At 41.2% G+C, this 144,179-nt stretch overlaps 1 protein-coding gene across 8 annotated transcripts; it reads right to left on the bottom strand.

Moving 5' to 3' along the window:
- Nucleotides 1-12,453: 12,453 nt before the first annotated feature.
- Nucleotides 12,454-78,876, bottom strand: CHD1 (chromodomain helicase DNA binding protein 1). Of its 8 annotated transcripts, none has more exons than XM_080638474.1 (37): nt 78,851-78,876; nt 75,596-75,800; nt 55,266-55,467; nt 54,193-54,297; nt 49,780-49,847; nt 48,618-48,767; nt 48,074-48,354; nt 46,249-46,474; nt 45,255-45,355; nt 44,814-44,992; nt 43,650-43,777; nt 42,958-43,174; nt 42,138-42,227; nt 41,243-41,433; nt 39,935-40,123; nt 39,474-39,636; nt 37,752-37,904; nt 35,346-35,417; nt 33,476-33,625; nt 32,730-32,878; nt 32,355-32,451; nt 32,170-32,265; nt 31,035-31,211; nt 30,691-30,851; nt 29,351-29,392; nt 28,489-28,619; nt 27,949-28,087; nt 27,026-27,176; nt 25,860-25,982; nt 24,781-24,918; nt 22,300-22,563; nt 21,731-21,871; nt 17,102-17,280; nt 15,458-15,554; nt 15,198-15,255; nt 14,279-14,489; nt 12,454-14,081 (listed from the first exon to the last, which is right to left on the bottom strand). In XM_080638474.1, the coding sequence occupies exons 2-37, from the start codon at nt 75,646-75,648 to the stop codon at nt 13,718-13,720; spliced, it is 5,436 nt and encodes a 1,811-aa protein (XP_080494600.1). In that variant the 5' UTR covers nt 75,649-75,800; nt 78,851-78,876; the 3' UTR covers nt 12,454-13,717. The 8 variants fall into 8 exon arrangements, with proteins under 8 accessions (XP_080494600.1, XP_080494601.1, XP_080494599.1 ...); XM_080638475.1 differs by lacking the exon at nt 78,851-78,876 and adding an exon at nt 77,604-77,763; XM_080638473.1 differs by lacking the exon at nt 78,851-78,876 and adding an exon at nt 77,549-77,763.
- Nucleotides 78,877-144,179: the final 65,303 nt, after the last annotated feature.

Here is a 144,179-nt window from a genome sequence, read left to right on the forward strand (position 1 = left end):
AATCAATGACAGAACATGTAATTGATTCTAGAATGTGCTGAAGGCTGGGTCTACAACAGATTTTATATGTCTAGTTGGTGTTTGAAGTGTTTAAATCTTAAATTGACTTACACATTAAAGCCGCCTCAGCTTGAACTGAGACGTATCTTTAGGATCTCTACTTCTTTCTTCTTAGTCCAATAAAGTCCCTGAAGGAACCTGCATTTTAGCTGCTAGGCAGAGAAAACAAGCGCAGTCTTGAAGGTTCTACATGCTCCCTAGCCGGATTCACATTCATCTTCCTGGTTTACTTGCAGGCCTTTTTTGGCAGATACTTGTCCTGCTCACTCATGTTTTGCAGATGATGGTGAGTTGCTTCTAGTGTAGTGGTGGTAAGCATCCTGCTGGAGTATGGGAGAGGCAAAGTTAAAATTCCTCCTGTGCTTCAATTTTTCACATCTTGTGAGAATGCCAGTGCCTTAACAGCTGGGAGCTATAGTCAAATAAATACAATTCTGTGTTGTTATAAAGTAATAGCTTTATACAAACAAGGTCTTAGATGCCTTGAAAGAGACTGGAGGCATACTTTATGCTTGAGAATTATTTCGCCTGAATTCTGTAAACTAAGTTTGTAGGTCTTCTCTGTAGTCAGCGGATTAAATGGCAGGATTGTAGGCTGGGTTGAATTGTCTTCTGGAGGTGCCTACTGATATGCTTCAATGCAGAGGGAACCCAGGCAGCTAATTTTTAAATAGCTAAAGTCAGATGAAATTAGCCCAACCCTGATGGGTACATTTTAAATTCCAGCCTAGGTTCTATTCAGGGACTACCTATATTTGCTAGATGCAAGCCAGCTGACCCAGCATTTTGTGCACAGAATCACATCTATCTTGCAGGCCTTACTGATAGAAACATTTCAGCCTCTGAAAGCCCAGACCTGACCTTCTTGGCCTTGTCTGTATACTGAAACTCTCAACATTTCATTTCTTTTGAAAGCATACATAAAAAAGGCAACAAGACCACCCCATCCTTTCTGTACTGGTTTCTTCCCTCCCAGAGCATCTGGGGAACAGCAGGGGAATGACACAAAGAAGAAGCAGAAGTCAGAAACAAAGAGGAAATGAGATGGAGTGGAATCATAGTGGATAAGGCTTCTAATCTTAATTTTGGTCTTTAATTCCCAGATTGTTTACATTTTCCAATGAATGACATAAAATATATAACATAAATCTGCATAGGAGCAGGTACTGTGTTTTCTAATAAATGTGTTTTATTTTTTAGGCTGTCCTTAGGTGTGTCCTTTGCTGCCATTAAGAAAAATTCTGTATTTCATTGTGAAGTTAACAGTGCTTCATGTTCTCACTTTCCTACACTTCGAGATTTTCTACCTAAACTGAAGAAATTCACAGCTTGGCCTTCTACACATGGATAATACCTATTCTGTTTCTGAGGTTATGTCAAGAAAACCTTGCCAAAGCCACAGAGGGAAATAAAAGCAACAACCTTGAGATGTGGCAATCTAGGGGCAATGAAAATGCCCGTAAGATTGAATCCTGAAGGAAGAGAAGTATAGAAATGTATTCTCTTGGATGCAGGCAGGAGATAGCACTGAGCTGCTCAGACCTTTGAAGCCAGGGGATATGGTGGGCGTACGATCAAAAGCAAATATTTAGAAAAGTAGTAAATTTTAATATAGAAAATTAAGGCCCTTCAGGTACTACCAGATTAGGCAACAGCTGTGCGCAGGCTCTGATTATTGAATCTAGGTGCCTAATTTGTTAGTGATTAAAGGCTATAATTCCTGTAAATTAACAAACACCTATTTTTGCAGGTGAGCTAGATTTTGAACAGCCACAAATCCATCAGCCCTGACAAGATGCATGCCAAGATTCTGAGAGATCTGGCAAATGTAGTCACTAAGTTGCTCTCTCTTGTATTTGAAAAATCATGGCAGTCAGGTGAAGTCCCTAGTGACTACATGCTACATGCATATAGAGGTACCCAGTCACAGTGATTTTCCAGAAAGAGTGTGCAGAGCTTTTGCCATCATGTAGTCCTCTCTGCACATCCTTATTTGTGTGCATACAGTTGGGGTAGGCCCCTTCTGCCCTATTTTGCTGGCTGTAAGGTCTCTCTGTATCACCCTGCACCCTTGGCTTGTCAATCCAAGCCACAGCTTGATTGTGGACCATCATTTCCATCCGTTGCTGTTCCTAGCTGAAAGCTCCTCTTACCAGGTTGGCCAGACTTAATAAACCTATCAAGATGTTTAATTAATTAAGAGTTTAATTAAGATCAACCCAGGGGTTGCACAGTGCTATCATGGTATTATCCAAATCCATGGTGAAAGTTTCACTTTCTTTATACATCAGTTGAGACATTGATTTTAAAGATCTCTTAAATTCTGTGATGTCTGTTCTCATCCCTCTTTCTGATGCTGTAAGCTTTCCTAGAAGTATTAATTTCCAACAATAAAGTACATCAGAAATAGTCACGATGACCTGCTTGTATTGGTGCTATAGTGGTAATTTTAGAATGATTGTTCTTTTGGTGTGAAAATGGGCTCACATCATAGTCTAGAAAGATCCGAAACCAATTGTATCTACCACCTAGTTCTCACATTTTCAGTTTTGGAATTCATTGCAAGATCACTCCATGCTGGAACTCAGAGTACAGCTAAGGTATTTCACATACAAATCATGTTTAAGAGAAATACACAGACCGTAGGAAGCATGAAAATCTCACCTGTCAAATTGAACTACTCAAAGAGCTGAAAATACATACAAAGAATTTTATGGTTAATCTTAAAATATTTAATATCTAATTAACAATAAAACACTCCCAGTGCTTCAGGAAAAGAAATTATCCACAATAAAAGCACTCAGGGTCCTGTAGTCTTTGTAATTGCTGACAGTTACTATTAAGTTTAGAGAAATTATCACTTACTACTTACACGACCGCTCATGCAAATGTAGATTTATTTTAACCATTTAGGTATTAAGCTTTCACAGGCACGCAGTCTTAAAAGTGGAAACTGTGCTCCGAATTTTCCAAGGGAAGCATTACTGTTTAATATAGATTAAGTTCAGCTCCCTCTAGTGACTGGGAGGGAGTGACTGGATCCACCCCTGATCTTCTATTCAAGACGGAAAATGGGACCCCAATTATAAAAATATATCTCTATCATATGACAAGATTGAATAGAGGAGTAAAGGAGAAAATAAAGTATATCCTTTATTGTTACAGATACTACATCATTTAAAGTAAATTTACAAAACAAAATGAGCCTGCACTTAGTAAATAAGCTTTCGTACTTCAAGCAGTATTTTCTGATTAGCAAATAGTGCAATACTTTCTGTTTACTCTTAAAAACCTCACCAAATTTCACTTTCTAAAATCGTTGCCCAAAGAAGTGGTAAATGCCCCATCCCTGGCAGTCTTCAAGGCCAGGTTGGACAGGGCCTTGGGTGACATGGGCTAGAGTGAGGCATCCCTGCCCATGGCAGGGGGCTTGGAACTAGATGATCTTAAGGTCCTTTCCAACCCTAACTATTCTATGATTCTGTGATTTTAAAAGGCAAAGCCAAGAGCAATTATTAACTAAAAAATGATCATAGAAATAATAAAGTGCTTGAGACATATGAAATGTACAAGGAAGCATTTACAGTAGCTGCCATAGGGCTGTTTCTTGGTGACATATATGAAAGGAAGAAACAATAATGAAGAAGAAATGAGGATAATTCATCAGAACCTGTCTCTTCAGGTATGTTCTGCTTACTCAATCAATCCACAGCATTGAATAAGCAAATTGTTCAGTCTAATAATTTTCACTGAAGTGACAGAAAAAAGCAATTATTTTAATATAATGCAGAATATTCAGTGCAAATTGAGAGTACCTCACTATCTCATTAAAATTCTTAATTGATCAGCTAAAAGCAAACAATGCCTAAAACAGCTGGTACTATAGCAGATCTTTGCTAATTTGTACCAGTGTGTGGGAGACCTGGAGTGCAACCAGCTCATGAAAGCACCAGAACTGGCACAAACAGGAGAGACGTGACATTGCTTCATTTGCTGGCAAGCACCAGTTTGACAAGACTTAGCCATGGTGGGATGTGTGCAAAAGTTTTTTAGCTTTTCTGTGCTCTTTCACTGCTTTCCTTAAGGAGAAGGAAAGCTATGTTTACATTATCAACTCAAGCAGTGCAGAGCAAGAAAAAAGGAGTTGAGGACCCAACATCTACACCCCACATGTCTGGGGAGGAGGGGGTTACATCAGCTGAGCTTTAGTCTTGATGCTTGGAGGGTGTTTTCCCCTTTGGCTTCATCTGAAATTAACCAGCCCTATGCAGAGGGAAACAGGTCTACAGTGCAAATCCAAATGGAGAGTGTGGAAGGGATCAGGAAATTAAGTTCAGAAATCTACTCCTTACTCAATCTAAAATCCTATTCTAGATACATGCTGTGTTTGCGAAGTACTTCTGATTTTATGAAAGCTTCTGTTCATCCATGATGATAACATATGGCACCCACCTCAAAAGAATATTTCCATTAATAATATAGATTTTCCTTTTAGACTTCTTAGAATCTGAAGCCTGCACATCTAGGTGGTCAAATGGTTATCAAATTAACAATTAGTGACTTGTGGGTGCTATAGATGTATATCCTCCCAATAGTAATTATGTTTCTTCAGGATGTTGCAGTTGAAGAATCAAAGTTATGACAGAATGAATAAATCCTTGTAGCATCTACTGGTCTGCTGTTTGGATGGCAAGGAGAGGACCTTGGTGGAGGAGGTTTTGTATTTTCTTTAAATAGGTATAATCACAAAATTATCTCTAAATTCCTTGTTGCTCCTGCGTTCCCAAGAGGCATGAATGGAGGGGTAGGCTGTGAGAGGCACGTGGTGTTGACTGACACAGACCACATGTTCTCTTTTATCTGCAGCTGTGTGCTAGCATTCCTTCCACAGAGCCACTTCTTTCACAGCTGGCTGAAATTCAGAATTTCTTTCACTGTCTCTGTGTAACAGTTACTCCAGGGCCAGTCTTCCAAACCTGGTATCTGCCTTCCGGCTCAGCTCAGTGTTTGCCAGACATCAAAAGATTTGATGCCTTATGGATTTACTTTGCTGTCACGTTCCTAAAGCAGATGGAAGGTATACTGGAGTAATCATCCACAGAGTCTGGTGAGGCAACTACTTTGCGAAAACGCTTTCCACAGATGATGCCGATTGCATAGCCCAAATGTTGCTTATTCTGTCATTCTATGAAAATTTGGCATCTGGAAACACCAGAGTATTTACATATGGGAGACCAATACGGACAATAACTAGATGCCTAATGTGTTTAGTTTCAAATTACATTCAACCACTTGCCATTTGTACAACTGATGGGTAAAGAGAACCAAGGGAAGATTGCAGATGTTCCACATTTGCTCTCTCACAGAGCAGGAGTCTTGAGTCTCACTCGTGACCCTGATGGGCCCCTCTGCTGCACTGGAATTCTGTGCACTGGAACAACAATTGTGCATTAGAACTCTGAAGCTGAACTTCACAATTTTCATTCAGCTTAGCAGTCAAGTTTCAAAGTGGGAAAAAGAGAGGACGATAATTACACATGAGTTCCTATCTTAGAGAATCATAGCTACATCTGTACCTAGTTGATTTCCAATATCTGTGAAGTTGTCGGAGATATATGAAAAATAAAGGAAACTTTGTGAAAAGTTAACATGATACAGCCCTGGGAAAAAGGCTAGGATGACACCACAGATCAGCCAACCAAGGCAATACCAAGGTAAGCACAAAGAGAACAAAACTGCTGATAGATCCAAACTGAAGAGTACTTCAAGTGAACCATCCTAATTAACATAGTACATACCCCACCCTTGGGTAGGAAAACCCCTACCAATGCAGCCCCTTCCCCATAGCAAATGCACAGTAAAAGGAAGATGCTGGGAATTTGCTAAGTAAAGATGGGGCAACTTGAGAGCCAGTGGGAATGAGGTTGACTAAACATGACTAGAAAAATACTGGTAACTGTTGCTCAGAACATATAAAATGTTTACTGTGAACTGAAGCATGCTAGCTTTGTGAAGTTACCACCTAGCACCCATCTCTGCACAGACAAGAAATTAACAAGTATCTCAACTGTTAATTTGCTCTCTTCACACCAGGTGAAGAGCCCTGATTTTTGGACACGAAATTGATGCATAACTTAAAACGGGTCTCCCTGAGATGCCTGCTTTCAGCTTCGTCATTGTTTCCCACGTCTGCTCAGTGTTTTATTTTTAAGTCAAAAGCCAATGAAAAGATGTGGTGTAGTAATCAGAATTTCCACATGCTAATTTTCAGACAAGCAAATGAGCTTGTCTCATCTCTCAGCTGTCCTCAACAAGAATACCTGGCACTGGCCATGACTGCCTTCCCACTGCAATCCAAAATCGTTCCTGGAGGGGTCAGGTACAAGCTAATGGGAAAAAAATCCTGTTCCAAGAGATCTGCGTCAATCATGATGGCTGAAAGAAGACATTAAGGATAAAGAAATATTGAATAAAATGTAGTATTTAGAAGCACCTGGTAAGAATAGAATAAAATTCACACTTTCAACTATTTTGGTATTCTGAAGATATTGCTACTAACTGATGTGTGTTTCATGACCCCCTTGTTATACTGGAATAACAACAATTCATCTCATAAAACAAAGTGTTTACAGTACTAAACTGAGTGCATCACTGCATATGAGAAGAAATTATTAGTTTTTATTCCATGATCATACACTGAATAATGATAAAAGAAATACTGAGTTTACTTCATGCATTCACTGCAGTATACTCTCATCATGTACTCTCTTCAATGGATGAAGTGGGCTTCCCTTGAAAAAGCTGTTTGAGGCTCTGTCATTAAAATTGCATCATAAGAATTGCATAGAGGGACCTGAACTAAGATGCTGCATGAAAATTTAGTGCAGCCTAATTTTAAAGTCATTTCTTTTGCAGTTATGCAGATGTCAAGTCACTCTTCATTTATGGAAAAGAAATCGAAAATACTGTCATCAAAAAATGTTGTTAACTCAGTTTTGAATGTTTACAGTATATTTATTGAAAACATTTTCAGTATTTTCCTATGTATTTATTGAAAATATTTATTTTGTAAAGAATTGGTAGGCTGTCAGTCCATCTGTTTATTTTGTATGTTACTATACTACAAACCTATATATTAAGACCTTAGATTACGAATAGAAAAATAACTTGACTCACAGTTAACGTAAGCAGATTTCAAATTAATAATGAAAATGTCTTTTTTGTAATTATAGAAACATAGATTTTGGTTCTAATAATAAGGTCTGTTTCAAATTCTATATGTAAATAACATTGTGTTCTCCCTATTAAGAATAATTTTCCACAAATTGCAAAAGTGATCCTTAAGTACAAATTAAATATTCAAAAAATTAAAAGCAAATCTAATAATTTACAAGTAAATTGATGTTATTAGATGCGTCATATTTCCTTATCGTCAGTACTGTAACTTGAAGTAATGTAAACTTTAAACTTCACGCACTCTTCGAATGTGTCTGAATGACAGACAAGCTAGGGTTGGGTTTTTTCCCACTTGCAGTCAGGATTGTGGTGTTTCTCTAGAATTTCAAAAATGCAAAAGGGCAGCCATCTATGATTGTCCAAGGCTATGCTCTTGAACCTCACAAAGGTCACTATTTCAAGAGCTACGCAAACTTGCAGACCTGTAATAATTGAGCACGCTGCATTCTTCAGATAATTTTATATTAATTTGTTCTAGTATTCTGGCCATAATTGTGTCTGAGAGTAAATATTTTCATCTTATAATGAATTCCCTTAATTTAAATAGACTGGGGAAGACTGCACTATCAAAAAAACCATACTAGATAGAATGGGTGTTCATATTTTGAAAACTTGACCAGAGCATGCTGGAATATGGAGGATTTACAGGGTGACCTGACCTGTCAGCTCATTGATGTATACTTCTAATATCTCTCTTCAGTCAACCAGCTAAAGACTGTTCTGGTACAATACATTTGAAGGGAAGAATGCAGTTGTAAAGCACGAAACTAGAGAATGAAGTGCTTCATGTATATTTTTTCATTAAAGCTTATGGATTATTCTTCCATGCTTCCCTCCAGCATTACGGTTATTAAATACCTGGATCCTAACTCTGCAGATGCATTTATTTGGAATTTGGCATGACTTAGTGAACCCTTAAGATTTGGGAAGGTAAGGGTAATTTTCCAGCCCCGTCTACATTCATGCCAGGAAGAAAAAAAAAAAAAAAATTAGACCTTATCTTTCTATATTTGATAGTTTTTGTAGATTTCAGTTTACAGTTTGAGATACTTTAAAACTGACATGCTTATCCTGTTCTGGATAGAGAATCCATCTACAGGATTTCATTACAGGAAGATCATTACCACTCCCCTCCCCCACACCAAACCCCCCCCCCCAAAAAAAACAACCACCAAACAACCAAACAACCAACCCCAAAAAAAAAACAAAACCAAAAAAACCAAACAAAAACCCAAAAAAGAAAACCACCAAAAACCAAAAAACCAACTTAGTGAAATATTTAAAACAGAAAGCGATCTCTCATATTAACACCACCTTTGCATACAGCACCAACAAGAAATAGAGCAGTTGATTCCCAGCAGAAGAACTGAAAGACACTTAAGGCTGTGGACTTCTGACAGTTCTATAATGGATGCTCAGCACCACGGCGTGTTGCTCAGTCACTGCCTACATTTCACAGTTCCAAGATTCACAAGACATAGCATTTAATTAATATACGGACAGGCATAGATAGTTTCACAGAATATATTCTTCATTATGTCAGAAACTTCTAATATAAGATTAAGTTTCACTTTAAAAACTGAAAAAATGATATGCTCACAAAAATCAGAGCTTGGAAACATCTTCCTTTCTGTTGGTGCAAGCATGGTACCTCTAACTATACTGGATCAACTGTGGCACCAGTGAGCTCTCACAATTTGCTAAAGTTTAGGATTAATATTTTTGGCAGGAAGTCCTGAAAAGGAGAATATTTCATATAGCTTCAGTCAGTAGTGTGCATTTTCACTGCCTTTGATTGACAACCTTCACACTAAAAGGCACTATTTTGTATTAAAAGTTTGCAAATCAGTTCCAGAATAGAGCTGGTACAGCTGGATTAATTGTTTGTTAGAATGTGCCCAGGCTGTGGTGCTCTTTAAATGTTGCCCAAGACCTGCGCAGTGTATGAATTGTTCTGGCAGTCTGTGTCCTGCTGCCCATTTCTTGAGGTCCCACAGGGTCCTATGTAGCCATGTGGTGGGAAACAAATTAATCATTGCATTCAATCATGTAACAGGTAACATGCTGCCAAGGAAACAGTTAAGGAAGGTTAAGTGAAATAGAATCACTACCGCCTGACAATTGAAACACTTACAATACGCACAAGAGATACATGTTGATTCCATAATGGAAGAGAGGTGCAGGTGCATAGGAACTTTCATATGAGGCCACATTACTTGCTGTGGCCAAAACCTGAGGGTCACTTGTTACAGTTAATCAAGGTTCAGAGAGCAGCTACCTCACACAGAATTCATGTTTGTTATTGTAGACCTTTACATGGCTACATTTTTCCTGCTAGCTAGAATAAAAGAAGTACTATAATGAATCAAGCTTGGACTAAGTAGTTCGGGGTTACAGTTACATCTCAGGTGTTGACTAACCACAGGCCTGTAATTAATCACTTTGACATTTCTTTATAAAATCCCAATAGCACTTACATATCTCAAAGGACTGTTGCTCAGTTTACTTCCTGTAAATGATTAAGATTCATGAAAATCAGTCATATTATACAATGACTGAAAACAAATTTGAAATACAGTCCTGATAATCCACAATAAATACATGCAAATTTTCTGTATTTATTAGTTTATGTAAATAGTGAAGCTTTGGAGTAAACTGAAAATTAGGCACTTGACCAGGACTTGCCACTTTTCTGTAAAATGACCCCTATCCCTCCCTAATTTTTTCTACAATATATACCATATAGAATATGAACGTATATCTAAGATTTTAAAAACTATTCTGCTGCTACATCCTCTCCATTGCTGGGAATTCCTATGGCACTTTTTCCACAGCTGAAATGCTGGAGGGGGAGAGATTGTCTTCAGACTCTGTAATGGCTAATTCCCTCAAGTACTGATGCCTTTCTCGTATGCAGTCCACCTTCCTGTGTGATGTACAACATCCTCCTTGAATGGATACCTTTCCTTCACTCTTATCCTCCAGAGGCTGAGGATTCAAAATTGCCCTGTCAATTGCCCCGTCAATTGCCCCTTCCCTAACAAGTTAGCCTGGCTGCTTGGCTTCCTTACTCTCTAATTCAAAATTGTTGTTCCTATTGTCCCAGCATTGGAGCATCCAGGTGATGATGTGCTCACCTGGACAACAGCTGAAATCTTTTAGCATATTCTGCAGCTCAGTCAAGGAGAGAGATCAAGAAGTTACCTCTTGTTCTGCCTCTTCCTCTGTTTCTTGTAGTGGTTCCTATAGTTCTGGTATTGGCCTTTCTTCATCTCTTCCTTCACTAAAGTTATTTTCAAACTTCCATTTCCTCTTGCATATAGGGGCAACTGATACCGACACAGGTTTGTTCTCTGCTTCAGTTATATCATCCATCACCGGGGTCTGAGTGTTGGTCATGCTTGTTGTCAGGGTTTGAGTAGTTGCAGTACCGGTCACAGGAATTAAAACAGCCACAGTGCTTGTCACTAAAGTTTGAATAGTTACTGTATACTTGCTGCTGTTATGGAAGTAAAAGTAGCTGCAGTGCCTATTGCAAGAGTCTGAGTAGCCCTGGTATTGGTCATCACACAAGAGTAGCTACAGTGCTTGTTATGGAGATTGAAGTGGCTGCAATGCTTGTTGCTAGGGACTGAGTAGCCATAGTGCTTACTGGTATTTTAATAGCTATAGTGTGTCACAGGTGTTGAAGCAGCAAGTCTTGCTGCTGGACTCTGAGTGCCTTCAAGCTGCAGTGCTTCTCACAGGGGTTGGAGTAGCCACAGGTAGCTGTTTAACCCTGAGCAAGACCTGAACCATATTCAACAACATGCTGTCTCCTAGCAAAAGACCGAGGCTGGTTTTGAGGGGAAGGGAAGGGTAAGACGAAGGGGAGCTGGTGCCTCTTCAAGGAAAAAAGGTCAAAGCTGTAACTGTTAACGGTTCCCAACAGATGGCTCCTGAGGGACAAAGGTCATGATACAATACTGAGCGCACACATCAGACTACTCTTATGACTAACAATTCCATCATATCATAACCCAGCACTACAAAGTACAACAAAATTACAACCTTAGCCCAAGCCCCACAAATAAACATCACCACAGGAAGTACATACGACAACAGTATCACATAGCATACCAGAAAGCACACGTGTGATCTCTGAGAACAAATGAGGCAATGTTATGGTCAATGATTATTACAGTACAATTATTAACAACAAAGTTGTTATAACACACTCTGCTCAGGTCAGTTGTTATCTCAACCCTTTGTGCCCCATGCTGGGTGCCAGAAAGGACTGCCATGGCCTAAACCCAGCCAGTAACTCAGTACTAGCAGCAGCTTGCTCAGTTCCATTCCTCAATCCCTGGCTGGACGGGGAGGAGATGAAGAATATAAAACCTGCATATTGTGCTAAGAGAAGTTTAATAACTAAAGTACAACATAAATAGTAATACCAACAATAATAATACTGATAATAATAGGAAACAACAGAAAAATAAATGAAAATTCAGAAAACCCAAGTGATGCCCAATAAAATTGCTCAGCCCCCGCTGACCAATACCCAGCCAGACCCAAGCAGTTATTGGCCCCTTCCAGGTAACTCCCCCAGGTTTATACACTGGGCATGACATGCTGTGGTATGGAATACCCTTTTGGCTAGTTTGGGTCAGGTGTCCTGTCTCTGCTCCCTCTCAGCTTCTTGAGTCCCTCCTCATTGGCAGAGCATGAGACTGAAAAGTCCCTGATCAGGGCAAATGCTACTGAGCAACAACTAAAACACTGGTGTGTTATCAGCACAGTTCTCAGACTAAAGCCAAAGCACAGCACTCACCAGATACTATGAATATAACTGTCCCAGCTGAAACCAGGGTATTTTGGTTCTACATGAATGCTTTCATACAAACCTGTTCAATTAGAAAAAGTGCACAACACTGCAAGAGAAGAGAAAAACTGGAGCAACAGACAGAGTTTCAACTAGAGCAAGCCAGACTAGGTATCTTTCCTATTATAGAATCATACAATCATAGAATAGTTAGGGTTGGAAAGGACCTTAAGATCATCTAGTTCCAACCCCCCTGTCAACTGCATATTAAAATTTAGTACTTCAGAGCTTCATGTTTTTAAAGGTAAACCTGAGAAAAAGTAACACTGTAGAGAAAACCAGCAGAGAACTACTACAAGAGCCCACATATCCTTTTAGTTTAAATTTAATTTGTCAGACAGAAGTTATCTATGTACAATCAGTGTGCATTGTAACAATTCTGTCAATAAAGTAATTAAAATCTTCTAAAATATTAACCAGCTGCATAGCACATTTGACATTATTGCCCATGTTGAAAAGGGAACAAAAATGGATTTACAAGAAATTTTGGATGACTTAGGTTCTGAAGTGTTCAGATATTTAATACTCCTCCTTTAAAACCAATGCACCTGAAAAGCTTTCCAGAGCACAGTTTAGCTGGATGTTTCTTACCATTTCATTACAATCACAACACTTAACAGCTTAACAGGAAAATAAAATAAAAAACCCCTAACCAAACGACAACAAAAAACCCGACCACCACAAACAAAAAAACCCCAAAACATAATTATCCAATAAAAAAGGAGCATTAAACAGAACAGTATGTTCCCTTTCCCAATTTTTACATTCTAAGTAGTGATTCCATCAAGATACTTTATTAAAACATGTAAGTACACTGATTTTCTTTCATATTTGTAACAAGAAGGCCTGAGTTGGTGGGGAAAGGAACAGTCAAAAAAAGCCTGAGAGGGAAAAAAGCTCATTTAATGAATATACAATAATTTACAGTCATTTGTCAGTCATTTGTTTGAGTGTTGTTTTTTATTTTTTTTTTCTGTTTTGTAAAAAGGCATTATAACTGATCACAAACAAGAGAAATCCTGGCTATTTTACAGGTACAGAATTTAAATATTCAAGCTTGTGATGAAAAGTGGCAAGGTGGTCGCAGTGTACAATGTAAACAAGTAGCTTTGGAAAGTGAACAAAGTCCTTGAGAATTCTTTACTACAAAAGAAAAGAAAATAAACTCCCCATTCCTTCCTGAAACATGAGCACAGGTCAGGGTTTAAAAGTTCATTTACAAACATAATTTAACATGTGTTCAGCCTAAACCCACTTCGACATGAAGAGTTTTATAGTAAGATCCAGTCTGAAAGGGGCAGTGTTGAGGTCCCTTGTAAAAGTAAACATCTATCTTTTCTTAAAAAAGAGTGCCCCAGCATTTGCAGCACAGTGCAGCATAAACTTTAAATACAAAAATATTTTTCTTCTGTTGGGATAATAGACCTTGCATCCTGGAAAGAAGTAACAATACTGCTACTGATAGAATATCCAGTCCATATCTTTCAAGTCATGTAAGGCAATTACTGTGTTAGTTTACTGGATATGGCTAAAACGTTCAGAGAATGTCAGTCTTTGTTATGTTTTCCGGCTACTCCATGTATGTTCAGGTGTACTTTTATGATCTGATGAGTGTTCAAATGGAGATCTGTGTCCTAGGGGAGATCTTGAACCATAAGGAGACCTCTGATCTAATGGTGACCTTGGGCCACTACCCGATGCTCTGTGGTCCATTTGCCAGTCTGAGTGGTACCTATAATCTCTAGGAGACTTATGATGGCTGTACTCTGAAGTTGAACGGTGATCTGAATATATCCTGTGGTCTGCATGGGAACGGTGATCCGAATGACCCCAGCTTTCTTTTAAACCTCCTTCCAGGTTTGACCTGTGGTCTCTGCTCCTGTAGTCATCTAACTTTCTATGTTTACTGTCACTGTAGTATCTAAAAATAGAAATTATTTGTTAGTGTTACTGAACACACATTAAAAGCCACAATTATGCCAGATCAACAGAGCTGCATTAGAGAAATATTGCTGTGATTTTGCATTACTCAAAAAAAAGATGTTTTGATGCTTGCTACAAGCATACTACAAAACCAGGAAGGGAATTCTGAACAGATTTTAAAAGTGCTGAACTCACCTGCTGTCTTGTTTGTAGTGATCCCAGTCTCTGTGATCTTTTCCATTGCTGAAGGCTGAATAGGGCCTTTTCCTAGAGTCACTTTTCTTGTAAGCATCTCCCTGATGCCTGTCTTTATGATGATCGTGGTATTGTGACAAATGTCTATCAGAAGAGTAACTGTCCCTGCTACTGTCATCATGGTTTGTATTCTCCTTGAGTCTTTCCACATCTGTTTAACAAGGCAGAGGTTACAACTAGTCTCATAAAGTCTTTTCTTCACCTAACTCAAACAGCACTTCTACCAGTCAGATATAAAACAGTATAAAACTGACACTATAATTTGACAGAAACAAGATCTAAATACTTGAAAGACAAATGCACTAATGCAAGTGAACTGAAAGAAACCTCAGAAGTCAGAGGGAAGCAAGCTTGAATGTAGACGTGTAGGACTTGGAAACTGAAATTTTCAACCTCTCCATCCAGTCTGTGAAGGTAACTGTGATCCAAATGAGCAGTGAGTAGAGATGCCTTTAGTAGAGCAATATCAGACAGAATGATAGCAACTTCCCCTCTAAGAAGGGATGGCCTGAAGAAGTTGTAAAGATATAGCTTGCAAGTGAAAGACTGTCAGTGGTATTTCTGAAATAAATTATGTTGCTTGTTTAAAATCTTTGGCAATATGTATGGTGGGATCAAAAAATTAAACCCGAAAATTGTTTTCAAATTGTTTTTGAAGGAAGGTGAAATAACCTGCTACTTAAATCAGTAAGTACCAGCTTCAGTCTGCACTCAGCTGTATTTCACCAACTAGTGAAGTTTTGCTAATTAGCCTATCTCTAAGATATCAGCAGTGTGGGAGACAGATCAAAGAGACGTCAAAAGAAAAAAACATGAAAGCTAACATATCTAACACAAGAATATACTTAAGGTTTCTTACCTGGATTTCTAATTATATGTGTATTCACATTGCTGCTAATATTCTGGTCATTGTGTTGCTAAAAGAGACAAGTACAAAAACTCACTGCTACATCCCAAAGTTCATCTGAATTAGTTAGAAAAATATCCTAACAAAAGAGACTACTGCAAACATAAATGCTAGATAAAGCGTATACGTGTGTTCATTATACAATCTAATGAAAGCGTTGTAATACTTAAAAACCATACTTGCATTTTTAGAAAAGGTTTGAAAAATATTACCTGAGACTCTTGACGTTTTTTGATTGCATGTTTATACAATTTGTGCAGCTTTCTGGCATCAAATTCTGTAAACTTAGAGACAAAAATCCACAAATTTCTGAGGAAGAAGAAAAGAAGATATAATTCTTTAATACATTTTTCTTGTATTATGCATCAGAACATGGATTTAACTGAAATTATCTAAACAGCAGTACTTCAGCAAACCAGAAACATTGTGAAATTTACACAGCATTGCCGAGCTGCACATCAAAAACTACGTAGCTGTATTTGAAATATTTAAAAGATTAACGCCCTTAACATTTGTCACTACTTAATATTTATTGTAAATACTTCAGAATGCAAAGTGGATGGAAACTAGCACTAATAACAATCATGTTTAGAATGATTTGTGAAGCTGCTTAAAAATGTAGATACCTGTTTATGAATGTCTTCTGACAGGTTGTTTGAATGAGTACTCACCACTCAGTACATAAAAATTTAAGTAAGTAAAAATACTTCCAAATATGAAATCTCTTAGAGTGTAAGACATATGACCTACAAGCCTTACTGCATGAAAATATCAGAGATTTTTTCCACAGAATTCCAAAACCCGGTCAAACCTTTGAAATGAAATAAGAACTGTGAAACAGGAACAAATCGAGTCTTTTGCTGTCAAGATGCCAAATCTCTAAAGCAATAATTTCCTTCTACAGGTAACAGATCTGAATTCTAGAATTTTTTTTTTTTTTAAACTCAAATTTACATGTGACATTTTGGTCTAGAGGTTTACAGAAATAGACAACCAGTCAATGGTATGCCTCATTATACTTATATAACTTTACATAAACTAAGTAGCTTAACTACACTTGTTATCAAAGATAGCTGAAATACATATTTTATTAATCTACATGTAACACTGTGGCACTATAAAGAAGCATAGCTCTGAGTTTCTACTTCAACAAATGTAACATTTACCAAAATGTAAGATGTGGATCTGGGTTTCATATCTCAGATCACCTTTAATATTTTGAAGTAAAGCAAGTAAAACCAGCAGAAGCGTTCTACAGAAAGAGAAGTTTCCAAGAAAATGAAACACTTAACAGACTTCCTTATATGAAAGTGCAGGCTGTATTTTCAACCATAAAAATACTGAAGTGCATATACTGATAAAAGTAACCCAAACTGCATCAAGAACTTAAGGAAAAAGTTTACAAACTAAATTTTTTTCCTTATTTTTTTCACCTCCTAAAGACGCAAACTCTACTTTAATTTTTTAAATATACCTGAGTACATTATAATAAATACAAGCATCAAGTCATAGTTAACATGTAATTTAATTTTAGAGTATATTTTTAAAAGAATAAAGAATTCTGCAACTCAAAATCATACAAAGCTCAACTTGCCTCAAGAATTTTAAAGCATTTGCTTTCAGTTTTAAGATGTGAGATGACTCTACCTACTGGACAAAATGCATTGCTATGCAGTATGAAAAATACAATCCATTAAAAATCACAACCATCTATAATCTTTTTTTTATAGATTTCTATTTAAAACATCAGAAAGATACCAGAAAGGGAAAGTAAGAAATGAGAGAAATAATTAAAAACTACTCTGTCAATTGAACCAATTTCAGATTTTCAAGAAAAAACACGGAGAATAACTTACTTTCTCCACTGTTTAATTTGTTCAGGATTTGTGTACTCTTTTAGACATTCAGTAATGTGATCCCCAATTTTGATTAGACACTGTCTAGTATGTTCCAGCTGCTCTCTTTCAGAAAGGCCCTTCTCTGGTCTATCCAGCTGTTTCAATGCTGCTTTGACAGGCCTCATTCTTTCTTTGCACTGTAAAACGGAAACAAGGAACGTATTATTTCAAAGGAAAAGAAAATTCTGAACTATGACCCACCCTTTACTGTGATACGCATATACCCAGGCAAAGACAGTATTGTTACAAGCCAAATGAAACAAAAGACTTGCTCACAGCTCTTCAAAATCTTTTACAGGTTTCTTTCGGAAAAAGTTGTATTTTGAATCCCCTAGAAATTTACTCCTCTATGAAAGCATTAGATTATATAAAATACAGATATCAAGGATGTAAGAAATCACTAATTTAATATAAGGGATTTCCTGAGGGAAAGGACTCATTACAAATGGGTTTTACAAGCAAAGCTTTCAGCACAAGCATATAGGACAAGATAAACTTTTTAGCACCTTGAAAGCTATATTAACTCAACATCAGAATTAACTATGAGTGTTGAGTACATTTCGAAAAGATACTTTCTGCAAATTAAACCTGGCATTCAGCACAGGATCAACACTGATTCTCCAAGAAGTTTTCAAATCTCAGTCCTATTCAGATTCTAGAAAAACTTGTGCTATCAAGAGTAAAGCTTGTTTGGGTATGCCTAGATCAGTAACAACTGTGATGGCAATGCAGATACATATTATATGTGAGTTCCTGAATTTTCACACTTTGATTCAGATGTTTTAATAATAAATCCAGATAAAACTAGTTAGCATGATTTAAATTACAGACATTTGCTTAGGAATACCATCCAACTACAATAGCATGGTAAAGAGATGAAGAAATGAATATTTTCCTTGTCACAAAGAGCCAAATTAGTCAAGCCTGAATAACCCACTGTAGCAATTTGCGCTTGAAAGTGTAGTTAAATATGCTAAGTAGACTGTAGTTGACCATGGCATAATGACAAACATACATTCCAGAAAAAAAACCCTGGACAAACAAGTGTTTTCCTATACAGAGAACCAACCTAGAATTACTCCCAGTAAAAACAAAAGAAAGCTTGCAGAAAAAACAAAACAAAGCAAAACACAAACCGAAAAACAAAAAAAAAAAACCCAAACAACCCACACAAACAAAACCAAAACATATAAATAAATTAAAAAACCAAACAAACAAAAACCCAAACCCAATCAACTACACAAATAAAAATAAAATAAAGACAACCAACCAACCAACCCACACTTTAAAAAAAAAAAAGACAACACTAATGATTGTAACGGAATGAAGCTGAGTATCACCATTACCACGTAAGCATCTAGGGACAACCAGGGAAGATCTTCCATTGCCAGCTCATGCCACTAAGTAATTAAGCAGCTGCACTGCATATTGCACTAGACACAGCTTTAAGCTGTCCTTCAGAAGATGGTTTACTTTTAGAAGACTGCACTGCTTAAATATAGAAGTGATCAGAAAAATAGAACTGTACATGGAAATCAAGTGATTTTCTGTCACTTAGACACACAAACATATCCACCTGAATCACTTGAGACTCATCCTGGAAATCACAGATGAGTTACTATTTAGAATAAAATCATACATAGACCAGTCACTATCACACTCAAGAGGATCTTACTTGAATGTCACAACCAGAACCCGCAACAACCCCAATAAACCTGGCTGGCAAAACCAAACATCTGTTGAAAACTTGAATGACAAAACACCCACAGGAGAGCAGCTGCTCAAAGTAACTCACTAATACCTTTCCAAAGGACCCAGCCAACCTATAAAATTTACATAAGTTCTGCATATGTACCTCTTTTCCTCTAATATTGATTCTGTTCTTAGTCAGAAGTAGTGATTAAACAACATTATTTTGTTGTCAGAGACAGTACTCCAGCAAGGTATTTCTATGGGCCTTCGCGTTTGTTCCTTCCTATGTCTACTAATTTAAGTCTGCAATACTTATGAAGGGACTTTAGCAGGGCAAACTTTGGCCTTTTCAAGCAATTGCTAGGGGAAATCCCATGGGCAAGGCTGCTTGAAGGTAAAGGGGCCCAAGAGAGTTGGTTGACATTCAAGAATTGCTTATTCCGAGCTCAAGAGCACAGCATCCTGACATGTAGGAAGTCAAGGAAGAGGGCCAGGACACCAGCGTGGGTAAATAAGGAACTGCTGGGTATGCTCAAGTGGAAGAGGAGAGTTTACAAGTCATGGAAGGAGGGGCTGGCCACTTGGGAGTAATATAAGGCTGCTGCTAGAGGATGTAGGAGGGCAGCTAGGATGGCTAAGGGCTCCTTAGAATTAAATCTGGCAAGAGGGGTCAAGGACAGCAGAAAGAGCTTTTTCAAATACATGGCCGATAAAACTTAACACCAGAGGCAAGGTAGGCCCACTGGTGAAGGGGATGGGTGCCCTGGTGACAGAAGATACAGAGATGGCGGAGTTACTGAATGCCTTCTTTGTCTCTGTCTACTCTGCTGGAGGCAGTCCTGAAGAGCCCTGTACCCCTGAGACCTCAGATGAAGTCAGGTCAACGGAGCAGTTTGCTTTAGTCGATGAGGAATGGGTTAGAGACCAGTTGAGCAATCTGGACATCCATAAATCCATGGGTCCAGATGGGATGCACCCGCAGGTGCTGAGGGAACTGGCAGAAGTCATTGCTAGACCACTCTCCATCATCTCTACCAAGTCTTGGGAAACGGGAGAGGTGCCTGAGGACTAGAGGAAAGCAAATGTCACTCCAGTCTTCAAAAAGGGCAAGAAGGAGGACCCGGGTAACTATAGACCGGTCAGCCTCACCTCCATCCCTGGGAAAGTGATGGAACACCTTATCCTTGGTGCCATTGTAAGGCATATCAAGGATAAGAGGGTTATGAGGGGCAGTCAACATGGCTTTACCAAGGGGAAGTCATGCTTGACCAACCTCATAGCCTTTTATGAGGAAATAACATTGTGGATGGATGATGGCAGAGTGGTGGATGTGGTCTACCTTGACTTCAGCAAAGCATTTGACACAGTCTCCCACAGCATCCTCACAGCTAAACTGAGGAAGTGTGGTCTGGATGATCAGGTAGTCTGGATGACTGCGAACTGGCTGAAGGAGAGAAGCCAGAGAGTTGTAGTCTATGGGGCGGAGTCTAGTTGGAGGCCTGTATCTAGTGGAGTGCCTCAAGGGTCAGTACTGGGACCAGTATTATTTAATATATTCATCAATGATTTAGATGAGGGAATCGAGCGTACTATCAGCAAGTTTGCTGATGACACTAAGCTGGGAGGAGTGGCTGACACGCCAGAAGGCTGTGCTGCCATCCAGCGAGACCTGGACAGGCTGGAGAGTTGGGCAGGGAATAACTTGATGAAATATAACAAGGGAAAGTGTAGAGTCCTGCATCTGGGCAGGAACAACCCCAGGTTCCAGTATAGGTTGGGGAACGACCTGTTAAGAGAGCAGTGTAGGGGAGAGGGACCTGGGGGTCCTAGTGGACGGCAGGATGACCATGAGCCAACACTGTGCCCTCGCGGCCAAGAAGGCCAATGGCATCCTGGGGTGTATTAGAAGGGGGGTGGTCAGTAGGTCGAGAGAGGTCCTCCTTCCCCTCTACTCTGCCCTGGTGAGACCGCATCTGGAATATTGTGTCCAGTTCTGGGCCCCCCAGTTCAAGAAGGACAGGGACCTGCTGGAGGGAGTCCAACGCAGGGCAACTAAGATGATTAAGGGAGTGGAGCATCTCCCTTATGAGGAAAGGCTGAGGGAGCTGGGTCTCTATAGTTTGGAGAAGAGGAGACTGAGGGGTGACCTTATTAGTGTATATAAATATATAAAGGGGGAGTGTCACGAGGATGGAGCCAGGCTCTTCTCAGTGGCAAACAACGATAGGACAAGGGGTAATGGGCACAAACTGGAACACAAGAGGTTCCACTTAAACTTGAGAAGAAACTTCTTCTCAGTGAGGGTGATGGAACACTGGAACAGGCTGCCCAGGGGGGGTTGTGGAGTCTCCTTCTCTGGAGACATTCAAAACCCGCCTGGACACATTCCTGTGTAACCTCATCTAGGTGTTCCTGCTCCGGCAGGGGGACTGGACTGGATGGTCTTTTGAGGTCCCCTCCAATCTCTAGCATACTGTGATACTATGAAATGCTGAAACTTAATTTTTTGTTAGCTTACAAAGAATAAAGGTGTACAAGATAAAGGAAAGCCAGAGACTCCAGCAGTTGAACTGATCACTGATCAGTCTACTGATCAGGTCACTGATGTCTACTCTTCAAAGAATAACTCAAGAAGTTATTCTTGAGGATATACCTTTAAAGTCTATACTCTAAATCTATTCAGCAGACAGATCAGTGGATAAATACTGAATAAATACAGCAAACTGATGGAATGAAGACAAAAATTACTTTTGTCCAGTATCAGTAACATTCACTCATATGACACTATAGTAGCAAAAGAACACCTGTGTTACTGTGACCAATAACAGAACCAAGAATGCCAGAAATTGTCCTCATATAGACTTACAAACACTCACTTATCAAATAGGGACTTACCACACTAAACGTTTTCTGATCTAGTTCCTCAGATTCTTCTGATATAGGAACTGGTTCACTAGTTGCTGTAATATGAACTGGAGTATCCAACAATGGAGTTTTTTTAGTTTTTTCTTTATTTTCAGTTTTTACTTCATTTACCTAAGAACAAGATACAAAAATATCATATGTAAATTTTATTTTGGCTCTGGAATTATCCTATAATATATGACAATCCCCATAACTACTGCATTCTTTTCAACAGTAGAATAAAAACTACGTTGACATTCAATGACAGTACATTTTACTTTCTTTGTGGGATGGAAAAGGAGAATGGAAATGGAATAAAACAACTTCTTGCACACATTTGTACTCTCAGTCCAAATAAAATGTTGTTATTGAAGACGTAATTGCCCATTTCAAATGCCTGTCATCATGGTTTCACGTAGTAAAAATAAAACTTCAAATTACGTAAAAGACTTCAATGAAATGACAACTGATAACATCCAAAATACGTTTTCATCTCAGATTCACTCATATAAACCTAGTGGCCTTTTCTAGTGCTACATAAGATAAGTAAACCTAGTTACCTTCTCTTCCTTTACTTCTTTTTCTTTCTGTGTGGATTCTTTTACTTTGTTTTCTTTCTTTTCTTTAATATCTTTTTCTTTTAATTCCTTTTTATCCTCTTTCTCTTTTTTCTCCCTTTTCAAGTCCCTCTTATTTTCCTTTTCTTTTGTCTCTCTTTTTTCTTCAGCTTCCTTCTTTATACCAATATCTGGCTCAGGCTTTTCTTCATTTTCTTTTTCTGCTTTAACTTTTTTATGTGGATGTTTCACTGAAACAATCTCATCCTGCAATATGCAAGCATATATGTCACATCAACTGAGTTCCTACCTGTACAAAGTTTTGTAACTATCAGACCAAAACATTTTTTACCTGTGCATTTTTTTTCTTTATGGACATAGATTTAACACCTATCAAATAGAACTGAATGCAGTTTCAAAGATGAGAACTACTCATTCACTTCCTTGATGTGACAAAGCAAGTACTGATTTGGCAGTGGTAGTGGAGGTGAGAAACTAATGTCCATTTAACTTAGAATTCTGTCACTCTAAAAGGTAGCTAGGCTCTGAACAGCTAAAAACTATAAGGAAGCATGTCTCACAAAACTGAGCTGATTGGTCAGGACACTCAAGTGATGCAGATGTTAAAAGATGTCCGTTCTAGTTAACTTTGGTCCAGCAACTTTTTACCATTATTAAGCATTCACAGAAGTAACACACTCACAGCTTTCTTTCTTCCAGAGGTGTTCTTTTTACTAGGCTTAAAAAAAAAGTCTTAGTTACAGAGTAGTCTGATAGGGGTCGATTTAATTATCTGAAGGTGAACAAAGAATTACTCAACTGGTCTTTATAATATCCACCTGTAAGGTCTGACATGGAAACTCAAATCCTTTCAGACACAGAAAAATACTATAGCAACAAAAGTATTATGTACAGGAGCAAGAATCATTATGATTTTTGAATTTATTTGAGTACATGCTGGAAAGACATATACAGAATCCATTGCAGAAAAACAGATTAAAGAATTCCCAATACATGAATCTGAACAAGTTACTTAGATTAAGTATCAAGTAATCAACCCAACCAGGACTTCAGTATTTAGGCTTCATGGAAACTTCGCCGCAAAAATCCAACAACTTCAAGAGTTTCCTGAACATTCTAGCAGTTAAACAGTTAAGTTTTAAATTTTGCACACAGTATGGCAGCTAAGTAGCTAAAGCCAATGGTTTAGATGGTTGAAGCCCATTCTTGCATATACTGCAGTTTTCAGAGGTGCAACTGTTAGTCTGTGTCTGAAAATATTAGTGATGAATGTGTGTTATAAAATATACAAAGGGGGACAGCATTCTGGGCACTTTCCAAAACGCAACAAGTCAATCAACTGACTAGCAATGTCTACTCTTTTGAGTGGAGATGAAGTGAAACACTCATTTTTTAAGTAGTCTGAGCATTTACAATTCAGTTGCTCATGTTAATTTACTGAGAATGAGACAACATTTACAATTCTTAGTTTTATATTCTAGACAAATTACTGTATTTATAAGCATAAGCCATTCTATGTTCAATTTATTTAATTTTTCCCCCCAGCTTTACATTTTAATCTCCATAGTACAGTTTAAATACATACAGGAATGCTTTAGTTAAAAATTACTTCTCTTTTTTTTTTCTAATAGATGTATCATGGCTCTTCTAAGGCTGACTCAGTTTTAACTATGTATTCACCATGTCTTCTATGTATTCACTATGTTTACGGTGAGTTGACAATTACAATGACTTGTAATAGTTTAAAATGGTTATGTGAGACACTTCAGTTTATTTTAAACCAAGTATGAAGTATTTTAATGATACATATAGATTTGCATTGATTTATTTAAACTACTATCAAAGTCATAAAATTATCTGTGACATGACCCCAAACTTTACTTAAATGTTTATCTCTAGTGGTTACTGCTGTGTAATAAGTGTTAGAAGTAAAAGATGCAACTAAAGTAGAGGCCTAAAGAAACATCAGAAGTTACAGAACCTTAAAAGGTTAAATAGTTGGCTAGATAGTCTTTCTGGATAATGAAAGCCATGACATACATAGAAGCTTTAACATGCAAGTGTTGAAGTGTCATCTATTCATGGTGCTCATTCTAATTGAGCTTGATGATTTTTTTCCCTGAGCCTGAATGAAAAACTTTACCTAAAGAATCACTATCAGTTAACACATCTAACACATGATTTTATAATTATGTGTTGCATTAGGTTTGTTAGACTACAACATTTTTTAAAAATATTATTTGGAAAATTACTTGCAATTCCTAAGTAACTGGCTTATCGTTAAATTAAAATAGACACAGTCTTCCATGTGCTTGCACTGATGCAACATTAGATATACTGGCCACAGGAAAATGACAAGTTTCAGGTGTTTCAATTTTATTAAGCCAAATAAAACATAGCATAGAAATCAATCCTTGCAAGAAGAACTAAATAGCTATCTTTACCGTATGAAAAGATATTTACCTTGTTATCCTCATCATCATCTTCATCAGATTTTTCTGAGGGTTGTGGTGATGACTCACTTTTTATTTCTTCTCTCATTTTTGCAGCCTTCATCACCTTATTCTTCTTAGTTCTTGTTTTCCTTCTCTTTGAATTGCCCTGAATGCAAATTGGTCTCTTTAATATGTAACTGACAAGCATCTTTGAACCGTAGTTGCAAGAAAAAAAAATAATTTGTTTTTATATCATATAAAGGGTTCATTTGATTTGATTTCTTGCCACTCATGACCACCACTTTTCTCAGGAATGGAGAAAGAGCATAGTGCAACAGTAGAGAATACATAGAAATAGTAAGAGAAAAATTCAGTATGTGTCCTGGGTTCAGCAGTAGCAGTCATTTTTCTCCTTCTTAGTAGCTGGTGCAGTGCTGTGTTTTTGACTTTCAGCCTGGGAACAGCACTGATAACACCAATGTTTTTAGTTGCTGCTTAGGAATGTTTAGTCTGATCAAGGACTTTCTGAGTCTCATGCTCTGCCAGGGAGGAGGGGAAGCTGGGAGGAAGCAGAGACAGGACACCCGACCCAAACTAACCAAAGAGGTATTCCGTACCACAGCACGTCATGTCCACTATATAAACTGGGGGCAGTTACCCAGAAGCAAGATCACTACTCAGTTGGGCTGGGTATCAGTTGGCAGGTGGTGAGCAGTTGTATTCTCTTCTCTTGCTATTTCCCTTATCATTATTATTATTGGTGGTAGCAGTAGTGGTTTTGTATTATACCTTAGTTACTGGACTGTTCTTATCTCAACCCATGGGAGTTACATTCTTTTGATTCTCCTCCCCATCCTTCCAAGAGCAGGGGGAGGAAGGACAGGAAGTGAGCGAACAGCTGCATGGTTTCTGAGTGACAGGCTGGGCTTAAACCACGACAGTATGAAACTGCAATTAAATTCTTGAGTTAGTGTCATCACATGACACTATATATTACATATGATTTGCAATGCAGAGTAATACTACACAAAATACAGAACTAAAAAAGGGCCAGTTGACATGCCCATAAGCATATTATCTCACTAATGAATGCCAAATTTTACTTACTGCACCAGCAAGCCTCTGTGCTTCCTTTCTTGCAAGGTCTTTATTAAGTAACTTAATGAGGTAGTCTGCTCGGGTCTGTAACTGCTTCGCCTGGGGTTTCTTATCTGGATCATCAGGCAAAATCTGAGGAGAATAAAGGTAGTATTACAGCTTTGAGTACATATTTTCAGGTTTGGAAGATGCTACCCTGGGGCACATAGAACAGAAAAAGCTGCATAAAACGTGGGAAACAATCCTCTTCAACTATGTCTGGCAAATTTGCCAGCATTTTTGAAGCAATGGAGAAATTTTTAAAGATTTCTTTCCAATCACACAACCAATGCTGTCTTGGAAATTACCTCCCAGTTTAAAACAAACTCAGGAAAACAGCCTCAGATTCGTTTCCACTCTGATAGTTTAACTAAGAATTTTATTAAAAAATCTATCTAAGAAAGTTAGTTAAGAAATTTAACTCCTGTACCTATCATCAACAGAACTCTTGCTCTGCCTCATTCATCTTCTAAACACAAAATTCACTACATGGTATTGCAGATGCCAAAAACATAAATAGGTGGTTTCAAAAAACAAGTTAATGGAAGGCAGGAGCAGGAATCATTATTAAATGAAATTGGACATAACCTTGGCTCCTCAAATCCCAAACCCATAGCTTGTTGGCACTGTCACAAAGTTTACCTCACCTCAATCTTTCCCTCAATACCTGTTGCTCATTAGTTCTAAGGACCTATTGCACTGATTTTAGTTCAGCTATTCTTATGTTGTGAGTGAAAGACAGCTTCAAGTGAGGAACCTGGGGATTAAGAAGGGATGGAGAAATTAAATCAGATCTCTAGAAAAACCTCCGTTCCAAAAGGTCAAGAACATAAAATGGACAAAACTAGAACAGTTTTCTAGAAAACAGAGAAGGAAAAGACTGAAAAAAATCTTATGACAGCGGTCCAGCTACATGGATGTATGTCAACACAACTGATTGCAAGAAAGCATACTTAACCTGAACACACAATACCTTAACATTTAACAACATACCACAAGAAGAATAATAAGAAGTACAACTGATGTATAAAGTCTCTGCCATTTCAGTTACCATAAAATAAGTTCTTTCAGTATTTGTTCTTAGTGGCATTATTACCTAAACAAAAAAAATCCTTGAGGAAATGTGGATGACATACCTTCTGCGTCAAACTGAGATCAGGATCCATTTTTATCATTTCCCAGCTGCCATAACCATACTCATAGATGCCTATCAACAGATTGGAATCATCTTCCTTACCCCAATCAATATCAAAATGAGCAGCCTTGGTGTGGCATGGGATGACATATCTAACAGAGATAAATTAGAAAGACAAGGGATTATTACTTCTGACCTTTAGCAAGGGGGAAAAGAACATATTAAAAGTGATCTAACTAGGTTTACTTTCTTTGCTAAGATGCTGGTATATTTAGGAACTTAACAAAAATATTTATTATTATATTTTCTTAACATTTCTATAAAATATTGAAATCAGCACTGAAATGTGCTTTAAAGCTGACCAAGACTAAAATGTGAAGAACAGACATCTGTCTGTGACCATGAGCTCTGTCACAGAGTTGGCTAACCATGAACAAAAGCAAGAATCATCCAATGTAACTGCTAACTAAGTGGATAGTTCAGGGATTGTGATACACAAGGAGGGAAGGGAAAATGTTCAGAGAGTAGTAACAACTACTGCTTTCCCCTCAAGCAGAGATGACATATACAGCAGGTGCTCAGCAAGCCTGAATTTTAATTCTAATTCTTATTGGTAACTGAATAGAGCCCCCGGTGAATACAATTGGGAAGCCAAAGCTGTTACTGGCTTCCACGGCAAGGGAACAGAGAATGAAGGAAAGACATGGAACATGTAAATGCTGCCAGTCCTTCCAGGGAAGAGAGGACAAGGCTGTCACAGTGTGCTTTCAGTTAGTTATCCGAAACAAAGCTAATAAACTTGAAAAACATTCAATATTACTACTTCCTAAAAAAACCCCCACAAACAAAACAAACCCCACAAAACAAAAGCAAACAAACAAACCCCCCCAAAAACCTAACCCCCCCCCCCCGCAAAACCAATACCTTTTTCTTTCTTCTGGATCTGAAGGAATGGATTTGTGCAATGGTGCCAACTCTTCTTCATGAGATATGACTAACTTTGCATTCACCTGCACTCCTGAGATTCGGAATGTCGGGCCTTTAACTTTCCCAAGTCTACCTCCTTAAAATAAATGACAAAGCTATTAAAATATTTACCTTTACAAATACCATACAGAATGTAGTAAAGAAAGCAAGTAAGACTGATGCTACACCAGCAAACTTTCACTTATACCAAATGACCTTTTCTTAGCCAAATGCTTCAATTAAGCTTCAGAATCAAAAGGTCTTCCAAATAACAAATTACTTTTCCATTTCACAGTAAAGACATACTTGTGTCTCCAATGACAATTCACACACAATAAAAGAAATTAAAAAAGTCCCCTTTTAAAAAATCACTCAGCATGCGAATATTTTTCTTTACATTTTCCCCCAACAAAACTGTTTTCAGTTATGATCAGAAAGCAAGGATAATTCAGACTTGACACTTTTTATTGCCTCCTAAGCCGCCTTAACACATTGTACCTGCTCTTTCTTGTCCAGATGAATTGTCCTTTAAAGCTTTAATGCATCCATTATGTACAAGCTCTCCCAAACGTCTAAGATCTATCTCTGATTTATCAACTAGCTCAGCATCTCTAGCTACAGCATCTAACCTGTAACAAAACAAATACACACTTAAGTATCTCTGAAATTTCAGGAACTGTGAATGATTCTTTCAGACTCTGAAACTAGAAAAATGATCATGTAAGTTATCAGTCACCCACACTTGGTATGCTGTGTACAATTTTGATCTAAGGAGGGGAAAAAAAGAAAAAAGGTGATTCAGGTATCAGGAGACAATACAACAAAAACTGTAAAGGACCCTAACCAGACAGTGTTCTGATAAGTTACTATGCATTTATTTTAAAAACGAAAAAGGAATCGTTATATACAGTAAGCTCATACAGACCATAAATATTTTAAGGAAAGTAAGGAAAGGAAGTTCTTCTTGAAATATGGAAAAAAGCAATCTTAAAAATAAGAACTGACAGTACAGAAAATGCAAAACTAACTTTGACAATCACAACAGATAAACTAACAGGCTTTCAACAGGCTATCAAACAGGACAGTTGAATGACTATCACCACTGAAGATTAACCAAGACAGAAGGTAAAGTATAAAGATAATAAACAGTCCTGCAAATTGAAAAGTTTATGGTGTGGCTCTTTGTACACATAACATAGATGGAGAAGGGGAAGATATTAACCTAAACTTACGCCATATCCAAGACAAAAGACTAGACACTTTATTTTCTCTTCAGCAGAAGATTTCTTGGTATAGTGCTTGAATTTTTATGAGAACAAGATTCCAAGTTGCTACACACATAATAATTAAACAAGTTTACCTTTCGAGGGGGCCACCAAATTTCTTGTAACTCTTGATAAACCTAGTAACAGAAAATAATATTGCTCTTTAAACATATGCTTAGCTAACTACATTAGTTACAGAATTGTATTAATACGATTATTAATCCTAGTATAATGCTACGTGGACAACGGAAAAAATCCCATAAAGTGGGGCAGCTTAGTATACCCAGATAACCCACAAAAAATCAGAATTTTAATGGCTTAAGAACTGATGTAAATAATCCAACAGTAAATTTATTTCAGAAATTGCTTTATTAATTTCAGAAGACACAAGATTCAGCAGCTGGATGTATCTAACCATAAAAATTTAATGTGGATTTACAGTAAATGGACATTATGCTATGCCTTATACAGTAAAAGGAGCAATTTACAACAGGTAATTTGAAGATTTTGGAAGATATGACATCAAAAACCAAACACACTCTCTGTAGCAATGTGTAAGTGATGGAAAGAAACTGGAGATACCTGGGATAGAACTGAAATAACATAAATAAAAATAATTTAAAAAAGAAAGAAAATTTCTTTAACGATCAAGGACTCAAATGCTAATGCAAACACCAGATTAGCCTTTGGAAGAAGTACCAATTCAGTGTTATCAGATGAAATGGAAAGGCAAAGAGAATCCTTATAAAGTTATTTTTCTAACCAAAAATACTTTGAAAGCTTTACAGCACTTCAGAGAAATATGCATACCTAAATTTCAGAAGCAAACCAACACTTCACAACCCCAAAAAGGCAGAACAAAAAAATTCCCTCCTTCAATCCCAAAACATATTTTAGCACCAAATATTGAAGGCACTTACTTGATTTAAAATTAGGATTTTATATTTTTTTTAGTTTAAAAAAACATGGGAACACATTAATTCACCTAGTGTCAAGAAATCCAAAAAGGAAACAAAACCCTCTCAAATTTTTGTAGTTGTCACCAAAAAGATCTACATATTCCTCCAGCACTGCAGTAGATAAAATAATGGGAAGCATATTACTTTGCTTGTGTCTTAAAGGAAAAGCTTACCCATTGTTAGCTTACCCATTGTAACAACTGGTTTTTGAAACCACTGTCTTCATGGGTTGCAGGAATTAAGAAATATAAACCAATCAAGAATATTTTTCAAACCTAATTTTATCCCTTGTTAAAATGGGTTCAAGCTCTTGCTGTGACAGTTAACTATGTCAGGACCACATAATATACAAGGTGAATTCTAAACGCTTAGAATAAAAAATTTCAGAAAGCAGTCTATTCTTCCTGAATTTCTTTGTACTTTCAAGCATCATTATGTCTTGTCCCTTTAAATATTCATGTCCCCCCATATCTTACCGCCTGATCTCTGCATCACTAAATCCTTTAATATTTTCTCGAGGAATAGTTCGTGGTCTTCCACGCTTTTTTGGCCGTTTCCTTTCTGAGATGGAGTCACTATCAGATCCAGAGTATCTTCTACTCCTACTCCGCCTTCCTTCGCTTCCATTAAAGCTGATCTGGAATGTCAGAGTAAGTAGTTCAAAGCTACATTATTAATAAGTAAAGTTTTATACAGCCTGTCAAAAATATGTGTCCAGAAAAGGAGGAAAAAAACCCCAAACCAAAACCCAACAACCCCCAAAAAACTAACTAAACCAACAGCAACATAAAAGTACAGGTCAGTCAGAACCAAGAGACACCTGTTTTGCGCAGTTTCTCATCCTTGGGAGCATGTAGATTTCTTCAAGTTCTTTTTGTCTTTCTTCCTCTTCTATTCTTCGCCGCTGGACTTCCGGAATGATTTCTTCCCAATTTCTTGAATTCCTTTCTGGTTCCAACTCAATATCATCTTCGTCCATATTGGAAAAGTTGGCCACCTTGTATATCAGATTATATGTATTTTCAACAAACTGATACATGACTTTATTTGAAAAAGTTTAATCAACAAATATTTGAGGAAAACAAAGTTCTAGATGGCATATTTTATGTACTTACATATTTGATGTATGCTATTGTTTTATAATATGTATAAAATTCATACATACAAAATACTTCATAAAACACTGTCTCTAGTGAATGTATTTTTAATCATTTATGAAACAGACATGAGACTCCATGCAACATGGGCTAAGATAAGATGAGAATCTTATTCTTCTTTTAAAAGTTGCTATTACCAATGCGTGATGAAACACCTTGCCGATAGCTGTACGACTGCTGTTTAACTTTCTTCAAAATAGGGCTAACAACATTTGAATGCCCGAGTTAATGTGAAACTACAATAATGTAAAACAAATCAAACATTAATACATTGTAGAAACCAAAATATATCGCAAATGATTAATCAGTAGGAGAGCTATTTAATAATCTGCTGATATAAACACATACCTCCAGTTCTGCTTTTTCTTTTTTTTTTGCACTCAGTATGTTTAACTGATAACACTTAAAATACCTTGTATTCAAGCTTACTTCAGGGCTGCACGCCATTTTGAGAAGTCATCAAACAAAAAATGCAAACTTGGTATTTTGAGTTCCATGATACCAATGTGCTTAACAACAAACTCAGTAAATAAAGCACAAAACTACCTGGAATTCTGATCACACATTAATAAATATCTCTTATTTTATTAGCAAAATACAAAATGTATTTTGAAATTTGTATACTGATGATTGGTACTTTGTATAGGTGAAAAAACATTTTATCAGAAAGAGATGCAGATTTGACTTACTGAGGCATCTATTTCTTAAGAATGAAAAGACAGACAGGCACAAAGAAGAAGGACAGTACTGTTTATAAAGGAAAGTGTAATATGCAGGAGGGAAAGAACAGACCAATACCTTGAACTGTGAAAGCAATTCATCTCCCACAGTTAATGGACCTGGCTCATTTTCCCGAGTTTCGGCCCTCTTCAAAATTTCATCTATATCCATTTCCTAAAAAAGAAGTTTCTCTTTACAACGAAGTAATTCATACATATTTTAAGTTATTATATTATCTATCTAGTCCAAAACCACTACTTTACCTGGGGCTCCTGCTCTTCCCCTTCAGGTTCTTTAAAAAGTTCCTCAGCACCAAATTTCAAAATTGCGGATAACTCCTCTTTATTAAAAGGTGTTGAGCTAAAATAAGTATGTTTGAGGAAAAACATTTTATCTTCGTAACTTGAAAAGGTTCTTTATAATCATGAGTCAATTAAACTTTCTTTTTACTGTTAAATAAAAACTATATATATTTTAATATATGTATGTATATTAAAGTCTACAAAGCCAATATACTTCACATCTTTACTTTTTAAACCTTATTTTGCCTTTAATTAAACAAGTGAAGCCACCTACGTTTTTATTTACTTGTCAAATATACTTAATCGTAATTGGTATGGCAATAAATACAAATATACCTTGAAGGAGTAGAGCCTGTATGTAGTACAGTTTTCCCTGTAGTGTCCATTCTCTGAATTACTAGATGATCTAACACCATCTTTTTCTTGGCTCTTTCAAGAATATCTTCTTCTACTGATCCTTTTGTGACTAGCCGATAAATATTAACCTATGTATATTATAAAAATAGTAAGCAATAACAAGAAGAACGCCCAGTCTTCACTACAAAGCTTCTGAATTTGTTGACTGATTTTAAGTATGAATTACTAGGTTAATCATGTTACCACAGACTTTACACAACTAAAAATCAAAGAACCAACCAAACAAAGGCAACAGAGAAATTAATTCTTAGGCCTGCCTTTTTTAAGCTTCAGTGATTTGGCACAAGCATTGCCAAAAGCAAAACTGTCCCATTTCAAATTATTACTGTACGTCTTCTGCAAGAAAGAACCCTGAAGAGAACTAAGAAATATTTAAGCAAGGGAGATGTGCCTGGTGTAGCAGCTATTTTCTAGAATGACATGATGCCAATAAATGTGAGACAGATAACACAACTCTTCTCCCTCTCCCACCCATATTATCTCTCCATACATGGGAGATTAAAAAAAAAAAAATAAATTAAATCAGCATTACTAACATTACATATACAGCAAGTATTAGTTATTCTCAAAAATACATGAAGACTGAATGGTGCTGACCAAGAGCAAACAGCTAACTGTTCAGAACTCTCCTTCAGGTTCAGATCTTAAAAGCTGAATGTGCATACCTGTTTCTTTTGTCCAATCCTATGCGCTCTAGCCTGTGCTTGCAGATCATTCTGTGGATTCCAGTCAGAATCAAATATAACTACAGTGTCAGCAGATGCCAAGTTGATACCTAATCCTCCAGCTCTGGTAGACAGTAAAAAGCAGAAATCCTGAAATCATAAAATAAGAAATAGTTTTATATATAATAGTTGCAATATTCTTAAAGGAACCAGTATGACACTTCTTCATGCGGTTTGTGGCACAGGATAATATCATATACTACCAATTCCATAACTGCTCTATAGTTAAAGCTCCTTTATGTATAAACAAACATTGGTATCAATTTCTGGGTTCCTAACAGTTTAAAGGAAACAGCATCTTAGATGATGATGATCACTCACCAAAATATTCCAACCAACCAAAAGACTGGCCTAAAAGTACAAAAGCCCTACGGTTAAAGCTTTTTGTTTTACAAAGTTCTGTTCACACACCCCCTGCCCTAAAGCATGAAAGACTAAGCAGCCATGTCAGAACAGCTAAGATGCTTGACGCAAAACTTGTTTAAGAGACAGAGTCATCTGCCAGGTTCAATGCTGTTCAAAGTATTCATGAACAGTATGAAAATGGGACAAGCAAGGAGGTGAAAAAGCCAGTAAATGATACAAAATTATTCATTCAGAGACAACTTTGAAGGACTGCAGAAGGATCTTGAGACATGCAATAAAACAACACAAGAAATTCAAGATAATAGGTAAAAAAAAAAATAAATTCCAATTTTCAGTTCAGTTACAGGAAAAACAAGCCATTACACTCAGGAATGAGTCCTGAGAACTGTTTTAGAAATTTCAATGTAGCCTTTAGCTCAGGAATGACTGAAAAACATACAGAATGCTCTGCATTTTTAGGAAAGAAATAAAATATAAAACTGATAACACAATTCTGTTGCTGCATAAATGCATAATTTGCCTCCATTTTCAAAATACACAATGTTCAAATTCCTCTGAATCTCAAAAACGTACAGTGTAACTGCAAAGATTTCAGAAAAAGGCACTGATGTCCATGCTAGAAAACTGAAACAGAATTAACCTCTGTATTTAACAAATGTCTGAAGTTCAGTTTATGGTGTCAAGTCCTTCTCCCTTCATCATAGCAGAAAGAAGCTGGAGCAGGAACTGACAAATGCTATGGTTTAGTTACTGATTTAATAAAAAAAAAAAAAAATAATAAAAAAAACCAATCTTCACTTCCTCAAATCTGCCACTGTAGGACAAAGAATTTAAGTTGATCAAAGGTATGGAATGGCTTGCATATCAGGAATGCGAACTCAGAAACGAAAGAATCTGTGACAGACACCTATACATTCACAGGCTGCTCACAAGGAATATCTAGAAATCCGTTCTTTAGAATTTCTTCTAGGGCAAGTTAAGCAGGTAGCAACAAATGAGGAAAACAGAACCCACATTTGAAAAAGTTACAGACGGCTGTTCATGCAAGAATATATATAAACAAATACAGTTCTGCCCACTGCCAATGGATGTTTTTGATGCTAACGTCTTTAAGTTCAAAGCTCTTGCAAACACTACTGATTTAAGTTCAAAGCAGAGGTTGAATTTCTGCAGCATTTATACAGTAATTAAAATTACTTTAACAAAGAGCTTTAGAAAAAAAACTTATGAAAATTATATTTATTGAATGATGTAGTTAATTTGTTTTTTACTTAACCTCAGGGTAAAAAATTAGCAGATGTAAACCTTATAGTCTTGGCAATAACAATGAATTTTCAACAATATCGATATATTCCTCACTTTCCTCAGCCTCCATTTTTGTGCAATGCTTTTCTACATTTCTCAGGAAAAAATAAAACGGATTACTTAGGCAAAAATATCATACCTCTGAACCTTCTGCATTAAAATGATCCAGTGCTTGTTTCCTCAATTCCCCTTTTATTGATCCATCAAGTCTCTAAAGAGATTGAATGGTACAGTTAAAAACTAATTCTTAAACTATATTCAAAATCAGAGCACCCCAAATTCTCAAATGCCAAACCTGTTATGTGAAGAAAAAAAGAAAACCTGTGATGCATCAATTCTTGTATTTTTTAATTCATCTATTTAATATCAAATTATAATTTTCAAATACATGGCCGATAAAACTAACACCAGAGGCAAGGTAGGCCCACTGGTGAACGGGATGGGTGCCCTGGTGACAGAAGATACAGAGATGGCGGAGTTACTGAATGCCTTCTTTGTCTCTGTCTACTCTGCTGGAGGCAGTCCTGAAGAGCCCTGTACCCCTGAGACCTCAGATGAAGTCAGGTCAACGGAGCAGTTTGCTTTAGTCGATGAGGAATGGGTTAGAGACCAGTTGAGCAATCTGGACATCCATAAATCCATGGGTCCAGATGGGATGCACCCGCAGGTGCTGAGGGAACTGGCAGAAGTCATTGCTAGACCACTCTCCATCATCTTTACCAAGTCTTGGGAAATGGGAGAAGTGCCTGAGGACTAGAGGAAAGCAAATGTCACTCCAGTCTTCAGAAAGGGCAAGAAGGAGGACCCGGGTAACTATAGACCGGTCAGCCTCACCTCCATCCCTGGGAAAGTGATGGAACACCTTATCCTTGGTGCCATCGTAAGGCATATCAAGGTTATTTTATATATATATATATTGTGTATATATATATATATCAAGGTTATTATATATATATTCAAGGTATATCAGGGTTATGAGGGGCAGTCAACATGGCTTTACCAAGGGGAAGTCATGCTTGACCAACCTCATAGCCTTTTATGAGGAAATAACACAGTGGATGGATGATGGCAGAGCGGTGGATGTGGTCTACCTTGACTTCAGCAAAGCATTTGACACAGTCTCCCACAGCATCCTCACAGCTAAACTGAGGAAGTGTGGTCTGGATGATCAGGTAGTCTGGATGACTGCGAACTGGCTGAAGGAGAGAAGCCAGAGAGTTGTAGTCTATGGGGCGGAGTCTAGTTGGAGGCCTGTATCTAGTAGAGTGCCTCAAGGGTCAGTACTGGGACCAGTATTATTTAATATATTCATCAATGATTTAGATGAGGGAATCGAGCGTACTATCAGCAAGTTTGCTGATGACACTAAGCTGGGAGGAGTGGCTGACACGCCAGAAGGCTGTGCTGCCATCCAGCGAGACCTGGACAGGCTGGAGAGTTGGGCAGGGAATAACTTGATGAAATATAACAAGGGAAAGTGTAGAGTCCTGCATCTGGGCAGGAACAACCCCAGGTTCCAATATAGGTTAGGGAACGACCTGTTAAGAGAGCAGTGTAGGGGAGAGGGACCTGGGGGTCCTAGTGGACGGCAGGATGACCATGAGCCAACACTGTGCCCTCGCGGCCAAGAAGGCCAATGGCATCCTGGGGTGTATTAGAAGGGGGGTGGTCAGTAGGTCGAGAGAGGTCCTCCTTCCCCTCTACTCTGCCCTGGTGAGACCGCATCTGGAGTATTGTGTCCAGTGCTGGGCCCCCCAGTTCAAGAAGGACAGGGACCTGCTGGAGGGAGTCCAACGCAGGGCAACTAAGATGATTAAGGGAGTGGAGCATCTCCCTTATGAGGAAAGGCTGAGGGAGCTGGGTCTCTATAGTCTGGAGAAGAGGAGACTGAGGGGTGACCTTATTAGTGTATATAAATATATAAAGGGGGAGTGTCACGAGGATGGAGCCAGGCTCTTCTCAGTGGCAAACAACGATAGGACAAGGGGTAATGGGCACAAACTGGAACACAAGAGGTTCCACTTAAACTTGAGAAGAAACTTCTTCTCAGTGAGGGTGACAGAACACTGGAACAGGCTGCCCAGGGGGGTTGTGGAGTCTCCTTCTCTGGAGACATTCAAAACCCGCCTGGACACATTCCTGCGTAACCTCATCTAGGTGTTCCTGCTCCGGCAGGGGGACTGGACTGGATGGTCTTTTGAGGTCCCCTCCAATCTCTAGCATACTGTGATACTGTGATTTAGCAAGTGCCAGATTGCCAGATTCTATCAAAAGGGAACATGTTTTCTTGTGTCTTTTCTTAAGCAAAGTTCTTAAAGATCATATTCACAAAACAGATGAGGCTGGAAAGGACCTCTGGAGGTGATATTGTCTAACTCCCTAACTTAACCGGGTAGCAAAAGCAGGTTGCCCATCATCATGTCTATGTGGCTTCTGAATGTCACAGAGCTCATATACTCTGAACAAGTTGTCACCTGCAGATAAAGAAAAGTTTTTTCTAATATTCAAGATAAAGCTTCTTGGCTACTACCACCAAGATTCTTACTTGAAAGGGAAACTGACGATACTTCAGATATTCTGCTAGGATGTCCAGCATCCTCACCATCTGTGAGAAAATCAGAACTCTATTGCCACGTTCTCGCAGACGAATCAGTAGCTTGTCAAGAAGGATTAGTTTCCCACTGCTACGTATTAAATGCTGCAAAATCCAAGAAATACATATTAAGAAATAAGTTCATCTCAGCATTAATATACACAGCAGGTTAGACATTCAAGTCTTTCTTTTCCTTCTAGTGCTGAGGGAAGAAAAATGGGGCAAAAAAGGCAAAATCTGACATTTCTGAAGAATTTTGTAATTTAAGATGTGTATATAATAGGTGATCTCCTAGAACTAAAAAAAAAACCCAAACCCATAAAAACCAACCAACCAACCAAAAAAAACCCCAAAAAAACCCCACAACCCCACACAAAAAAGCCCAAACACAAGCAGAAGACATCACTGCTATATAATCTTACTAGTATGCAGCATTAACTGAAAAAGTTTACTCTGATTTTAGTTGATTCTAACTGAAATCAACAGGATTACTAACTAATGTAAGCAGTTATGACATAGACCCAAATTCTTTTCTGCAAAGTAAAAAATAAAATTTTTTAACCAGTGAAATCTAAGACTGAAAAAAACCCCCTTACCTTAGTACTACTTTCTCTTCACCTTACATCTTTTGAAAAGGAAGAGGTACTGCTGCTTATTTCTCTAAGTATTTTAAACAAAGCCTATCAATCAAGTTTCTCTTTATCACAAGATAAAGTGAGAAGAATCTTATTTGTGGTGCCTAACACTGTAACCCATCTAAAGCTTGTTAAGTCTTCTCAGAACAGAAACTCAAGCAAACATGAAACTTAATATTAAAAATGTTATGTGAAGACGCTTGGGACAGAAGTTTGGGGAATGCTCAATTTAGCTAGGTGCTTTTATTCTTCATGCCAAAAAGGAGAAGAATATTTGTCACTGCACAAACTAGTAGCTTTAGAAAAGTATTTATGAACTTGAAAAATTACAGGAAAAAAAGTCTTTAGAAATATTTATGTTGGTATAAACTGCATCAATAACAACAGTCTTCTTATCTGTTGCTGTGCTCAACAGATTCGGTAGAAGTATTAACCTTAAAAAACCAGAAGAAACAGCATACCATCTCTGGTAGTGATGGTAACTGGTTTTATCTGCTACAACAATAGTTTTACCTGTTACAGGAAGTAGCAAAAACAGATGGAGTTTTTGATGCTCATTACTATCATTTCCTTTCAATTTGGCTGTTTGCAGGCATACAGAAAAGAGCATGTGACTACAAAAAACAGCTTCCAAGTATTCTGTAGATCACTTCCTGCTATCACACAGGTTGCTGGTATAGCACTGCTAGTCGTGTGCATTTCTACTCACATTATATTTACCCTCTTAGCTGTTTTATTTTATTTAGGTAGGTTTATTTTGCATGAAAACACACACCCTGTTTCAAACTATTTCCTTTTTACTTTGATTGTAATTAGAATTGGGAATACTTAGTCAATGATGTGTCAATTACTCATTTCTAATTAAGAAACAAGAATCAATTCACTTACCTGTAAAATACAGGATGCATGTTTTTCAGAGAACCTGTCATTTCTTAATATACTTCACTTAGAATAAACTTCCAGAGCACCACAAAACTGTGTAAATATTACAGATGTAAAAGAAAACTTTTATATATATATAATATTGAAGTGTCATTACCTGTAAAGCCTCCTGTTTATTATAAAATTCAGTATCATCTGGTGGTTTAATGAGGTAGCAATGGTTACAACACTTCTTGAGTTCCATCATGATGTTCAAAAAGCCTGAGGTACTGCCTTTTGAACCTTTACTGAGGGCTTTATAATTCCTCGTTAAAATCCACCTATCGTATAAGATGTACAATGTAAGTAATTTCTAATCATATGTGAAAGCAAAACAGATGAAAGCTCTCATAATCGAGCCAAAGAATAAAAGCATATCCACCCCAAAATGTATAACCATGCCAAACAAAAGCTACATGACATTAGACCAGTGTAATTCTTGAGCTCTTGCTTCAAGAATTTTACTGCTGTGAAGCCCTAGAAGCCTGAAGTTCAAACTGCATTATAAAAACTATTATATTTCAGTAAATTGCTTGTAGATGTATCACTGAAAGAGCTCAACTTAAAAAGTGTTGTTACTTGTAATATTGCTTCTGCAATGCACTCATTTCCATCCTCAGAATTTGCTCAACTTTAGCAGGTAAAGACTTTTCTACATCTTTTTTAACTCTTCTCAGCAGAAATGGTTCAAGTTCTTTATGAAGACTTGCATAACCATATTCTCTCCCTTTGCCATGCTCCTCTTCAAAATCTTCCCAGGAGGAAAACCTTCAACAAAACAAAGAATGAACACAAAATATTGACATGCTGTGAATGACCTTAAGGAGCAAAATTCAGAAGTAAGAAGACACAAACACAGAATGTGTTAAACACAACATAAGAGTGCGCACACACATACGGATTTCTTCCCTTCTGTTTTATTTAGCCAAATTCTGAATTTTCATCTGACAAGAAATTCCAAATACTTTGCCTATAAATAGAGAAAGGAATTAAAAAAAACCAAACCAAACATTTACAGAATTAAATTTTAACTTCCCCAGTGGAAATGCAACATATCTGTTCTTCTGCAAGGATACTTCCCTAGATGGTTGCAGAAATTCCATTATTATACATTTATCAAGAGAAGCATAAAAAAACCCCCAGCTGCATAGCTGGAGGGTGTGCAAGAGAACAACAGACTACTTAATGTATGCTTCACAGCTTCTGTTGTCTATCTGATGCGTACCTATCCTCTATGCTACAGACTAGGAAAACAGACTTCACCATCAAATGAAGAATGGGTACTAGACCATAGTGGCTCTGCTTGTAAGGTTCTGAAGCAGTCGGCACAATCCATAGCTCCAACTAAACAGAGCTATGATCCTGGCATTTACAGTATGCCTGACAGGAACATGTACTTTCACACATGAGCTAAAATTTATCTGAGATATAAACAGAAGTGAGTACAAAATAAGGTCAACACAGTAAGCTTACTGTATGCAAACCATATGGGAAACCCAGCTATGTAACTGAACTACAAGGTATTGCAAATCTTCATATGAGTTTGTTTTCATTAATAGTACTAACACAGAAAAGATTCCATTCTATTTTCTCAGAGTAAATTTCCCCATATTGTTTTCCTCTTAGGCTAAGATGAAGCCTTTTTTCAGGTCTTCACCCATGCATTGATCATTGTGATACACTGATGTCTGTGGCTTGTTAAAATGAAAAAAGGTGACAACTGTTACCAGTGTTATTTCATGAAAACATATATGTGTCTACTTTGATATAAAACATCTAAATTGTCTTTCAGTATGATTCTCTACCAATTCTCAAATCACTACACTATTTCACAGTAACAACCTTGACCAAAAAATGTTAAAAAAAAATCATGTAAAATTCTCTTACTTTTCTGGCATGATGAAGTGCAACAAAGACCAAAGCTCCTTCAGGGAGTTTTGCAAAGGGGTTCCAGTAATAAGAAGACGATGGTTAGACTTAAAGTCTATCAAAGTCTTGTACAGAAGAGAGTCGTCATTTTTTAAACGATGAGCTTCGTCAACTCCTATGAATGCCCAATTCAGACCACCAAGGAATGACTTTAAAAAAATGGATGAGGGGGGACATGTTATACAAACACACATTGCATAATTAAAAGTTTAAAAGGAAGAAAATGGCCAAAAGCCTGACCCACGCTAATTTTTACATGACAGAAAAAAAAAAATCACTATTGACGTCTTCTTCCCAGCACGTACAAACATATGAAGTAAAAATGTTCTGCTTCTTGATGACCTATAAAAATCTCCATATATTGTTAGAAGGACTAACAGTAACTCTGTGTGCAACCACTATGGAGACAGTATTAATACAGGTATACATACTATTGCATGCACAATAACAAAGGAAAAACTACATAGAATTTCAGAGCTCTGAATCATGTCTGGGGTTAGGCTCTTTTTCAGCTCCTTGATGGCAGTCTGCAAAGTAGAGCTACTGAAGACTGCAGATTATTACAGAATGCAAATCCCAAGCAAACTAAAGAAAAAGAAGTGCTACCAACTTAACAGAATGGAAAAAGACAGAAAGCCTCACCACAGATACAGAAAGTGCTTAAGACCCACCCCCACCAACAAACCATGCACAAAAAAAAATCCCAGAACTCCAACCATGCACTGTCATAGTTCAAAAAGCAAATGCTATCAGTGTCCATAAAAGCAATGGCCCACAACCCAAATACATGTAAGTCTAAAGAAAGTTCTACAATGGAGGAATTATTTTTGTATCTCTGAAGAAATGTGATTACCTTATCCTTAAGCAAGATTTCGTACGTTGTGAGAAGTATGTTAAATTTTAATCGTTTGGTCTGTGGATGCATCCATTCATGGGTTCTTATCTACACACACACAAAAAAAACCTAAAGTGAACTATAAGCTAGAGAAAAAAGGTCTGTTGACTAGGATGAATTTAAGTACCGCAGCAATCTAAGTGTTTAATGCCACACAATAATGATCACAAAAAAGAAGCAAAACATATTAACATATGCAAACCTGAACTTCCAACCTATGTACTCCAAAAATATTTTGTTTAAACTTCAGAATAAACAGCAAAGAATTTCTACAAAACATTTTTTACTTTAATGGATAAGATTAGTAACATTCAGAAAACACATTAAAGAAAACAAACCAACTACATTTCAAGAAAATAAATTAAGATCATGACTGGCTTGCTTACATATTTATTTTTACTACAGCCACGTAAATAATCATGTGGCAGAAAATAATTTGTTTTCAAATGCAAGACTGAAATTTTTAGTCCTGTTCACCATTAAGAAGCAAGGAAATCTTTCACACACATTTATATCAGATCAAAATCTAAGTTTTCAATTTGCATCTTAAACACACATTGTTTCAGTAAGTATTGGCTCAGTCCTAACCAAAATACTGAGATTAGCACACGACAGAATCATAGAATAGTTAGGGTTGGAAAGGACTTTAAGATCATCTAGTTCCAACCCCCCTACCACGGGCAGGGACATCTCCCACTAAACCATGTCACCCAAGTAGGAATATGAAGTGAGTCTTGTTTATCTACCAGCCTTTCCACTGACAAAGAGAAATACTCACCATATTTCTGCTAGTTACATCTCCCAGGTAAACTACAGCATTCATCTGAGGAGCCCAAGTTTGAATCTCTCTTTGCCAAGATGTCAAGGTAGAAAGTGGCACAACCAGCAGGAAAGGCCCATACAATTGATGCTCATGAAACAGGTAGTTCAGAAAAGAAATTGTTTGTATTGTTTTACCCAGACCCATTTCATCCGCAAGAATACAGCTATTCCCTCTAAAAAAAAAAAAATATATATAATATATATGTATACATACATAAAAATTGGGAGTAGGAGGGAAGTAGTATAGAGAAGGGAAGGAACTGGACAAGAAGAAACTATTACCTTTTGAGCATAAACCCCACTCATACAAGTTTAAGATTTTCCAACTATACATCTTGACATTTATTTCCACTCTTTTCCCACACAACCAATTTTCACCCTCCCTTAATATTTTAATCAAATTTAAAAAATTAATAAAAATTTTGCAAACAAAATTTTTGAGTCTAATTTTAAAAATGCTAATGTTGACATGTCAGAACAGTTGCTTTGGGTTTTCTGGTATTACTGTTTTAGGTTGGTTTGAGCTTATTATATGAAACCCTTCACCTTCCAAGAAATAACCAAAAAAACCCAAAACAGAAAATCAATTTAAGTTTCACAAAAGCTTACAATTTACAAACAGAAAAACTCATTTCAGACTACACTTACTTGCACCATGAGTGAGCAAGCCAATTCAATCCATTTAACTGATAATCTCTTAACTCCAAACTTTCATGTCCCCCAATGTACGATGGCTGCTTCTTCAGTGCAACAAACCGTGGCCTCTGTTTTAGAACCTGTCAAAAGCAAACTGATCATCAGTCCTACTATTGACTAAAGTTGCCAGAATATCTTCCTACAGGAAAAAAATAGTAGTAGAGATCTACTGGGTCACCAAGTTTAGTCTTCATCCATCGATAAAAACTAGGCAGTCTAAAAACACAATCTGCAAGTTGAAATTAGTTTGATTGCTAATCTAAATTTCACAATGGGAATCACATTAACTCACTCAAAATTTATTTTTAGAACAAACTACAATACTACACAAGCCCATCTTCGAATGCCAGTAAAAATGCAGTGGACTTGTATCTACAAAAAACTACTCTTAGTGATATCTTCCATATACATTAGTATATATTATTGCTATTCTGAAAAACCTTCAAAAATATTTCATAATATGTATCTTATCTCTGGATTCATAGAAAGTTTTCACGTATTTGCTAATCACAATTGGTGTGGTGGTTTGAACCTGGCGGGCAGCTAAGCCACGACCCAGCTGCTTACTCACTCTCCACCCTAGTGGAACCGGTGAGACAACTGAAAGGGCAAAACTAAAAAAAACTTGTGGATCAAAATAAAGAGTTTAGTGGATGAAGGGGAAAAAAACACCCAACTGACAGAAACAAAAACCCACAACCGAAAAAGAAATCCGCAAGTGACAGAATGGGAGGCATGCATTAACGCACCAGCAGCCTGATGATCAACAAGTCTCCAAAAATCAGTCACCTTTGAACCCCTGCTCAGCCCACCCAGTTTTATCATCACATTAAATAGCATGGAATATCATTTTGGCCAGTTAGGTCAGCTGTACTGTCTGTGTTCCCTCCCAGTACCTTGCCTACTACTCACAGCAGGGAGGACACAGAAAGGAACAGAGAAGGCCTTGACACTGTGCAAGCTCTCTTCAGCAACAGCCAAAACACTGGTTGTGTTATCAACACTGTTTAGGTCACAAATCTAAAACATAGGTCATACAAGCTACTATGAAGATAATTGACTCCATCCCAGCAAGGCCCAGTACAAATGATTATAAAACCACTGCAAATTACATACCTTACAATCCTTAAAGGGAGTCGTCTTGGATTGATTTCTGCTAAAGTACTCATCAATGCGTGCCTGAAACTTTTTGGCAATGAGAGCGCCATCTTCCCAGCTACATTCTGAATAGGGCAAACCCTGCCATTTACAATAGTAGTCTGGATAACCAGCTGCTGATTTCTGATTTGAATGAGCTGCAGAAATGCACCAGAGCAACCTGATCAGCATTTTACTTCTTTATCTCATGAAAACACTCATTTTAGGTAACAAGACAACATAAGCTAGCTTCATAGTACAGACAGTATGACAACCTTTCTCTCTACCTGAAGTTTTGTTTCGGATTAAAAAGTGAGCAATACTCATATACCAAATTTCTTAATTACATGTCCAACATATAAGCAGTGAACATACAGAATATTCTCAACACTGTTTTCTGTTCACAAGTTTGTAACATACCAATTATTCTTTCTACTATTTGATATTGTTTATGTAGGTCATCTGTAAGCTCTTGCTGGCAGTTGTAATATTCCACATCTTCTGGAGAAGCATTTTTCAGCCTGTAATGGGAATTAATTTGCAAAGCTTATTATACTGTATAGTTCTAAAACTAAGAAAATTTGGCAGCTCTAAAGCTCTGAATATAAGCATCGTATGAATGTTGCTTATAAAGATTCTTTGAAGGGACAACTTAGAAATTCCAACTACAAAACTGTTGCATCTGACCTAGGTCATTATTAACAACTGAGTATGCTTACTGAGAGACACAACTACTACAGCTACAGGTGTTACCAATCGCACAGCTAATTCAGAATACCTATTCTCAACAATCAGTAGAGTACAGAGTACTCTCCACTAAAATTTTAATTCTCCATTTTAATGGAGAATTCTCCATTTTAATGGAGAATTACAGAGTATTTTACATAATTTTAATGTTCACTGTGGCTCACCTCTGCATGAATCCATCTTTTGATTAAGTTTCTAAAAATCCCACCAGTATTTTCTGATTAAATATATTAATAAAACTCAACACCAAAAAGGCAACATTAAAATGTATGGATTTCTTCAGATTTTTGTTCTTAGGCTTGAACCTCAGGTTTGAACCAAAAAACCCAATTCTTCAAAGTAATCTGAAACAGTTAATGTACCAAGTTCCTGAAGAACTCTGATCAAAGTATAATGACAGAATTAGTAAAAGGTACCATTTATTGTTTTTAAACACTACCCACCTTGTTGAAACTGCATTTATAACATATATACACTAAAATCAGGTTCAGGGAATTATCTTACAGTAACATGTTACGAAGGCTTCAACTTTTTAAGATTTTGTCTTTCTACTGCACAGACACTTGGAATTATTCATTCAAAAAGAGGGAACAGGTCTCAGAAACACAATAAAACATCTACATTGTTACAAAAGAAGTATTGAGGAAGCCTATATAAAAATATTCACCATCGTTTTGTTTCCTGATCCTTTTTTTTATAGTTGTCCAGTTTTTTCATTCCTTTAACATTTTGTTGCTTCAGTGTTTCCTCAGTTTCCCAAGTGTTATGGATGTGTGACCAACCTTTCCATTTAATAAGATACTGTATTTCTGCCGGCTCTTTTGACTTTTCAAACCCAGCATTTGGGTCACCATCTGCCTCAACTGCATAGATGGTGGTTGCAGCACCTGTGGCTAAGAAAGAAACATTGTAAGACTTAATTAAGTGTGCATTGTGATAACTTAACGAGTAAGAAATCTAGTGTAGAAAGCAGTTAGTGATACTTTTAGATGAGCATATAGTTGACTAGTGTCTACAGTTCTCATGTCATTACCCTTATCTGAACAATTATGAGGCAGATACGTAAACAGATGGACAAGTACTCAAAAGAGAATCAAAAGAGCAAACAAAATTTCTGCACTTAACCTATAGTATCTTTGCTTTACTCATCAGAATTTTCTTTGCATTCTCAGCCTTTACAGTGATCACCAGGGAACACTCTACTAATGCTGCTTGTCATCTTCTGTTGTATTAGGCTCATCTCTGAGCACACAAAAGATATCTGACATCATACTTGGTCAGTCTTGAGACACCAATAACCTACTACTAGGGGATACTATAAACTTGTTTCTTTCTAAACTTGTCTACTTTGTCTGCCTTTGTTATCTTACCTGGGAAAATTTGTAATTAAGTACAGGCTATATCACAGCTGAAGATTACCAGCAGCAGCAAACAGGCTTATTTCTGTGAGGACAGACAGGTAAGGAAATCAGCCCAGCAAGGCGCAGGGCCAAATAAAGCCACAGAGAGTGGCAACAACAAAAGATAGCACAAGCAGCAACATCATCGGACCAGGAAGAATCTAAGAAGCTGAGTTCCAAAGCCTCTTACCACAGTAATAACATTATGCGCTGGAGCAGGATACACTACAATTCACGACAGGATAGGAGAAGAAAACTGAGAGGAAGAAGAGTGCAAGTTCTGAGACAGGTCAGAAACTTTAGAGATGGAGTATAACTAATGGAGAAAGGCAGCTCTGAAGTGCAAGGGCCCCAGGGTTTGGGTGCTGAGTTTTTTTTTTATTTGGTTTTATAACTAGAATCCTAATTTGCAGATTCAGAACACTTACAGAGCTGCTAGAAACTGCATCCCATTACTACTGGAAACACGAAAGCTTACCAATATTCACAAAATACTTTCAAGAGTTCATATGTAAGTGTGCCTCTGGAATTTTAGATGCATTTTGTAGGCATTCCACACATTGCACTGTATTAAGACAATTTGTACAGCAATAACTGAAATCATAACCTCAGTGGTTTAGCCTTGCCAACACCATCTTTCAAGATTCAGGTTATTAGTCAGCTCTTTGACTTTCTCCAGTCCACTATATATAATTTATACTTATCAAGTATCACTAAACTGTAAAAACAGTGGCATAACAGTATGGTATGCATTTATGCTATATGGAGCTATATCCCACTTAATTTTTGTTTTCTACTTAGGTACAAAATTCTACATTTTTCTTTGCAACACTTAACAGGAACTTTAAAAAGGAACATCCCTATGAATATGAGACAAAACAAGATGACTTTTTGGTAACTTAAAAATTATAGCTGTTTGTGAATTTCACAGATGACCTACAGCTGAGAACATCTGCTGAAGTTGTACCACAGTGTACTCCAGGATCTTAAGGATACCAACAAACAAAACCCCCCCAAAAAACCCCCAAAAACCCAACCAACCAAACAAAAAACCCCAAACAACAACAACAAAAAAAAAAGTAAGAAAAATACCTCCTTTTCGTCCAAGGCGACTATCCATGAATTTTTCTATAGTTTCAAATTCATCTTCTTCAGTTTGTGGAACATCTTCTCCACAAACTTCCAGTAAATCATCAGAATCTGTCTTGGTTTCTTCAGCTTCTTTGTAACTTATGTTGACTGTTGCCTGGCGACGAGATCCTCTCTTATCATAATCATCATCATCCTCCTCCTCTTCCTCCTCCTCATCCTCCGATGAATCAAGTTGCCTCTTTTTTAGTCCTGCACTCTTCTTCCCATTTTTTGGCTTAATTCTGAAAGATAATGACACAAAAGGGACAACTATAAATCTTCTGTATTGCTCTCTGAATACATAGTTAATGAATGCTAAGTTACTCCACTTTCAGGTACAGCAGATAAGAAAATGAATTCCCTAGAAAGCAGTATGTTAACAATGCTTTTAAAAACACTCTTTTTTAATAAGCATTAATGTCTTTATTCAAATACACAGCAGCAGTATATAATTCAACTGCTTATTAGAAATAGTACCGAAGTATCCAAATGAATGACTCCTTACCTGCTTGGAGGTTTCCGGCTTTTGACCTTGTTTTTTGGCTCATAGTCAGATTCACTCTCTTCACAACTGCTTTTCTCCCTATCTTCCTCTGATTCAGAATCGGAACCAGTTCCTGATACTGACCCTGACCCTGACATTTGCCAGTCTTCACTGCACATATTGAAAGACAAAAAAGTAACTTTTTTTTTACATCAGGGATTCATCCGTAGGGTATCTGCTGTAATTTCAACATTCTTCACAGAAATAAAAATCTTTTAACAGTTATTTCAGCTGATAAGACAGAAAATTGTCGGATAAGTAAAAATGCCCAATGGCTTCAAAGAGAGTTGGGCTAAGTTTTCTATTACCAAGAGGTAGATTTAAAATCTGAAACAAAAAAAAAATCTGGACCTCTAAATAAATTTCAGCATGAAGAAATGACTTAACATGATATTAAGAAACCAAAACACTTAACAAGTTTCACTGGAAAGATACATCTTTATCAGTACTACCATTTCTATATACTGGCAATCCTCAATAATGAGGGGATTCATGAACCAGGAGAAGAGGAATGATAGAGCACTTAAATTTCTACACATCATGCATAAAAAACACAGCTCACTGCCTCTCACTGCCGCAACAACAATATATAATCCTTTTCACATCCTTTTTGATCTACCATTTAGAATGAGCTTATTTTTAGTTAAAATTCTTTGTTAGTCAATGAAGTTAATTACTATCAGAACTACAGTAACTTTTAAACATGTTTGAGGAAAAAATAAGAAAACCAACCACCTAAAAAAAAGGCAAAAAGAATTCCGCATTAACTAAGATTCTAACTTAAATTTGTTGTGAGACAACCTATTTAAGCAGTTTCACATTTCTACAAGAATTTTTAGAGAAGGCCTTCAGCTCAAAACCAAACTGCAACAGTATTTTTAAAATACCAGCATTGATGAATGTTTCTGAACAACACTGCACTTGTTTGCTCAAAAATACCATACAGATGTACCTTTTAGAGATTATTTTAAATATTCCAAAGGATTTATCAAAATTGGAAATGCAAGATCAAGAAGAATTAGAAAGGGAACTTAAGCATTTCAATTGTGGAAAAATGAAGAATGAATTATGATCATATGCCACTATGACGAAAAAGAAAAAATTACTTGTAAAAATATCTTACTCTTTATGTTTTCTCTTCTTGGTTTCACTGGTTGAATCATCTGCAGAATCCTCACTACTTGATGAGTCCTGCAGGTGAAGCGAAAGTGACCACACCAGTTTATCATTACAAAATGAATAAAGTATTTCTAACATAATTAAACAACAAATCAGTTCCCATTTTTACATTGGAGGCATATTATTCAGGTTTTACCCTCTTCATTCCCCACAGTGTAGCTGTTAATGCAGAATGAGATAAAGACTGCTACTCTTTTTGTGTTTATCCATCTATGAATACATCATGCCAGCACAGCTCTAAGGAAATTAAAAAGAAACCCTGTTTTAAAAAATAATCATTGTCATTGCTATGTAATTGTTATGTCATACATAAAAGAATTATGGTTTAAATTGCCCCAACCTAATCAAGATCATGGTTCTATCAAAATACTAATAAAATCTACCCTCTCTCTACTACATGGCTTTCTCACCTTCCATTTTCTTTCACATTTAAACACCAGTTAAAGAACTAGGAATGTTTCTTCTTGCCAGACTGGTCAAGGTTGCTTTAAACTAGATGTGTTGGGGGAGGAGGCATCATTCCATCCCAACACACCCAGTCAGATGCCAGCACCTACAATAAATGCTCGGAGCGATGCAGAGATATTCCAGCCGCTCCAGCCAATGACCCAGCTTCATTTGGAGCTCGGCTCAGATGCCTCTATACAAATGCCCATAGCATGGGGAACAAACAAGAGGAATCAGAGATGTGTGCACGTCTCCGAGGGTATGATATAATAGGCATCACAGAAACATGGTGGGATGGCTCCTATGACTGGAGTGTTGGAAGGTTACAGGCTCTTGAGAAAAGACAGGCCCGGCAGGCGGGGAGGGGGAGTTGCTATTTATGTCAGGGATAGGCTGGAGAGTATGGAACTCTGTCTGGGGATGGGTGAGCAGTCAGCAGAGAGTTTGTGGGTCAGGGTTAAAGGGAGAACAGCGATGGAAGACATTACTGTGGGGATCTGTTACAGACTGCCTGATCAAGAGGACTCTGTGGATGAACCACTCTATAGGCAGATAGGAACAGCCTCATGCTCACAGGCCCTTGTTCTCATGGGAGACTTCAACCACCCTGACATCTGTTGGAGCGACAGCATGGCCCAGCACAAGAAATCCAGGAGGTTCCTCGGCTGTGTGGAAGAAAACTTCCTTCTGCAAGTAATAGAGAAGCTGACAAGGAGAGGTGCCATGCTTGACCTCATGCTCACCAAAAGGGAAGGGCTGGATGGAAATGTGACACTCCAGGGCAGCTTTGGATGCAGCGATCATGAGATGGTCGAATTAGAGATCCTCAGGACAGTGAGAAGAGCGTGCAGCAAGCTCACTGCCCTGGACTTCAAGAGAGCAGACTTCAGCCTCTTCAGGAACCTGCTTAGTAAGGTTCCATGGGATATAGCCCTAGAGGGCAGGGGGGCCCAAGACTGTTGGTTGACATTCAAGGATCACCTGCTACAAGCTCAGGAGTGTTGCATCCCAACTAGAAGGAAGTGTAGCAGGAGGGCCAGGAGACCTCCTTGGATGGATAAGGAGCTGCTCAGGAAAATTCAAAGGAAAAAAGAGGCTTATAAAAGGTGGAAGCAAGGACAGGCGGCCTGGGAAAAATACATACAAAATGATGTTGTCCGGGAAGCTAGGGACCAGGTGAGGAAAGCTAAGGCCCAGGTAGAATTAAACTTGGCTAGGGATGTTAAGGATAACAGGAAGGGATTCTATAGGTAAGTAGTGAATAAAAGTCAAACTAGGGAAAATGTAGGCCCCCTCCGGAAGCTATTGGGAGAACTGGCTACCCTGGATTTGGAGAAAGCTGAGGTTCTTAATGACTCCTTTGCTTCAGTCTTCACTGGCAAAGTCTCTGACCACACCACCCAAGTCTTGGAAGGCAGATGCAGGGACTGTGAGAATGAAGACACTAGGCCCACTGTAGGAGAGGATCTGGTTCGAGACCATCTTAAAAAAAATAAACACACACAAGTCCATGGGACCTGATGAAATCCATCCACAGGTCCTGAAGGAGCTGGCGAATGAAGTTGTTCAGCCACTGTCCATCATATTTGAAAAACCATGGCAGTCAGGTGAAGTTCCCGACGACAGGAAAAAGGGAAATATAACCCCCATTTTCAAGAAGGGGAAAATGGATGACGTGGGGAACTACAGACCAGTCAGTCTCACCTCTGTGCCTGGCAAAATCTTGGAGCAGATTCTCCTGAAAGGCATGCTAAGGCACATGAAAAACAACAAGGTGCTTGGTGACAGCCAGCATGGCTTCACTAAGGGGAAATCCTGCCTGACCAATTTGGTGGCCTTCTATGATGGGGCTACAGAACTGATGGACAGGGGCAGAGCAGTTGACGTCATCTACCTGGACTTGTGCAAAGCCTTTGACACTGTCCCACACGACATCCTTGTCTCTAAATTGGAGAGACATCAATTTGCTGGGTGGACCACTTGGTGGATAAAGAACTGGCTGGATGGCTGCACACAAAGAGTTGTGGTCAATGTCTCGATGTCTGGCTGGAAACTAGTAATGAGTGGTGTCCCAAAGGGATCGGAGTTGGGACCAGTCTTGTTCAACATCTTTGTCGGTGACGTGGACAGTGGGATTGAGTGCGCCCTCAGCAAGTTTGCCGATGACACCAAGCTGTGTGGTTCGGTTGATACGCTGGAGGGAAGGAATGCCATCCAGAGGGACCTCAACATGCTTGTGAGGTGGGCTGATGCCAACCTTACAAAATTGAACCACGCCAAGCGCAAGGTCCTACACCTGGGTCGGAGCAATCCCAGGCACAGCTACAGGTTGGGCAGAGAAGAGATTCAGAAAGGCCCTGTGGAGAATGACTTGGGGGTGTTGGTCGATGAGAAAATGAACATTAGTCAGCAGTGTGCACTCACAGCCCAAAAAGCCAACTGTATCCTGGGCTGCATCAAGACAGCGTGACCAGCAGGTCGAAGGAGGTGATCCTGCCCCTCTACTCTGCTCTCGTGAGACCTCACTTGGAGTATTGTGCACAGCTCTGGTGTCCTCAACATAAAAAGGACATGGAACTCTTGGAACAAGTCCAGAGGAGGGCCACGAGGATGATCAGGGGACTGGAGCACCTCCTGTATGAACACAGGCTGAGAAAGTTGGGGCTGTTCAGCCTGGAGAAGAGAAGGCTGCATGGGGACCTCACAGCAGCCTTCCAGTATCTGAAGGGGGCCTATAAGGATGCTGGGGAGGGACTCTTCAGTAGGTACTGTAGTGACAGGACAAGGGGTAATGGGTTAAAATTTAAACAGGGGAAGTTTAGATAGGATATAAGGAACAAATTCTTTACTGTAAGGGTGGTGAGGCACTGGAATGGGTTGCCCAGGGAAGCTGCGAATGCTCCAACACTGGCAGTGTTCAAGGCCAGGTTGCACAGAGCCTTGGGTGACATGGTTTAGTGCGAGGTGTCCCTGCCCATGGCAGGGGGGTTGGAACTAGATGATCTTGTCCTTTCCAACCCTAACTATTCAATGATTCTAACAGTAGAATCATTTGCTTTATGTTCTATGATTCTCTATGCTCAAAGAAAAAACAAGAACCCTCTTAAAATTAGATTTTTCTAGAACCAATCTCACTGGGCTTCAGTTTAACTTAGATTAAGTTTTATCCTGAAAAACATCTTTCAGAAAGAGAATACTGAATTACTGTTTTAACAATAGGTGATTGAGTTCTGTGTTTAACCATAAGCTGCTAAACCAGAAAAATCCAGAAAACCAACCAAATTAGTGTGACTACATTGCATAGTTTTTGTAATACAGGAGAAAAAACTGCTTTGTAAGTAAATTCCACTTCATAATCACTAGTGTCCTTAACAGATGTTCCTCCTGCACAGAGTCAACATTTCTTTAGTCTATGACTTAGGTTTTAAAATACCTAGAATACAGAAGTCATTCTTAAAATACAATTCTTTTGTAGCAACTTGTTACAAAATTTGTCAAAAAATAGTTTTTTTACTCCAGAACTGCAGCATCTACCTTTATACAGAATGAAATTGAAAAAAAAATTCTATCATTTTTAACTGTGTTTACAAAACTCAAGAAGCCAAAAATACAATGCGGGCCTGCGTGCTTGAAAATTTTCACTATGTATTACAGAGTACCTACATCTAAAAATACTCCATAATTAAGGCTTCTATAATTTTGGCACAATTAACTTGAAAACAAGTAACTAGAGATATTTATACTTTTTTTATAAAATCATCAGTTATTTGAATGTTACTTTTATAGGTTAAACTAAGACTTTTACACAGGTAAGAGAACATAACTTGGCTTTATTTAATTTTATTCTAACTTATGGGACAATGAGATATTATTTTTAATACATTTTAAAAATCTAAATTATGTTATTCACCTCTTCTGAACCACTGTCTGATGAGGCTGCCTTTTGTTGTTGCTGTTGTTTCTTGAGTACTGCTGACCTTTGCACCACAAGGATACTTGGACTAGACTTCCAAAACTGAACAGGAATGGAGATGCATGAGTCTGTTAAACATTCTGAAAGTCTCCAGTTTCCACATTTTAACTTTTTCTGAGTAGCATTGCTATTAAGACCAATCTTAATTTTAACAATCAAAAAATTTCACTCCATGCACTAATAACAGGTTAAATTAGTAAGATTTCTGCAGAACAGAAAGTTATATAGTAATTGACAGGAGAACTTCTACAGCAGTTTAACAGGACAGTTTAACAATAGTTGTGTAGCAAGTAAAACATTTTTGAAATAGATTTTTAAACTGACCCAGATAAATCCTTTTAGGTCACTTACCTGTTAAGTTTCTTTTTCACACAGTAATTCTAAAGTACATGAACAGAAATATAACAGAGAACCCTTAACAGTCTTCAGTTCTTGTGGTAACTAATATATGGTTACCCTTCATAAATATGGTCTACCAGCCAATAAAGTCCACATAAGAAAAGAATGCAAGCAGTTTTGGCCCACCATATTTAAGACATTTCTAAACACCCTTTCCTGCATTTAGCTAACTTATTGATAAAGAAAGCCAACTGTATGTAAGCTTGGAATTTTTATAAAAATAATTTACTGATACAAGGAAACTAAGCATTAGCGAAACAATGCAAAAAACAGAATTTCAGAAATAACGTGTGCCTTTGTGTTCCGTAAGTTCCAGTAAATTACTGTGTGCTTCTGTGTGATGAAATCTAAGGTAACCATTTAACTCAAAATACTTAAAAATAATTTTAAAAGTGTCAGCCCAAGTACTTATTCGTAAGAAACTTGGACCAGTGCTCAAGTCAGTTAAGCACATCCATTCAGTAATCCAACCAAATTAAAATCTGTTTAAAACCACTTCGTTATCTCTTAATTTTTTTCTAAATAAAAACTGCCCTTGAAACTAGTTAGATAGATTTTTAAGGGTCGCCTCACCCCCCCTTGAAAAGAGTTCATTTATGTGTTTTATTTACCTCAGATCCGTCAACTTTTGGTGGTTTAGCTTGAATTTGTTTCTTCTCTCTAGATGTGTCAGACTCTGATTCTGACTCAGTGCCTGACTCTGAACCAGAGTCAGAGTCACTGCTACCTGATTGGCTGCTGCTTCCATCACTACTGCTTGAGCTTGAACCAGATCCAGAACCTGATGCTGACCCGGAATCGTCATCTGATCGACTACAATGAGAAGTTAGTAGTGCATTACATAGCTGCCAAGGCAACAGGATTAAAAGAAAAAAAGCCACCTTTGCTTCACATCTAATCAATTGTTAAGTTAGACCAGACAAATGGGTAGCACACAAATGGATGCAGTCAATTTAATAAGTTGAGATTAATAAAATTAAAAATAAACAAAGATGAGAATTCAGACTGCAATCACATACTCTTTGTGAAGCCTAAAAAAAGGTAAGATAAAGCAAGAACATTCAAAGTAATATGTAGGAGTCAAGCACAGGAAATAAAAGTAGTAGAAATGTTTCTTACTCACGCAAACTTTCCACCCCCATCCTCTCAAAAATCCTTGTTTAGCTCCATCAAACCCCATATATACCTACACACCTCTTGGCAGTTAAGTCTATTCCACAAAGATCTGTCCAACTAAAATATAACATTGTTTTCAATCTTTATAGATAAGCAGCGATCCTTTAACAAAATAAAATTTAGAAGCACATTATCTCTAAAAAAACCCCCCAAACCAAAACCCACAAAACTATGCAGACTGTTTTCCTGTTAAATTAATGGCAGCAAAAATACAGACAACTCTGAATTTGTCACCAATAGTAAGACCTGTGCTGAGACACATTCCTTGGCATATACTTGAGTTGCCAGATTATTCTACTTATATACTCACTTTACACCTGATTTAACATGCAAAGACAGCACAATAATTAAAGATAAATATTTATGACCATTCAAAAAACTTAGGAAACAACAAGTAGAGTTAAAGTAGTAGAGTTCTACAACAACTAGCCAAATTAAAACTTTAATAAAATTACTCATGAGGTTAATACTACCATATTTCAAAGATACCATGAGCAAAAACACTGGAATCACACCACCACAGAGCAAAATAATTGCAAGTTGACACCTGGACTGCAAACACTTAGAAGACAAAGTAAACATGAAGCAGAATTGAAAATGGTAAAACCAAAAGATGGTATTAAAACCTAGCAAGTACAATTCACCTGGCTGACAGTCAGCTGCACGTATTTCAGGGGTATGTGGAGGACAGATTGATCATCCTCTGCCCCAGAACATACTTAATTCATTTTAAAACCACAAAACAATGCAAAATCATTCCTCTTTTCAGCTTTTGCTAACACCAACAACACTATACCAGTAAAGAAAATATATGAAGCTATTCACAAACTTCTGTAGACTGCACCTTAATCGGCCATCTGCAACTGCCAGCTTTGAAAGAAAGAGAAACAGACAGACCGTGGTGAAGCTTCCTGGTTCTGAATCAGGAGATACAGAGATACACCCTGCTGCTGGGTTTCCTTGCACCTGCAGAGAGGAAAACTGGGACACAAGGCTGCTCCCAAACTTCCTGTTTCTGTAATCAGAAGCGTACTTCCAGCATGGTGCTCTAACACTAACCTCACCTGCCAACTAAAGCATGGCACTGGCTACAGAATATGGCCGGAGTTTAAGGTGTTTAGAAGAAATTAACAGCACTCCATTATGATTTTCTGAAGAGATTTTAATTGTAATAGTGTTCTTGTACACAAATGTTATGTTACCTTTAATGCTGGGTAGATCAGACCATTATGAAACAACCACATTTTTCAGCACAGCAAAGTGCCGTACGTGAATGTCGGGGGACTGTGGAAGTCAGCACTAACTATAAGTGAAGAGAAATTGAAGAAAATTCAGCATGGAGAAACCTTGAGACACAAGTAAATACTAGCCAGACAAGTCCTAGTGACAAAGAGCCACTAAAATTGTGATCCTACATAATCCTGGAGGAAGAGAATCAAATACTTCCATGCAGGACAAGGCTTGCTCGAACAGCACAATAATAATGTGGATTACCAAATCTAAAAGAGATGCAAAACACTAAGCCATAACAATGGCAATTAAGTTAGCTTTCCATGTAGCAGTAAAATATTTCATATGCATCAATATAGTGCTCATAGGTTCAATTCCACATGGAGTCAGAGGCAACCAAAACAAAGTACCTATTTTCTAAGGTAGTTGACACTGAAATAAATCACTTTGGTCAAAAAACTTGCCAATATGATGAGAAACATGTAAACCAGCTACAGGAGAGAATGGTGGAGAGACCAAAGTGGGGGGAAGGAGCTGAAATTCCAGTTTATTTATGTAAATAAGCAAAAACCACATCAGTTAAAATTTCCCATCAACTGTGAATCTGAGTGGTTTGAAATCTTCTTCTTTTTGAAGAGATCAGCTAGCTGCAGGTGAAGGGGAAGGGGAGAGAAAAAAAATGAAATTACAAGAAACAAGAAGAAAGAACAAATAATAATGTTCACCACAACTGATTTAGAGCTGCCCTAATGCTACCATACATGAAGGACAATGCAGGATCACTACCGTAGAGTAATAGCTAATTGGTACATAGAGAAAACAAAAAAACCCCCCAAATTTAAAGGCCATTATATCAGTAATGTCCTAATAAAATTCCTTAACCCACAGTGTTAAGTCAGCACAAGAAAATGAGAAAATACTGAGTAGCAGCAAGTAATTTTAAAACTAGGGAATGACTTGCTAAAATAAAAATCAAATCTTAGGATGCTATGGCAGTGCTTAAAAAGAGTTTGAAAATAACTAGCAAAAAAGCACTACAGCAGTTGAAGCACAAAAGACTATGTTGTACAGAGGTTACTTTAACTTTAGTAATCCAAAGTAATACAAATGTTTGAAACTACACTAGCGTTTCTGCAAACATGCATCACATACTGCAAGAGGTCTTAATGCAACTACAGTGCACATAAAAAATAGGCTAGATTAACAGATGCGTCTTCATTTGCACTGAACTGTGAAGAACTTTCCTGCTCACTGGCCACAGGACAAGCAACTGATAGGCTCTGAGGACTACCAACCTGTATTTATTTCATTGTGTCCTTCCATACAATGTTTCAGCCTGAGCTTCCAAGCTTCTGCAGGATGTTGACTTGGAGGCATAACCTCCACAAAGACGGTGCTATAACCCCAAAATCTAAAGCTCTTGTTTGTAAAGAAGGTAAGAAATAGGGTAATACATGAGTAAGTTCTGCATAAACATATGCAATAAAGAAAAGACTGCAGATTTTTGAGACTGTACCAAGCAACACTCCGTGACACGCAATACCCATAAATCTCCAATAGCTACAATGCTCCTTACAAAGGACTTTTCTCTGGGAAATTTAAAATACATGAACCAAAAGTAACTGATGGTGAACCAAACCACACCATATAGTAAAAGATACAGGTTAAATACTCTGTTTTCAGCATGAAAAATACTTTCAAAATAGGAGAGAATATTGTTATTTTTCTGTTTATCACTTAAGTCATTGCAGTCAAAGATCCAAAAGGAAACAAGTTTATACCAAGATCAAAAACTTCTGGGTGCTTTGATTTTCCCATACTTAAAAAGTTTGTTTGGTCTAGCACTTCTAATGATAAGTCTTCTTTCACAATGTGTAACAAAAATCATCATTTCAAATTACAATACTCTTTGGGGTGTTGTGGTGTTTTTTTGTTTTTGTTTTTTTTTTTTTTTTAAGAAAAACTTACTACTAGAAAATTCCAAGTGATTTTATGCTAGCACAGGAACACAGGTGTCATCATGAGAAGGATGAAGAACAAGGAACTTACTTCAGCCATTCCCTCTATCAAGCCACTGCCCCTGCTCTCACAGAAATGTTTTCTTAACCTGGGGGCAAGAGGAAAACCCACTCCCCAGCCAAACTATCTGGAAATGCCAGCAGTTAGAAGAAAACTCTTCTGTTTCAACACTACCCCCAAAAAAAAATAAAAATAAAAAAAAATAAAAATAAAAAAAAATCCAAACCTCTACTGCCTAACAGGACTAGTTACGCATTCAAACAGAATTTGAATAGAAATTTTTGGCCTAAGAGTTATTTCTTAATTATCTCTAAAGGTAAGCATCTACAAGGCAGACAGAGAGACTTGATGACCAACTGGGTTTTTCCTTGGTTTTATTCATCTCTTATGGGAAACAGTTTTAGACCAGCATCAGACTAGACTACCAATTTACCAGACTACCAATGAAATTCTGATATAAGGGAGCACTTTATTTGTTTTGTTGGGGTTTTTTTTATAATACTTGTAAGAAAGCAGGAGCAATAAAGTAAAAACACAGACCTATCTAACTTTTTCTGGAAATCAAGAAAGCCACCAAAATATGGAAAGACTTGCTTGGGACAAAAACAAGGAAGAGTTATGTAAAGGGAAGAATGAAGAACTACCTTTCCTCTCACAGCAAATGGAAAAGTAAAATGTTTCTATGGCATTTTTAAGCAATGTCTCTTAAGCAGAGACCCTAATGAAACAACAGGGTACTGAAAATGAAGTCTTACTGAAAAACTAGCAGTAGTTTTCAGTTTCAACTTATATTCAGCATTGATACTAGCCATTTGTTACATCATATCAATTCAACATAGAGAGCAACCTTTTCTAGCACTTTACCTCTGCAGATGTAGTATCACTAGGTCATTATCTGTACTTGCATTTATTTTGTTTCACATGTAGTGCTGACTTAGACAAAATATAACAATGAGTCATTGCTTTGGATTATCACATGAGCAGGACCCAGTCACTCTGCCTCACAACTTAACCTGAGAAATGTATCTCTGAAAGCCAGCCTCCCTGGTGAGAAACACAGTCCCTACTTCTTTTAACTGTGAGCATTGCCAGGATTTAGCTACAGCCTTTGCCATTATTTAAGGAGGCAGTCTTCTAGTTGCAGTATTTGCTCCAAGGTGTCCATGAAGGAGAAATAGCTCCCTCCTCTGCCAGCTGAAGCTAACTGTAATATCATGGCCACAAGCTAAAAATAAAGTGGCAGAGCTGATACTTCTACTCCTATACAAGCTCTTTGTAAGCCACACTGCAAAGTAAGAAACAATGACAATTTAGAATCATAGAATCAACTAGGTGGGAAAAGACCTTTAAGATAATCAAGACCAAATGTTCCCCCAGCACTGCCAAGTCCACCACTAAACCATGTCACTAAGGGCCTCCTCTACATGGTTTCTGAATGCTTCCAGGAATGGTGACTTCCAGGATGGTGACTCCCAGGTGCCCTGGGCAGCCTGTTGCAATGCCTGCCTACCAGTTCAGTGAAGAAATTTTTCCTAATCTCCACTCTAAACTTCCCTTGGTGCAGCTTGCGGCCATCACCTCTTGTCCTATCACCTACTGCTTGGGAGAAGAGACCAGCCAGCACCATCCTCCTTTCAGAGAGTTGTAGAGAGCAATAACGTCCCCCCAGGCCTTCTCTTCTCCAGACTAAAACCCTCAGTTATCTCAGCTGTTCCCCATCGATGCACTTGTGCTCCAAGCCCTTCACCAGCTCTGTTGCCCTTCTCTGCAGACGCTTCAACACTTCAATGTCTCTCTTGTACTGAGGGGCCCAGAACTGACCACAGCCTCACCAGTGCCCGGTACAGGTGGATGATCACTGCCCTGGCCCTGCTGGTCACTGGTGCTGATACAGACCAGGATGTCATTGGCCTTTTTGGCTGCCACGGCACAAGCTGCTCATGATCAGCTCTGTCACTCAGCACCCCCAGGGCCTTTTCTGATGAGCAGCTTTCCAGCCACTCTTTCCCAAGCCTGGAGCATTGCATGGGGTTACTGTGGCCCAAATGCAAGACCCGCCACTTTGCCTTATTGCACCTCATACCATTTGCCACAGCCCATCAATTCAGTCCGCCCAGATCCACCTGCAGAGCCTTCCTATCCTCCAAGAGATCAACACTTCCAGCCAATTTGGTGTCATCTGCAAATTTACTGAAGGTGCACTTGATTGGCTCATCCAGATCACCAATGAAGATATTAAACAACACTGGCCCTAATACCAAACCCTGAGGGACACCACTAGTAATTTTTCTTTTCTTTTTTTCTGTTTTTTGTTATGTTAAAATACTAATTTAACTATAAGGTACCATTTATTTATACTGCTACAGATCCTTGTGATGCTGCAGTTTATTTGTACAGTAATAAAAATTTGTGGGTTTTGTTTTCCAAAATGAAAAAGCTTGTGCCACTCTGAAACAACAGTACAACTGGAATGTTCAATGTAATTGCATCTGACAAGAAGCTGGAACAAAAAAAAAAGTCAGAATTACGAAGACCATTTGAAATACGTATCTACATCCACTACTGTTAATAATCAACCTTGCCCTAAATGTATATTATGCCTCGAGATATTAGAATGAAGCCACCACAATCAGAAAGACATCTGAGAACCATCCAGAACACAAAGACGAACTTGTTTTTCTCAGCAGTGTTTCAAGTCAGGCGATGCTCAATTCTGTACTTTCGATAAATTTAATGATAAAATATTTAGAAGCCTCTTCTGAGGTTTTTTTACCTAAGAGCAAGGAACAAAAAATTCCAATACAGGGTGAATGGAGACTAGACTGAGACCTGCCCTGAGAAGGACTAGCAGGTGTTGGCTGACGAAAAGCTGACCATGACCAAGTCGCATGCACTTGCAGCCCAGAAACCAACCATGTCCTGGGCTGCATCACCAGCGGCGTGAGCAGCCGGTCAAGGGAGACGATTCTCCCCCTCTTCTCTGCTCTCATGAGACACACCTGGAATAGTCTGTCCAGCCACAGGAGGGCCACAAAGATGTTCTGAGGGCTGGAGCACCTCTCCTATGAAGACATGCTGAGAAAGCTGAGGTTGTTCAGCCTGGAAAAGAGAAAGCTCAGGGAACATCTAAGAGCAGCATTCTGGTCCCTAACTGGAGGCTTTTTGCAAGGGCATGTAGTGACAGGTCAAGGGGAAATGGCTTTAAGCTGAAAGAAGGTAGATTTGTATTAGATTCTTTGTATCTAATATATCTGTATCTGTATCTTACATATATAATATCATATATGTATATCTGATATATATATCTTATATCTAAGAACTAAGGAGTTCTTAACTGTGGAGGTGGTGAGACACTGGAACAGGTTGCCCAAAGAAATTTGTGGCTGCCCCATCGCTGGCAATGTTTGAGGCCAGGTCTGACGGATCTTGGAGCAACCTGGTCTAGAGGAAGGTGTCTCTACCTGTGCAGGAGATTTTGAACTAGGTGATCTTTAAGGTCCCTTCCAACTAAAACCATTCTGTGATTCTACGGTTCTACACAAAGTTGGAAGCAGAAGTTTCTAATCTGTTTTAAAAAAAATCTTCAAAAAAGTTTCAGGGGGTTTTTAACTCATTTATAAGAAACATAAAACTGCAATATCTTCTGATTAATTTGCAAGAACTGACTGACACCAGAACAGACGGAAATTTACTAGCCAAATTTTAAGAAAAACCTTTGCATAATTAGCTGATGGGATTGAAAAAATAGTATTATGATTTAGTAAGTGCAGTCACTAATGCTCTTCTGTTTGGATCCATTTATCTTTGTGAGGTAGCTTTTTTAGCTATGCCAGCGATTAAAAACCAAATGTTAAAATAAACTGAACTTAGAACCTTCAAATCCCTGTATTAGAAAGTGTTAAACCAAGATTTTAATAAATAAAAATATTAATATTTTTTTTTAGTGAGCACAAAAAAAGTGGGGTTTTGCCATTAGCAAAGTAAAGTATTTTCAAATATTAATCTTTATCTCATCCTTTTAAAACTTTTGTTTCTTGTGTACGCTTTATAATGTAGGCATTAGTAGGGTAGCAATCATAATTTATAAATTATAAACTGACTATATGTACTAACAATTTAAAAATTAACTACACATACATTGGACGTGTGTGCTCAAGTATTTTTTATTGATAGGAGTGGGCAAACAAAAATTCTGGAGACCATGGCAATAACAGATAAAAAAACCCCAATGTAATGGAGAGAAGCCTTCCTTTCTCTCAAACCCACACATATTAAGCAAGCCTTGTCTGTTAAAAATGAACATAAATCTGTAATCCCCATGGGATTTACTATGACCCTCTTTCACATGAGCAGTAATTCAGATTAAATCCTACTATGCTAGATGCTAACTCTAAGAGTAAAGACAGAATTATTTGCAAAAAGGTACATATATTTACATACACACACATTCAAAAATAAAATTAACATCCAGCATCTCCCTCAGTAAAGGGGGAACTCAGGAACAAATAAGTGAAGTTTCCCTTTAATTGCTTCTACCTTTGCTCTGACTTTCACTAGTTTTCACACAAGTCAAACAATGGTACAAGCAGTAGTATGAGGTACCACATTTTGAAAACACTCTCAGTTCTCACTAATACATTCACCTGCTGATGAAGGCTTTCCAAGAATAACTATTTTCTTTTTTGACATTGTTACTGCTGCCCTCTACAATCCCCTCCCTATGGGGTCATTCATAGAGGGTATAGACTCAGCTTTTTAGAACAGCTCTGTTTTCATAAACAATCTCAAGGCCAATGAGTAACTGGAACAAACAAGGAGTGAACAGTCAGTACTTTTCATGCCTGCTGTCCTAAAACCAAAGTATGAAATGGTGCAAATCAAAACAGAATTTAGAAAAAAAAAAAAAAACAACAAACAAAACCAACCCTAAATATATTTCATATTAAGGATTTTTTGTAGTTTTCAATTTTACTACACGCGCATTCCATACTGCAAGTCATTTTCCAAGTACTTAAACTGCTATGTGGTTTATGTAATCCCTTTTCCCCTTTCCCACAGAATGACGCTTCTGACATTACTAAGAAAAAGGGCAACAGCACGCAGAATTCCCACTACACTGCAGTGTCTACCACCATCAGAGGAAATCTAGAAAGCTTATTTGCAGGGGTTTTAGAACATAATTGTTTATGTTTCTGAAGTTCACAGGAAAAACCATACAGGATACGTAAGTTTCACACAGATTTCTTGTGGTCCAAGTAACATTTTCTTGATCTGCTGAAATGGATACCCTAACAAGACAGCTATAACAAGCAAAAAAGAAAAAAACCCCCATAATCAGCTTGAGAGAGGTCTACAAGCTTTTTCAGAATGTAAAGATCAGTATTCTCTTAACAAGTTGTACCAGAAGAATTCCAGAAATGGTTTTATCTTGCTTGAAGTAGAAAAGGAAATGCACATATTCTTCTTAGACTGTATTTTCTATAATCAATGGAAGCTATCATTGCAAACCAAATTATAAGTGAGAGCATTTCACACTGTATTAAAATTTTACTTTTAAAATAGTTGGTGTATCAAAGACAAAACCCCCTGTCTGATAAGAAGACAGTTTACTTGCATTGAAGAAAGAGAACCTGAAGTTCTGTAATAAAGATGTTAAAAAATAAATTTGAAGAGATAATAGCTGAGAGATAATTGTAACACTATGGTCACTTGCTTTTCCACCTTTGCCTACGGGGTTCTCTAGTTTTCCCTGCATTTTTTTAGGCATAGTTTATAAGCAATTCTTCTCTAGCTAAAGAGCTTTAAGCGTTATGTCAACCAGCAAGGGTTCATAATTTGAGTACCTTTTCTTGCAATGAGTAATGCACATTAGAGCAAAGTAGCACCACTGACCTCCACAAAATTAATCACCTGAACTGGCACTACTAATTACCAAGATTCTGGTATCACATCTCCAGGGGTAGGATGCAAGGAACATTAAATATTTCCTCAAACAAGGGTTAGAATACTGTCACAACTACCTGTCACCTACTGTCTAATGCTGTTACATAAATATCTCTGGAACACAACAGAGAATTCTGGTCCTTTGCTCTTCAGAGCTCCCCTTAAGGCAAAGGAGAGACAAAGTGTTATTTCTTGCCACTTTCTCCTCCTGTACAGGCCAGGGTCACTGCCTTTGCTTCAGATGCTTTTGCCTTTTGCTAAACTGTTTCCAGTAAAAGTGGACACCATACCCACTATGCTATGGACACCTGAGGTAGAGTAAAAGGGATGGTCTTGAGTACAACTTGACTAGCCTTTTATCTCTGCATGTGTATCCTCTTTTCTCCTTCTTTCCAAAAAAGCCTGATTAAAAATGGCAAGGAAAATATCTACTATTCTCAGGTAGCTAGCATAAATCAGGACCTTCCCAGCCTTTCCAAATACAGTCAAAAGAGTCTCTTTGCAAGACAATCCAGAGCTGGAGCTCTTCTTCATTCAACTCTTCTGGTAAAAAAGTCATACATATCTTAAACATATTCAGAGAAACCATCAGCATGTAAGACTTCATTCTCAGTTAACTATCCACCTGTGTTTTTCAAATTTACCCTATTCCACCATGTCACATTACATCTTCATTTGCTCTGCTCTTGTAGTGCTGACCTCTTCTAACCAATTCTATTTTGTGGTCTAATTTTTTTCCTACCTTCTCCACTGACGAATGAGCCTCCAAGAAACCAAATGCCAACAGAAATTACAAACACTATCAAGACTAGAATAGGATGTGTAAGTGGAAACAACAGGGCAAAGCAAGTTAAGGTACAGAATAGAGGTGTTATTAATATAATGCATACAAAAATAAAATATTTGGTAACATTAACTGCAGAAGACCATTTGTGCTCTTTTAAGCACTTAGTTACTGAAAATGGAATGCCTGTTTTTCTAAGTCCTGTTTCTATGAATGGGTACCACAAGCTTCTAACTCATCTGGCTCCAAGTGAATTATATATATTTACAATCAAAAAGAAAAATCAACCAACAACAACAAAAAAATAACCACCTCAAAATTCAAACAAATAACAACCAAAAAATCACCACAACAAGAACCCCAACACCAATCACAAACAAACAACACCCACAAAAACCAGTAAAATAAAAATGGCATTACATATTTAGAGATATTCCTTACATTAAGGAACGTTAAATTTAGGCTTAAGAAACCTTACATTACAATCACTACAGTCTTGAAAAAAACCCAAACAACAAACCAAACAAAAAACCAACCAAAACAACAAACAAAACCAAACAAAACAAAAAACCAACCAAAACCAACCAAACAAAACCACAAACAAACACCAAAACCAAAAGAAAACCAAAAAACACCTTCTAGGATACAGAGTCAAGAAACCACTCTCAACCCCAGCCCCTGAGTCGAGTAGTTCCATTTGTACAGCAACATGTCAAATCTGATTTCGTATGGAATTTTGGAAAAAAGGTAATATAACTGTCTTTTCAAGAAGGGGAAAATGGATGACCCAGGGAATTACAAATCTGTCAGTCTCACCTCTGTGCCTGGCAAAATCGTGGAGCAGATTGTCCTGAAAGGCATGCTAAGGCACATGAAAAACAACAAGGTGCCTGGTGACAGCCAGCATGGCTTCACTGAGGGGAAATCACAGTATCACAGTATGTTAGAGATTGGAAGGGACCTCAAAAGATCATCTAGTCCAATCCCCCTGCCAGAGCAGGAACACCTAGATGAGGTTACACAGGAATGTGTCCAGGCGGGTTTTGAATGTCTCCAGAGAAGGAGACTCCACAACCTCCCTGGGCAGCCTGTTCCAGTGTTCTGTCACCCTCACTGAGAAGAAGTTTCTTCTCAAGTTTAAGTGGAACCTCTTGTGTTCCAGTTTATACCCATTACCCCTTGTCTTATCATTGTTAGCCATTGAGAAGAGCCTGGCTCCATCCTCATGACACTCCCCCTTTATATATTTATATACACTAATAAGGTCCCCCCGCAGTCTCCTCTTCTCCAAACTATAGAGACCCAGCTCCCTCAGCCTTTCCTCATAAGGGAGATGCTCCACTCCCTTAATCATCTTAGTTGCCCTGCGCTGGACTCTCTCCAGCAGGTCCCTGTCCTTCTTGAACTGAGGGGCCCAGAACTGGACACAATATTCCAGATGCGGTCTCACCAGGGCAGAGTAGAGGGGAAGGAGGACCTCTCTCGACCTACTCACCACCCCCCTTCTAATATACCCCAGGATGCCATTGGCCTTCTTGGCCACAAGGGCACAGTGTTGGCTCATGGTCATCCTGCCATCCACTAGGACCCTCAGGTCCCTCTCCCCTACACTACTCTCTAACAGGTCGTTCCCCAACCTATACTGGAACCTGGGTTTTTTCCTGCCCAGATGCAGGACTCTACACTTTCCCTTGTTATATTTCATCAAGTTTCTCCCTGCCCAACTCTCCAGCCTGTCCAGGTCTCGCTGGATGGCAGCACAGCCTTCTGGCGTGTCAGCCACTCCTCCCAGCTTAGTGTCATCAGCAAACTTGCTGACAGTACACTCGATTCCCTCATCTAAATCATTGATGAATATATTAAATAATACTGGTCCCAATACTGACCCTTGAGGCACTCCACTAGATACAGGCCTCCAACTAGACTCCTCCCCATAGACTACAATTCTCTGGCTTCTCTCCTTCAGCCAGTTCGCAGTCCATCTCACTACCTGATCATCCAGGCCACACTTCCTCAATTTAGCTATGAGGATGCTGTGGGAGACTGTGTCAAATGCTTTGCTGAAGTCAAGGTAGACCACATCCACCGCTCTGCCATCATCCATCCACAATGTTATTTCCTCATAAAAGGCTATGAGGTTGGTCAAGCATGACTTCCCCTTGGTAAAGCCATGTTGACTGCCCCTCATAACCCTCTTATCCTTGACATGCCTTAAGATGGCATCAAGGATAAGGTGTTCCATCACTTTCCCAGGGATGGAGGTGAGGCTGACCGGTTTATAGTTACCCGGGTCCTCCTTCTTGCCCTTTTTGAAGACTGGAGTGACATTTGCTTTCCTCCAGTCCTCAGGCACCTCTCCCGTTTCCCAAGACTTGGTAAAGGTCCTGCCTGACCAATTTGGTGGCCTTCTATGATGGAGCTATGGAACTGATGGACAGCGGTAGAGCAGTTGACGTCATCTACCTGGACTTGTGCAAAGCCTTTGACACTGTCCCACATGACATCCTTGTCTCTAAATTGCAGAGACATCATTTTGATAGATGGATTGCTTGGTGGATAAAGAACTGGCTGGATGGCCGCACACAAAGAGTTGTGGTCAATGGCTCAATGTCTGGCTGGAGACTAGTAACGAGTGGTGTCCCTCAGGGATTGGTGTTGGGACCGGTCTTGTTCAACATCTTTGTCGGTGACGTGGACAGTGGGATTGAGTGTGCCCTCAGCAAGTTTGCCGATGACACCAAGCTGTGTGGTTTCGTGGATATGCTGGAGGAAAGGAATGCCATCCAGAGGGACCTCAACACGCTTGTGAGGTGGGCTGATGCCAACCTTACAAAATTGAACCATGCCAAGTGCAAGGTCCTACACCTGGGTCAGAGCAATCCCAGGCACAGCTACAGGTTGGGCAGAGAAGAGATTCAGAAAGGCCCTGCAGAGAAGGACTTGGGGGTGTTGGTCAATAAGAAAATGAACATTAGTCAGCAGTGTGCACTCACAGCCCAAAAAGCCAACTGTATCCTGGGCTGCATCAAGACAGCGTGACCAGCAGGTCGAAGGAGGTGATCCTGCCCCTCTACTCTGCTCTCGTGAGACCTCACTTGGAGTATTGGGTGCAGTTCTGATGTCCTCAACATAAAAAGGACATGGAACTCTTGGAACAAGTCCAGAGGAGGGCCACAAGGATGATCATGGGACTGGAGCACCTCCCGTATGAAGACAAGGCTGACAAAGTTGGGGCTGTTCAGCCTGGAGAAGAGAAGGCTGCGTGGGGACCTCATAGTAGCCTTCCAGTATCTGAAAGGGGCCTACAAGGATGCTGGGGAGGGACTCTTCAGTAGGTACTGTAGTGACAGGACAAGGGGTAATGGTTAAATATAACGGAGAAGCTTAGATTGGATGTAAGAAGGAAGTTCTTTACTGTAAGGATGATGAGGTACTGGAATGGGTTGCCCAGGGAAGCTGTGAATGCTCCATCCCTGGTGGTGTTAAAGGCCAGGCTGCACAGAGCCTTGGGTGACATGGTTTAGTGCGAGGTGTCCCTGCCCATGGCAGGGGGGTTGGAACTAGATGATCTTGTCTTTTCCAACCCTAACTATTCTATGACTCTATAAGCTGGACACACTGAAGTAATCTGTCTGTTCTTTTTTTTATAAAAAAAAGAACATCTCCAGACACTCCCTACCTTTTCTGTATGAATTTATGCCTGAATACAGTATTTATTCACAAACTCCTTTGCATGAAAAGTTACATTAATTAAAAGTAACAAACCCCACAAATTTTCATATTTATTCTTGCCTGGTTTTTTTTTCCACACACTCCACAATAAATACCTACGCAATGAAACTGGAGAATGCTTTGGGGAGATGACAGGTCTAAAGAGGCAGATAACTGAAACAGATCAAAAGCAAGTATCCTGTAACAGTCATTAGTTCTTTTTAATATTCTAAAATTTAGTATCACTAGCTTATCTCTTACAACAAGGTGCCCCTGATAGAATCAGAAAATGAGGAACAAAGTCTGATAATTTACCAAGGTACGAGGAAGAGAAATCCTAAGATGGAAAGCTATACAAATACTTGTAAAATAGTATTTAGGCTCCTGTGTAAAGTCTAGGTTAATAATGGATCCAAGAGCGGATAATTTATCACCACTGATTTAAAGTGCATTTATTACATTAAACTACCTTAAGAATCTTCTAAGGACAGTAGGAAAGAGTACCAATTTGGGCAAAATTAAGTTCAACACACTAGAGGGAAAAAAAACCCCAACACTTTCTGCAGGGTCATTGAAAAGCATCTGACATGACAGTGGACTTTTTGGTTCTTTGGTTTTGTTTGTTTGTCTGCTTTGAAACAAACCAGAAAGTGAAGGAAGGCAAGCATTTGAATACGAAAGCCATTCAAAATTTGCAAAACTAAGAAACACTGAATGTCACGAACTCTTAAAATCGCAAGTTCACAAATATGTTTCTTTGGGCAAGAGCTATGTAAGTTTTTGGTGGGTATTTTTTTAGTTTTATTTTTAAAGAAAACAACTACTTCATTTGATTTAGATGCATAAAGAAGATTTATCTTATTTACCACCACCAGAAAAATCAGAGGGAATGAACAGAATAAAGTTCAGTCTACCATTATTTCCTGTTCTCGGCTATTACAAAGCATGAACTCAACTGAATTTTCCTGATGTGGGCTAACAACTCAGAGAAATGCATTATATTTCCAGTCCTGCAGACTACTATCTGCTGCCACTACTACAAACCATCCCCAAAGTAAAGGTATCAAAACGACACTGATCATCTACCCACTTTCACAATCCTATGAAACACACTGCAGGTCTTAGTTTGAGAGCCACAAGTCACACCAAAGAAGTTCCAGGCATCCTTCATAGGCAGGAAGTATCAGTGGTTCCCAAGGGGTCTACTCTCTGTGGTCTGATGTGACCATCTTTCGATATGCAGCTGGTTGCAGGAACAACCCAGTGATGTCTTTACTAGAGCTCCTTACAGATCACCAGCAAAAAAAAAAAAATATTAAATGCAATCTAATTAAAAAACACAGAAATGCACAACCAAAAAAAATCCACTAATATTAGCAAATACAAAACCAAACAAAAAACAATCGAACAGAAAAAAACACATCCAAACAAAACAGCCTACAAACCACCTCCTCCTCAAAAAAATAACCAACCTAAAAAACAACAAACGCTACTCCTTGAGGGGCCACATTTGGATAGGTGTGCGCTGCCTTTGTCTTGAGGAATGTGAATTTTGAAACTCCCAGAATGGTGGAATTGAATCTAAAAATACATACAAAAGGTATCTACCAGCCAGTTCAGACAGAGAAAGAACAAGACCTGGATAAAATCAGCAGGAGTCCCAAAGCCAAAACAGAGACCATATGTACAAGGAAAGCTGTATCGTGAATTTATAATTCCTTCTTTTAGCTGGCAAGGTTTCTAGACACAAAACCACTTGGGTTTTGATACACATTCTATCTGAACTCTTCCAAAAGAAGTGAAAAGATGCTTTTAACTTGTATTAGGACAACGTTTCAGGCTTAACTCGAATAATCCTGATAAAATAGCAACTTATTAACCAAAAATATTACTGCTATCAGAAGTGAAGAGCCTGCTTTATCCACTAGCCATTCACAGTAAGTTCTACCCACAGTTTCCTTTACCATTTACTTTTGTTGATCTCACGAACTGTGTACCAAGTATGTATCTACATATGTATAGTTTTATGTATATGCTCTCTCCTGCTATATACACACATTTTTATTAATATTAACTATTGAATTTATTCAAAAAGGAAGCCACCACATAGGAGTAATTATGCAAATATGCTTTATGTTTTAAGTCCCGCTTCTATTTCTTGAAAGCAATAAACTCAAGTCATGTCTTTCGATTCATATTTTTTACCCTCAACAGAAAGTATGAATTTGTATAGTAAATTGAAGCCTGCTGAAAAAATCTTCAGTCTTTATTTAACTGCCTTTTTTGGTCCATAGTCTACTCAATCCACAAAGTGAATTAAACCCACTGAAATTACTATCTTCTATTAAAATCCGCTTTCAAGTGTGGAAAGATTGGGCAAAGTCCTTAGTGTGAAGCAGCTGCTTTCTGCTTAGTGCAAAAATGGAAGTACAGTGCATTTCAGCCGCCACTTTGCAGTTAAGCTGCACTAAGCACATCTCTTTAAACCTCCAGAGAAGGAAGGTTCGCTTAAGTCCTCTATACGCTGTTCTGCAGGAAACATAGAAGAACAGAGATGGGAAATCAGATTGCTATTCAATTAGCACCAACGTCTCACTTCTGCAGTCCCTGTTCTACCTGGAGCTTGTCTTGTACTTCAGGTGTAACTGCCCTTCCTTGCTGATTAAGGTTTCTTATTACTACCTAACTAGAATGTATTTGCTCATATTTAAGTTTGCAACAGAATGCTTTCAAGATCACTACACAAAGATGCTTTACTGAAGAGTCAGCTTTTCGAGTACCAATATCAAGTTTTTGTGTCTACGCTCACTTGCTATCCAGATGAACAATACCTGTGATATTTTACCTTGAGCTATTTAAAAATATGTGAGAATAGTGATTGCAAGTAAACAAGAAGCTGGAAAGTAGATTCCACTGTAATTATTACACAGAAATCAGCATAACAAGCAAGAATAGTGTTTACGCTAGTCTGCAATTTCCATCATGCTTGGTTCTAGTACTGATTTTTATAGCTTCAGGGGTTGCTGAAATAGGCAAGGAAAATTCAAACAGCATGGTCAGTTATCTAACAATGAAAATACAAAAGATGCACTTTTCCACCTGTAACAAAACAGATCTTCAGGCTCAACAATAGCAGCAAAGTTGTCTGCTCATTTACCAGTCAGATGAATAGATGCAATGCTGTGAATTAATGCAGAAGTGTGGCAAAACTGTCCATTCCTTTCACACACCTCAGAAATAATTCACCTTCATAGCTAGTAACAGGGAACAAAGGATAGCTACAATTCCATACTACAATGCTGACCAGTGCATAAAATTGAAAGTTTATGAACAGCTCCTTCTCCAGCCCTCCTACTGATGAGCCTACAGGCTTTCCACTACTTCTGCAAGTCATGGTGTTTCCCTAAAATAATACAACGCGGTACTCATGAGGCCTTGTTTTTGTATATATTCAGCCCTAATCCACTACTTCTTGTAACTTTCTAAAGTAATGACGATGGCTCCTCTACATCAGGCTATATTTGTTATCAAGACTGACTCCAGAATGACAGCTATGGACATTTACAGCAGACACCAAAGAGAAGTGAATAGTTTTACTGTACTTGTAAAATGTCAAATTTGCAAAGTGACACAAACTTCTTATAGTTATCACCAATACCGCTACTTAGATTATCACTGTATTCACCTTCACCTCTTCTTCTATTCTACCAATTCTTGAAAGTTTGATCGTCTTTGCAGTTTATTCCCAACAGCAATTCTCAATTACTTTCTTCACTTGTTCCGCTTCCCTCCCTAGCATTCTGTATGAAACAGGACAACTAGAAGCCTAGGAAATGTAATTTCTTACTGATCTCTACTTCAACTCTGCAGAATTCACATTTCCAGATTTGAAAGCTAAATACAGCAATGCTTCCCAAGTTATAGTTAGCTATTTGGCTGCAGCTGCAGCTTGCTAAGGCAACTCTCCTCCTAGTACAAACTATCTAGATTTCTGGAAACTCAAAGAAAAGAAAAGTAAAAAAAAAAAGGCTAAACAGGGGCAAGTCGTATAAAGATATTCCATAAACATCATACTCCTTTGGCCTTTGGCAGTAATTATTTTAGTAATGGAAGTAGGCTACACAAAACCAGCTCCATCATTTAGAATGGAAATCGCTGACCTTACATTTACACAAACAGTTTCCTGATACTACACGACAAACGTGAAAATAAGCTTTCGAAGACCTGCCTGTGAACTAAGCTATGGGGTTAATGACTGATATAAGCCTAGGAAAAATGTTTTTAGCTTTTTTAAACCTGATAAAGCTTTAAGATGTGCTCAGCAAGACATTTAAAATGAATAACAGTCTTGTTTCACAGGCAAGTGTCAAGTTTGAGTACTATGCATCCTCCTGATAGTCACTTTTAATGAAGCTGCTGCAAACTGTAATGTTCAGTTGGCTTAGTCTTAAGAATTACCTATAGCTTTTAAAAACTTTGATATACTAATGTTTATGGGTAGTCACAATTACAGAGTGGTTTTCCAAACTATCTTTAGCAAGGTAGCTTGTTTCAAGTAGTAAGAAAATTTACACACATAATCATCAGACTTGTCCCTGGTAAATTTGCATCTGTTGAATGCCTAAGAGTTCAGAAGAGTAGCCTTGCTCATACTATTGTATTTGCCCATGTTTCTCTTCTCACCTGATAAGGCTTTCCCCTGTTCCCCTGCCCCACCCCTCTTTCTGATCTCTAGTCAGAGACTGGCAGAAAGACAGATGAGTGGATTAACAGCATGTTCACAAACACTTCTTGGGAGTGTAAAACCGCTTTGCAAATTTACTTCAACTTAGACCTTCAGCATTCATCATATTTCCAATTTTAGAAATCTGAACTATAGCACAGGAGTGATGTGAATTTTTGAACCTAATTCAACCCCTCTAAATTGGCTGTCATCCTTGGATGCAGGAAAGTTCTAATCACGCTCTTTAAAATGTGAACGCTGCACATGCTACAAAACTAGCATTCAACATCACAGGACTGATTTTTATATTTAGTAACTCAATCAATCAATCAATCAAACAAATAAACAAAAAAACCCAATCCAAAAAAAAACCCTGAAAACCAACAACAACTCCCCCTCCCCCCAAACAACAACAAAAAAACCCAGCTGGGAAACTGGACTTTCATTTCAGAAAATAAATAAATGTCAACACTTATATTGCTCTGACAGCTCTAAAGAAGGAAGGGCCATGCAGGCTGAGAGTTGTGGTTGTTCAGCCTGGAGAAGAGAAGGCTCAGGGGAGACCTCAGAGCAGCTTCCTATGCCTAAAGCAGCCAACAAGAAAGACGGAGAAGGATTTTTGACACGGGCATGTAGTGAAAGGACAAGGGAGAATGGCTTTAAACTGACAGTGAGCAGATTTAGATTAAATATTAGGAAGAAATTCTTCACTATGAAGGTGGTGCGACACTGAAACAGGTTGCACGGGGAAGCTGCTGCTGCCCCATCCCTGGCAGTGCCCAGTGCCAGGTTGAGCAACCCTGTCTAGTGAAAGGTGTCTCTGCCCATGGCAGGAGGTTTGGAACTGGATGAGTGTACCTTCCAACCCAAATCATTCTATGATATAAGAACCATAAAATACTCTGTATCAAGAACAGATTTATTTATAAACAAGCCACTACTCCACCTTTAGAGATAGCCTATGTAGGGTTTCATACAACACATATTATGCATGTGTGCCTTGCACTTTATAGACAGTAGCTTTATTTTACCATTCTAATAGAATGTTCCAGCTTTTGACACTTCAGATATTTTTTTCCCCTCAAAAGAGCAATACTACTCTGTTGGATGCTGGCACAATTTTAATACTATATAAACTTCATTACATAAGGTGCATACAAGATCATTACAGTTCATTGCTGAAGCGATGTGAATGTAACAAGCAGAAATGTAACCTGCAAGAAAGCATGTGCAGTCCTCCCAACTAGGTCTGCTTGCTAACCAGGAAGCTTAGGCACCCAGTTCAAATATAAACCAGTTTATAATAATATAGGAGAATACATAGTCAATTATAACTGAAACGAGTAAGTGCTTACCTTGACTCTCCACTACTGTTTCTTAGGCTTTCTTCATCACTGTGCCCATTCATTGTAAATATTAGTAAGTTCAAAAGATAAATAAAAGACCACTCTGGTTACAATGTGGGTATCAAGATTTCACTTCTTGGTATTCTGCTCGTTTGCCAAGTCAGGTGTTTGCTCTAGTGTTCTTTGGGTGTATTCGCGATTTCTCCTCGAATACCTAAAACAGTAAAGAAAAACACTGACACAATTTGAAAGCATGTCTGCATCTAAAAAGAAATGGAAAATAACATGGCAATATGGATGGCAATGTGTGCAGAATAGGAAATGGTATGGAAATTACATTCTCTTTAGCACTGCAGGGTAAGAACGGTTTACTGCACGTCTGCACTATATTGTGTGGTTTAACTTTCGCCATACAACTGACTTCAGGACAAAGTGGATTTAAATTTTAACAAAAAACTGCTCACCTGAACACAGAGGTAAAACGACATATATATTCTTCAGCTAAGATCTGCTTAGTAAAATGTATTCAATAGGCAAAACACAGTAGAAGCATTTCCAGATATACACATAATGCTTACAGCCGCCTGTGGGTAAAGGCAGGAAGATAAAGACTGTCCTGTTTAAAACAACTGTCTCCACTAAATCAAACCAACAAGATCCCACAGATGGAATGACCATTATTTCACATACAAGCGCATCTTAAATCAGATCACTGCAGTATCCCATATAGCTATATGTTTAGGCTCACGGTAAATGGACTGCAAGCATAAACTCACTGATAATCAGATAAAAAGCACCGCCTCTCACAGATTTAGTGATGTGAAAGCGATTAGAGTCTGTCCTGCTAGCTGCCTGCCCTGAGGTGCTCTCCTCTAATATGGAACAGCCCAATCCGTAGCTCACCGGGTCGTGGCAGTGGGGGATGCATCGCTCCGTGGTGGGAAATGCTCCGTGCTCAGGCACCCGAGCCACTCAGGCCACCAAACAAAGGCGATGAGGGAGGGGAAAGTAACAGAAGGAAGCCTTGCAACCCCGCAGGGCCCGCGAAGCGACATTGGAGACCTCGCGGCGGCGGAGGCGAGCCAGGCGGCTCCCCGCGGTCCGCCCGCAAGGCCGCGCTCTGCTTAGCCGCCAGGCCGCACGCTGCCCGCCCTCCCGCACGACCACCACCCTGGCTTTCGGGCCCGGCACCCGGTGGGCCCCGGGAAGCACCCTGAGGAGCGCCCTAACTTTCCCCCTGCCGCGCGTTTCCTGTTCCGCGGTGATCCTTCCTCCAGGGCTGGACAGCCCTGGCCGCCAGACCGCGCTCCCACGGCTTCCCGCTGCAGCTCTCGGTCTGCCCGCCCCCAGGGCGCTCGCCTCCCGCCCCCGAAGCCGACCCTCCGCTGGCAGCGCGGCCTTGCACAGGCGCCGCTCCCAGCCAAGGCTCCCTGGCAGCGTCTCCAAGGCCGCCACTGTCCTCCATTCTCGATTTTCCCGGCGCCCCCCATGGCCAGAGGAGAGCCAAGGCCGCTCTCCTGCCTCCAGGGCGGCTCGGCGCTGGCTCCCCCCGCAGGACCAAGCGAGAGAGATTCGACACCGGCTGCCCGCTGCGGCCCTCGCAGCTCCCACTCTCCGCTAAGTGGGCCCAAGAACCCACCCCGCTCCGGGCATCCAGCCCTTTCCCCCGGCCGGCAGCAAGATCCATCTCTCAGCACCGCCCGCCCCGCGTTCCATCTTCGGAAACTGCACAACTCCTGGCCGGCGAAAAGGAAAGAAGCCATGGCGGCCTCTGCCTACCTGCGTGCGCCTAGCCTGGCTAAGCCTTCCCAGAGCCTCCCCTGCCTGTGCCTTCACTACGCCCCGCGAGGATATTCGTACCGCAGCCGAGGGTCGGGGGCTGCTGCCGCGGCGGGCCCTGGGCCGCCGCTCGTCCCGCTGACCGCCGGCTCCTCGCAGCCTTGGCGCGGTGGACTCGCTCACCCGTCCGCTCGAACAATGGGGCCCTGAACCGGGCAGGGAGGGGCGCAGAGAGTACCCGGGAGAGCGCTGCGCCGCTCTGCTCCGCCACCGCTTCTCAAGTCCTTCCGACCGCCGCCATCACACCGCTTCTCCGCTCTGCCTCCCCCTCCCGCTGTCGGATGGAAACCCCGGGCGTGATGTCAGCCCTGCGCCCTGGGACCGACCGGCAGCAAGAGGAGGAGGAGCCACGGCCGGGGACGACGGGCAGCGCCGCCGGGGCTCTGGAGTGGTTGGTGAAGACAGGGTGGGCCGCTCTCTGAGCCGGGGGCCGGTAGCAGTGCCCGCCCTCTGGCCCTCCTTCCGCCCCTGCCTGCCGCACGGAAGGAACGTTGGGGCCGGGACGGTTGCAGCTCCCAGCCCTCCGTGAAGGCGCAGGGCGCGGCCCGGCCCAAAGGGACGCCATGACCTGAGCGGCCCGGCCGCCCGTTACCGTTCTGCGCAGCGTGGGTTGTTGGTTTTAGTTTTTTTTGTTGTTTGGTGGCGGTTCTCGGTGTAAAATCGCAGCCCGGCGACAAATACGACCACTTTTCTTAGTCTAGCTACACAGTTACAAGCAGTACGGGGCGTTATTTAGGAAAGCTCTGCGCTCGGCTGCTGAGAGGACGTTGTCACCATGAGGACTACCCCTGCTGGGTAGCTTATCTTCCTCTTTCCATTCCGGAACCTAACTCTCGCTCTTTTCAAAGTGATTAATGTTAGCCTTTTATTTAACATGCATCAATTTCGTTAACAAAAAGCAGACAAACACAGCAACAAAAACAAAAACAACAAAAAAACCCCAAACAACACAACAAAACAAACCACCACGCACCCCCCCAAATCTAAAATGCAACACACAAGGAAACAAATTATGTAAGTTGTGTGTCTGAATTTTCCCAGAATGGCAAAGAAAGTGGCAGCTGAGTGAAAGAGTGTGTTGTAAACTCAATGCCATAGCCAACCTGTCTTCTCTGGAGGCACATGTACGCAATTGCATTCTGTCACCCAACAGGATTGTGGGGTCATTACTGACATCTGGCATCAGACCTTTGGACATTTATGTAGCACCCTGCAAGAATGAAAGAGGTCAAGATCAGCATGGAAACATAGCTTGGCCATCAGTGAAGGAAAGCTTGAAGGAAGCAAATTGCTGTGCAGGTATACTAGAGGAAGGTATTTACAGTAGCTGTCAAATTAGTACTAAGTTTGAAGAGTTGCGTTGGCTAGGAGCCCACATCTGAGCCACGGTAAGTCAACTGGAGACCTCTGGGGCTTATAGCTTACCTCATGGTTGCTCTTCCAGGATAAGCAAAGCTGTTTGCCTCAGCACTCAGTGAAGGGTGGCCAGCCAGTGTATCCTGCCATTCTTCATCTGAGTTGCTGTGGTTTCCTGGATCTGCACCTTCAGCCCACCAAGAGGGTTGTGTGATTGGTTGCCATGCACATGACTCGCTGAGAAGCAGCAGAGCCTAGACAAAGATTATATACCAGTCCAGCTCTCAAGCACCATGTAGGAGTGTAACCCAAAATCCCAGTGGTGTTTTTTCCCTCTAGAGTTAAAAAATGCACCACGGATTGCTTAGACAAAAACAGCTTCAACGTTTACAAGAAGGTTATATTAGATTATTGTCCTTATCAAAGCACTAAAGTTTGTCTAAGCTTAAGAGAGAATATTTTTGATGATAGACAATAAAATAGATTAGATAGACAGGAGCGCTGCAAGATCAATGGTCTGAAGTTTAAATCAAGACAGAATGAAAGTAACTTTTAACAAACTACTTTGATAAATAATAGGATAATTAAGGATAGAGGAGTTTCTAATGAAAGGATTTTTATTACTATTAGGAATTTTTAAATTTTAAGGAAAGGAAGAGTAGAAAGCCACTGCCTTGTTCAACCGGGACAGGTCTTATGCAGAAATTGTGGACTAAAGCAATTACCTTCAGCAAGCAAGTGATAAGACCAAGTTGATAATTTCTAATACATGATAGGTGTTAGGTGTACAAATTATATGAATTCATGTGTGACTAATTTGAGTTACGTAGATAAATAACAGAAGTTTTCATTGCATTTTACAGCTGGTTGCGAAACTCCCATAGGACAATATAGATATTTAAATACATAATTTACACCATTAATATGATCCACAGAATTTATAATAATGCAACCACACCTAAATACAAATAAAAGGAAATACATGAATTTAGCATCCCTTTCTGTTTACAGCATCCCTTTCTCTTAGAAACTACAAAACTGTCTTTTGGAAGATAAAAAATGCTTAGGGAAGAAAGGAGATAGGAGAACAAAAAAACCAAACCAAACCAAACAAAACAAAACAAAAAAAAACCCACAAAAAAGAACAACCAAAACCAAGCAACAAACAACACCAAAACAAACAAACCGAAAAACCCAAGCCAAAGCTAAATAAATTCCAGTTGCTTAGCTACAGAATTCTTATTAACCATTCAAATTCTTGTTAACCATTAGACATCAATAAAGAAGGCAGATGTTATTAAAATTCCTCTATTTTTGCTACCAAACTTCCTCTCTTTAAGTTCCTAATTATTCAGAGATCCACTGACTTTCATCCTTCTCTTTTCTTTGTATTTCCTCCTTCCCCTATCCCTCTGTAAGATATCATGTGTAGAAAATAGTTTTATTCTACTAGAAAATATCTTTCCAGGCTGCTGCTGTGAGTCATGTGCATAATTTCTTTTTGGTACATATTGATTTTTAATTCATATTAACATCAACAATAGTAATTAGCTTCTATTAACAAATGAAAATATAGTATTCCCATAAGTCCAATAATTTGCTTTAATGATTAGTACAGAAATTAACAAAACCTATCTATTCTTTCAGGAAAATAATTGAAGGAGAAAGTCCAGTTTTTCCATTTCACATGCCAACTACTACTTTGTGTTTTGTATGGTTAGAGTTACTGTTGTGACAGTTTCTACATTTAAATATTGATCACACTGCACATACATCATTTCCTTTGCAGGTTAAGGCCCCAAATCTTCAAACATTTGAAGTATGAGCACAATTTTCTGACAGTCTTCCAAGAGCTTAGGCATCTTCTTCATTGAGAAGATGGTCATGTTCTGCAAGATTGTCTTCATGGTAGGAAGGTATGACTGTATGTATATTAAGTATATTTGTAATAGCTTATTTTACCTATCAAAAGTAACTAACTTTGATCACATGGCAGAATGGACACTAGCATAAACTAATAATCGAAGTCAGTGCTAGAGAATTTTTACCAACTCTTGACTTCAAAATTTTTGTTGCATGCATGCATGTTACATGTTACATGCATGTCAGATTACATGCAGTCACATGCATGTCAAACATCCTTGGAGAGCTGCTTTGTGGTTGCTAAAAGGTTCTGGCAATGCTGTTTTAGACTAATTGAGTGATGCACATACACTCACCTCTGCTATGAACACACTTCTGCCAGAAAGGCATTTATATGTAAACTTTACCATAATCTGTTGCTATTGGGTAGTCTGCTATATACAGTGTATCACCCCTCCTTTCCCTGCCCCACATCTCCCCAGGACTTCAACACTAGTAGTTTTGCTATCCTTTTTCATATCCAAATTAGGAACGTTAATCCTATCTCCTTTCCAATGAGGATAAATCCTTAGGGTTTGTGGTTTTTTTCTATTTGCGTGATTTAGTTAGAGGTGTGGCATATCTTTCTGCTTTCTGTCTATAGCAGACTTGCTAGGCTGTGTGCTCACTACTATGCATTTTTTTCCTAGCACAGCAGTTAAAAATACTAGCCTACACTTTGCAACCCAGGAAGTAACCTCTGTTCCTTTAGTCTTCTAAATACGTCCCAAAGTGCTGTTCCCCAGGATGTACCTGCACATGCCCTTTCATTTGTATTTGAGAAATGTAGGTGCTTGTGATTTGGAAACCTCACTTGGAGTCTCTGCAATATGAGGCAGGCTTAAGATTCAAGGAGAATAAAGTTCTGTTTCAGCAGCATACAAGTTGAACTTCTAATTACAAAACTTAGAAGAAGTCAACATTTTTAGTTCTATTTTAATTAATAGGCTTCTTCAATTTCCGTCACTTAGATTCATTTGCTAGTTTCTCAGCTGCTTTGGAAATCCCTTTCAAGGTGTTGTTTCACAATGGTTTAAATTAGCTGGAGTTTGAGCTGCTGTGATCTGTGGCCATATCATCCAAAAACTACCTACTCAAAGATGCTTGCTTTCTGGCCACTTCAACTTCCTGACTTAAGTCACCACACATCTGTATATGCAGTGATCCTTGTACAGTAAAATAGTAGCAACAATTGTTACTTTGAGTGGTTAAAAATTGCTGCAACTGTGTCTGGAGATCTTTCTCCACATTCCTTTGAGAGAAGGATTTTTCTTTCACATCACAATTTATTTGTATTGCATTTTTAAGCAATTCTTTTTTTTTTAGGTAAAGTAAGCATGACAGTCTTATCTCAGCAGCATCCCAGACTGTAAGTAATACTGATTTCTGTTACACATAGCTTTTAGCCTGTATCAAGAGACAAATACACATGACATACAGTGTTTTAGGAACAGCTGGGCAAAGCTTTTTGTTATTACAGAAAAGCTATCATCTGTGGGAATAAGCTGCCTTTTTCTGAAACTCAGAATTTGAGATGCCAGATGCCATCATCTTCCACGAAGTGAGTGATTTATTGTGTCTAAGGTGTCAGTGGTTTACCCCACCTTTATCCTCCAGCCTGTTCTTGAGTTGTATTTTGGCTTGTAGACAAAACATGATCCAAGTTAGGTGTGCTGTTACTCAGCACAATACATTTAAATGTCTCTGTTTTCAGGTTATTTACCTTAATTTATCTTTTTAATAATGGTAGTTGTTCATGTTTATCAAGTATCATTAAAGGAAAGATTTATCACTTTTCTAGTCTTAACATTTAGAAATTCTTCTGGACAAAGAAGCTTTTTCCTTTTTAAAGTAGTGAAACCTTTAATAGTGATCTAACAGACTTCAGTGAGGCAAGATAGACTCAATAAATATCCTTAACATTTAACTATGTGCTAAGTTAGGTACTGGTTTATCCCCTTTTCCTTATCTTCTCTCTAAACAATTCCTTCCAAACCCTTAATATTTTGACTTTTCTTCTTCTAATCTTCAGTTAGTTCTTAAACAAGTCCTGAAGAGCTTGAAGGTCATAATGCTAGATATAATACACAAACAAACTTCTGCTCAGTAGATGTTACCAGGCATAGCCTAGTTTGCCTGTTTTTCATTAGTTTTGTATCCCTGCTGTATTTTATTTCATTTTGCATTCTCCCTTCTAAGAAGCCGTCAACAGCAATTTATATAGGTAAACCAGTCATTATCCTGTCACTTAAATACTACATCCTTCCTGCTGCTTCAGAGGACTTCAGAGTACTCTTGTTAGAAACCAGTTTAGTGTTAATCCATTACTTACTTAGGTCTTCTCTTCACGTACAACTGATCAGAAGTAGTTATTTCAAAACAATTTTGTGCATAGATACTTATGTCATAGTAAGATACAAAGTTTTCCTAGCTTTAAATGTAATTAATCTGTAGATACCTAAAATGCAGGTAGACTTGTTAACTGCAGTGCATGGAAGAAAAAAATTAAAAAATCCTAGTGGCTGGTTAAATAGTTTGGCCAAATTTGACCAACTAGCCATAGGGGTTTTAAAATAATTTATTTATAAATTACTTAAATTATTTATGCAATCCCTTAAAATATGTAAGTACATGAGCTTCAAGTAAATTAATTTCAAGTTTCACAAAAATGTAACAGGTTCCACTGGTACAAGTGTATACATAACATTTTTTAACTGTAGGAGTTAAATTAAATTGAAGAACAAACTGATAATTAGACTAGTATTATTCAAGGCATTATTTATATCTCATATAAAGTACAATTAAATAAACTTTTTACGAATTTCTGCTTTGTCTGGACAAAATATCTGTATGTGATTGGAACAACTGAACAGAAATATTGGATCAGTGCATTAGCAAAATGTTTTGCTGAAAAGATCAAAGACGTAATTAAAACAATGACAATTTAATGGTTCTAATGAGCTTTAAAGTTAACATCCATCAGAACAGCTAAGTTCACACTTTTCTCTAGACTGCTGTTTTGTTTGGCCTATCCAAATGACCATTGATTTGTTGGAGGCATTGCTGATGGTAGGAAGATGTAACTGTACTAATGATGACATCTACAAAGTTCTGGTCTGTAGCTGTCTCTCATACATGTATATTCCATTAGTCTACAATATAAGATAAAGAAAACTTTAAAAAACCAAAATAAATACTGTAAATGCCCAGGTGAAATGAACAATTCCATGTAAAGATCTATGTTTGAAGTAGCCTATACTTCAAATAGCAGGCCCTACTTGAGGCTGGAGCTAATTTCAGTAAAGCCTGAGTCTAGATAGGTAGCTAACATTTGTGGAGCTTTTATAAATGGACCAGTATCTTCCTAGTGTGTTAATACTAACTTTGACGCTCTGGTATCATTTGTTTTCAAATGGTCTCACTTTTTGAAGTGATTTAATTAACTGATTTGAAATTTGCTCTTGAAATTTGCTTTCTAGTTCTAATTTTAATTGAAAATTAGCTCATAATTTGAAAATTAACAAATAAATCACTGGCATATCTAAGCTTTGGCGAAGATCAAAGGAATTAAGAGAATCTGAAAAAAGGTGAGGACTAATCATCAAGGAAATATAATTTCAGAGTATTGTAATCTCCAAGCCTTACTGAGGTTATTCAGTTTCCACGTGATAATCATGACAGTACACAACCTAGTAATACCTCATCTGTAGCTGTACAAACGGTTAATGCTGCGATTGTGTTTCCTGGTCCCATGTACCAGTTCATTTCTACTGTGGGTGGCAAGCCACTGTTGAGCAGCAACAACATCTTCAACGTATGTTTCCACTTGCCACCATTTTTCCTTCAGGACAGGTTGTACTTTCTTGCAATGTTTATTTAGTGCTTCAATTATCTGGTAAAGTATATGGGCTAAGTAGCAGTATCCAAGATGGGATGCAGTGTATTTTGATTTTTGTCTATCACTTTGAAAAATCAGTATCTTACTTCAAAAGAGCACATTCTTTTTAGAATCATTCAGGCTTTGAAGGTAAAACTGTAGCTGGCTACTTTTAGAAAAGAAAACATGATGACATGAGCAGTCCTAGCCATTAGTAGGCACATTTTTCTTGTTTACAGAGTGACACTAGTTACCTTTGTTGCAGGTTCACAGTGTATCTGGCAGTCTTCAAGTACTTGAAAGAAGAAAAGCAAGTGTTCTGGAACAGCTAACAAAGGTCTTTGTTTCTGCAAACTTGTATCCTCTATACCAGCCAACTCAATCTCTGTTATGTTCGCTGAGCTTTCCTCCTCCTTAAAACCTCAAGTTCTTTTGCATGACCGCTAACTGCGCTGTGCTGCTGGGCAAGGGAAGGGAAAGCAAGAGGAGGCTAATTTAACTTTCTTGGGTACCAGCTGAAACTGAGGGCATTCATTTAAACCTGTGTTTATTACCACAGACTATATTTTCATGGTCCCACTACTTCTGATAGACTAGGTTGAACTTGCTAGTTGATTTTGAAAGTCATTGCAGAAGTAGATAGGGAATGAAAAAGTAAATAAAGTCAATGCAACTCCATGTTTTTTCTTTAAGAAACTCTACTAGAAGAAGAGTGCCAGTAATGTGTGGAAAAGAAAGTAGCCAGTCTTCTGAACACTCTTTCTGATGTCCGCTTGCAAAACACCCCTAAAAAAATCTAAGTTTAAAGTTACTTAAAACATGTCTTGAACAATCAAAAAATGTCAGCTCCTATATGTAGACTTCAGCTATCATAAGTCTGTTTTAGAGGGCTGTTGTATTTCTACGGTTGATGGCCTTTTTCAGGGTTTGCAACAGCAATATCACACAGATTTTGTTCATGTAGCCCCTTTCTTGCTTTTCCTGTTTGCATACTGTGTATTGTGAACTTCTAGTAGTCTCCTTCGTGATCAGCCCTCCCAAATTCAGCTGGCTGTCCAGTTGGCCTGGTTGGTAGAGCATTGGTCAGATATACATGGCTGCAGCAAAAGGCATGGTACTAGGTTATGTGTCAGGGAATATGCACCTTTGCTTAATAAACTCCAACCATAAAACATTTTCTGTGCTGTAGACCCTGCCTTGTGAACATGTGTTACTGGGAACCTGCTTTTCATTTGATAAGAATTATTGTTATGTGACCTTATGCTTAAAATGTCAATTTTTTCTAACATGTCACCATAGCCTTAGATTTTATGATTCACTAGAAGTTAAGAGACATAAAGTGGCATAAGTATATGCCACTATATATAACACTATATTTACACCCGGAGCTTTTGTTTGCACAGCTATTTCTGCCACAAACCTCCTCCATTCATATCCTAACTCAACTCACTTTTACATTTTGAGCTTCCCCTTAGCTATAAGAAGGCTACTCTTATCCATCAATTCTAACAAATCAGTGTAGTTACACAACTGTAGTTATTATACTCCGCCAAAACCTTGAATATTGTACCTCTTGCATACTGGAGTAATGCAGTTTTCTCACCAGAGTAAGTCTTTTAGTACTTTTAGGTGTAAACAAGTTTATAAAAAGTAACTGGCTGTTTTCAGTGTTTAGATTAGTCAGTCTTCAGTTTAGACTAGGTCTGAGAAGGGTGAACAGCTGACTTCAATTTGAGCATGTAGAAGTTCAGCACAAAGCCAAGGTTAGTTGTCAACCCTATTGCTAATGGGAAAAATAGACCAAAGATATTAACAGAATATATGTGAACTGTTTATTCCAGCTACTAAAGGGAGGATAAACAGGAGCTCTGTCTGAAAGAGGAATCATCCTTCTGTACTTAACCATATAACACACAAAACATGCAGAAGTCTATTGGCGTGCACTATATTGCTGTATTTAACAGTAACAATTGGGGTTAGACCCACAGCATGCACTTTGGTGTAGAGAATGGTGAAATGATTTTGAAGCTGAGAAGAGTCACAACAAATGCAAAATCTATTAATTCCTTCAAAGTATTTATACTGTCATTAAGAATTTAATCCTCAGAATATTCCTGAGGCAGTATTACCCCAGATTATAGTAAGAAAATAAAGACTAAAAGTACTAATACAATAAATGAGAATTAAAATTATAAAATAGCAACAGAAGGAAAAAAATCTGCATGGACTTTACAGCAAGACACCAAAGAAGTAACAATGTCTCTGACTGCATCTATTTTCTCAAGACATTAATTGCATAGTTCATTTAGTGAGTAAGTAAGAAAGAGCAGTGAGACTTCTCAAAGTTTTGAGGCCTTGTCTGAGATGGTTCATTAACATACTGAAACGTAAATCTCTGTCTTAGGGTCTAATCTACAAGCTGGGATAAAAGTTCTTCATAAAGTTATTGATTCCAAGTTTTAATTATTCTACTGAAGTAATTATACAAGGTAATGACTATAGAGTTGAGAACTCACTTTAGCAGGAAGAAAGACTTACAGCCATTTGAACAGACATTGAATCTGTTAACTGAGGTAGAATAGAGCTAAGTCAACCTTAAAACGCCCAAAAAGGTAAGAGAAATATCTTTGCTGTCAGGCTACCATTTAAGATTCCACTGTCCAGGCACAGGAGACAAGGAAATAGGAAGAGTGGGTTTACATCATGTGCTAGAAAATGTCAAGAAGTATGTGAGAGCAGGAGCAGAAAAGATAAAGTTCTGTGATTTCATGGCAGGTGTGAACTGTACAGGTAAATTAGAAAGCCTTATAGACTTGCTTAGAAGGTGATGTAGCTAAGGAGAAATTGTAGTGAGTATTTTAACATTTTCTTCCTCGTTTGTTTGGTTTTGCTATGCTCTGGACATGGGAAAAATTAATTTAGTTTATTGGCAATTAAAATAGAATTGGATGATAAGAAACAAAGACAAAATATTTAAACCACCTTCCCTTTGCCCTTTTGCTTTTTCACAGGTTCAACTTCACTTCTTTATTCCCAACACTTCTACCTCCTCCCCGTGAGTGGTGCAGGGGTATGAGGAATTTGAGCTACAATCAGTCTATAACAGTTCCTCTCTGCCTCTCCTTTCTTCTCACACTCTTACCCTGCTCCAGTTGGGTCCTCCCCACTGCATATAGGCCATCACAGACTGCAATAATGTGGGTTGATCGTGGGCCACATTCCTTCAGGATAAATCTGCTCCAGCATGGACTATCCGTGGGTTGTAAAGGAATAACAATTCCTGGAGCCCTCTTCCACACAGTGCAGGGGAACTTCCGTGCCAGTGCTTGGACCACCTCCTCCCGTTTTCCATTGACCCTGCTATCTGCAGCACTGTTTCATATATTTCTCACTTCTCTCTCTCTCAACTGATGTTGTGTAGCATTTTTACCATTTCTTAAATAATTTTTCCTAGAGGCAGGACCATGTTGGCTAATGGGCTCAATTGTGCCCTGAGGTGGGTCCATTGGAGCTGGAACCAGCTGTGTCTGGCAAGGGGCAGCCCTGACCACTCCTCACAGAGGCCACACTTGCAGTCCATTCCATCTACCAAAATTTTCCTTGTATACCCAAACCACTAAGATATTGGGTCACTTTCACAGTAACCAGAACTCTAGTATCTCCAAAAGATTTCATATTGTGCCCTCACTTGAGCTACTCAGGCTGCTTGAAAGCTGATACTCCCAAATTCAGAGAGTAAGGGGTTTTTTTGGTGGCTGAAAGTGGCTGGATACACATTCAGGTAATAGTGTAACTCTTGAGCCTCGAAGAGAGTTTGTAATATTTGCACTAGAAATGGGTAGTCCTTCCAGTCATAGCTCAGAAGACAAAATTCAGGACTGATTTTTGTCCCATGGAGGGCCATGAATGCACAAAGGTATGGGTTATGCATATAGATTTAGCAATAATCTCTTCTTGGGGCCATCACTCCTTTTGATGGCCCTAACAAAGTCATAGAATCACAGAATCATAGAATAGTTTGGGTTGGAAGGGAGCTTAAAGCTCAACCAGTTTCAACCTTCTGCAATAGGCAAGGACACCTTGCACTAGACCAGGCTGCTCCAAGCCCTGTCCAACCTGGCCTTGAACACTGCCAGGGATGGGCAGCCACAGCTTCTCTGGGCAGCCTGTGCTAGTGCCACACCATCATCACAGTAAGCAACTAAATATGTGATCTAAATTTATCCTTTTTCAGGTTAAAGTCATTACCTCTTTTTCTACTCCTACATGCCCTGTAAAAAGTCCCTCTCTAGTTTTCTTGTAGGCCTTCTTTTGGTGACGGTCCAGAAAATTTAAGTCCAATAGTGCTTTTCACTTTTGACTTTGACTTTGGCTATATATACCAGACAGGAAAATATTTTCACAATATTATCATGGTTTTGTAGAATAGGAGTGACTGCTACCTTCAGTTTGTTTTAATTTCATATGGTATACCAAGAAGTTTGATAAAGCATTTACAATATATGCTAACATCAAGGAAGCACATGCATACATACTCAAAAGGAGAAAACTATTTACTTATTCAGTATATTATTAAATTTTATTCCTCTGAAAATGAGATAAATGTTAAGACTAATAAGGGAGACAGTGCCTCAAGATATGAAGAGAAGTATGTGCATGCATCTTGCTTTGGTACAATCTGTTGCTATGAAAAAAAATCCAGAGTAGCATTTATGGAAGTAGGAAGATAAATAGTGATTGTGAATTGTGCGAGATCACACAGCTCATTTTGTGTGAGCTTTTGTGTGATTTTTGTGTGAGACAAGTCTAGCAATAAAGCAAAATTTGCTTGGATACAGGAATAGAGATGGATTACTGTTGATGAGAAATCCTATGGTAGACAGCAGAGATTTACTGGTGAGACCTCACCTGGAGTACTGCACCCTGCTCTGAAGTCCCCACCACAAGAAGGACCTGGACCTTGTTAAGCAATTCCAGAGGAGGGCCATCAAGATGATCAGGGGGATAGAGCACCTCTCCAATGGAGACTGACAGTGTCACTGCAGTGACAGTGTGACTTTTGTTAACTATGAAATTGGTATACTTTTGTAAATTTTGAGCAGTTTACACTAGGAAAATATTTGCAGTATTTTATTTGGTAATTATAGCACCATAATGGAGGTCTTTGATGTATATAATCCCCTTTTTTCCTTTGAGCTTCATTTCTTTGTTGCATTTGTCGTGGTTTAAGCCCAGGCCGGAAATTAGAACCACGCAGTCTACTTCCCCCCCCCCCCGCCCAGAGGGATGGGGAGGAGGATCGAAAGAATGTAACTCCCACGGGTTGAGATAAAAACAGTCCAGTAACTAAGGTATAACACAAATCACTACTGCTGCCACCAAGAATAATAATGATAAGAGAAATAACAAGGGAAGAGAATACGATACTGCCCGCCGGAAATGAGCCCGACAGAAAAGAGGACGTGCCCTTCCGGGTAACTCCCAGTTACATCCCCGGGCATGATGTGCTGTGGTATGGAATACCTCTTTGGCTAGTTTGGGTCAGGTGTCCTGTCCCTGCTTCCTCCCGGCTTCTCCTCCTCCCTGGCAGAGCATGAGACTCACAAAGTCCTTGGTCAGGGTAAACATTCTGACCAGCAACTGAAAACATTGGCTTTATCAGTATTAATCCCAGGCTGAAAGTCAAAACTACAGCACTGCACCAGCTACTAAGAAGGAGAAAAACTGACTGCTGCTGCTGAACCCAGGACAGTATCCACCCCTTATTCCATACCATTCATGTCATGTTCAGATCCCACATTTTCCATATACCCTCACTCTCATCTCAGTGCAGTTATCTTAGTGCATGGACCAATTCCTATAAAGCTGCTGAGTCCATTCGGTCCATGATGCTGGGCTTCATCTCTTGTAACAGTCTTTCAGGGCAGGAGAGGCTGTGTGCAGTGTTGGATTGTTGCCTGCTGATGCTGATTGTTTCTTTACTGTAGAACTCGTCTGGTTCTATCAAAGTTCATTCTCTGTTGGGATGATGGTCGGAGGGAAGTCAGGGCCAGTTGCTGGTTGCCCTGCAGACTTCTAGTTGATGGGCTATAGCAGGCAACAGCATACAATTGAGTTCATTGGCTGTTTTCCCCTAAAATCAAATCCCCTTGAGGTACACGCTGGACTTCCCCATCTTCCCGCATTACCCACCAAATATATCCGGGTCCCTGAGCAAAAGCAATCCCACGAGTGGGTTTGCCTTTACCTGAAGCAGGAATAACCCAGACTGTCTTCCCCAGCAAATTCTTCATGTGCACCACAGGAACTTTATCCCCTTCTACGGTATGTAAAAGTTCTGACTGGGCTGGGCCAGCCCTGTTGGCAGATCCTCTGCTGTTGACCAACCAGGTGGCTTTTGGTAAGTGTGTATCCCAATGCTTGAAAGTTCCCCCACCCATTGCTCTCAGTGTAGTTTTTAACAGCCCATTGTACCGTTCCATTTTCCCAGAGGCTGGTGCATGGTAGGGGATGTGATATACCCACTCAATGCCATGCTCTTTGGCCCAAGTGTCTATAAGGTTATTCCGGAAATGAGTCCCATTGTCTGATTCAAATCTTTCTGGGGTGCCATGTCGCCACAAACTCTGGTTCTCAAGGCCCAGGATAGTGTTCCGGGCAGTGGCATGGGGCACAGCATATGTTTCCAGCCATCCGGTGGTTGCTTCCACCATGATAAGCACATGGCGCTTGCCTTGGCGGGTTGGTGGGAGTGTGATATAATCAATCTGCCAGGCCTCCCCATATTTATACTTCAGCCATTGTCCTCCATACCAAAGAGTCTTTAACTGTTTGGCTTGTTTAATTGCAGCACATGTTCCACACTCATGAATAACCTGGGCAATAGTGTCCATTCTTAAGTCCACCCCTCAATCACAGGCCCATCTATATGTTGCATCTCTGCCCTGATGATCTGGAGTGTCATGGGCCCACCGGGCCAAAAATAATTCACCTTTATGTTGCCAATCTAAGTCCATCTGAGCCACTTCAATCTTAGCAGCTTTATCCACTTGTTGGTTGTTCTGGTGTTCCTCAGTGGCCCAAGTCTTGGGTACATGGGCGTCTACATGGCGTACCTTCACCACCAGGTTCTGCACCCGGGCAGCGATATCTTGCCACAGTGCAGCAGCCCAGATGGGTTTACCTCTGCGTTGCCAGTTGCTCTGCTTCCATTGCTGCAACCACCCCCACAGGGCATTTGCCACCATCCATGAGTCAGTATAGAGATAAAGTACTGGCCACTTTTCTCATTCAGCAATGTCCAGGGCCAGCTGGATGGCTTTCACCTCAGCAAAATGACTCGATTCACCCTCTCCTGCAGCAGTTTCTGCAACTTGTCGTTGAGGACTCCATACGGCTGCCTTCCATCTCCGATGCTTTCCTACGATACGGCAGGACCCATCAGTAAACAAGGCATACTGCTTTTCACTTTCTGACAGTTTATTGTGTGGTGGGGCCTCTTCAGCACGCATCACCTCCTCCTCTGGTGACATTCCAAAATCTTTGCCCTCTGGCCAGTCCATGATGACTTCTAGAATGCCTGGACGACTGGGATTTCCTATTCGAGCTCGTTGTGTAATTAGTGCAGCCCATTTACTCCATGTTGCATCGGTTGCATGATGTGTAGAGGAGCCCCTGCCTTTGAACATCCAGCCCAGCACGGGCAACCGGGGTGCCAGGAGGAGCTGTGCTTCAGTGCCAGTCACCTCCGAAGCAGCTCGAACCCCTTCATAGGCTGCCAGTATCTCTTTCTCAGTTGGGGTATAGCTGGCCTCAGATCCTTTGTATCCCCGACTCCAAAAGCCGAGGGGTTGACCTCGAGTCTCCCCTGGAGCTTTCTGCCAGAGGGTCCAGGTAGGACCATTCTCCCCAGCTGCGGTGTACAGTACATTTTTTACATCTGGCCCAGTTCGGACTGGTCCAAGGTCCACTGCATGAACTATCTCACGTTTAATTTGCTCAAAGGCTTGTTGTTGCTCAGGGCCCCATTTAAAATGATTCTGAACAGAGGAATTGCAAAGTGGCACATTGTCATCAAACTATTATTTTCACATAATGGGAATATTCTTTATAATAGTTTTTATATCTGGTGTTTTCAACATTGGTAAGTTATAATGTAATTTACTACTGGTACTTGAGCTTTTATTCAAACATAATACAGTTTTGGAGAAAATAATGTTCTAACATGTTTTTATGTTTGCGTTCTGAAACCTGATTTTGTCTGGTTTGCCAGTGTGCTGTAGATAGAGCACCAGTGAGAATCCCAGCCAGATGCAATACAATTATTTAATTGAATCTTCAGTATTCTTTTAAAGTGTAAGTTAGTTCTACATGACTTTACAGTCCTTTAATCTTTATAATCCAGAAGTAGTCGTAATTGACTTTTAATAAGCCACAGTTCTATTAAACTGGTTTGTAGGCCCACTAATTCTAAAAAACTGCGGATTACTTGCTTTTAGTTTTTTTTCCTACATTGTTTTGAGCAAATACTACTGTAACTCAAAAACTGGTAGACCTTATTCTCTTCTAGAAGGATGAACTCTGCAGATAATTGAGAAATACTGTCATTAAAGAAAAACAACTAAACTAAAAATCAAGACTGTCATCCTACATCTTTCATTATTGATCTTTTTGGTACTTGTACAATAACACAGATGTTAGAAGAGGACATGCAAATTGGCAGTTCAATCATTAATTTAAAGAAATAATTTTATTTTTAAAAATGCAAATACCTAATCATTGAGGACATCACGGTAGATGGAATAAGTACTAAAATAACACTGTCTCCTTCAGAATGTCATCATGCATTTCTTGATTAGATGAGCTCTGAAAAATTACTGCTTTAGGCAAAAGGAGCTACTTCAGCCAAATTCTAAATGATGAGGTGCATTCTTCCTGAAGTTTTAATACAGGTAATCAGTGACAGTTAGGTTGTTGTGACAAGTCACGTAAGTTCACATGGAGTGTAGTTCCATGTCTGAAAGGGAATACAGAATTGTTTCTGATGCATTCTTATGGCATGTCCAGGATAATGAAAAATCTTGCTGTGTCTACATTGTTTGCTCATATCCTTCTAAATGTCACCTATTGGTATTTTTATTAATGTCTACAATATTGCTGTATAGTATTGACCTGTGAGAACAAGGAGAAAATGGGTCAAAGTTACAGGGAGATGGTCTTTAATAAGTAGATCATAATAGATATCCTTTTAAGTGGAAGAGTACTAAATATGACATTAATTGTGGTTTGGCTAGGTTTTTAGCTATCACAGTTTGTCTTGCAAAAACATACTTTGAATGAAGAGGGTCAAAGTCAGAAGTGTGCCTGTGTTGACAAATTTCTTGCCAGTGTCTAAATGGGACTGACTTTCCTGAGTCAGTGGATTTATGTCTGTCCTATCATGGTGTAAGTGTGCCTTATGTCCTCTGCAACAGCCAGAATGGTTTTTGGTAGACAGGAAAATAGCACTCTCTTCAGCTGTCATCCAGGAGTGGTTTTTGAGGTTTTTGCTTGTGTCCTAGCAAGGGAATGATACAATGCAAGGATTCCAAATGAAGTTAGAAGTAACTGGAAGTTTGATAGCTGGGTTTGGAATGAATATTTAGGAATAGCCACCTTTATAGGTTTTTTAAAGAAAAGGCTAAGAAACAACTTAATTATTATTATAATTTTTATAATATTTTTATAATTATAATTTATAATTTTGACTTAATTATTATAATATTATTATAATTGTCATCTATATATATGCAAGGACCTGATGAAGTCCATCCACGGGTCCTGAAGGAGCTGGCGAATGAAGTCGCTAAGCCACTGTCCATCATATTTGAAAAATCATGGCAGTCAGGTGAAGCTCCCGATGACAGGAAAATGGGTAATGTAACCCCATTTTCAAGAAGGGGAATACAGAAGAGCCAGACCAGTCTGTCTCACCTATCTGCCTGGCAAAACCTTGGAGCAGATTCTCCTGGAAGGCATGCTAACGTACATGAAAAACAATGAGGTGGTTGGTGACAGCCAGCATGGCTTCACTAGGGGGAAATCCTGCCTGACCAATTTGGTGGCTTTCTGTGATGGGGCTATGGAACTGATGGATGGGGCAAAGCAGCTGACATCATCTAACTGGGCTTGTGCAAAGCGTCTGACACTGTCCCACACGACATCCTTGTCTCTAAATTGGGGAGACATCAATTTGAGAGATGGGCCACTCGGTGGATAAAGAACTGGCCGGATGGCCACATGCGAAGAGTTGTGGTCAATGGCTCAATGTCTGGCTGGAGACCAGTAATGAGTGGTGTCCCTCAGGGATTGGAGTTGGAACCGGTGTTGTACAACATCTTTGTCGATGACATGGACAGTGGGATTGAGTGCGCCTTCAGCAAGTTTGCTCATGACACGAAGCTGTGTGGTTCAGTTGATAAGCTAGAGGGAAGGAATGCCATCCAGAAGGACCTTGACACGCTTGTGGCTGATGCCAACCTTATGAAGTTCAACAGTGCAAAGGGCAAGGTCCTACACCTGGGTCAGAGCAATCCCAGGCACAGCTACAGGTTGGGCAGAGAAGAGATTCAGAGCAGCCCTGCGGAGAAGGACTTGGGGGTGTTGGTCGATGAGAAAATGAACATGAGCCAGCTTCAGTGTGCGCTCGCAGCCCAGAAAGCCAACCGTATCCTGGGCTGCATCAAGAGAGCATGACTAACAGGTCAAGGGAGGTGATCCTGCCCCTCTACTCTGCTGTCATGAGACCTCACTTGGAGTATTGGGTGCAGTTCTGGTGTCCTCAACATAAAAAGGACATGGAACTGTTGGAGCAAGTCCAGAGAAGGGCCATGAGGACGATCAGGGGACTGGAGCACCTCCTGTATGAAGACAGGCTGAGAAAGTTGGGGCTGTTCAGCCCGGAGAAGAGAAGGCTGCGTGGAGACCTCATAGCAGCCTTCCAGTATCTGAAGGGGGCCTATAAGGATGCTGGGGAGGGACTCTTCATTAGGGACTGTAGTGACAGGACAAGGGGTAACAGGTTCAAACTTTAACAAGGGAAGTTTAGATTGGATATAAGGAAGGAGTTCTTTGTTGTGCAGGTGGTGAGACACTGGAATGGGTTGCCCAGGGAAGTTGTGAATGCTCCATTCCTGGTGGTGTTCAAGGCCAGGTTGGACAGAGCTTGGGTGACATGGTTTAGCGTGAGGGCGGTTGGAACTTGATGATCTTAAGGTCCTTTCCAACCCTAACTAGTCTATTGAATTCTATGATTAGAAGGAAAAAATTTCTGAAAATAGCCAGCTTTAGATTCACGTGGAGGTAAAGAATCATTTTGAAATCTATTTTGGGAAGTTTGAAATTAGACATTCAGACTAGAAATAGGGCAGCAATTGAAACGTAGCATAAAGGGATCATACAAGGATTCCTGATGTGAAAGTGCCTATATTTGTGCCTTACTTGCAAACGTCCTAGGTTGAGGCACGTGACAAACTTTATTCAGAAACTGCTGGTTACAGAGTTTTGGTCTGTATGACATAAAATTTCAGACTAGATTCTCAAAATTATTCCTTTTAAGTATCTGTGTTTCAGTATTTTGGCATCTCCAGCGTAGACAGGTTTCTGTATGACTTATTATTTATGGGTGCCAAAGTTTGAGTTGCTTCACTGACTGGAAATTTCATGGTTTTTTCCTTTGCTCTTTCTTTTTCTGCTTAATTATTGTTCAAAAAGGTATTTCCTCCAGTGGCTATATGTAGTTGGCATTCCCTTGCTTTTAGGTCATGATGAGCTGATTTCTGTCCTCCATTTTGAAGATCACATTGTTAATTCTTGTGATTGTTTTCTGCTGTATAGTGGTGTTTGAGTGGAGCAGGAAGCACTGGAGTCTGATCCCACAGTTAGAAATGCTATTTGTGGTACTACAAATATGAATTGGTTTTTATGATTTATTAACAAATGCTCTGGCATTAATTTGGAGGGCAAAAAACATACTGGTGTGAGTGTTTATTATTCATTATTAATATTTTAATTGATTATTATTTCATCAGTCAAATTGGTCTGATTCATAACAGCAATAATATCAACAACCAGAAGAACAAATTTTTTTTGAGATGGTGTGGTAACCTCATGTCATTCCCAAGTATTCTAACCCATCTGACCCGATCACAATAGTAGTTGTAGTCATGAGGGAATTCCTGTTTTGGTTTTCTTAGGTTTGTGTTATGTACAGAAAAATAATATGAAGGACCGCAAAAATTACAGAATGGGTTTATTAATAGAGAATACTCTGTGATTATTGACACTTTATATAACTGGAGACTTTAGAAATACAGAAGGCTGATTGCTGATCTCCACACAGCTTTAATCAAAGCAGTTTTAAACCAAGGCTTAAAAAAGGTTTATGAGAAACATACTGGGCTATGTTTGCTAGAACAGTAGATGCTGTTATTTGTATTAGAAGACTTACTTTAATGTCTACCAGATGATTTCATAATGACAGCACAGCAAAAGTTAAAAAGTGATGTGCTGATTACTATTTTAGCAGGAATGTGAATGCATACTATTTTAAAGAACAGCTTTCCTGTTGCTGATATTCAGGACTGAACATTTGTTCTTATCTTGAGATGAACACCAATCTATTAATTACTCCTGATATTACTGATTTTAAAGTATTTAGTGCCTCAAAACCACTAAGAAATACAATCTCTTCAAGGTGATCCATGGACTGAATAGCAAGATAGTTAAATAGGTGTTCCTTGCTGTTTGGATTAATTTGTCATCCCTCACAGAACACAGAAGAAGTTACACACAGGTAGATAGTAACTATATATACACTTCACATAAAGGCATGTTGACACCAGCCAGCAGCTAAGCACCCAGCCAGCCCCACACTCCGTTGTCTACCTCTCCCCTCCCTCCAGTGGGACAGGGTAAACAATTGGGAATGCAAAAGTAAAAGGAAGTTACTGGTTGAGATAACAACAACTTAATAAGTGAAGAGATAAAAAACAAGTGATGCAAAGGCAGTTACCATCTCCAACCAGCACATCAATACCCAACTTGTCTCTGAGCATTGGCTACTTTGGAAAGGCTGCACACCCAGTTTTTAATGCTTAGTATGTCATTATATGACATGGACTTTCCATTTGGTTTGGGTCAGCTCTCCTGGCTGTGTCTCTTCCCAGGCTCTTGCCCACCCCTGGCCTACTCCCTGGGGGAGTAGGAAGCAGAGAGGGCCTTGACTCTCTGCAAGCATTGTTCAGCAATAGTGTTGTGGTTAAACCCCGGCTGTAAATTAGAACCACGCAGTCTACTTCCCCCCCCACCCCCCAAAGGGATGGGGAGGAGAATCGAAAGAATGTAACTCCCACGGGTTGAGATAAAAACAGTCCAGTAACTAAGGTATAACACAAATCACTACTGCTACCACCAATAATAATAATGATAAGAGAAATAACAAGGGAAGAGAATACGATAACGCCCGATGGAAAAGAGAGCCCGACAGAAAGAGGACGTGCCCTTCCGGGTAACTCCCAGTTACATCCCCTGGCATGACGTGCTGTGGTATGGAATACCTCTTTGGCTAGTTTGGGTCAGGTGTCCTGTCCCCGCTTCCTCCCGGCTTCTCCTCCTCCCTGGCAGAGCATGAGACTCACAAAGTCCTTGGTCAGTCTAAACATCGGTGTTATCAGCTTTGTTCCCAGGCCAAAAGTCAAAAACACAGTGCTGCAATAGCTACTAAGAAGGAGAAAAACTGACTGCTACTGCTGAACCCAGGACAAATAGCCAAAACACTGGTCAACGTTGTTGTGATCACAAATGCGGAGCACAGCACCATACAGGCTGCTATGAGGAAATTTAATTCTTTCCCAGCCAGAACAAGTACAAGTATACACTGACCCCTAAGCAATGTTTTCACACTCTAGTTCATAATTCTATTATTATGATGTAAATTATTAGACAGTCTTAACATCATTACTGCTTAGTTGCTACTTCTATTTTCTGTAGACGCAGAGCTTTATTAGATCTCTACAGTGCTTTCAATTACAGTTCTGTTATGCAAAGTAAGTTTCAGTTTCGGTACACCTCACTGAGATAGCTTCCTTTGAAATTGTCCCCAGCTGCATTGTGTTTATACTGAGACACAGTGCACAGATGAGTGATAGAGACAACGCAGTTGTGTCTCTTAGAGGTATTCTAGACAAGGAGATTTTATAAACAACAGGAACAGTTACAAAGTGCTCTTAACTTCAGTAACACAGTGGAAGAGCTAGAATGATCGTCACAAATTGTTAGGGTAGAGGAGGTAAACCTGGCACTAGTCATTACTTAGATGCAGACACTGATTATGGATTCACAATCCAACATTGTTCAGGTCTGAAAATTGAAGGTATTCTAGATACTAAAGCAAATATTACGTATTTACCTTTTGGTTTTGTTTCTGCTATGATTGGAATTGGGTGATGTTTTAAAATACTTTAAACAAATGTTACTTATCCTTAACTGCTATTATCTGTAGGAAATTTGCATTTTTTTTACATCCAAATTATTGACAGCATTTCCTGAAACCACCTTAAAATCTTATCAAAACTTTGCAAATATATGACTAAGTTCAAAACACAAAGACACTGTAATTTAGACATCAAAGTCTGCTCTCCACCTTTGAGGAACTCTAACTTAATTTAAATTATGTTAGTTATGGCTATTCTATCCATTTGCTACAATAGCAAGTCAATGAGATTTAGTTTCTCCTGATAAAGAGTAATTACTTTCCCTACTCTCTTGCATATTTTTTTGTCCCTTAAGAAGATTTGACGAAAGGAAAACCTTGTTTAGGTAAAAAGAATTTTAATCCACTAAAAGAAGGAGAACACTCTAGTAAGGAGCATCTAAAAAGTATTTTGCCATGGGGATTAACATTTTCCCTGAAACACAGCATGGCAGTGACCTTGATTAGAAGCCAAGAGGGACATGTTGCTTTCAAGAATAACCAGGTCCTATCTTTTATTTTTGTTTTTCATAGAATCATAGAATAGTTAGGGTTAGAAAGGACATCTAGTTCCAACACCCTGCCATGATCAGGGACACCTCACACTAAACCATGTCACTCAAGGAAAAAAAAACCAAAAAAACAAACAAACAAAAAAACCACAAACAAACAAACAAAAAAGAAAAATAACTGCAAAACCCCTAAACTCCCAAGTCCCCAAATCCAGTTCCTTCAGTTGCTATATGAATTTTTTTGCCAAACAGAAATCCGATTTAGTATTGCAACATCACTGGAATCATCATAGATCTGTAAGAAAAAAAATTGACTTTTTTCACACAAGCAAAATGATGAAGGATGTCAGTTATTCAGCATAATGGCACATTTGAGCATTCTTCTTTTTACACTTGAAAATGCTAAAATAAGACTGGACTGAAAACTTCGGAAATACTGGTACTTTATGCTATATACTGACAGATTTTGGCTCCCTCTAGTGAGAAAATGCATAAATAATCAAGTGGCACGTTGTCTTGCCTGTTCAGACATGACAAGGAAAATCATTCCAGGATGTTTGACTAATGCATTGTAGCAGCTGGATCTCCTACACAAGGCAATTAGCGTGGGACCTTGCTGATGTAAGTTGCAGTACTGGATGATCGAAATTTCTGCACAAATATATGAAATGAAAGGCTGATTTTAAAGACTTGATTGACAGGGTATTTATTTATTTATTTTATATTTTAAAAAGAGAATAGGAAAACCAAGTGAGAGAAAAAATCAAGGGATTAGTAAAATGTATATCTAAAGAAACAACAATAACACTGATAATGGAACAAGACAATGATTACTGTTGCCAAATGTTCAGCTGAAGAACAGCTCTCAGGATCTTATGGTGTGGTTTAAATTACCTACTTCTCCCAAATGCTCTTTACTGTGAGGGTCGTGAGGCACTGCCACAGGCTGTCCGATGAAGTAGCAAATGCTCCCTCCCTGGTGGTGTTCAAGGCCAGGTTGGACAGCGCCTTGGGTGACATGGTCGAGCATGAGGCATCCCTGACCATGGCAGGGGGGTTGGAACTAGATGATCTTAAGGTCCTTTCCAACCCTAACTATTCTATGATTCTAACAACCTTTCAAAACTTTCTACTAATAATAATTTGGTCAGATTTTTTTTTTTTCTGTTTTCTTCATTTTATTTTCTTCTCCTAGTTAAGACATGAAAAGTAAAACTTCACTTCCAGTTTTCTTCAAAGATCAAGAGAAAATAGACTGTCAGGATTTTTGTTTTCTTCATTCCAGCCTATTCAGAACTTAATAAAAGAACATTTTGAGCACTTATTTTTCCCAAATAAGCTTTGGTTTTAAACACAATTTTCTCCAATATTTCTTTAATTGTATTTTTCAAAAACATAAAGAATTTAAAATAAACAGAAGAAAGGCAGAAAGAAGAACTAAATTAATTGCTTGTCTGAATATTCCTTTTTATTTTCCTTTAGATGCATCTCTAATAAACCCAGTTTCCTTAATTTATTGTAAATTCTCTCAAATAAATTCCAACAGATGAGTATTTGGTGGGTGGAAGGGTATGATTATTTTCTGGGTAAGTGGTTTGGGTTTTTCTTTTATTGTGAAGTTATGTGAATTTGTGTGTATTATTCAGGTTAATTGATCTTTAATTTTGATTACTTTGTAACATACACACATTAGAATGCAGTAGCAAGCTTGAGTTTGAACACTTAAGTGCTCAGAGGACACAAGGGCAAAAGTAGAAGGAAGTAAAAGCTGTAATAAAAAGTGTGCTATTGCTTGGCACCACTTTTCCAAAACAAAGAAAAACAGACAAGCAAAGAATGACAAAGAACTTGTCTGTCTCAAGACAAGAAATAGGAGGGAACAGGTTTCTCAATGCTCTGCTGCTTCTCAGCTTCTTTTTAGTAGGCAGCGACGAGTAACAGAGAGTCTTAAGACCACTGTTTATGACTTCATTACCATAATGGGTTTATAGTCTTTTGCTTCATACTGTCTCTTCAACACTGAAGAGTACTTGCACACCAGTGAACATGAGCTGAAGGAACAGAGATGAGTTAATTCATATCCTGATAAAATACTACACTTTATTTTACTCTCTTTGAAGGTCAAGGGAAAGGATCCTGACAATCGTTTTTGTAAGACATTAGTGGTGTGACTGCTGTGTCATAGAGGGAAGGAAGAATGGGAGTTTGCAATAAAAGTTAAGAAAATAATGCAGAGTGACAGTCAGATAATTAAGCTGTGCATCCCACAAGCCCACAGAAATGTGTATCAAGCAGAAAAGCTGAGAACTTCTTAAGAAGTTACCATTCTTAGATGGTAACTTACTTATCTATATGTGTTTGCAGAGCACATAGAACTGCTTCCAGGAAAGTTAACATTTTTTCTTGTGCACCAAACATGAGTAAGAGTGAACAAAAAGAAATGTCCAGGTAGGATTTTTCTTTGGGTGTTAAAGAAAAGTTTAAGCCTGGACTTACCAGAAAACTGATTACTTTGTCTTAGGAAACTGTCTGTCCACAAACAAAGGTGTCAGTGAGAAAGAGCTTATATTGTGGTTTACCTGTGTTTGGGGCTGCTTTTTTTTTTTTTTTTTTTTTTTTTTTTTTTTTTTTTTTTTTTAAAAAAAAGAGGAAAATTGATTCTTTGTTCTACTAGGAACTTGGGAAGGGCGTGTAAGATTATCGCAATTTTAGGTAAGGGCAGTGAGCTGTTTGTGACAACCTGGCCCTTCTAGGTAAAAGCACAAGAGGAGACTTGGGAACTCGCCTGTGTTTTCTTCCATTACAGAATGACAGTGCTAGGTTTTACTGCTGTATGAGTAAGAATGAGGTCAACAGAAGGCAATTAATTTTATAGGAAACAAAAAGAAGCCCAATTGAAAACTTTGCCTGAAAAGACTACCAATTTATACTTGTTGCTCAGCAGTATGTAGTAGTATATAACAGAAAAAAGTTGAAAACTAAAATTAAGTTTGAGTTTGATTTCACTGTAGTCAGTGATTATAAACATGGAACAAAAAAAGCTTGTTCTCATAGGTGAGGTTTTCACAATTTATAGGGATCAGAGAAGATGATGATTTTTTTTTATGTATCATACTGAAATTAGATTGTAAATCATTCAATAAATACTTAGCTCGTTCCATAGGTAGCTATGTAGTTTTTAAAATACCAACATATTTGCACTGTGGCAGTATTTTTAAGAGAATGTCAATGTAAAACTTGCAGAGTGCACTTACTAGTATTTCTTCAATAGTTTTTTGTCTCCTTAGATTAAGATTTTAAAAAGCTTAGATTGTATTTTGAATATTAAATCCTCATTAGATATTGAAGTGGGATTACTAGTTACCTTACTTTTGTTCTATGGCTTCTCAGCTGTAAATATAAAATTCCTGTATAAGGAAAATGTCTTTCTTAGGTTTTATTTCAAAAAGGAAGCTTGCTCATGATCAGGAGTTGCACTAAAGGGGTGCACAGAGAACAGGCAATAGTATCTCTGGTACAGTGATTCGGAGGAAACTCCAGGAACAAACTTGCCAACAAAGCTTTCAAGTTGACAAGCAGGTATTCTTTATTGCGGCGCCGGGAGACACGGGAGATAGCTCCTCCTAACGTGTGCCTCCCCCTATTGCTCCATACACTGCCTTATACAGATGCTGGGCATACATACATATCATGAGGTTACGTATGGATTACATAATTTTCCAGAAGTCCCCCGCATGCGTACAAAATGGTGGTAGGGGTCTGTGAGGGTCGTTTACTTCTTCCAGCAGTCTTCATCACTTCTGGCTGCCTTTGACGCGCGCGCAGTAGATGCTTATACCAGCTTAACAGGATCATTAACACCAAAGACATAATAATTCTTCTAGCTTCCTACTTATCAGTTAGTTTAACTGTAGCCCATCCTGGACACCTGCCATTCCCAGATACTCCTTATCCCTATGTCTCATTATTCTAGACTATTTTTCTTAAAACTATGTCAACTATAATGACTTATCTTGCACAAGAATTCTCAGTATGTTCTCTAGCTGTACTCTATTTTTTCCTTCTACATATCATGCCCCTCAGTAATTTTCCACTGCTACGGTTACAAAGCCATTACACTTAGCATTACTTAAAACTAATTCTAAAAGTTTATATATTCCATTTTATGATTTTATGCCCCCCTTTGTTTCAACAGCGAAGTCCCTGCCTGTTTCCTCATGGGCAATGCCCCGACCCTCTCACGGTGACCCGCCTCCCTCTCTCCGACCACCCTTCTACATCTGCTCCAATGGAGCGCCCCCCTCTCTCCCCAGACGGATTTTGTGGGAGCGACGGGGAGGCGGGGAAGGCGAGGGACCGCCAATGGAGAGGCAGTGTGGATTGGCCCTGATCAATGAGGAGGCAGCCGGCCGCCGATCCGGAGTGCTCCCGCCCGCGTGGAAGCAGCGGTCGCTGTTGTGTCTCTCTTCGCCCCCACGAAGAGGATCCTGCTCGTTAATGTGGCCGTGGTGCAGGTGCGGCGGCAGCGCTTCGGGATCGCAACAAGGTCCTGCGATAGCCCAGCGGACCGTGAGTGACAGGCCGGCACCGCTAGGGCCTGGTGCGGCGCCGGTCTACTGTTGGGGGGGAAGGCCGGTGGGAGGTCCCGGTGTGGGGACCTGGCTGTGGGAGGGGCAGCCCCCTGTCGGAGCCGGCTGTGGAGGCTAGGAACGGGCATAGCCCCTGGCTGGGAAGCCCGTGGAGACTGTGGGATCCTTGTGGAGCTGGGCAGGGGCAGCGTCCCGAGGCCGTACGGTGCCTCTGACGTTCCTGGGGCAGACAAGTCTGTCATGGAAGCTCCCGGGCTCCACTGGTTCAGCCCTGGGCAGCAGGACTTGTTCCTCCTCACTGACAAATCATGCGCTCACTCCCAGGTTGCTGACTTTGCGTATGTTCTAACCCTGGCCTGGTCTCCAGGGAGAAAGACCTCGACTGGGGCCTGCAGACTCACTCGGAGTTTGTCAATGTTTCCAAGGGCCAGGTGGTGAAGGAGGGAGATCTTACTTGAGCATTTGGGATGGATGAACCAGCAGAACTCTGTAAGGTGGTAGGTGTCATACTCTTGGCTTTGCAAAAGCTTGGAGAAGACTTCCCAAAGGTTTTTACACAAGAGTCACACAGACATGGTGGGCTGGTTTGGGACTGAGAGGTTTTTGTAGAATGCAGTGCTGCTGTCAGCAGAAAGGTTGTTTCTTTGTTAGGAAATTGGTAGAACAGAGTGGTAACTCTGAAGTACAATCTGAAAACTTAGCCATGCAGCTGGCTGAACAAAGTTCTGAGTGTTCTGTGCAACACACATCTTCTCTGTGGCAGTGTCTGCAGGCACAGAACAAAGGTTAGCCAGCACAGAAGAGTTTCCCACCTGAGCTCTGTTCTTAAGGAACATTTTACGCACTTCATAACTAACCAAACCATACAAGCAATTGTTAAATTTAGCCAAGTTACATGAGTTTTTGCTCTTCAGTCAAATCTGTGATGTTTATCAACTGGTTTCTTTCTTTTTACTTTACAGATATACCAAAAGGAGAGCAGTAGGTATCAGACAAAGAATGACACACACAGCTGTTCAGATACATGATGTTCAGCAGATGTTCAGAGACATCATGAAATCATGTAAGCATGGCTGACAATTATGTGAATCCTGACATAAAGAGGCTGTACACAGTGATCCTTGTAGAAGGAGCCATGAAGGATATTTACTACTTTGTCAAACCATACAAGAGCACAAAGCAGCAGGTTCATTTTCTGGCAAAATCGGAAGTGTTCTGCTCAGAGGTTTTGTCCTGAGGTGTAATTTTGATTTCAGCAGTCACAGAGGGATCAACAGAGCCCAACCTTCTAAAGCCTACAGAGGGAGTACTGAGCCAGTAGCAGTTGAATGCTGGGTACAAGCAGTTTCTGAAACTCTTGCCATTTGTTTTCTGACAACTCAGAAATGAGGAAAGAAGGGAAGAAAAGGAAGAAAGACAAATGTGACATTGGCTGAGCCTGCAGCCATCTCTGCACATGGGGATGTTCACTCCTTCTGTCGTGCCCTCTGAACTCCACACAGGGCTCAAGATAGGCTTGTAGACACTCTCTCGGGTAAAGAAAACAGCAGGCTGTACCTAGGCGATCTTCAACATCGAGGTGCTGACAGTTCTGCTTAAGGCACACAGAATGTGCGCTAATGAGGCTAATTAGTGAGGCTCATGAGACCCAGTCCAGTTTAGGTCTGCTTGAGTCTCTGTGCTTCCTCCCACACTTCAGGAGAGCTTACCTTCTTCAGGGTGCTGGGATGCAGAATTTGACCTTTTTCCCTTTAGGAAGTTGTGGCTGGGCTGTCACCATACCTTTGGCTGGCACACAGAGCAGTGGGACCTGCCTGCATCCCCCTGCCAGGCCATCACCACAGCCCTGTGGCTGCCACCCTCTATGCACAGGAAACAGCAACCATCCACCAGGCCGAGACCCAGTGTTCCCACTTGCCCTGGCCAGCCCTCCTGCAAGCACACTTGCTGAGTGCCCCCACCCTGCTAGGAACCCCTTGGGGCTTCCCCTGGGCTACCCTACTTTGATGTACACCCAGCTCCCTCTGGATGCAGTATCAACTACCCTATTCCTGCAGAACACTGGGAGTCCCAACACCCTCCCCACTCTTCTTGGGTGGTGTCTTACCTGCACAGGGTACCTCTAACTACCTCAGGGCCTCCAGGCTGGGTTGGGGTTGGGGGATGATATGAGCGGGTGGGAGCTCTGGGATGGCAGCACCATTCTCTCAACTAATCTCCTGTGATTAACAACATAAATAAACTTGCTTTATCTTTGTGTTTGCATTGTATCCTGCTTAAGCACAATCATGTAGGTGGATGGGAAGAATGTTAAGTTTCTGAAACTGTGAAACAAACAAGAACAAGGGACTTTTACAGCCAGGACATAGGACATATGGCAGCATGCTTGATCGAACCAACATCTAATCTGGAAGTGACAGAACAAGTTATATGATAAGGGCTTTAGGCACTTGCACGGGGTTAAGTAGGTCAAAAGTCCATATCAAAGAAGACTACTGGACCTTATCAATTTGCTCTTGAAAGACCCTCCTGGATATGTGCAGAAGAAAGAATGAAGATTGCATCAGCCTTCGGGAGGTGGGATTCGTCTTCCTGAAAGTCCTGAAATATGTAAAAGGCTTGACTATAAGAAACTTTGACTCTGTACTCACAAATGTGCATGCGGGATATGGAGGCATGCACCCAGCACTGTAAATAAACCTTTGCTCCACTGACTTTGTCCCCAATTAAATTTTTGTAAAGGTGAGCTCGTTTCTCACATCTCTTTTTTGTATCTCACCTGGGTGCTGGCAGAGGGAGGGTGTGCCCCCTGTCATCCCTAGCTCTGGAGGCTGGTGATGGAGATGGTGGTGGTGCCCCTGCTCTGCAGGTTTGATTGATTTTATTTTTTTTTATTGTGTAATAATTACTACCTTATGTGTTTTTGATTTTTCAATAAAGCCCTTAGTCCAGCCTGTGGCTCTGGGGTGGGTGACAGGAGACCTGTGCCACCATGGGGGTCCTAGGGCTCTGCCCAGATGGGAGTGCTCAGAAACCCCCCCCAAAAAATGATTTGGGGAGATGCTGTCAAGGTGACCTGGGTGACACTGTGGTGATAATGTCCTCTTCCCAGCACTGTGCCCACAGCCACCCTGCACATCAGCTCTGTTGGGTCTTGTAGGGGAGATCAGGACATGGTCCCTGCTCAGCCCCAAGAAGCAGTGGCAGCTTTGGCTTCCCCACCACCCTGGTTGTTCTCTAGGGAGGTGATGCTGCAGGGAAGCTTTGCAGACTACCCTGCCCTTCTCAGCTGGGCCGCAGGGCCATGGCATGGGGCTCCTGCTGCTGAGTGGCCCGTGGCCAGGGAGATGCGCAGTGGAGCTCTTACTGTTCCTGCCACGGTCCCTGCCTGGCGGGACACAGGAGGGCTGTGGAAGCTGCAGGCAGTTGACATGCAGCAACCCATGGGTGGTACAGGGATATGGGTGGGGTAAGGACATGGGTGGCACAGGGACACTGATTATCAGGAATGCGGGAGGAAAAGGGACACAGGTGGAACAGGGCCACGGGCTCCAGCACGCGGCAGGTTCTGTCCCCGGCCCCCCCGCAGCGGCCCCGCTCACCGCGCGTAGCTCCTGCACAGCATTCCGGACCGGTGGCCGTTGCCGCAGCGCCCATCGGCGACGGCGGTGGCGGGTCCCCGTGCGTTCCCACGGCAAAGCCCGCCGGCGCTGCCCGTGCTGTTCCCCGTGACGCTGACCTGCCTGGTGCTGCAGAGAGAGCTGCTGGGCGCGGCGGGGACCTGGTGTGAGATGCGGCCCCGCTCTCCCGCGCGGCGCCCGTACGGCAAAACCGTCCCTAACGGCGACTCGGCCGCAGGCGCCGTCCGTGCAGACTCCACCTCGTCGCGCCGCTACTGCCTCGGCCGAGCGCGGGAGAGGACTGGGTCGGATCTGCTTACGGAGTCCAGAGCGGATGGGGCTCTTCCACCTCCCCAGATCCAAATTGTTTTTAATTTGTAGCTCATCCCCACCCGTTTGGGGTTTACGAGCTTTGAGGAGCTGGGGTGATATCTTCCCGGGTCCTGTTCAGTGGGAGTAGGGCAGAGGCTGCTGGAGCCAGGGGTCACCTGAGAGCTGCCCGTCCGCTCACGAGGTCCCTACTACTCCCAGGAGGGCTTTGCTGATCGGTTTTTTTACTCCCTGAGTTTTTTACTCCTGAGCCACGTGAGTGTGTGTGTCAGGTGAAGTCTAAATTAAAGAAAAAAACATATATATTTAAATGTTTTCTAATGAAATAAAACTTTATATTTAAGCTAAATTGCTGTTGAATTCCTTCAAGTTTTGTTCAGTGAGGTCACAGACCCCAGAGCACTGTTGGTAGTGGTCAGCTGTGCTGGCCTATGCCTGGCGCTGCCCATGGGACTTGGCTGTGCTGCAGAAAGGCAGCTCCATCCTGTGGGGTCCACCGTGTTCCCTAGCCTGTTATAGCATCTCCTTATTTCAAAAATGTGATGTACATGAATGCAACTAAACCTGCTTTGTTTTTTTTTTTTTTTTTTGTTATTCTCCAAGAATGAGGACGGCTACAATGCCAAGTGGCCTTTTGGGCCACCAGTAGCAAAACATCATCAGTTCTGATGTTTGCTGAGGATTTTTACCATTCTACTGTTCTACTGTTGTTGTTCTACTGTTGTTCTACTATTGTTCTACTATTGTTTTGTTGTACTATTGTTTTATTATTGCTTTACTATTGTTGTACTATCATTTTACTGTGACTATGCATTTTTCGCCCCTTGCTTTTTATGTCCCCAGTTTAAAATAAAACAATTGTGTCCACATCTGCCTTGCCCATGTTTGATTTCTGGGCCAGAGAGCAGGGTGCTGCTTCCCAGTACCCTCTGCTTGGGGGTACTTGCTTCCTCTTGTTCAACCACAGCTGTGTGGTTAAACAATGGTTATTATTATTTCACTTTTTTCCTTCAATTTGCCTCAGCTACAAGCAGTGGCAATTTCAGGACAAGACTGCACAAACATATTGGAAAAGACAGCAGAGAGAGAGAAACTGTGCTCAGGTTCATCCCTTCAGTAATACTGAAAAAATGGTACCTCCAGGCCTGTTTGGATTCTGTTCTGTTAATGGCAATTGCAGCTTCTTACATGGAACCACCAAAAACTTTGTCTTGGAAGCTAATTTTATGATTACAATTGTTTGTACTAAATTAAAAACTGCTTTACAGACAGCGCACTGCTGGAAACCGCTTAATGCACATATTTCTTCCTGTTTCCTCATTCGTCATCTTGTGGTGTGAGAAATGAAACGGAGCTTGTAGATCTCACTGCCAGCAATGGGTTAGATCAGTGAGACCAACCTGTAACTCAGTATAACACACTACTAGATATTTCTGCCAACTGTCCCATAGTTACTAGGTATCAAGAAGCTTCATTTCAGAAGAAAAATTGTGGAGGGGTAATGACCCATCTGATAATCAAGCTGAGTTTATGAGCTGATTCGTCTTAGCATCTGAATGCAGGACCTGATTTTTGAGAGCTTCAATGAACAAGCGAGATAAGTTTTTATACCTCCACAGGATGAAGTGCTTCCTATAACAAATCAAAAGTTTTTCTTTATTATATTTTTTCCTGCCCTATTCACTTTTCTAACAAATATTTCCAAAGCAAACTTCACCACTTTATTAGGAAGACCACTGCTGTACTTACAATTCTCAGAGCACAGACAGCTGGGGTGCTGCTATGCCAGCCTCTGACAGTTTCTACCAAATAATTTCTGGATTTGTCCTTTCAGTTCCTCATCCCTTATGCTGCACGGATGAAAGACCATGGCCAAGGCTGTCCTTGTCTCCAAAACTGCATGGTACGAGGAGTGAAACCTGTAGATTCCAGCTCCCCCATGTACTGCTTCGTGCAAGGGGCAAACCCCATTATCTCTCTCAACTGCTCAGGCCAGCAGAAAGGGCAAACCAAAGCTTGGTCTTGCAGGTGGCCTCTCTGTGCCCTCAGAACTGGAACAGTACATAGAGATTATCTTCTCTGAGATGAATACCACGTCTTTTCCTTACTAAAGCTAGACAGGTTGCAGCTCAAGTATACTAAACAAATACATCAACTTTATATTGCTCACATTGATACAGGGGGCTTGATATAAGAAACGCTAGTGCCTGGAAAATACAAAGTACCTTTTAGCTTAACTTAAGTTGTAGAAAGAAAACTATGTTATAAGTCTGTGGAATTTAGGGGCCCCACTAAACATGAGTTAATTGTTTCACACTAGCCTCCTAAAGTATAACATTTCACACCATCCTTCTACTTATCAGTTAGTTCAAAGACAGAGCCTCCCAAACATTTGCTAGCTTGAGATACTCCTTGCCTGCCCATCCTGCAATAGATTTTGCAGGAAGGTCACCCTGTTCTCAATCTTTGCTAGTTAACAGAAGAATTACAGATACGGTTGGTTTCAGCTAATTGTGTGACCACTGGGGCGTCCAACTGTGCCAAAGGTGAAAAGTACACCGTGAGGAAGACTGCTTACTTCATCTTGAAGACCCCTACTCACAAGAGGAAGAGTCATTTACTTCATCCTGAGACCCTCGCCCATGACCACGGAGGGGACACTGCGCATGCGCAAAGGACCTTTTAGCTCATTATAATACGAAGCGGGGATAGGTCATGAATATGTATAGGCGTGTAACCTTAGAGGATAAATGTAGAGGGAAATGACACTGAGGTGTGCATACTTTGGAGGAGCTATCCCCATGCACCTCAGCGCTGAATAAAAGCATGCCTACTTTACAACTTCAATGAGTTGTGGAGTCAAACCGCGTATCAACATCAAATTGCTGAAGTATCAAACACTGCATAACAAGAAAAATATTTGGATTGGAATATTATAAAAAACCTGAAATAGGAAAAAGTATGACAGAGCCGTGATAGCTTAACATTGCCATTTCCTCTGAATGAAATACAGACTCACAACTGTGAGTCAGCCTTTTTACATTTGCTAATGTGCTAGCATTGTTAGCACTGTTCTCTACCTCCACAAAATCTTTTTAGGAATCAGTGAAGTTAAAAATAGTGTAAGAGAAAGATTTGGATATTTCTGCATTGTAAATCAAACTAAGCTTTTCATGAAAGCTAACAAGAAAGAAAAAACCCCAACTTTTAAAGGAAGTTGGTTTGTTATCACAGCTAATAGCTTTACCAAGTGTCCCAAGCTTAGACGATATTGCAACCATAGTGAGGACTTTCCCTTTCCTGCTCAGTTACAATTTGGAAATACATAGTCTTTACCAAGAATAACAATGGTCTTTCACAAAACCGTGTCAGAGCTCTTCATAAACACTAATTCCCTAACCCTTCATTTATTCTGCCTCTAAGGTATGTAATTATCATCACTCATTTTTATTTACAGGCCACATTTTCCATTTGTGAGGACTGCCTGCCTCACAGACCTGACCACGGTGTGCTTTACATTGCATTTGGATAAGGTACATCCTTAAAAACATCATTTTACCGTTGCAAACAGACAAATTAAATAATTCACAAGTAAAAGACTGGCACCTTCTGGCATTCAGTCCTGTATCTCAGCCCTATTCTGGCATCCAAAATTACAAAAAAATAGTATACCTTAACAGGTGCTGACTTCAAGAAACACTAAATTCTTTTATCCAATATTGATGAGTTCTACCACATTGCATCTAGTTCTTGATTTATTTGAGAATTTTCTTCTCTTTCTGTAATATTTATTGGAAAAACAGTAATGAATGAAAAAAAAAGGGAACTTCCCTACGAGTTCTGTTGTTATTGTTGTACTTAAGTAAAGAATTATAAAACTATGAAAAGCATTAATTTATCCTTTAAAAAAAGGATGCAAATTTGTTCAAAATTACTTAAAAATATTTGTTGATACTTACTGAAGACAAACACTTGCCTCCTACAGATAATTCTATTTGGCTTGCATCAGCTGGCTCTTAAATAAAAAAAATATAGTAAAATGGATGCAAATATAGTTTAAAGAACATGAATAAAATATCTTAATAAAATCAGGGAAATTAAGTTTTTTCTATAAAAAAAAGCTAATTTTTTGTCTTGTGATCAGACTCAAATATTTTTGTCTGAGATAAATGTGTGTAACTTTCTATAGAGTCTGCAGCAAAATATAAAAAGATACCCAAACATTTATGACATTATTTACTACATAAACCTAACACTTTGTGAGTATGGTTCACTGCGGCAGTCACATCACCATGTTCCAGCAGAACCTAATGTGCACTTGCACAGAATATACCAGGTTTGGAACAGCCCTATTCAAACAGCTTAAATATAAAAATGTATTTTTTTAAAAAACAATGAAGTTATCATTTCTGGTTAGTATTGTCTTCAATGTACATGGTATTTTGGGAGAGAGTGGGAAGATGCAGAATAGAGAGCAAAAGTATGTTTTAATTCCATAATTATTTTCCTGTTGTTTATATTAATAGATTATAAATGGACAGGTGCTGAGAAAGACATTTAACCTTTTTATCACTGTGGGTGAGTTCAGGACAGATAGACTACAGCAAGTTTACTGACCATCAGCAGCTGTTTTCCTCCCTCCCGTCACGTTCAAATGTAAAGAGGGGAGCTAGTAATTTCCTTTATAATTCTTTTCATCATACAAGTGTCCCTTACTCTTAAAATGTTTATTGAATGTTTTATCTCAGTTTCCCAGTTTCTTTGAGTAACACTTTGTTCAGTCAATTGCAATAGTCTTATAGCTACATAGAATTGCACTACACCAAGTTGCAATACACATTTTTAAAAGGTCTGTGAACATCTAGAAACTACTGAGTCAAAAGGAAGTTGCTCAACCACACTTACTCTAGCCATTCATAGCATAAAGCTAAGTTCTCTGTTAAGGATAGAACAGGTGATGTGCATGCAGTTTAGACAGTCTAGCAGGAGTTACAGAGCTGCACAGTGGGCAGAAATTCCAACAAGACCCCATTTGATGTTCTTACGTGTTACACGGGAAAACTTCACTTGGCTGAACATCTGTCTGGCGCAGACACATACACTTTGAGTTAAGCAGACATGAATAAATGGATACTGAATTTGCTCTATAAATTGCCCCTGCTAATCTTTCTTTTCAGCCAACACATCACCTGCAAAAATCAAATCAAGGAACACGCCAATGATACAGCTTGAAGGAAGCAATGGCTCTATTAAGTAATTCATATTTAATATCTATAAAAGTCACTGTTGCACACCATCTGTCAAAATTATATGGCTCATCATGAACAGCATATAGCCAAGACTAATGTCATCTGCCAGTAAGATCAAGAACTCCATACCCTACCCCTCTTGCAAGGACATGCATCATGCCCTGCATCACCTGGTAGTACTGGAGCTGATGGTGCTGTTGGTGGTGCTTCTGCTTTAGTTTTTTCCATCAGGTCTAAGATTAGACATAATCACTGTTTAACGTCACAATGAAAATGGTCCACATGCACTAACATGGCACGACCCAAAAACCAGATCCTGGGAGGTACTGGCAGGGTACTGGCACCTTACTGGGAGTGACTGGAACCATACTGGGAGTGACTGGAACCATGCTGGGAGCAACTGGAATCATGCTGGGAGCCAACTTGGAGCTATTGGGAGCAACTGGGTTCACATTGGGAGTGACTGGGAGTGTTTAGGAGCACACTGGGGAGAACTGGGATGCACTGGGAGTGACTGGAACTATTCTGAGGGTAACTGAGTCCATGCTGGCAGCAACTGGGAATGACCAGTAGGAACTCAGAGTGACTGGAGGTGACTCCACAAGCCACACTGGGGGCAACTGGGATCATACTGAGGGTAACTGGGATTAACTGGGACCACACTGGGGTCAATTGGGAGTGACTGGGACGATGCAGGAGACAACTGGGACCATGCTGAGATCATGCTGGACGTTACTGGGATCATACAATTGGGACCACCTTTGCTTTGTGTGAGACACTGAACTGAAATCAGACTCCACCATCCATTCTCTCAAAGATCGGTATGAGAAGCTGAGATGGAACTCCACCATCCATTGCCTGACAGATGGGTGGGAAGAGGTGAGATAAGGCTCCTCCCTCCATCCATTATCTCAATATCTCAAGGATTGGTGTGAGCAAGTGCTGCCCATTATCTCAAGAATTGCTACAGACACTAACAGCTGAAGAGCTGGCTGCAAGGTCAGTGAAACTGCTCCACCAGGAATGTGCAGCATGTGACATTAAGAACAGAGGTACACCCCCCACCCCCGCAACCCCCCCGCCAATGCATTATAAAAGGGGAAAAAGGTAATCGCTGGATGGGACACGCTCCTCCGATGCAGACTATGGACCCTGAAGGACTCTCACTACCGAGGACAATGACTACAGACCCCCGGGACACCGTTGGATCCATGGTGCTGACTATCTCTATCTGCACTCTGAATGCTTGCTTCATTTCTATCTTTTTTCCAATCTGTCCTATCACTATCTTTTTTTTTATAATAATTGCCTTTTTATAATAAACAAACGGATCGATTATGGTATTTGACCTTGCTTGTGTCTTAATTTCTCTTTGGGAATCATGAACAAAATAGGTCCAACACTGGGCTTTCTTCAGTTGGACCCTGACACTTTGCCACATAAAACTCCATCTGTGTACTGTCTCTCTGTGCAGTGCTCTTGGTGTCCTTGAAACCAGCTCCCAAAGTGCATGTGCCCAGCCCCTTGCTCCCACACCTAAGGTGCCAGACAGAAAGCTGGTGCTGGGCATCACCTACAAGTGGTGAGCTCCGTAACAGTGTCACCATCGTGGTAATCCACCATTGCTTTGCAAACTTAAACACTATCTGCATACAGCCACTCTGAAGTGCTCTCAGACACCCCAGAAACCAGCTCCAATGTGCAAACTTCCAGCTGCTGCTCCTAAGCCTAACATGTCCAGATAAAAAGCTGGTGCTGGGCTCCACTTACACATGGTTTGCTCTGGAACAGTCTTACTAAAATGGCAATCCACCCTTGCTTAGCCACCAAAACCAGCATCTGTGTACTTCCCCTCTGGGGAGCGCTCTCAGAAAGCAGATCCCAAAATACAAAAGTTCAGCCTACTCTCCTAATCTAGGGTGCCTGAAGAGAAAGCTTGTGCTGGGGCATCACCTACAAATGGTTAGATCTAGCACAGTGCCACCAACATGGCAATCCACCATTGCTTAGCCTAAAACTAAAAACCTAAATCTCCATCTGTGTCCTGCCTCTCTGGGCAGCACTCTCAGTCCTCCTGGAAACCAACTCACAAATTGCAAATCTCCAGCCCCTGCTCCCACATTTCAGATGCCCAGAAGAAAGCTGGTGCTGGGCATAATCTACACATTGTGACCTCCGGAACTGTACCAACAACACGGACATCCACCCTAACTTACCCAACTAAAACTCTATCTGCGCACTGCCTCTCTGGGCAACGATCTCAGGTGCCCCTGAAACCAGCTCCTGAAGGGCAAGTGTCCAGGCCCTTATCCCACATCTAATGTGCCCAGGAAGAAACCTGGTGCTGGGCATCACCTACACATGGTTAGCTCCAGAACAGTGCTATCAACACAGCAAGCCACCATTGCTTAGCCACCTAAAACTCCATCTGTGTACTGCTTCTTTGGGCAGGTCTCTCAGGCATCCTGCAGCACAGCTCCCAGAGAGCAAATGTCCAGCCCCTGCTCCCTCATCTAAGGTGCCTGGACAGAAAGCTGATGCTGGGCATCACCTACACATGGTGACCTCAGGAACAGTGAAGCCAATATAGATATCCACCCTTGCTTGTTGGGAGCACAAGTCTCACGTGAAACAGTTGTGGGACCTGGAAGGGTTTAGTCTGGAGAAGAGAAGGCTCAGGGGGACCTTATCACTCTCTACAGCTACCTGGCAGGAGGATGGAGCCAGGAGGTGCTGATCTCTGCTTCCAAGGAACAAGTGATAGGACAAGAGGTAACAGCCTCAAGATGCACCAGGGGAGGTTTAGATTGGAGATTAGGGACAATTTAGATTGGAGATTAGGAACAATTTCTTCCCCAGAGGGTGTTCAGGCATTGGAACAGGCTGCCCAGGGCAGCGGTGGAGTAACCACCCCTGAAGGGTTCAAAAAAAGTGTAGACGAGGCCCTCAGTGACACGGTTCAGTGGTGGCCTTGGCAGTGCTGGGGTAAAGGTTGGACGTGATGATCTTAAAGGTCTTTTCCAATCTAGTTGATTCTATGATTTGCAGCCACGCTTTTTATACTGGAAAAGGGTGATAAGGTCTCTGCTAAGCCTTTTTTTCTCAAGGCTGAAACAGACCAGCTCTCTCAGCCTTTCCTCATACAGCTTCCCAGTTCTTGGATCACCTTTGAGGCTCTTCTCTGAGCTGTCTCCAGCATGTCCACATCATTTCTTTATATCTGGGACCAAAACACACCAAAATACTTCAAGTATGGACTGACAAGCACCAAGCAGAGCAGAATAATGATAACTTTATCTCTGCTGGTGATGCCCCTGTTGATGTAACCCAGCATCCTGTTGGCTTTCTTTGCTGAAGAAGCACACAGGGCTCTGCAATGGATGGGAACATAGCTGAGAGTTGATTCCCTCTCATGACTGAAAAACATAACAAAGTATGTTTTTGTAACACACAACATAGCGTATTCGGTAGAGTATATATGTTTATGTTCATTGTGACTGTCACAAGGAGGAGGAAAACATAGGTGTGCAGCTGTTCTACGACCTTTATACTTGGCTGCACCGGGGTGCCTGGCTAACGCTCTCAGTGTGGACAACAGATCGATCATGAGAAGCTGCATGGCCCCACAAGTAAACAGTGACAGATCTGTCATAAAGCCAGTTGTTTTTCTAAGGGTATAAAAGTAGGACCCTCTTGTGGCTTAATCTGAAGCATCACCTGAGAGTGTGAATTTTTCCACCATGTAGGAATTTTTCCACCATGTAGGAATTTTTCCAATTACCTGAGATTCCCAGCATCAGCTGCAACGGGGCTTCCCAGTTTCAAGCGTGGGCCTGGATGATGATTCGGTGCTAGCTGGTCATGTATTTCTTCTTGATCTCTGTTCTGTCTATGCAGTAATGACTTGATGCATTGCTAATTTTCCTCTATACTTTACTTATATATATGTGTGTGTATATATATATATGATCTGCTTTATTGTACTTATTTACTATATATATATATATAGACATATACCTGATTCACTTTAGTGTGCTTGTTTAATAAACTGTGCATATTATACAGCTAGCATGTGGTCATTTTGTGGCATACCCTGCCTGTCAGCAGAACAGGATCCATGGTGACCAGAAAAAAACCCGGGAATTCTGGAAGGCTGTAGGTGAATGTGTGGGTTCTAAGAACCCCCACAAAAGCCTGCTGGGAATTAAGGAAGGTGGCAAAGCCCTGCTGGGCTCCAGCAACGCTGGTGGAAGACTATCAGGAATTTTGGAAGGCAGCAAGGTCCTTGGTGGCCCTTGGAAGCCCCCACAAAGCCCACAGGGCATTCCGGAAGTAGCAACCACCTGGTGGTCTCCGGCAATACCTGTAGAAGCCTGGCAGCTATTCTGGAAAGCAGAAGGACCCTAGCAGTTTCCAGACATTTCCTCAGAAGCCGGACAGGTGTCCCAGAAGGTGGCAGAGACCCTGGCAGTCTCTGGTAAAGCCTGCAGAAGCCTGCCATGCATTCCAGGAAGAGGCAGGACACATGGTGGGTTCTGCTGAGCCCCGCAAAGACACTGTTAATTCCAGAAGGCAGCAAAGGTCCTGGTGGGCTCTGGCAACACCAGTGGAAACCGACCAGATATTCCACAATGCTGAGTGTCGTTGGAGCTTCCAGACCAATGATGTCACTGTTGGCAGAGCAGATATAAGGGCAGAATGGCCCTAGCTTATACTGGTCCTTGTGGGGTTATGGGTAGCTGCTTAGGTGATTGGCCAGGAACAGGCATCTGGAATCTGGAGCTGCCTGGAGACCATGGTGGTACTCCAGGGACAGAATGTTCCTGGGGTTGCTTGGGGGAAGAAGACATCAGCAAAGATGGGGTTTGGGGCCTAAAGCATACGGCATGTGCAGACATCCTCTGGGCATCTTCCAGTTCCTCACCACCTTTCCAGAGCAGAAATTCCCACAGAGGAACCCATTGGTCCAGATGTGAAGACTATCAGGACCACACCAGTGTTTGAATGGAGGCAGATGAAAACTCAGAATGTCTGGGTTAGCCACACTCCTCCTAATGCAGCCCCATATGAAGGTGACCTTGTTAATTGTGAGCTTGCATCATTGTGTTAATGATAACTTCCTTCTGCAAGTGATGATAAAGCAATGAGGAGAGGTGGTATGCTGGACCTTGTTCTCATTAACAGGGAGGTGCTGATGGGGAATGGGAAGCTCGAGGGCAGCCGTACAGGTTTAGACTGCACTTTGGTCTGGACTGTTGCTGTTCTTGGAGGATTCTGTCCTTGAACACGAGCACTGCCATCATGCCTTGGCAATTGATTGCATCACCTTCACAGCTCTGTTTCCAACATTAACAGCTCCAGCTCATCCTGGTTGATGGGATTCCTGCACATTTGGACTGAAGCACCCCAGCTGTGGAACCAGGTAAGTTTGGCATATGAAAACCTGCTACCAAGTGTCCATGGCCTCGTGTGTGCAAATGCTTTGCTTCACAGCAGAGACCTCACATAGCAATAACCTATTTTTCCTTCTTTGCACATTTCCCGGAGTTTATCTTAGGGCAAGAGTCTTTTTTTCTCTTGTGATAATCCTGCTTATATATAATTTTCTCAGCTTATACTATTTCTCTTGAGGCTTGGTCCTATTGTATCTGACCCTTGCGCAACACTGGGCCAAATGTTGCCTGTCCAATAGCAGCTTTTCAGTAAAAGTTCATATGCCCAGGTGAGGTGCCCAGAAGCTAGGCCTTCCCTCCAAAGGTGCTGCCAATAAAATGTCCAAGGAGTTGGTCTTTTAAAGAGTCTTTTCTCCTTGTATTCTCCCTGTGTTTTGAGCTAAGCTTACTGTTCTATAGGGTTGCTTTGCACCAAATATTCTGGTTTTAAAGGCTCTCGGTGTCCACTAACAATGGAGATGGTTGTTTCACATATGGCAGGACTTACGGCATACAGTGGACTTTCTGGAAATTAATTTGGAGGGGCCAGGAGAGGATGGGGACTCACCACATTTTATGGGGTGGGAGTTAATTGAGACACACACACGGTGAAATACCCTTAAGTGGTGAAGTCCTTTTAAGCAAAACACTAAATTGAGGTATGCGCAAACAAGGACTCTGCAGTGCAATGGGAGTCAGTGGAGACCCAGCAGGCACAGGAAAGGAAGACTGAGGAGATGTGGGAGCTGCCTGACCAGCCCCAACAGTGCCCAGTACAGGGGGATAATCACTTCCCTGGTCCTGCTGGCCACACTATTGCTGGTACAGGCCAGCATGCTCTTGGCTTTCTTGGCTACCTTAGGTAGAAGAATATGAAGGGAGACCATGCCAGGAGTTTTGCTGACACTAAGGGAAATGACATATGGCATCTGCTTTTAATTTCCTTGTACGCAACTGCAAGCTATCAGGTTGGTCAGGCATGATTTACCCTTGGTAATCCATGATCGTCCTCTTTAGTTGACTATAGATCACTCAAGAAGACTCTGACTGGTGGCATACTCCTCATCAAAGTGATCTTGTACAGCTAGTTCCCCCAGTTGCACTTTTGGACTCTTTCAAAGGTGGGTGCAATATTTGCTTGTTCTCTCTCCCAAGAGACCTCTGCCAATCCGGTCACTTTTCAGAAGAGATATTCCAAAGAAATATTGATCTTCCCCTGTAACTTCATTACCACTACTCTGCCAGTTTTATGATGTATTTAACTTCTCTAATTTTTATGTATTTTCACCATTCCTGATGCAATGACCATTTCTAATGTCCTCTTTTCAGATGCAGCATGCCTAGGCAAAGACTCTTTCCTTTATTTTCCAATTTTCTCCTTCCCTTACTGTTTATTCATTCAGATTACTCTCACCTTTCCAGTTGCTGCTTTCAGTTTTAGGGTGTAAAAGCTTGCCCGTCTTTCAGTAGTCTAATATCTCTTCTAGACAACTCTTTAATTGAGTCTATATCCACTTTTTTGTATCTACCTACCTTTCTTGTAGAAAGGCAACTTCTTTAGAGGCAGCTTATACTGAGCATATGGTTACAGACTGTGTTTGAAATTTTCATTGTTTTTGAAACTTTATCATGCTTTACATTTTTTTTTTCTTACAAATTGGAACAATCCTTCTGGGCCTGTGTGCAGGCAGTTCTTTAAGGAGAGCAGCTGGGAGATGGTGCAATGGAGCTGTAACATCCACCTGCACACTGCAGTGAAGAAGTCTGATGTAAGGAAAAGTCATGAAAGTCTGAGGTGGACAATGAGAAAAATGGCAGGGTTGGGGAGGTAAGGAGCAAGGTGGTCCATACAGTATCAGACCTCAAGGGGCTGCTTTTCTACTGGTCCAGACCTCCTAAGGAGACACTGCATCATTATCACTTGGACAATGCTGCTATTGTCTTTTCTCTAAACTAAAAAGCACTAAAGTACTTCCTTGAAAATAAAAATCATTTTTATTAGGTGCACTTTGAATTCTTCCTCCTAAACTACACTGTGAAACAGCTCCAATTACCTGTACAAATCTTGAAGTTTGGAAGAAAATTGCAAAACAATAAATAGCATGTAAGGGCATCTGGGGCTCATTACATCAACTTCAGATACTGAGAGAAGACTGAAAAAACCACTCAAGAAGTCAAAGTCAGAAGCAAACTCAAAGTACCTTGAAGCACTAATGGGCCCCACTGAGCCCATTACTGACAAAGTGTCCCAGGGACTTGTTAAAGAAAATAATTGGAGGCTGTGATTGCAAGTAGGCAAAGGCACTGGGCAGGTCACTGTAATGCTGCAAAATCCCTTTGGTTTGTTTTATGAAGGAGAAAGGCCAAGTTCTCTCACCCCAGGTCCTGGGAATGTAGACCCTGAGACCCTGAAAATGAAGTTTTACCTCACCAGCCTTGGTAGCAGAGGTAACTGCTGTAGCCAAGAGGACAAAGACCTCGGTCTTGACAGAGCCCTTGGCCATCTCTACTACATCTCTCCTACACTGTTCCATGCCTGCATCTCTGTCCCTTCAGGTTGGTGACATCCTTCTTCCTTTCCCACCTAGCTCTCACTGTGGTATTTCTATACCCTCACTCATCTCTCTTTACTCTCACTGGCTGTTCCTTGAAGCACAAAGAAATGGGCTGATCCATACTCCCTCAGAGTGAGATATTGTAGCACAAGGGTACGTTCTCAGTGACATTTTCTTTCTCACCTCCAGTCTGAACCTTCTAAGATTTTTCTTGTGGAGGTTTTCTTCTTTTCCCATTACCAAAAAAAACATCCATTATTTCTGAAACCACCCTTCAAGTAGGTGCACACTACTGTTGTATTGCCCTAAGCCACCACTTCAACAGCCTAAAGAAGCCCAACCTTTCAACCCCCTCTCTAAACAGGCTCCAACCCTCTTCTTGGCAGATGTCTTCTAGAGCCTCTTCAGTTCCTTCTCATTTGTCCAGATCAGGGAGCCCCAAAGCTCCTAGGAGCCACCATGTTCCTGCTGCTGGCCTAGCAATCTAAACATAGAGGTGACCTCACAGACAATTTCATAACCATGTGCCTCCTACTGTCCCATGAGATCCTGAGGCACCAGGTGCGTGAAGGCAGTGGTGCCTCAGGATCTTATGGGACATCACCCATCTCCATCTTGTGGCCTGTGAGCTCATCAGATAAAGGTCATTCCTGTTCCAATGCCATGGGATTGCTCTGGGGCCTCACGATCCTTGCCCTGGCCCCAGGGGAAAAAGAGCATAAGGAAGGGTTGAGGAAAGGTGATGAATATGAGGGTGGTAGATGGTGGGAGAGAGAGTGGTTAGATGTCCAGGTTGGGGTTTAAGGATTAGAGTTTGCCTTTCAGGGTTGGGGATTGGGCAAAAGTTTAGGAAGAGGGTGCTGCCAGCACCTGTGCTCTGCAAAGGGAACTGGGCACGCAGCTGGAGACTGGCACCCTGGCTCTGCTGGAGCTCTGGCAGCCTGGGAGGTGAATCATGCCTTGGACTCATGGCCCTTAGGGCAGAGGATGTGCTGGGTGGGAGAGGAGGCAAGGGAGCTTGCTCAGATGAAGAGGTCTGCAAATCAAGGACTCTTATGGATATTTCTGAATTCTCCTGTGAATGATTTTCTGGCAAAGAACAGCCACATACCCAGATCAGCAAGTGCCTACATGGAGTTTGACATGAACCAAGGAACAACAAAAGGTGAAGGAGGATGGGAGCGAAACATTGGGAGTGAGAATCCCAGCAAGATAAGAAGGAGCTGGAATTTACTGAGTTGCTAAATTGAGGACTGTTGGAAAACTTTGAAGGTCAGGTTCTCACACCTGTGCTTAACCAATTATATGTTAGTTGTTAAGGGCCTCACAGATATGTATCCAATCACAATGGGCCAAGTTAGTGAAAACAACTTTAAGAAATAGTATATAAAGAGTTAGTTTTCAATAATAAATGGCTTTGTCTGATCATGTTGATCTCCGACTGAGTCCATTTCCGCGACAAATGGCGCCCGAACAGGCTTTTTCACATTGAAAACGAAGAACGCGGTGCCGCGGGGAAGTTGATCCGGCAGGACCGGGATTCATCCGGCAGGATCGGACCGCTATGGAGCCTTTGAGCCCGGGAGGTAGAAGCCTTGGAACCCTACCGGAGCCTTTGAGCCCGGGAGGCAGAAGCCTCGGAACAGATTGGAGCCTGTGAGCCCGGGAGACACTACAGTGGAATTCAGGTGAGCAGCTGAGTGTTCGGAAGAGGATTAAAATGGGTACTCAATTGAGTAAAAAAAAAGGCAGCAATATTTAAGCTCTTCCAGCATATCCCCTTTACGAGAGGGATAGAGTATGATGACTCTATGTTAAAAAAGTTGTTGCTCTGGAGTACAGAGAAAAACTTAATCCAGGGGGTCGGCGAAGCCTTTGAGCTTGGGACTTGGGAAAAGATTGGGGCACACTTGTGGGACGAAATTACCCTTGGGTTTAAAGAAGCAAAATCTCTAGCTACCCTGTGGCGGTTACTAAAAGAAACTATATGCACGATGAAGGTTGAGCAACAAGTAGTAAAGTCAGCTTTTGCGGCTTTTTCTGACTCGCCTTCACAAAACCATGGGGGACCGGCTGCTGTGAGTCCGACACCTGACACCGTACTTAAGGGGGAACTGCCTGCCGCTTCAAGCGCAAAACATCTGGCTTGAAAGCTTGTGCCCCCTAGAGTGCGAATGTTTGAGGAGCCAGCGCATCCTCCCTATCCTGTGCCGACAACGCCTTCACCGGCGGCAGCAATAACTAGTGATCGGGATTCTGAAAAGGATGATGGACCGCCAGAACGCCCTAACTCGAATACTTTTCCTGCCGCTACCGCCCCTGAGCCCAGCCCCCAAATTCCCCCGCCCGCCCCTCACGCCGGCATCACAGCCCCTCCCCCGCCTTACGACCGCTCTTACGCCGCCACCGCCCCTCTGCTGCCTGATGCAGAAGAATGGGTACCTCCGGAGGAGGACAGTGGGACTCCCAATTTATACCCACCCGTACCAGGTACACCATCGTTAGCGTTGCCCCAACCGGGGCCAAAACCTGACCAGGACTGGGGGCAGTGGACTAAGCTTTTAGATAAAAACTTACAGGACCTACGAGACCGATTGGAGCGAATTGAAGCAAAGAGAGAGGGGCACGAATCAGAAAAGTTAAACAAGGTTAATCCTTTTGCTACGCCCTTGCCACCGCCCTGGAAGCCCCCTCTGCAACCTAACCCTAGTGCCTTGAGATAGCGAGGTCTTATTCAAGACACAGTCATAGACGGCACTGTTCTACCAATTGACATCCCTGCTGCATTTCCAGTCATTACAAATGCTCAGGGACAAACCCAATGGACTCCTATGGAGTGGAAAATCATACAGGAACTTAAGGGAGCTATTTCTCAATATGGGTTGTCTTCTCCGTATACACAACAAATGTTAACTGCCTTGTTTTGTAGTATGGTCTTAACTCCCAATGATTGTCTTAAGGTAGCTTCAGTCCTGTTAACTCATTTGCAGCTATTACATTTTAAAAGTGGGTTTGAGGAGCTTGCTGAAAGAGCTGCTGATGATAATTTGGGTCGCAATCCTAATGATCCCTTACATGGTGTTACATATGAAATGTTAATAGGGAAGGGACAATTTCACCCTGATGCAGTACAGGCTCGTATGCGAACCGAGGTGTTACAGCAAGCGCATCAATTGGCCTTAGCTGCTTTAAAAGCTGTGCCAGAAGCAGGAAAACCTAATCCCTCCTGTACGTCAATAAAACAGGGAATTACTGAGCCATATATGCAATTTATTGATAGATTGACAGCAGCTATTGAAAAGAATATTGATTTGGCACCTACTGCTAAAGAATCTGTGCTTATGTCCTTGGCCATGGAAAATGCTAACCCAGCTTGTAAGCGTATTTTACAGGTTTTACTGAAATCTGCTGGCTTGCAGGAAATGATGGACGCTTGTTCTAAGGTGGGCACAGCCGAAGAAAAGGCAGAATACATGGCTACTGCCTTTGCTGCTGCTGTCAAACCTCTGTTACAGCAAGGTCGAGGTGATCGAGTGGGTATGAAGGGCGTGAGATGTTTTAATTGTGGGCAAATGGGACATCATAGAAAACAATGTAGAGTAAAGAAAACTAACTCAGCAGGTGGTGCTTCAGGTTTTACAGGTGATTGTACTAGATGCAACAAACATGGCCATAGGGCAACTGAATGTCACTCGAAGTATAAGAAAGATGGAACTCCGTTGGGAAACTTGAATGTGAGCGCGATGCCACCCCACGCGATGACACAAAATCAGAGTGTTTGGACTGCGTCCCCTCCGCTACAGCAGGGAGTGCTGGAGTGGACATGGCAACAGCAATAGATTTTACCATAACTGATACCTCTCCAAACTGGCAAAAGTAGGTTTAGTGATTGCACCTGAAAAGGTACAGCGTAATGCCCCATGGAGATACCTGGGGTGGATTATTTCCAGAACTGAAGTTAGGCCCCAGAAGATGAAGATTACTACAGAGATAAGAACCTTGTCAGACATGCAGAAATCGATAGGTGATATTCAGTGCATCTGTTCCTTATGTGGAATTACTAATGATTTGGCAGAACTAATGCCTCTTTTGAAGAGCAAACCACAGACAGAGGAAAAGAGAACTCTGTCAAAAATCCAGCATGAGGCCCTAGCCCATATTATGGCTAAAATATCTACTTCTTATGCTTCCCAATGGAACCCAGCTTTATCTATAACTTTGTTTGTTGTAAACAATCAGTATCATCCGTTTAGTCTGTTGGCACAATGGAATCTGCAGAAAAAGGATCCCTTGTGTATATTGGAATGGATCTTCTTACCTTATTGGTTGCGCAAAACTGTTACTACACGATTGGAAGCCTTTGCCCTTTTAATTAAGCAAGGTCGTGAACGTTGTCAAGAAATTCTAGGTAGTGATCCATCACAAATTTGTTTACCCCTTACCAAAATATGGTTGGAGTGGGCACAGCAGTCCAGCACTGTTTTTCACTGTCTTAGTAGATTTTGTTGGCCAAGTTAGCGTACATTTTCCGCCACATAACTTGTTTACCGTGCTAAAAAACAACCAATATGAAGATGTTACCTTTTACTCCGACAGACCTGTTTCAGGTATAACTGTTTTTACAGATGCTAGCAGAAGTAATCACATAGCTGGATACGTTTGGGAAACAGAAGATGGTTGGAAGAAACAAAATACCTGGTCACTCTACAGATTTCTTACAAACGTTTGAACTAAGTGTTATTGTTGTGGTATTTCAGTGATGGCCTGATACTCTGCTTAACATTGTGATTCTTTGTATGTCATAGGAATTGTTCAACGTCTAGAGAGGGCAATTTTACAGGAGGTTATTAATTGCAGGTTATGGACTTTGTTGAAAACTCTGTTACATCTTGTAAATAATCATAACTGTAAATACTTCATTATGCATATTCGCAGTCACTTGGGCCTCCCAGGGAGCCTTAGTGATGGTAATGACAAAGCAGATAAATTAGTTGCTCCAGCTTGGGCAGGACCACCAGTAGATATTTCTCAACAAGCCCAAGCATTTCATGCCTTCTTTCACCAATCAGCAAAAATGTTAGTTCACCAGTTTGGCTTGTCCCTGACAGGCATTGTACAGTCTTGTCCTGATTGTCAGGGCCAGACAATAGGCATAGGCCTTGGAGTCAATCCTCGAGGTCTCCAGGCTCTCCAACTTTGGCAGATGGATGTAACCCATGTATCATCTTTTGGAAAATTGAAGTATGTCCATGTTATTATCGACACCTTTTCGCACTTTGTTTGGGCTACCCCTCTGGCTGGCGAAATCACACACCATGTAATCACGCATTTGCGTGGTTGTTTCGCAGTTATGGGAGTACCTTTACAGCTTAAAACGGATAATGCACCTAGCTTTACTTCTTCAACGCTGTCTAAATTTTTAAATAATTGGGGCATTGCTCATATCACTAGTATTCCTCATTCTCCTACAGGTCAGGCTATTATTGAACGTACGCATCAGACCTTGAAACAATTGTTAGAAAAACAAAAAACGGGGGAAGAAGGGCTTACCCCGACAGCAAGAATACAGAAAGCTGTGTATGTTATGAACTTTTTGCGATTGGTAGGAGACTCTAGTAACCCTCCTGCTGTAATACATGTCAAGCGTTAGGGTCAGGTTATGTGAATAAGACTCAGGGTATACTGGTCCAGTATAGGGATCTGGAAACTGGTACCTGGAAGGGTCCTGTGGAAGTAAAACTAACTGGTAGAGGATATATGTGTGTAATCACAGACTCTGGTCTGCGTTGGGTACCAGCTCGATGGGTGAAACCTTGGCAGGAGCCAGCGTTGCCAAAAGAAGACAGAACACCCTCACTGCCGGCGAATGAATCGGCTGGATGAAGAGGCACGAGCCAGGTTTCACGCCTAGAATTTCTGAAGGACAGTTTGAGCCGCAGAGACGGGTATTGAAGCAGAAGAAGCAGATACGCATTATTCAATTTGAATGTTCAAAGCCCTTACTGGTGTCATACAAATGGCAGATTCCTCCTGAGCATTGGGAGGGGACTAAGCGAAGGTGTGCTAAGCGATCTGCTTAGAAGCACGAAGATAGACATAGTCATGAGTGTAAATAGAATATGCTTTCTTTCAATATTCATGTTTATGTTACAGATTAAGGCTAATGCTTATGTAGATCTGTTAGAAAAGGTAGTTAATTATACGCAAGAAAAAAACTGTTGGGTGTGTGGAAATGTAGAGCAATTTAATGTACCATTATGAGGAGTCCCTTTAAGTAAATGGGCAAGTCTTGACCCTTATAGCCTTTTGAACATGTTATATGAGTATTGTGGCAGACTGTGGACTTGAAACCCCATATACAACTCATTTGATAGTCTCTCTGTGATCCACATGTACTAGAAGATGGCAAATATAAGTATATCCGTGTTTCTATCAACCCTTGGAGACTTTTTATGGATATTGCTGACCACTTCTTCCGATGTAGGCTGGCCACCTGCATCGGAACGAGTGTGCATTTTGGTCAGTGTAACAGCCCAAGACTCATGCGATGTGGGGGAGGCAGAGCCTCTGCGGGGACGCCTGCTAAAGTTGAGCCTGCCACCTCACACTGTGATGGTGCTTCTTGGAGCTGATTTTTGATTTTCTTCACAGGGTCCTTACGCCACGTTCCGTATGAGGGACCGTATAGTGGGAATAATGATTGTCTGGTTTTTGTATTTCAAATATTGTAATTGCATGGAGTTTGCTTGTGGGATCCCATGCATGCATGTGTGTGTGTGTTGAGGGCAGACAGTGTTCTGTGTATTTTTGTTGTTGGGTTTGTGTAAAAGTTTTTAATGGGTAGCAGATCAACATTTTGGGCAAGAAAGGGTTAATGCAAAAGTGTGGTTGCTAGCAGGTATTTATGGCTGCTGATAAGCAGGCAGGCAGCTGTAGCTTCACATTCCTTTTCCATCAGGATGCCTTTGAATCACTTTAACCCAACTCCTTCTCAAGAGCTGATAGCCTGGGATAGGGGGTATGTTTGTGTTCTCCTACCTACAGGTCCATGGCAGCTGCCTGCAAAGTTTGTCAAGCCTTGCCATGAGCTGGACAGACATTCTCCCCACCACAGAATTTCTGTTTTCACTTTTCTCTCATTCCTAGATCATATCCCTGCTACCTGTAGATTTTCTTCTTGGGAGGTTTTCCCTGTCCCATGTCTTTTCCCTGTGACTGCTCACATACCTCATGTGAACCTCTCTGCATCCACCATGGCCCCCCAGAACCCTGTCAGTTTTAAAAGCACTGCCTTGGCATATGTTCGTATTTGAAGGTGAAGTGCAGATCAGACCAAGCTGATGGATGAGGCTGGTGCTGTCCGTAGGCAAAGGATTGGCTAAAGAAACTTTAGGATGCAGCTGTAAGACCTACTGATCACTTAAAGTTAGACCTCAAGAGCCTCAATGACTTAAGCATGAGAGCTCCTTTTAATTACTACACCCAAATCTCACCTAAATACGAAACTGAGCACAGAAGCTCATAAAAGCTCCTTGTCTTTATAGTAATCCCTGTCTTGAGCTTCCCCTCGAAAAGTTCCCTCAGAAATCTCCTGGGGCGATCTGGAGCTGTGATTAATTCTGACACATACTACACTCTCTCAACAGAAGCAGCACACTACCCTGCAAGGGTTCAATCCCTCCCCCTCACCTCCCCCAATTTCTGCCACGCAGTGGGGAGCTCACTGCCCTGGCACACAGTCCCTGGGGTGCAGGACCCTGCTTGGAAGGACAGCTTGGGGCACCCCGGGCTGCATACCCACATTCACACCCTGCAGCCATCCCTGAGACAAGGGACCTGTCTTGCCCTGTCCCTCGGATGGTGCAGCAAGCAAGCCCTGCTCCCCAACAGAAAAATCTGCAGAGCTAACACTGTAGTGTTGTATGTCCACAACAGTCATGTGATGTACCAGCTCTAGAATATCCGTCCCGGGTACTCATCTTAATTCTCCTCCTGTCACAGACTTACTGTGTCAACAGTTGTGAAGATTTCTCTGGGAACAAGTTCAGCTCTGTCCATCCATTCCAGGCTGCCTTTAACCTCTCTGGCTCCTCTCCCCTCGGTGCCTGCAGCAGTGCTCCTCTGGGCTCCCTCTAGGTGTCCCTGGAACTCCAGGAGAACATCATGTGAAACAGCCTGAAGCAAGCACTGATGTTCCCTCTGAGAGCTGGCAGAGACACTGCCTTCCTGCAGTCTGTCTGTTGAGAACCAAAAGTCTAATTTAAAATCTTCTTCAATCAACTTTTTAATTTTTTTTTTTAATTTTTTAAAATAATTTTTTTTTTTAATCAACTTTTCTTAGAATTGCAGAATCACTTAATTTGGAAAAGACCCTTAAGAACATTGAGTCCACATGTCAACCATGTCCCTAAGCATCATGTCTTTGAATGACTACAGGGATAGTGACACAACCCTTGTCTTGGCAGCCTGTTTCTTGTCCCATCAAGAGATAGGACACCCAGACCAGGACAGGCAACCCGTAACCCTAACCCTAGCCCTTGCTGAAGAAAGGGATTCACCCTTATCACTTGGAACGTGTCATCCTGGGATTGTAGACTTGGGGCTAGAGGCAGACTCAGTTCACTTTCATGACTATCACAAACCCACAGGAACTGGAATACTCACAGGAAATGGGATTCCTCTTGCCCACCTGCATGTGAGCATCTCGTCTCAGCTCCCATAGAATCATAGAATCATAGAATAGTTAGGGTTGGAAAGGACCTTAAGATCATCTAGTTACAACCCTCTGCCATGGGCAGGGACATCTCACACTAAACCATGTCTCACCCAAGCCTCTGTCCAACCTGGCCTTCAACACCACCAGGGATGGAGCATTCACAACTTCCCTGGGCAACCCATTCCAGTGCCTCACCACCCTTACAGTAAAGAACTTCCTCCTTATATCCAATCTAAATGTCCCCTGTTTAAGTTTTAACCCGTTACCCCTTGTCCTGTCACTGCAGTCCCTAATGAAGAGTCCCTCCCCAGCATCCTTATAGGCCCCCTTCAGATACTGGAAGGCTGCTATGAGGTCTCCACGCAGCCTTCTCTTCTCCAGGCTGAACAGCCCCAACTTTCTCAGCCTGTCTTCATACAGGAGGTGCTCCAGTCCCCTGATCATCCTCGTGGCCCTCCTCTGGCTTTGCTCCAACAGTTCCATGTCCTTTTTATGTTGAGGACACTAGAACTGCACCCAATACTCCAAGTGAGATCTCATGAGAGCAGAGGGGCAGGATCACCTCCCTTGACCTGTTAGTCATGCTCTCTTGATGCAGCCCAGGATACGGTTGGCTTTCTGGGCTTGTGAGCGCACACTGAAGCCGGCTCATGTTCATTTTCTCATCAACCAACACCACCAAGTCCTTCTCTGCAGGGCTGCTCTGAATCTCTTCTCTGCCCAACCTATAGCTGTGCCTGGGATTGCTCTGACCCAGGTGTAGGACCTTGCACTTGGCATGGTTCAACTTTATAAGGTTAGCATCAGCCCACCTCAGAAACATGTCAAGGTCCCTCTGGATGGCATTCCTTCCCTCCAGCGTATCAACCGAACCACACAGCTTGGTGTCATTGGCAACCTTGCTGAGGGCACACTCAATCCCACTGTCCGTGTACCGACAAAGATGTTGAACAAGACCGGTCCCAACTCCGATCCCTGAGGGACACCACTCATTACTAGTCTCCAGCCAGACACTGAGCCATTGACCACAACTCTTTGCGTGCGGCCATCCAGCCAGTTCTTTGCCCACCGAGTGGTCCACCTATCAAATTGATGTCTCTCCAATTTAGAGATAAGGATGTCATGTTGGACAGTGTCAAACACTTTGCACAAGTCCAGGTAGATGACATCAACTGCTCTACCGCTGTCCGTCAGTTCCATAGCCCCATCGTAGAAGGCCACCAAATTGGTCAGGCAGGATTTGCCCTTAGTGAAGCCATGCTGGCTGTCACCAACCACCTCCTTGTTTTTCATGTGCCTTAGCATGCCTTTCAGGAGAATCTGCTCCAAGAGTTTGCCAGGCACAGAGGTGAGACTGACTGGTCTGTAATTCCCTGGGTCATCCATTTTCGCTTTCTTGAAAATGGGGGTTATATTTCCCTTTTTCCAGTCGTCGGGAACTTCACCTGACTGGCATGATTTTTCAAATATGATGGACAGTGGCTGAACAACTTCATTCGCCAGATCCTTCAAATACATCACCGATTACCACCAAATCACCATCCATGTCCACACTTTAAGCTGGGAAGCCCTGCTGCAGCCAATGCCAGGAGTTTCAGGTAATTGGGAAAATTCCTGCACAGTGTGTCTATCCATAGGTAAGGCTTTGGATTTGGCCACAAGAGGGTCCTGCTTTTATACCCTCAGAAAAACAACCAGCTTTATGCTAGATCTGTAAGTTTTTACTCGTGAAGCCATGCAGCTTCTCATACACACTTGAATGCAGACCCTCCGGTCCCATTGATTGGTAAGGGTGTAGTTTCCTCAAGCAGCCACTGGACTAACACCCATCCACCACTGCTTGTTCTCTAGACGGCTGCTGGCACTGCCTGCAGGAACACAGGGCAGACCTGCAAGGCTGAGAGAGCTTGAAGGCATTTGGGAGTGGGAGAATGCTGAGAGCTCACTGCAGGAGAAATCTTCACAGCCCTCTGTGTGGTAAGGGTCTGGGTGCAGGGCACTGCACCTGCAGTTCCTTCCTCCTAAAGCTGATGCCTCTGAAAGGTTATGGGATCTGTCAGGAGGATTCTCTTGGTTTCTCTACTGTAGATAAGGAGGAGGATGTGCTCCAGAGCAGGGCTTGCCTGCTGCACCATCCGAGGGAGAGGGTAATACAGTTCTTCTGTCCCGGGGATGGCTGCAGGGAGTGAATCTGGGTGTGCAGCCAGGGGTGCCCACTGCTGTCCTTTCGAGCAGAGTCCTGCAGCCCAGGGGCTGTGTGCTGGGGCAGGGACTCTGCTGCCCGCCAGGGTCAGCACTCAGCCTGTCCAGAAGCTCCCCATAGCGCTGGAGGGAGAAGCTGGGGGTGGAAGGAAAAACCCCTGGAAGGGAAGTCTTTTTCTGCTCTTTAGAGGGTGCTGTGTGGTACAGGGCTGTTCAGATCTCTCGATCACTCGATATTTGCAGAGGGGCCTTCTGAAAGATATTGAGGCAGCGCTTGCCTTAGAAGAATGAATTCATTTTTTTCACTGTAGGTTGGCTTGGCTGGACAGTGGGAGCTGGGAATTAATTTTTCTGCTTGGGAGAAGGAACTGAGACCCCAGTTTTCAACAGCACTGTCTGAGTAGCTCCTTACCTCCTGCACACCAAGAGATGCCCCTGGGCAGTGCCCTGATGCTAGAAGTTGTCTGCAGGACAGAGCTGAGCACAGAGCCTTCGGGGTGGGCTCTAGGAGCACTGACAGGAAAGAGACCTGGGCACAGAAAAGGAGCTCCTGGCAAGGACAGCTCCAAGCAGCAGAGCCGTGGCCAGGGAGTGGGGGGAAACTGTAAACCAGCCCTGGGGGAGGGTGCATTCTGGAAACTCACTTGTTGTCTGTCACTGGAAGTGTCTGCTGGGCATGGTCTACTGGGCAGTGTTCTTCGCTTCTCCCCACGAGATCTTTGGGACCTACCCTTTGAAACAGTGCTCTCCTGATCTCATCACATGGCATATATTTGTGGGGTTTCTTAAGATTAATTTGTGTGTGAAGGCATCTTAAAGGCATTGCAAGTCTAAGCACAGCTAAAATGGAAAAGAACTTCCGGACACAGTAGCTCTCCTGGCACTGCACTAAGCTACAAACAGCTGAGACTTTTTGCCTGTTTCAATTCACTTCCAATTTTCAGTCATACAAAGAATGATTTATACCCCTACAAAGAAGACTCAGCAGGTGTTATCCTAGTCAATAAAAACCACAGTCAGAACCATTCTAAGGACAAGCTAAGCGTTGCTTCTGAAAGTCATACCCATCCAAGCCATGAGTGCAACTACTGAACTTTTACAATAAAGTTGGATTTAATCTTATCTTCCAAAGCTGTACAAACCACTGCTTCAGAGCACAGCTGACTCCCTGGTAGCACATGGGCAAAGGTCCTGCTCCTCAAACTGCACTCAGCCAGCACAAACAAGAGAAAAGAAATGCATTTCAGCTGGGGAGATTTCTATGAAAAAGGGAGTGGCTTTGCTCAGAGGAATCTGATGTAATCTTTCCCTGTCCTTTCCTTTTTTCAGTGAGTCCCCGTGCCAAGAGGCAGCAGATGTCCAATGGCAGCTCCATCACCCAGTTCATCCTCCTGGCATTCGCAGATGCGTGGGAGCTGCAGCTCTTGCACATCTGTCTCTTCCTGGGCATCTACCTGTTTCCCCTCCTGGGTAACGGCCTCATCATCACCACCGCAGCCTGTGACCACTGCCTCCACATCCCCATATACTTCTTCCTCCTCAGCTTCCCTGTTCTTGACCTGGGCTTCATCTCCACAACTGTCCCCAAATCCATGGCAAATTTCCTCTGGCACATAAGGAAAATTTCTTTTTCAGGATGTGCTGCTCAGGTATTTCTGTTCATCTTTTTCATTTCAGCAGAGTATTACCTTCTCACCATCATGTCTTATGACCGCTACATTGCCATCTGCAAACCCCTGCACTGCGGGATCCTCCTGGGTAGCAGAGCTTGTGCCCACATGGCAGCAGCTGCCTGGGGCAGTGGGTTTCTCTGTGCTGTGCTGTGCTGCACACTGTTAATACATTTTCACTACCACTCTGTCAAGGCAATGCTGTGGACCAGTTCTTCTGTGAACTTCCGCAGCTCCTTTTCAATACGAGATCCATCCTCCACATTGCAGGAATGAACGGGAAATGAAAACAGCTTTCTGGCTGCACCAGCTCTCTGATGGCTGCTCTGTGTCTATTTTGTACTGCATGGCCATGCATGAATCCTCCCATGCTGTAGGTGAGCATCACAAAGAACATCTGCTACCAGCAAAGAGAAGCTGTCACCTCAGTGTGACTTGCCTTGTGCAGATTGTGGAGTCCTGGGCAGGAAAGGTTATGGGGCATGCAGCTCTGTGAAGGACACAAATGATCTTGTTTTAATGCCTGCAGGCCTGTCAGGCATCAGTTATTGTCTATGAAAATGAAAGTATGCACAAAATATACAAGCACTTTTTCAACAGCTCAATCACTTGAGTACATTTAAGACCTGGCAACGTTTTCCCAAAATGACAAAATGAGAAATTCCAGGAAGTGTAATAATGGTAGGAGAAGAAATACTGATCTTCCCCTGTACTTGTATTACAGCTACTCTCTTCATAATTTCATCACCCTCATCATTCAGGTGTTTCTGACTCTCCCTGTCAAGTAGCCATATCTAAAAACTTTTCAGCAGACAATCTGGACATATACCCTTCCCATTGCTCTCAGGATTCCTCCTCCACTTGCTCTTTGGTCTTCCAGATCCCCTCAACTATCTGATCTCTGCTTTGAGCTGCAGAAAGGTAGAAACTTGCTTCATCTTTCTGAAGTCCACACAACCTTAATTGAGTTTATATCTATCCTTTCTTATCTCTGTTTAAAACTGTTCTACACAAATCACTTGTGAAAGGGGGATCATGCTAGATGCTGCTTAGACTTGGCATACAGCTGAGGAGTTATTATATAGTGTTTAACTTTTGTTTGTCAGCAGTGAAGAGAAAGTTTTTCAGTTCTTGTGTGCAGCCCAATTCTCTAAGAAAAGCAGGAGGGAGCTGGTGTAAAGGAGTTGCAACATCCAGCTGCAAATTTCAGTGCAGTTGTGCAAGTTGTGAGGACTTAAAGAAAATTCCAAGAAGACACATGGCTCTTTAGGGCTTTCTGTAATTTAATGAACCCTATGGCCTTTTTGGTGTTGAGTCCATGTACCTCAGCTACCAAGAGGAGACTGAAGAACCCTCTCAAGCAGTCAAACTCAGAAACAATTTCAAAGGACCTTGAAGCATTAATGGAGCCCCACTGAGGGCCATTATTGACAAAGCCTTCCCAGGAACTCCTTAGAGCAGGTTACTGAAGGCCAGCAAAAGCAAAGTGCAGCAACTCTGATGCTGAGAAAAAACCCTTGGTTTTCTTGATGAAGGTGATGGCCAATTCCTGACCCCCAGCCCGTGGTTCAGGCTCTTCCAGGGGATCTGGGAATGTGATGTCAAGTGAAGGCCAATGGTATGACACCTTCTGGTCTTCCCAAGGAGGTGCAAGAAGACAATGATGCCCCATGGTCATGATGACGATTTGTCTCCTCTTAGACCTTTGTGGCAGGGACATCAGCCATAGCCAAGGGGACAAAGACCTATCTTTTCTATCAGGGACCAAGGACCTTGCCAGCACCCTTGGCCATCTGCACCACAGGCCATGCTGCACTGTCCCATGCCTGTGTCAGATTCCCTGCAGGCTGCACACACCCAATGCTCTTCTGCACCTTTTTCTCATCTCAGTATATCTCTACCTCTACTGGTGTCCCTCCATCCTCACCGCCTGCTCCTTGAAAACACAAAGCCATGCGCTGATCCTGACACCCCGTGAGTGATACTTAGCATCAAAGCACTACACTCAAAGTGACATTTCTTTACTTTCAGCTCTACTCTGGACCTCCAAAGCTGCAATTTCTGATTATTTTCCTTCTCATGTTGTTTCCTACCTTCAAAGTGCAATCATCTTGGAAAGAAATTTTCCATCTGTCTTGAGCTAGTAAGCCCAGGACTCTCAGCATCTCCACCCATGACCCCTAACCTTATCTGATAAGATTCCTCCAGAACAGGGATTCTACGCTGAAACACGCTTCTCCAGATGGGGTCACACCAATGCTGAGTCCAGAGGGAAAATTCCTACCCTTGTGAGGGTGATCATGCTCCCCCAGTGCAGCCCAGTGTGCTCATGGCAGCTAAGAAGCCTTCCATAGGGCTGACATTTGGGCTAAGCATGACCCGAGGGGTGTGGAAAGTTGTCTGTAGGACATGTGCTGCGTATCAGGACAGAGGGACTGTGTCAAAATGACGTAACTTCTGGTTCAATACTTCTTTCAGAGCAAGCCCTGACATGGTGTTAAATTCCCCTTTCCATGCCACCCTTCAGGAGGGAGGATAGCACTCAGACAGGGCAACTAGTAATACCAAACATTCTCCAGGCTCTTCTTGGGCCTGGTGGAGCAGTAGGATTGTCAGGACTGCTGGCTTTGCACTGTGACCATGCGTTAGGGTACCCACCTCTGGGGGTTATCTTGGAGTAACCGAACACCAGCATTTTTCTCTCCAAGTGGGCACAGCAGCACCCCAGCGCCGCATCGCCATTACTGGCGGAAGGCAAAGTGGAGCTCAGCGGCGGCTCCTCAAGATGCGTGGAACTAACTTGCAGTACTGCGATTCATTCGTGAGACGGTAGTAGTGAGGACGGGAAAAACAACATGGCCGACCGGAAGCTGAGTGTCGAGTGGCTATAACTCCCCGCATGCCTCGGCGACACAGTATGACCGATGGAAAGCAAAGTGTCCAGGGACCATGGCTCCCTGCATGCTGCTGCGGGCAGTGTTCCCGGCTCTCTGACACTGCGGGGACACCGTCATTGTCCCTCTTCGTCCTCCACACCGCCACCGCCACACCCGCAAGCTACACTGAGCACAGCGCAGCAATCCCCAGCATGGCTACAGGCAGCCCCCTCGATCCCGCCTGACTCTCTCCCTGGTATCACTTGCCGTCAGCTCCAGTACAGCTCTAGACAGTCCCATGCATGCTGCAGTGCTCCATGCCTCCGACAGGGATCCTAGTGATAGAAGGGGACTCATTTTACTAGCTGAAACAAATCAAGTTAGAGCTAAACAAAACTATACATATGTAAAGAAGGAACAAGAGAAAGGGTAAAGAACGTTCCTTCTTTACCTATCCAGCTCACTGAACTAGGAACCATTTGTCACAAAGTGCCTCTCCAGCTCATAGAACTGGGAACTATTCCTCACAAAGTCAGAAGAGAGGCCAACCTAAGACCATAAAAGGAAGATAATGAGAGAAGTTCAACCAAAGGTCAACAAAGATAAGACCACCAGGGGTTCCAAAGACCCTTGGGACCTTCACTCAAAATAATCTCTGCTCTAGTGGGTAGTAACCTAGAATATGTGTAAGATATTTGGAATTGTAATATATATGCATAAGATGAATGCTCATAAGGAAGAAACCTGTAAGAATCAGCACATGTTAGGCAGACCTACCCCCGTGCATCTGGCACCTTACTAAATAATGCCTGTTTATTAATGCTACATCGGTATAAAGGAATTTTATTCTTCCGGGTTTCAGTGACACCAATGGCCCTATTTCCCTGTCGTCAGCCACTGTGCTAGTCAGGGCTTCCTTCCGGGATCAGCTGATCTGGCTCCAGCTCACCTTCTCTGTTGGTGCACATGCAGGCTGGCAACACTTACCTGCTACTCTACTCCTTCCCTGGCTCACACCAACCCCTCCACTGCCCCCAGGGAAGGTTGTGTCATCATCAGCTTCACCTGAGGCTCCTCCAGCCGTGGGTGCACGCAGCTGCAGCCCAGGAAGAGCAGGGTGCCATCGCCCGACCTCCACTGTGCATTACATCCTCCCCCAGGCCCTGTCAGAGCCCTTCACCCGGTGCAAAAGAAGTGCAAACAGGCCCTGAGGGAGAAGGAGACAAATAGTATTTATTCAGTCATGCACGTAAGAAGTTGCACAACCAAGCATGCTCTGGAGCTCCAGGCTTGTCCCTGGGACACCTCAGCTGTCGTTCACCAAAGCTGCTCCGACAGTCAGTTGGCCAGCTCCTGGAGAAAGGGGCTGACTGGCAGTGGTGGAGGCTGCCACAGACGATGAGTGGATCGCACAACAGAGGAGAAAAGTCACAGCCAGCAGACGGGGGCTGTAGTCAGAAAGCAAGATGTAGATAAGGGAGTGGTGAGAGAAAGGGACAGGGAGCCTGATAGAGATGGAGAAAGAAGCAACAGAAATAAGGAGTAGAAGCAGGACAACAAAACAAAAAACAACGACAGGAAGCAGGCTGGAGATGAAGAAAATCACCGGGTCTGGCAGCTTGACGGAAGAGAGAGGAGAAAAGTCCTGAGTCCAAGCATCCTGTCCTTCATTAACTCCGCCCACAGCACAAGCCCCGCCCCCTGAGCGGCACCGTGCCTCAGCTAGCGTGAGGCTCCACCCACCCCTGGACTGGACTCGCTCCCTCATGTGGCTCCACCCCCAGCCTACGACAGCCCCGCCCCAACACAGACCGCAACCCCACAGGTGACCCCACCCTGGCCACACCCCCTGTGGCACCACCTGCCTCGGCTTTGCCCACCCTGCCCTGGCCGCCCCTATGTGTGGCCACACTCCCACCCTAGCCCCGCCCACAACCCTTGCCTAGGTGATGCCTCTAAGCATGGCCCCGCCCCCATGGGGCCACGCCCCAACCTTAACGTACCCTCACCCGTTTTTTAACCGCACTCACAGCCCTGATCACACCCTGTCTAGCCCTGCCCCCAACATGGTCGCACTACTACCTGCTCCAACCCCGCCCACACCTGAGAACCCTCCTCTACCCAAGCCACGCCCCCATCACCTACCCACTCCTTCATTAACCCCACCCCAACCCCTGACCACTGATCTGCCTCAGCCCTTTCCACAGCCTAGACCATGTCGCCAGCACAGAGGTGAGGTGATGGGTTATGGTTAGCATTAGGGTGAAGTGAGGGGTTAGGGTCAGGTGACAATTTATGGTTAGGTATTGGTTTATGGTTAGTGTTAGGGTTATGTGATGGGATAGGGTTAGTGTTAAGGTTAGGGTTAAAGTAGGCCCTACTAATTCTAAGCTAATTCTTCCTGTGCTGTCTCCCTCCTCCTTTTCCATGCAGGCCTGAGAGCAATTCTGGAAGTTTCTCTGGTTTTCCTGTAGTTTCTTCTGTGAGTCAATGGATTTTTTACCAGATTTATTTTTCAAATAAGGTTTTAGTAGCGTTGTTGTCTTCAGACTTTGACCTGCAGTGAGGAATCCCATTTTTATACAGAGGGAATGAGGAGAAAAATGAAAGTGCTTGTACTACTTATTTGATGAAAAGACGTGGTTCATCTTGGAATCATAGAATAGTCATAGAATCGTCATAGAATCAACTGGGTTGGAAAAGACCTTTAGATCATCAAGTCTGACCTTCACCCCTGCACTGTCAAGTCCACCACTAAACCATGTCACTAAGTGCCTCCTCTACACTGTGAACACTTCCAGGGATGGTGACTCCACCGCTGCCCTGGGCAGCCTGTTCCAATACCAGATCACAGCTTGAGTCTTGTTTCCTCTTGTCCTATCCCTTGTTCCTTGGGAGCAGAGACTATCCACCTCCTGGCTACAGCCTCCTTTCAGGCAGTTGTAGAGAGCAATAAGGTGCCCCTGTGCCTTCTCTTCTTCAGACTAAACCCTCACAGTTCCCTCAGCTGTTCCCTATTACCCTTGTTCTCCAGGCTCTTCACCAGCTCTGTTGCCTTTCTCTGGACTCGCTCCAGCACCTCAATGTCTCTCTTGCAGTGAGGGGCCCAGAACTGAACACAGGATTTGAGGTGCAGCCTCACCAGGTTCCAGTACAGGAGGACAATCACTGCCCTGGCCCTGCTGGCCATGCTGGTGCTGATACAGGCCAGGATGCTGCTGGCCTTCTTGGCTGGCTGGGCACAAGCTGGCTCATGTTCAGTTCTGTCAATGAGCACCTCTAGATTCTTTTCCATGAGCAGCTTTCCAGCTGCTCTTCCCCAAGCCTGGAGCATTGCATGGGGTTGTTGTGGCCCAAGCGCAGAACCCGGCACGTTATTTTGTTGAAACTCACACCATGGCCCACAGCCCATCGATACAGCCTGCCCAGATCCCTCTGCAGAGCCTCTCTACCCTTCGTCAGATCAACACTCCCATCCAACTTGGTGTTGTTCACAGTCATGAACCTGTGAAACTACAAGAAAACCAGGGAAACTTCCAGAAGTGCTCTCAGCCCTGCTTGGAGAAGGAGGAGGGAGACAGCACAAGTAGAATTAGCTACACTTTAGACCATCCTTGTAAAGTCTCTTGCTCATCTCTTTGTCATACTCACAAACTTGTGACATTTTACTTTTTCAATCCACTACTGTTACAAAAATATGAACATGTCTTTTTAGACACAGTCAAATCAGCAGATGGGATCCTCCTGAATAGCACCTTAAATGTTATGTGGCTATCAAATGCCACCCACTTAATTTGCATTTATCTCAAAGGCAGCCTTGGCCTCCCCTAAGTCAATATACCTCAATTAGGACAGTGCATAAAATTCACCAATACTTTTCAAAACAACTTCAGAATACAAATAATGTCACATCATATTTAAATATGATAAATCCTTCAACACTGTGTAGCTTTGCTATCTAATAAATGACACACAAAACTGACGCAGTCAAAATGAAAATCTTCCAGGTGACTGCCTGCTCTTTGGGCAATTTCAAAGCAAATATTCAAGTCAGTTGCCTTGACTCTTTCCACAATGGATCCACAAAAGAACTCTTATTTTTTATTAGTGTCCTGTAAAGACATGACCTTATCTATAACCCATAAAAAATGATGTATAATGTCAATTAGGAATTTGAACCATTTATGTTTCTCAAGAACCACTTACCAGTATTTTTATATATCTCTTTTCATGTGCATAAAACGAGACAGGTTTTTTTTGAAGCCGTGACAGGAGTCTATATCCGCATGGGAACAGAAACAGTGACACGTTGAATTCACTGAAACTCAGGCAGACCCCCACTAACTTCAAAACCTAAACTAGGTTTTTAACACCAGGCTTTGATCCTCAGTTTGTATTTCATAAATTATCCTCACACCCTCATAGACAGAGGACTAAAATAGAGTGCTATTTTACTTTCAGACACGTGACATGGACTGCTGTGTGGGTTTGGAAGTGAATGGTGACTGGGAAGCACAGCGTGGTCGCTTGAATTACTGTGGTACATAACAAACAGAGGATGTGTTTGCAGAGGAATGTGTCAGCCTTATGAACTATCCATGGATCTGCTGCCATAGCGCTGATATTACATGAACCTCAGTACAGGCAATGAGTCCAATGTATTCAAGGCTCCTATTGCTCAGTGCGGCTAGTGGATTTGCTCGTCATTAGTAGAGGTGGTTACTTCTGACCATCAGCTACCTAAAGAGGTGAGTAAATACAAGCTGCATCTCCTGGTGTAATAAACTTTACTGGTGCTATCTCCCCTCAGTGTTAACTCACACCACTAGTAGGAGTGCTGGTCTTCTTGTTATGCTGAAATAATTCAATATGTGTTCTGTTATCTACCTCTTCTGATAGTTGTGTACATCTACAGGGAGGCAAAACAGACATGCCTGAGCCTGTTGATGAAAATATGCTCGTCTTCATTATTAATATGTCCCTGCTAACACAGGAACCAGCTATTTCCTCTGCTGTTTGGGGCCCTTACATCCTTGAAGAGAGCAGTGACAGCAGATTACGTGAGTGTCACAACTGGGCAAAATGGGTGCATTGGTCCTGGACTGCTGGGTAAGGTCTTACTTGATTTAGAATCATACAATCATAGAATAGTTAGGGTTGGAAAGGACCTTAAGATCATCTAGTTACAACCCTCTGCCATGGGCAGGGACACCTCACACTAAACCATGTCTCACCCAAGCCTCTGTCCAACCTGGCCTTCAACACTACCAGGGATGGAGCATTCACAACTTCCCTGGGCAACCCATTCCAGTGCCTCACCACCCTTACAGTAAAGAACTTCCTCCTTATTTCCAATCTAAACTTCCTCTTTGAGTTTTAACCCGTTACCCCTTGTTCTGTCACTACAGTCTCTAATGAAGAGTCCCTCCCCAGCATCCTTATAGGCCCCCTTCAGATACTGGAAGGCTGCTATGAGGTCTCCACGCAGCCTTCTCTTCTCCAGGCTGAACAGCCCCAACTTTCTCAGCCTGTCTTCATACAGGAAGTGCTCCAGTCCCCTGATCATCCTTGTGGCCCTCCTCTGGCTTTGCTCCAACAGTTCCATGTCCTTTTTATGTTGGGGACACCAGAACTGCACACAATACTCCAAGTGAGGTCTCATGAGAGCAGAGCAGAGGGGCAGGATCACTTCCCTCAACCTGCTGGTCACGCTCCTTTTGATGCAGCCTGGGATACGGTTGGCTTTCTGGGCTGCGAGCGCACACTGAAGCCGGCTCATGTTCATTTTCTCATCAACCAACACCACCAAGTCCTTCTCTGCAGGGCTGCTCTGAATCTCTTCTCTGCCCAACCTATAGCTGTGCCTGGGATTGCTCTGACCCAGGTGTAGGACCTTGCACTTGGCATGGTTCAACTTCATAAGGTTGGCATCAGCCCACCTCAGAAACATGTCAAGGTCCCTCTGGATGGCATTCCTTCCCTCCAGCGTATCAACCGAACCACACAGCTTGGTGTCATTGGCAACCTTGCTGAGGGCACACTCAATCCCACTGTCCGTGTACCGACAAAGATGTTGAACAAGACCGGTCCCAACTCCGATCCCTGAGGGACACCACTCATTACTAGTCTCCAGCCAGACATTGAGCTATTGACCACAACTCTTTGTGTGCGGCCATCCAGCCAGTTCTTTGCCCACCGAGTGGTCCACCTATCAAATTGATGTCTCCCCAATTTAGAGACAAGGATGTCGTGCGGAACAGGGTTGAACGCTTTGCACAAGTCCAGGTAGCGTAAACCAAGTAGTCCATTTGTGCAAACCAAGACAGCAGCTTCACGCAGTGGCTCTTACCAGAGTGGAGAGCTGAAGCATACAATCCCACACTTAGCAAACAATGCTGCCCAGGGCCCCCAGGAGGGTGATGTTTAGGCCAGGGGTGCTGTGAAGGAAAATGTCCTGGAAAGGCAGGGATAGCTGCAGAGCAGGCAGCAGGGCAAAGGGAGGGGGACACAGTAGCCTCAGGGAGGCACCTCCATCACCCAAGCTGCAGGCTGCTCTAAGCCTCATTCCTGTGGGAAACCCCTGTCACCAGGCTGCGATGAAAGACAGGGACACCCTGGCTGTGAAGCTGCTCCCCTGGGACTGTCCCCACCTCTTGGCTCCAGCCTGTCCCAGGGGAGCAAGGGAGACCTTGTAGGTGTGTGGGGTGCGCTGGACCTGTTCTTCCCTGGTGCTTTCAGGACTGTCCTCCTTTTCAGGCTCTGCCAGGCTCCTCCCCATCCTGCATTAGGCAATCTCATGAAGTACCAAGCTTGTGGAACATGTTGGAAGCACCAACCTGGCTGAACAGGTTCTTTGCGTCACTGATCCTGGGCAAATAGAGCTTATCAGACACACACACACACAAAGGAGGGATGACAAGGAGAACAAACATCCCTCCTGTTGCCGTGAGAGCTCTGCAATCCCCACAGTTAGCTGCAAGTGGCTGCCTGAGGACAAGTGCCCTGGCCATTGTGTCCCTCTGGACAGCCACATCATGCTCAGGAACAGCGCTGACTTGGGCCAAGGATGAGGGCACACTCCCTGGGGACAGGGGCCTTGGGGACAGTGTCCAAGTCACAGCCAGGGATGGGGTTGTGGCCAGAGCCTTTTTTGGGACAGAATCACTGAGACCCATCATTTGGGGGCAGCTCTGCAGAGTGGGACTCAGGTCACCTGGGTGGGCAGGATGGCCCCAGGCAGGCGGCACTGGGAGATGGCAGTGTTGGGAGGTGAGGGGCTCTGGGAGATGGGGGAATGTCTCTTTGTGTTGGAGCAGTAGGCATTCACCATAAGATGCCTGGCTGTCAGGCCTCCTCTGT

The sequence above is a fragment of the Psittacula echo genome (genome assembly GCF_963264785.1).
Source record: "Psittacula echo genome assembly, chromosome: Z".
In the NCBI taxonomy this organism is placed as follows: Eukaryota; Metazoa; Chordata; class Aves; order Psittaciformes; family Psittacidae; genus Psittacula; species Psittacula echo.

Excerpts from the sequence above, each read along its gene's own strand:
- CHD1 (XM_080638474.1), bottom strand. The coding sequence starts at position 75,648 with ATGAATGGGCACAGTGATGAAGAAAGCCTAAGAAACAGTAGTGGAGAG. Across the intron at positions 43,778-44,813 it reads CTCCCTTTAAGGATTGTAAG|GTTCTAAAACAGAGGCCACG; the intron begins GTATGTAATTTG and ends TGCTTTTGACAG. Across the intron at positions 35,418-37,751 it reads ATCGTCAGTTTCCCTTTCAA|AGACTTGATGGATCAATAAA; the intron begins GTAAGAATCTTG and ends CAATCTCTTTAG.